The sequence below is a fragment of the Lissotriton vulgaris genome, unplaced genomic scaffold, assembly GCF_964263255.1.
Source record: "Lissotriton vulgaris unplaced genomic scaffold, aLisVul1.2 SCAFFOLD_454, whole genome shotgun sequence".
Taxonomy (NCBI): Eukaryota; Metazoa; Chordata; class Amphibia; order Caudata; family Salamandridae; genus Lissotriton; species Lissotriton vulgaris.
In genome coordinates this window covers 1,193,533-1,316,658 of record NW_028241547.1, presented here as the reverse complement: position 1 = coordinate 1,316,658, position 123,126 = coordinate 1,193,533, and the positions used below count along the sequence as shown (strand labels likewise).

The 123,126-nt window shown below is 51.3% G+C and overlaps 1 protein-coding gene across 1 annotated transcript; it reads left to right on the top strand.

Moving 5' to 3' along the window:
- The first annotated feature begins 2,125 nt into the window (after nt 1-2,125).
- SLC25A21 (solute carrier family 25 member 21) lies at nt 2,126-61,746 on the top strand. Its single transcript, XM_086948118.1, has 4 exons — nt 2,126-2,288; nt 47,332-47,513; nt 57,256-57,308; nt 61,365-61,746. Exons 1-4 carry the CDS (start codon nt 2,235-2,237, stop codon nt 61,427-61,429), a joined length of 354 nt encoding a protein of 117 aa, XP_086804244.1. The 5' UTR covers nt 2,126-2,234; the 3' UTR covers nt 61,430-61,746.
- The last annotated feature ends 61,380 nt before the right edge of the window (nt 61,747-123,126 follow it).

Below are 123,126 nucleotides of genomic sequence, written 5' to 3'. Positions count from 1 at the left end.
TCAGATTGTCCCATCAGCCTTGGGGGGGGGGGGGGGGGGGGGGGTGATGGCCAGTGCGATGCGGTCAGGACTGGGGAGTTCTCCGACTATGTTGGAAGTGTCCTTGTGTTTGTTTCCAGAGCTCAGCACCCTCCTGCTTGTGTCGAAGGCTTGTTTTGCCTCCACAATGGCAGCTTTGTAGTCAGTTAGTGCTTTGTCATACATTTTCCTTTCTGCAGGGGAGTAACTTCTCCGCCATTTTCCGTTATTCCTGGCGGGTTTTAAGTTTTACTAGTTTTAACTCCGTAGTAAACCAATTAGAGGGTTCATGCTGCCTCGAACCCCTCTCTTTCCACTGTACTGGAGCGGCATCTCACATGCACGCAGGTGCTCGAGTGAGTGGGTCAGCGGGGTGTGGGCAGGTGCTTGAGTGGGTGGGTCAGCGGGTGGGGTGAGTGGGCAGGTGCTTGAGTGGGTGGGGTCAGCGGGTGGGGTGAGTGGTTGAGCGGGTGGGGTGAGTGGGTGAGCGGGTGGGTGAGTGAGCTGGTGCTTGAGTGGGTGGGTCAGCGAGTGGGGTGAGTGGGTCAGCAAGTGGGGTGAGTGGGCAGGTGCTTGAGTGGGTGGGTCAGCGGGGTGGGGTGAGTGGTTGAGCGGGTGGGGTGAGTGGGTGAGCGGGTGGGGTGAGTGGGGTCAAGCGAGTGGGGTGAGTGGGTCAGCAAGTGGGGTGAGTGGGCAGGTGCTTGAGTGGGTGGGTCAGCGAGTGGGGTGAGTGGGTCAGCGGGTGGGGTGAGTGGGCAGGTGCTTTAGTGGTGGGTCAGCGGGTGGGGTGAGTGGTTGAGCGGGTGGGGTGAGTGGGTGAGCGGGTGGGTGAGTGAGCTGGTGCTTGAGTGGGTGGGTCAGCGAGTGGGGTGAGTGGGTCAGCAAGTGGGGTGAGTGGGCAGGTGCTTGAGTGGGTGGGTCAGCGGGTGGGGTGAGTGGGTCAAGCGGGTGGGGTGAGTGGGTCAGCGGGTGGGGTGAGTGGGTCAAGCGAGTGGGGTGAGTGGGTCAGCAAGTGGGGTGAGTGGGCAGGTGCTTGAGTGGGTGGGTCAGCGAGTGGGGTGAGTGGGTCAGCGGGTGGGGTGAGTGGGCAGGTGCTTGAGTGGGTGGGGTCAGCGGGTGGGGTGAGTGGTTGAGCGGGTGGGGTGAGTGGGTGAGCGGGTGGGTGAGTGAGCTGGTGCTTGAGTGGGTGGGTCAGCGAGTGGGGTGAGTGGGTCAGCAAGTGGGGTGAGTGGGCAGGTGCTTGAGTGGGTGGGTCAGCGGGTGGGGTGAGTGGTTGAGCGGGTGGGGTGAGTGGGTGAGCGGGGTGGGTGAGTGAGCTGGTGCTTGAGTGGGTGGGTCAGCGGGTGGAGTGAGTGGGTCAGCGGGTGGGGTGAGTGGGCAGGTGCTTGAGTGGGTGGGTCAGCGGGTGGAGTGAGTGGGTTAGCGGGTGGGGTGAGTGGGCAGGTGCTTGAGTGGGTGGGTCAGCGGGTGGGGTGAGTGGGTCAAGCGGGTGGGGTGAGTGGGTCAGCAAGTGGGGTGAGTGGGCAGGTGCTTGAGTGGGTGGGTCAGCGGGTGGGGTGAGTGGGTTGAGCGGGTGGGGTGAGTGGGTGAGCGGGTGGGTGAGTGAGCTGGTGCTTGAGTGGGTGGGTCAGCGGGTGGAGTGAGTGGGTCAGCGGGGTGGGGTGAGTGGGCAGGTGCTTGAGTGGGTGGGTCAGCGGGTGGAGTGAGTGGGTCAGCGGGTGGGGTGAGTGGGCAGGTGCTTGAGTGGGTGGGTCAGCGGGTGGAGTGAGTGGGTCAGCGGGTGGGTGAGTGGGCAGGTGCTTGAGTGGGTGGGTCAGCGGGTGGAGTGAGTGGGTCAGCAGGTGGGGTGAGTGGGCAGGTGCTTGAGTGGGTGGTCAGCGGGTGGGTGCTTGAGTGGGTGGGTCAGCGGGTGGGTGAGTGGGCAGATGCTTGAGTGGGTGGGTCAGCGGGTGGGGTGAGTGGGTCAGCGGGTGTGGTGAGTGGGGTCAGCGGGTGGGGTGAGCTGCATTGACCAGGCCCATGTGTTGGAGGTGCACGAGTGGGCCGGGTGGGGGGGGGCTCGTGGTCACTTCTCTCTCACCATGTCTGCTCTCTCTCCTTTCAGACTCACTCCACCTTCGCCCAGGCCCGGCGCATCGCGCGCACCGACGGCCTGGGTCCTCCGCGGCCTCAACAAGGGTCTCTCGGCCCACCCTGGGCCGCCACGGGTCTTCAACATGGTCTACTTCGGCTTCTACTTCAACGTGAAAGGCCTGGTGCCCGCCATGCAGGTGAGAGGGGCTGGCACTGCCAGGGCCGCACCCAGAGGGTGGCACTGCAAGATGGCAGCTGTGAGCACGGGGGGGGGGGGGGGGGGCTGATGACAGAGTGAGGGCTTCTGTGAGCTATAGTGCACCGTCTCCGAACCCCACACAGGCGCAGAGCTTCTCTCACCACAAACACACGTGACAACTCGAGCATAATGGAGTGTCAGAGAGTCTCACACCCCATGGGTAGGGAGACCCTCTCACTCACAAACCATTCCTCCCTCAGGGTCCAGTGCACCCTCCTGTACTCCTCAGGGGCAGGGAGACCCTCTCACTAACAAACCATCCCCCCCTCAGGCTCCAGTGCACCCTCCTGTACCCCTCAGGGTTAGGGAGACCCTCTCACTAACAATCCATTCCCCCCTCAGACTCCAGTGCACCCTCCTGTACCCTCAGGGGCAGAGAGAGACCCTCTCACTAACAAACCATTCCCCCCTCAGACTCCAGTGCACCCTCCTGTACCCTCAGGGGCAGAGAGACCCTCTCACTCTCAAACCATTCCCCCCCCCCCCCAGGCCCCAGTGCACCCTCCTGTACCCCTCAGGGGCAGGGAGACCCTCTCACTCACAAACCATTCCTCCCTCAGGGTCCAGTGCACCCTCTTGTACCCTCAGGGGCAGAGAGAGACCCTCTCACTCACAAACCATTCCCCCCTCAGACTCCAGTGCACCCTCCTGTACCCTCAGGGGCAGAGAGAGACCCTCTCACTCACAAACCATTCCCCCCTCAGACTCCAGTGCACCCTCCTGTACCCTCAGGGGCAGAGAGAGACCCTCTCACTCACAAACCATTCCCCCCTCAGACTCCAGTGCACCCTCCTGTACCCTCAGGGGCAGAGAGACCCTCTCACTCACAAACCATTCCCCCCGAGGCCCCAGTGCACCCTCCTGTACCCCTCAGGGGCAGGGAGACCCTCTCACTAACAAACCATCCCCCCCTCAGGCTCCAGTGCACCCTCCTGTACCCCTCGGGGGGGGAGACCCTCTCACTAACAAACCATCCCCCCCCCCCCCTCAGGCTCCAGTGCACCCTCCTGTACCCCTCAGGGGCAGTGAGACCTTCTCACTAACAAACCATTCCCCCTAAGACTCCAGTGCACCCTCCTGTACCCCTCAGGCGCAGTGAGACCCTCTCACTAACAAACCACCCCCCCTCAGACTCCAGTGCACCCTCCTGTACCCTCGGGGGGGGGACAGGGAGACTCTCTCACTAACAAACCATCCCCCCTCAGGCCCCAGTGCACCCTCCCGTACCCCTCGGGGGGGGGGGGGGGAGACCCTCTCACAAACAAACCACCACACTCCCCCCCCCCCCCCCCCCCGACTCCAGTGCACCCTCCTGTACCCCTAGGGGAGGGGGGGCGGGGAGACCCTCTCTAGTGCACCCTCCTGTACCCCTGGGGGAGGGGGGGCAGTGAGACCCTCTCTAGTGCACCCTCCTGTACCCTGGGGTTGGGGGGCAGGGAGACCCTCTCGCTCACACACCACCCCCAGCCCCCGCCTCTCACGCCCCGTGCCCGCGCGCCTCGAGGCACAGCGAGGCTTCTTGGCGCTGCTCCCTGCTCCTGGCACCGCGGGGTCATTAGCCCAGTAATGGTTTTGAGAAACGCGAGTCTGTTAAAGGCCCCGCTGCAGCGAGTTTGTCGGTGGGTTTTTTAATGTTTGAGTGACGTTTTCTCTAAATTGGTCTGTTGAGGAAACGGGGCGCTGACTAATGGCTATCGCAGAGGGGGTGGGGGGGCCCGGGGGGGCCGGGGCCTTAAGTGGGCCCGGGGTTCTGGCGAGTGAACACTTCTCTCACTAATGCAGGCCCAAAGCCGGGATGACAAGTTAAGCGGGCGCAGGTGTGATATCCGGGGGTGCCGGCCATTAACATCAAACCCGGCCGCAGAAACACCTTGCTGGCCCCAGGGCTGGCGCTCCCGCCCCGGCCTCGGCTTCCAGAAGCTTCCACCGTGGAGTGTGGGGCCTGGCACGTGTCCAGGCGTGGGCCCGGGGCCCGAGAGGCGCTCAGAGGTGTACCGCAGGTACAGTGGCACCGGGGGCCCGAGAGACACCCAGAGGTGTGCAGCAGGTGCAGTGGCACCGGGGGCCCGAGAGACACCCAGAGGTGTGCAGCAGGTGCAGTGGCACCGGGGACCCGAGAGGCATCCAGAGGTGTGCAGCAGGTGCAGTGACACCAGGGACCCGAGAGACACCCAGAGGTGTGCAGCAGGTGCAGTGACACCGGGACCCGAGAGGCGCCCAGAGGTGTGCAGCAGGTGCAGTGACACCGGGGGCCCGAGAGACACCCAGAGGTGTACCGCAGGTGCAGTGGTATCGGGAGCCCGAGAGACACCCAGAGGTGTACCGCAGGCGCAGTGGCATCGGGAGCCCGAGAGACACCCAGAGGTGTGCAGCAGGTGCAGTGGCACCGGGGACCCAAGAGGCACCCAGAGGTGTGCAGCAGGTGCAGTGACACCAGGGACCGGGGGCCCCAGAGACACCCAGAGGAATACAGCAGGTGCAGTGGCACCAGGGACCCGAGAGGCACCCAGAGGTGTACAGCAGGCGCAGTGGCACCGGGGACCCGAGAGGCACCCAGAGGTGTGCAGCAGGTGCAGTGACACCAGGGACCCAAGGGGCACCCAGAGGTGTGCAGCAGGTGCAGTGACACCAGGGACCGGGGGCCCCAGAGACACCCAGAGGAATACAGCAGGTGCAGTGGCACCAGGGACCCGAGAGGCACCCAGAGGTGTACAGCAGGTGCAGTGGCACCGGGGACCCGAGAGGCACCCAGAGGTGTGCAGCAGGTGCAGTGACACCAGGGACCCAAGGGGCACCCAGAGGTGTGCAGCAGGTGCAGTGACACCAGGGACCGGGGCCCCAGAGACACCCAGAGGTATACAGCAGGTGCAGTGGCACCGGGGACCCGAGAGGCACCCAGAGATGTACAGCAGGTGCAGTGGCACAGGGGGCCCAAGAGGCCCCAGAGACACCCAGAGCGTCTTCATCTGTAACCCCCAGTTTATTTATTTATTTATTGTAAACGTTTTATATAGCGCTAGCTTGACCCGTAGGTATCAGAGCGCTTTACAAACTCACTGTAAAAAAACAGACGGAAATTGCATTACATAGAAGGCAGCAATAAGGAAGCAAACCAGAGATAAAAAAATACAGCGTGAAAAATAAGGTGGTTACCACAGTCCGGTCACCAACTATCCAGTGTGTGCCTTGAACGTCTCCCAGGTCCCTGCAGGGAGCTATCCAGGGCCGGCGCTAGGCATGGGCAGCGTGGGCGGGCGGCTGCACAGGGCCTCGCACTCAGCCCACTAGCATGGGGCCACGCACTGGTGATGTGTCCTGTTGTTGGCGATCTATCACAAAGAAAGGTGTCGCCTGCAATTAAGGTCCATTGGCGGGGCCCCCTCCCTGGGCCTCTCATGGATGGTGTCAGGAGGCATAGGGGAGGGAGACAGAGACGCTCCCTCAATTGCAAGGAGACCATTCACAGACACTGTGGGGGGCCCATTGTCCAGCATTTTGGCGCCCCCAAAGTTTTAACTTTTAGACCACAATCAATTCTCACACCTATGAAGGTGTGAGAAATGCTTGTGGAGTAAAAGTTAAAACTGCGGGCGCCAAAATGCTGGACAATGGGCCCCCCACAGTGTCTGTGAATGGTCTCCTTGCAAGGGGCCACTTATGTATGAAAGCATGGGTATCCAACATAACGCCAAGAAACTTCTTGCTTCTTTTCTGGCGGACAGGTCCCAGGTGGTCACTATTGGATCCTTTCAATCATCCTCCTTGTCACTGCCATGTGGAGTTCCTCAAGGCTCATCCCTTAGTCCGACACTATTTAACATTTATGTGTCGGACCTTGCCAAAGTCATTCGGGCACATGGGATGAGCCTTACATCCTACGCAGATGACACCCAGCTGGTCCTCGCCGTCAGGAATGATGGGCACAAAATAGCCAACAATCTTAATCAGGGCATGCTGGCAATAGGGACTTGGATGGTCTCCAATTGCCTGAAATTAAACTCCGACAAATCGGAAGTGGTCATTTTCGGGAACTTGACCCCGGAACGGTCCTCCCTCTGGTGGCCGCTATCTATGGGCCAGCCTCCGGCTCCGGTTAGCAAGGTGAGGAATCTGGGAGTCATGTTTGACAATCGCCTTAATTTCCTACCTCACGCAAACCAGATCTCCTCTTCGGCCTTCCACAAACTATGGCTCATAAAAAAAATCTTGCCATTTCTACCCGAGGAAGCTGGAAAAACCCAGGTAAGCTCCCCGGTATTTTCTACATTAGACTACTGTAATGCTCTGTTTTTAGGTGCCCAAGAAAGAGTGTTACACAAAATGCAAATAATTCAAAATGCAGCCGCCAGACTCCTTGGACGAATCCCCAAACACCAATCTGCGTCAGAAACTATAAGACAGTTGAACTGGCTGCCTGTAAGAAATAGAATCAAGTTCAAGTCCCTCTGCATAGTGTATAAGGCTCTACACAATGTCGGACCTGCTTTTTTTACTCAAAATCTCATTCCCTACAGTCCCTCCAGAACACTACGCTCATCCAGTTCACATGAATTGGTGGTACCCCGTACCAAATCTGTCTCATGGGGAGACAGAAGATTCCTTGTAGCCGCACCTAAACTCTGGAACACCTTGCCATACTCGATCAAAACAAGTACCTCACTCTGGTCTTTTCGCAAGCAACTCAAGACCTGGCTTTTTAATCAATAAACTCTAGCTCCCCTTGTTGGTTAAACACTGCAGAGATTCTTAGCGCAGAGATGCCCAAGGGCCTTCGTTCGCGCTCTATAAATGTTTTAATAAATGGGGTTACTGTCACACACAGGTCTCATGGACTAAAGACACTGTGGTTACTGTCACACACAGGTCGCAAGTACTAAAGACACTGGGTAATGTCACACACAGGTCACAAGGACTAAAGACACTGGTTACTGTCACACACAGGTCACAAGGACTAAAGACACTCTGGGGTTACTCTCACACACAGGTCGCAAGGACTAAAGACACTGTGGTTACTGTCACACACAGGTCGCAAGGACTAAAGACACTGATTACTGTCACACACAGGTCACAAGGACTAAAGACACTCTGGTTACTGTAACACACAGGTCGCAAGGACTAATGACTCTCTGTGGTTACTGTCAGACACAGGTTGCAAGGAATAAAGACACTGTGGTTACTGTCACACACAGGTTGCAAGGACTAAAGACACTGTGGTTAGTGTCACACACAGGTTGCAAGGACTAAAGACACTCTGTGGTTCTTGACACACATAAGTTGCAAGGACTAAAGACACTGTGGTTACTGTCACACACAGGTTGCAAGGACTAAAGACACTGTGGTTACTGTCACACACAGGTCGCAAGGACTAAAGACACTCTGTGGTTCTTGACATACACAAGTTGCAAGGACTAACGACACTGCGGTTACTGTCACACACAGGTCGTAAGGACTACAGTGTCTTTAGTCCTTGTGACCTGTGTGTGACAGTAACCAGTGTCTTTAGTCCTTGCGACCTGTGTGTGACAGTAACCAGTGTCTTTAGTCCTTGCGACCTGTGTGTGACAGTAACCCCAGAGTGTCTTTAGTCCTTGTGACCTGTGTGTGACAGTAACCAGTGTCTTTATTCCTTGCGACTTGTGTGTGACAGTAACCAGTGTCTTTAGTCCTTGCGACCTGTGTGTGACAGTAACCCCAGAGTGTCTTTAGTCCTTGCGACCTGTGTGTGACAGTAACCACAGTGTCTTTAGTCCTTGTGACCTGTGTGTCAGTAACCACAGTGTCTTTAGTCCTTGCGACCTGTGTGTTACAGTAACCACAGTGTCTTTAGTCCTTGTGACCTGTGTGTGACAGTAACCACAGTGTCGTTAGTCCTTGCGACCTGTGTGTAACAGTAACCACAGTGTCTTTAGTCCTTGCGACCTGTGTGTGACAGTAACCACAGTGTCTTTAGTCCTTGCGACCTGTGTGTGACAATAACCACAGTGTCTTTAGTCCTTGCGACCTGTGGATATAACAGTAACCACAGTGTCATTAGTCCTTGCAACTTGCCTGTGTCAAGAACCACAGAGTGTCTTTAGTCCTTGTGACCTGTGTGTGACAGTAACCAGTGTCTTTGGACCTTGCGACCTGTGTGTGACAGTAACCAGTGCCTTTAGTCCTTGCGACCTGTGTGTGACAGTAACCAGTGTCTTTATTCCTTGTGACCTGTGTGTGACAGTAACCCCAGAGTGTCTTTAGTCCTTGCGACTTGTGTGTGACAGTAACCACAGTGTGTCTTTAGTCCTTGCGACCTGTGTATGACAGTAACCATGGCATGAGTGTGTCCTTGTGTCTTGGCCGGTCCATTATTGACTAAAGGTCATTGTGCTATGTTGTGAGTTGACTTAGGTTCTTTCATGACATGAGTTTCTCCTTGTGTTTGGGTTGGTCCATTATTGACTTAAGGTCATTGCGTTATGTTGTGAGTTTCCTTAGGTTCTATCATGACTTGAGTTTCTCCTTGTGGTTGGGTCGGTCCATTATTGACTTAAGGTCATTGCGTTATGTTGTGAGTTTCCTTAGGTTCTATCATGACTTGAGTTTCTCCTTGTGTTTGGGTCAGTCCATTATTGACTAAAGGTCATTGTGTTATGTTGTGAGTTGACGTAGGTTCTATCATGGCATGAGTGTGTCCTTGTTGTGTTTGGGTCGGTCCATTATTGACTAAACGTCATTGTGTTATGTTCTGAGTTGACTTAGGTTCTTTCATGACATTAAGTGGTCCTTGTTGTGTTTGGGTCGGTCCATTATTGACTAAAGGTTGTTGTGTTTTGTTGTGAGTTGACTTAGGTTCTTTCATGACATGAGTTGCTCCTTGTGTTTGGGTCGGTCCATTATTGATTAACGGTCATTGTGTTATGTTGTGAGTTGACTTAGGTTCTTTCATGACATGAGTTGGTCCTTGTGTTTGGGTTAGTCCATTATTGACTAAAGGTCATTGTGTTATGTTCTGAGTTGACTTAGGTTCTTTCATGACATGAATTGGTCCTTGTTGTGTTTGGGTCGGTCCATTTTTGACTAAAGGTCATTGTGTTATGTTTTGAGTTGACTTAGGTTCTTTCATGACATGAGTGTGTACTTGTTGTGTTTGGGTCGGTCCATTATTGACTAAAGGTCATTGTGTTATGGTGTGAGTTGACTTAGGTTCTTTCATGACATGAGTGTGTCCTTGTTGTGTTTGGGTCGGTCCATTATTGACTAAAGGTCATTGTGTTATGTTGTGAGTTGACTTAGGTTCTTTCATAACATGAGTGTGTATTTGTTGTGTTTGGGTCAGTCCATTATTGACTAAAGGTCATTGTGTTATGTTGTGAGTTGACTTAGGTTCTTTCATAACATGAGTGTGTATTTGTTGTGTTTGGGTCAGTCCATTATTGACTAAAGGTCATTGTGTTATGTTGTGAGTTGACTTAGGTTCTTTCATAACATGAGTGTGTATTTGTTGTGTTTGGGTCAGTCCATTATTGACTAAAGGTCATTGTGTTATGTTGTGAGTTGACTCAGGTGCTTTCATGACATGAGTTGGTCCTTGTTGTGTTTGGGTCGGTCCAATGTTGACTAAAGGTCATTGTGTTATGATCTGAGTTGACTTAGGTTCTTTCATGACATGAGTTGGTCCTTGTGTTTGGGTCGGTCCATTATTGACTAAAGGTCATTGTGTTATGATCTGAGTTGACTTAGGTTCTTTCATGACATGAGTAGGTCCTTGTTGTGTTTGGGTCAGTCCATTATTGACTAAAGGTCATTGTGTTATGATCTGAGTTGACTTAGGTTCTTTCATGACATGAGTTGGTCCTTGTTGTGTTTGGGTCGGTCCATTATTGACTAAAGGTCATTGTGTTATGTTATGAGTTGACTTAGGTTCTATCATGACATGAGTGTGTCCTTGTTGTGATTGGTTCGGTCCATTATTGACTAAAGGTCATTGTGTTATGATCTGAGTTGACTTAGGTTCTTTCATGGCATTAATTGGTCCTTGTTGTGTTTGGGTCAGTCCATTATTGACTAAAGGTCATTGTGTTATGATCTGAGTTGACTTAGGTTCTTTCATGACATGAGTTGGTCCTTGTTGTGTTTGGGTCGGTCCATTATTGACTAAAGGTCATTGTGTAATGTTGTGAGTTTCCTTAGGTTCTATCATGACTTGAGTTTCTCCTTGTGTTTGGGTCAGTCCATTATTGACTAAAGATCATTGTGTTATGTTGTGAGTTGACGTAGGTTCTTTCATGACATGAATTGGTCTTTGTTGGGTTTGGGTCGGTCCAATATTGACTAAAGGTCATTGTGTTATGTTGTGAGTTTGTTTAGGTTCTATCATGACTTGAGTTTCTCCTTGTGTTTGGGTCAGTCCATTATTGACTAAAGGTCATTGTGTTATGTTGTGAGTTGACGTAGGTTCTTTCATGACATGAATTGGTCTTTGTTGTGTTTGGGTCGGTCCAATACTGACTAAAGGTCATTGTGTTATGTTGTGAGTTGACTTAGGTTCTTTCATGACATGAGTTGGTCCTTGTTGTGTTTGGGTCCGTCCATTATTGACTAAAGGTCATTGTGTTATGTTGTGAGTTGACTTAGGTTCTTTCATGGCATGAGTTGGTCCTTGTTGTGTTTGGGTCCGTCCATTATTGACTAACGGTCATTGTGTTATGATCTGAGTTGACTTAGGTTCTTTCATGACATGAGTGCGTCCTTGTTATGATTGGTTCGGTCCATTATTGACTAAAGGTCATTGTGTTATGTTGTGAGTTTCCTTAGGTTCTATCATGACTTGAGTTTCTCCTTGTGTTTGGGTCAGTCCATTATTGACTAAAGGTCATTGTGTTATGATCTGAGTTGACTTAGGTTCTTTCATGACATGAGTTGGTCCTTGTTGTGTTTGGGTCGGTCCATTATTGACTAAAGGTCATTGTGTTATGTTGTGAGTTTCCTTAGGTTCTATCATGACTTGAGTTTCTCCTTGTGTTTGGGTCAGTCCATTATTGACTAAAGGTCATTTTGTTATGTTGTGAGTTGACGTGGGTTCTTTCATGACATGAGTTGGTCCTTGTTGTGTTTGGGTCGGTCCATTTTTGACTAAAGGTCATTGTGTTATGTTGTGAGTTTCCTTAGGTTCTATCATGACTTGAGTTTCTCCTTGTGTTTGAGTCGGTCCATTATTGACTAAAGGTTGTTGTGTTAAGTTGTGAGTTGACTTCGGTTCTTTCATGACTTGCATTGGTCCTTGTGTTTCGGTCGGTCCATTATTGACTAAAGGTCATTGTGTTATGATCTGAGTTGACTTAGGTTCTTTCATGACATGAGTTGGTCCTTGTTGTGTTTGAGTCGGTCCATTATTGACTAAAGGTCATTGTGTTATGTTGTGAGTTTCCTTAGGTTTTTTCATGACATGAGTTGGTCCTTGTTGTGTTTGGGTCGGTCCATTATTGACTAAAGGTCATTGTGTAATGTTGTGAGTTTCCTTAGGTTCTATCATTACTTGAGTTTCTCCTTGTGTTTGGGTCAGTCCATTATTGACTAAAGATCATTGTGTTATGATCTGAGTTGACTTAGGTTCTTTCATGACATGAGTTGGTCCTTGTTGTGTTTGAGTCGGTCCATTATTGACAAAAGATCATTGTGTTATGTTGTGAGTTGACTCAGGTTCTTTCATGACATGCATTGGTCCTTGTTGTGTTTGGGTCAGTCCATTATTGACTAAAGGTCATTGTGTTATGTTATGAGTTGACTTAGGTTCTTTCATGACATGAGTGTGTCCTTGTTGTGCTTGGTTCGGTCCATTATTGACTAAAGGTCATTGTGTTATGTTCTGAGTTGTCTTTGGTTCTTTCATGACATGAGTGTGTCCTTGTTGTGTTTGGGTCGGTCCATTATTGACTAAAGGTCATTGTGTTATGTTGTGAGTTGACTTAGGTTCTTTCATGACATGCATTGGTCCTTGTTTTGTTTGGGTCGGTCCATTATTGACTAAAGGTCATTGTGTTATGTTGTGAGTAGACTTAGGTTCTTTCATGACATGAGTTGGTCCTTGTTGTGTTTGGGTCGGTCCATTATTGACTAAAGGTCATTGTGTTATGTTGTGAGTTTCCTTAGGTTCTATCATGACTTGAGTTTCTCCTTGTGTTTGGGTCGGTCCATTATTGACTAAAGGTCACCTTACTCGGACTTACCAGCGTTTGGATCTTCTTGTGCCCTGCAACGCCTTGCCGGACCCGCTGCGCGGGTCCCGGTGCGTAGTGAGACTCCCTGTGTGGGAAGAGAAGGGGAGTCTTATTGAAATCATCAACCTTTGGATACCGGCGGGGCTGCGAGCTGCCTAGCAGGGACTCCAGTGACCAGGAGTCCCTGCGTGCAACACCTGTGGCCGCTCTCCCTGCCGGCACCGCCCCTGACAGGCGGAGTGAAAAGACAGCGTCTCCCTTGCCTTGCGGGAAACCTTACTCGGACTTACCAGCGTTTGGATCTTCTTGTGCCCTGCAACGCCTTGCCGGACCCGCTGCGCGGGTCCCGCTGCGTAGTGAGACTCCCTGTGTGGGAAGAGAGGGGGAGTCTTATTGAAATCATCAACCTTTGGATACCGGCGGGGCTGCGAGCTGCCTAGCAGGGACTCCAGTGACCAGGAGTCCCTGCGTGCAACACCTGTGGCCGCTCTCCCTGCCGGCACCGCCCCCTGCCCTCCCCTATTTCTCAGGGTGGAGTACCCGCTGCGCGGGAGCGACCGGGGCGAAGACCGGGCAAAGAGCGGGCCGTTTGAGGCCGTTCGAGTACGGCAGAGTCCGGCCCAGGCCCACCCCCCCCTGGCCGATCAGAGGGCCGCAAGGTAGGCGGCGGTCCTCGCCCTCTGGTGTAGCAAGGACGGATTGAAGTTTACTGTTAGATTCAATCCCACGTACCCCTTATAATGCCGTTAAGGTCAGGCAAAGAACGATCAGTGCAAATCCACACCTCCAAGGGAGTCGTCTCAGGCCCCCTTGATGCATTTATTTCACGGGCTACGGGGATCCTGGAGAAGGAAATTGCTATGGTCGAGAAAAGACTCTCACTTGACCTTATCAGCGGCAAGCGCTCATCACTGGGGGGATTAGCTACCATTACCTCCCCTGCACCACATGCTGCCTTTAATTGCGTCCAAACTTCTTCCATGGACGCTATTGTCCATTTAGACAGTGTGGGGGTGAGTCCAACTGCCTCTATCCTGAAGGAAGAAGGGTACAGTTTAGATGACTCTCAAGTCAGCCAGGGGGGTGATTTACAGATCAGTGGGGGGCTCGAACCTAGTCAGTTATCTGGATACCTTCCCCTTAACAACTCCAACCCTGCCGAAACTACAAACTATCCAGTGTCCAATACTGATTTTAATATCAAAAAGAGAAAGTTGGATCCCAGACTGTCGGGGGAGAGAGAACGAAAGATTCCAAAAACAAATGATGTCCCAGACAAAGGGAGCCAGGGTTCTGAGCTTCCCCCTGACACTCAAAACCCCTCTGTATTTGCCAACATGCTGTGCCCTTCCCTCTTGTCCTTGGGTTCCTCTAGCACTTGCCCCATGTGCCTCAACAGCGACGAAGTTTTGTTAGTTAAAATGGAGGCCATGTTCAAAACTTTATTACTACCTGTTTTGGAGCGAACAAGGCTCATGACCTCAAAAATTGACAGCATGGAGGCTATAACTAACTCAAACCATGCTATGCTACAAAACCTACTTGGCACTAGTCATACGGGTGTTAGTAAAATACAAACAGCTACTAAGGACCCTGTTAGTAATAATCAGGCAAGGAGCAAACCACCTCATAACAAAACCTTAGGGCCAAACACCAATATGCCAAAAGGGGGGGAGAAGCAAAAAGCCACATCCTCCAAACCAGCCATGAGCACTCTTACACAGGCACCTAAGACAGAAATTATGGATAAGCAAAATAACGGTGGACAACACAGTACGGGACTACCCCTACAAACTAAAATAAATCCTGCACCCCCCAGCATACATAGAGACCCTGTGGGCCAACGCACCACTAATAACAACCACAGGGAGGGGAGTCGCAAAAGATTAACCACTCCTCGTGTTGATCTACCGCTCGAAGCAGCCCAACACACTATAGTCCTGACAGGTGTGGCCCCGTTAAAACCAGGCAGCAAGGAGTCATATGGGGATCTCCGCAATAAAGTAATCTTCTTCCCCTTCCACCCTCCTCTCCTACGGAGATTCTATTTGTAAGAAGAGTAGATTGGGTGGGTCATGGGACTAAAGACCTGGAGGGAGATTGCATTTTGATCTCGTTTAAGGATGCATGGGGGGTAGATTCCATCCGAAGAGAACCTAGATTTGCAAGACAGGGGGATGTACAAACTTTAGCCCTATCATATTTCTACCCCCATAGGCAAATACCCCCCCAACCTCACCCCTTTTTTCGCCAGGCCCTACCCATAAGACATCCCTTGGCACTAACCCCTCTCGACCATCAGCGCCCTTTCCTTTTTAATCATTTTGGCCCCCTCTCTGACCTTGAGGCCATTGATTGACTCCACGTTACATCCAGCGAGTCTTCCCCTGTTAAAGCAGTTGGTTACGAGCCTATTGGGTACTGTATGGCGAGTCCATCTCCAATTAACAATTTAGCGGCTGTGGGGGGAGGCCTAGACACTAGGGCACCTAACCTACCTGTATATAGAGTTGCTCAAGAGGCTATGATAAGTGATGATTCCATGGATAATGCCAAGCTCATTGAGATTAAGAATGATAGAGGGCACAAACAGGCAGCTACCCCAGTTCCACCTTTGAAAACTCCCCCTGTGGTCGCACTGAATGATAACCTGAAAATCTTGTCCTGGAATATCGCAGGAATCAAGGCCTGCTTTTCCTCTATAGACTGGCTGGACTTTGTGGATAAATACGACATCATTTTGCTCCAAGAAACCTGGGCAACCGATCCAGTCTTTAAGCTGGGATATATCAACTTCTTTAAACCTGCGATCAAAGGGAGCAAAGGGCGTGCCTCAGGTGGACTAACGATTTGGGTGAAGCAGACATTGGGCCTCTATCCAACTGAGCTTCTTGTTCAGCATCCGGACCTCCTTCTAATCAAACTAAGCAAAGCTAACCAACGGGATGTGCACATTTTTAACATTTACGCCAGAGGCTTGCCTGGTGGCCGAAGCCCGCCATTGTTGAACATCATCGACAACAAAATTGCTGAAATGGGCAGTGGGAATGTCACCATCCTAGCTGGAGATTTAAATTGCACCATAGAGCCATTGTTCGATATGGGGGACAGTTGGAGCACGGCTGAGGACCCTGCTTGGGAGATCCCTGACCTAATGGTTGATAAGAGCGCTAAAGCAACAGAGGCGGCAGTGAACTGGATGGCATTCTGCCTAAATAGGGGATTCCGAGCTTGCAATGGCCGCACAATCTCGGATAAAGAAGCCAATTGTACTTTTGATAATGGGCTAAGGCAGAGCCGCATTGACTATATCTTGTTAAAATTGGAATATTGGTCTTTATTAGTTGACATGGTAGTAATACAGCGTCCGGAAAGTGACCATAATCCGCTGTTACTATCATTGAAACTGCCAGATCTAAAGAGACAAGAGGAGTCTACCACCTCACATACAGGGGACGTTTTGCTAACCAATGATAGGAGGAAATTGAAATGGTCCCGGGTCATGGAGGACAAATCATTATGGGACAATGTTAATACAATGGTCAATAATGTGTATAATGAGATGTTGAAAATTGATCTGTTGGGGGCAAACCCGGGTTTGGCAAACAATGTTATGAATCTCCACACCAGATGCTTTGACCAGTTAAAGTCCCTACTCACCCTCCCGTGCCGAAGTGCTTCTACTATTGTATTTTATTGTGTCTTTTATGATTTGTTAAAAATCGAAATAAAGACTTAAAACCTGAACCTGACTAAAGGTTGTTGTGTTATGTTGTGAGTTGACTTCGGTTCTTTCATGACTTGCATTGGTCCTTGTTGTGTTTGGGTCGGTCCATTATTGACTAAAGGTCATTGTGTTATGTTGTGAGTTGACTTAGGTCCTTTCATGACATGAGTGTGTCCTTGTTGTGTTTGAGTCGGTCCATTATTGACTAAAGTTCATTGTGTTATGTTGTGAGTTGACTTAGGTTCTGTCATGACATGAGTTGCTCCTTGTGTTTGGGTCGGACCATTATTGACTAAAGGTCATTGTGTTATGTTGTGAGTTGACTTAGGTACTTTCATGACATGAGTTGCTCCTTGTGTTTGGGTCGGACCATTATTGACTAAAGGTCATTGTGTTATGTTGTGAGTTGACTTAGGTTCTTTCATAACATGAGTGTGTATTTGTTGTGTTTGGGTCAGTCCATTATTGACTAAAGGTCATTGTGTTATGTTGTGAGTTGACTCAGGTGCTTTCATGACATGCATTGGTCCTTGTTGTGTTTGGGTCAGTCCATTATTGACTAATGGTCATTGTGTTATGTTATGAGTTGACTTGGGTTCTATCATGACATGAGTGTGTCCTTGTTGTGATTGGTTCGGTCCATTATTGACTAAAGGTCATTGTGTTATGTTGTGAGTTGACTTAGGTTCTTTCGTGGCATGAATTGGTCCTTGTTGTGTTTGGGTCGGTCCATTATTGACTAACGGTCATTGTGTTATGGTCTGAGTTGACTTAGGTTCTTTCATGACATGAGTTGGTCCTTGTTGTGTTTGGGTCGGTCCATTATTGACTAAAGGTCATTGTGTTATGTTGTGAGTTGACGTAGGTTCTTTCATGACATTAATTGGTCTTTGTTGTGTTTGGGTCGGTCCAATATTGACTAAAGGTCATTGTGTTATGTTGTGAGTTTGTTTAGGTTCTATCATGACTTGAGTTTCTCCTTGTGTTTGGGTCAGTCCATTATTGACTAAAGGTCATTGTGTTATGTTGTGAGTTGACGTAGGTTCTTTCATGACATGAATTGGTCCTTGTTGTGTTGGGGTCCGTCCATTATTGACTAAAGGTCATTGTGTTATGTTGTGAGTTGACTTAGGTTCTTTCATGGCATGAATTGGTCCTTGTTGTGTTTGGGTCGGTCCATTATTGATTAACGGTCATTGTGTTATGATCTGAGTTGACTTAGGTTCTTTCATGACATGAGTTGGTCCTTGTTGTGTTTGGGTCAGTCCATTATTGACTAAAGATCATTGTGTTATGTTGTGAGTTGACGTAGGTTCTTTCATGACATTAATTGGTCTTTGTTGTGTTTGGGTCGGTCCAATATTGACTAAAGGTCATTGTGTTATGTTGTGAGTTTGTTTAGGTTCTATCATGACTTGAGTTTCTCCTTGTGTTTGGGTCAGTCCATTATTGACTAAAGGTCATTGTGTTATGTTGTGAGTTGACGTAGGTTCTTTCATGACATGAATTGGTCCTTGTTGTGTTGGGGTCCGTCCATTATTGACTAAAGGTCATTGTGTTATGTTGTGAGTTGACTTAGGTTCTTTCATGGCATGAATTGGTCCTTGTTGTGTTTGGGTCGGTCCATTATTGATTAACGGTCATTGTGTTATGATCTGAGTTGACTTAGGTTCTTTCATGACATGAGTTGGTCCTTGTTGTGTTTGGGTCAGTCCATTATTGACTAACGGTCATTGTGTTATGATCTGAGTTGACTTAGGTTCTTTCATGACATGAGTGCGTCCTTGTTGTGATTGGTTCGGTCCATTATTGACTAAAGGTTGTTGTGTTTTGTTGTGAGTTGACTTAGGTTCTTTCATGACATGAGTTGCTCCTTGTGTTTGGGTCGGTCCATTATTGATTAACGGTCATTGTGTTATGTTGTGAGTTGACTTAGGTTCTTTCATGACATGAGTTGGTCCTTGTGTTTGGGTTAGTCCATTATTGACTAAAGGTCATTGTGTTATGTTCTGAGTTGACTTAGGTTCTTTCATGACATGAATTGGTCCTTGTTGTGTTTGGGTCGGTCCATTTTTGACTAAAGGTCATTGTGTTATGTTTTGAGTTGACTTAGGTTCATTCATGACATGAGTGTGTCCTTGTTGTGTTTGGGTCGGTCCATTATTGACTAAAGGTCATTGTGTTATGGTGTGATTCGACTTAGGTTCTTTCATGATATGAGTTGGTTCTTGTTGTGTTTGGGTTGGTCCTTATTGACTAAAGGTCATTGTGTTATGTTGTGAGTTGACTTAGGTTCTTTCATGGCATGAATTGGTCCTTGTTGTGTTTGGGTCGGTCCATTATTGATTAACGGTCATTATGTTATGATCTGAGTTGACTTAGGTTCTTTCATGACATGAGTTGGTCCTTGTTGTGTTTGGGTCAGTCCATTATTGACTAACGGTCATTGTGTTATGATCTGAGTTGACTTAGGTTCTTTCATGACATGAGTGCGTCCTTGTTGTGATTGGTTCGGTCCATTATTGACTAAAGGTCATTGTGTTATGTTGTGAGTTTCCTTAGGTTCTATCATGACTTGAGTTTCTCCTTGTGTTTGGGTCAGTCCATTATTGACTAAAGGTCATTGTGTTATGTTGTGAGTTTCCTTAGGTTCTTTCATGACATGAGTTGGTCCTTGTTGTGTTTGGGTCGGTCCATTATTGACTAAAGGTCATTGTGTTATGTTGTGAGTTTCCTTAGGTTCTATCATGGCTTGAGTGTCTCCTTGTGTTTGAGTCAGTCCATTATTGACTAAAGGTCATTGTGTTATGTTGTGAGTTGACTTAGGTTCTTTCATGACATGAATTGGTCCTTGTTGTGTTTGGGTCGGTCCATTATTGACTAAAGGTCATTGTGTTATGTTGTGAGTTGACTTAGGTTCTTTCATGACATGAGTGTGTCCTTGCTGTGTTTGGGTCAGTCCATTATTGACTGAAGGTCATTGTGTTATTTTGTGAGTTGACTTAGGTTCTTTCATGACATGCATTGGTCCTTGTTGTGTTTGGGTCGGTCCATTATTGACTAAAGGTCATTGTGTTATGTTCTGAGTTGACTTACGTTCTTTGATGACATGAGTGTTTCCTTGTTGTGTTTGGGTCGGTCCATTATTGACTAAAGGTCATTGTGTTATGTTGTGAGTTGACTTAGGTTCTTTCATGACATGAGTGTGTCCTTGTTGTGTTTGAGTCGGTCCATTATTGACTTAAGGTCATTGTGTTATGTTGTGAGTTGACTTAGGTTCTGTCATGACATGAGTTGCTCCTTGTGTTTGGGTCAGTCCATTATTGACTAAAGGTCATTGTGTTATGTTGTGAGTTGACTTAGGTTCTTTCATGACATGAGTGTGTCCTTGTTGTGTTTGAGTCGGTCCATTATTGACTAAAGGTCATTGTGTTATGTTGTGAGTTGACGTAGGTTCTGTCATGACATGAGTTGCTCCTTGTGTTTGGGTCGGTCCATTATTGACTAAAGGTCATTGTGTTATGTTGTGAGTTGACTTCGGTTCTTTCATGACCTGCATTGGTCCTTGTTTTGTTTGGATCGGTCCATTATTGACTTAAGGTCATTGCGTTATGTTCTGAGTTGACTTAGGTTCTTTCATGACATGAGTTGGTCCTTGTTGTGTTTGGATCGGTCCATTATTGACTTAAGGTCATTGCGTTATGTTCTGATTTGACTTAGCTTCTTTCATGACATGAGTTGGTCCTTGTTGTGCTTGGGTCGGTCCATTATTGACTAAAGGTAATGCTGTTATGTTGTGAGTTTCCTTAGGTAATATCATGACTTGAGTTTCTCCTTGTGTTTGGGTTGGTCCATTATTGACTAAAGGTCATTCTGTTATGTTCTGAGTTGACTTAGGTTCTTTCATGACATGAGTTGCTCCTTGTGTTTGGGTCGGTCCATTATTGACTAAAGGTCATTGTGTTATGTTGTGAGTTTCCTTAGGATCTATCTTGGCTTGAGTTTCTCCTTGTGTTTGGGTGGGTCCATTATTGACTAAAGGTCATTGTGTTATGTCGTGAGTTGACTTAGGTTCTTTCATGACATGAGTGTGTCCTTGTTTTGTTTGGGTTGGTCCATTATTGACTAACGGTCATTGTGTTATGTTGTGAGTTGACCTAGGTTCTTTCATGACATGAGTTGGTCCTTGTGTTTGGGTCGGTCCATTATTGACTAAAGGTCATTGCGTTATGTTGTGAGTTGACTTAGGTTCTTTCATAACATGAGTGTGTATTTGTTGTGTTTGGGTCAGTCCATTATTGACTAAAGGTCATTGTGTTATTTTGTGAGTTGACTTAGGTTCTTTCATGACATGAGTGTGTCCTTCTTGTGTTTGATCGGTCCATTATTGACTAAAGGTCATTGTGTTATGTTGTGAGTTGACGTAGGTTCTATCATGGCATGAGTGTGTCCTTGTTGTGTTTGTGTCGGTCCATTATTGACTAAAGGTCATTGTGTTATGTTCTGAGTTGACTTAGGTTCTTTCATGACATGAAGTGGTCCTTGTTGTGTTTGGGTCGGTCCATTATTGACTAAAGGTTGTTGTGTTTTGTTGTGAGTTGACTTAGGTTCTTTCATGACATGAGTTGCTCCTTGTGTTTGGGTCGGTCCATTATTGATTAACGGTCATTGTGTTATGTTGTGAGTTGACTTAGGTTCTTTCATGACATGAGTTGGTCCTTGTGTTTGGGTTAGTCCATTATTGACTAAAGGTCATTGTGTTATGTTCTGAGTTGACTTAGGTTCTTTCATGACATGAATTGGTCCTTGTTGTGTTTGGGTCGGTCCATTATTGACTAAAGGTCATTGTGTTATGGTGTGAGTTGACTTAGGTTCTTTCATGACATGAGTGTGTCCTTGTTGTGTTTGGGTCGGTCCATTATTGACTAAAGGTCATTGTGTTATGGTGTGATTCGACTTAGGTTCTTTCATGATATGAGTTGGTTCTTGTTGTGTTTGGGTTGGTCCTTATTGACTAAAGGTCATTGTGTTATGTTGTGAGTTGACTTAGGTTCTTTCATGACATGAGTTTCCCCTTGTATTTGGGTCAGTCCATTATTGACTAAAGGTCATTGTGTTATGTTGTGAGTTGACTTAGGTTCTTTCATGACATGAATTGGTCCTTGTTGTGTTTGGGCCGGTCCATTATTGACTAAATGTCATTGTGTTATGTTGTGAGTTTCCTTAGGTTCTATCATGGCTTGAGTTTCTCCTTGTGTTTGGGTCAGTCCATTATTGACTAAAGGTCATTGTGTTATGTTGTGAGTTGACTTAGGTTCTTTCATGACATGAGTGTGTCCTTGTTGTGTTTGAGTCGGTCCATTATTGACTAAAGGTCATTGTGTTATGTTCTGAGTTGACTTAGGTTCTTTCATGACATGAGTTGCTCCTTGTGTTTGGGTCGGTCCATTATTGACTAACGGTCATTGTGTTATGTTGTGAGTTTCCTTAGGTTCTATCATGGCTTGAGTTTCTCCTTGTGTTTGGGTCAGTCCATTATTGACTAAAGGTCATTGTGTTATGTTATGAGTTGACTTAGGTTCTTTCATGACATGAATTGGTCCTTGTTGTGTTTGGGTCGGTCCATTATTGACTAAAGGTTGTTGTGTTTTTTTGTGAGTTGACTTAGGTTCTTTCATGACATGAGTTGCTCCTTGTGTTTGGGTCGGTCCATTATTGACTAAAGGTCATTGTGTTATGTTGTGAGTTTCCTTAGGTTCTTTCATGACATGAATTGGTCCTTGTTGTGTTTGGGTCGGTCCATTATTGACTAAAGGTTGTTGTGTTTTTTTGTGAGTTAACTTAGGTTCTTTCATGACATGAGTGCTGTGTTTGGGTCGGTCCATTATTGACTAAAGGTCATTGTGTTATGATCTGAGTTGACTTCGGTTCTTTCATGACATGAGTGTCTCCTTGTTCTCTTAAGCTTCATAAAAATCAGAAAAGGTCCCCCATATTTTCCATCCCAATTCTTTTCTCTGTCTTGATCTGAATCAAGACGGAGAAAAAAATTGGGATGGAAAATATGGGGGACCTTTTCTGATTTTTATGAAGCTTAAGAATCTTATGTCTTGTGTGTTTCCTTGTATATTTTTCTATGTTGGTCTTTCTTTTGTTAACGCTCTTATTTATTTATTATCAAATGTATTTTGTGTAATATTTTGTGATGAACTATGAAGTATCTGAATATTGTCTTTTGATTTTGTATTTTGCCGTGTTCCAATAATAAGTAAAAAAAAATTTTTAAAAAGAGTGTCTCCTTGTTCTGTTTGGGTCAGTCCATTATTGACTAAAGGTCATTGTGTAATGTTCTGAGTTGACTTAGGTTCTTTCATGACTTGAGTTGGTCCTTGTTGTGTTTGGGTCGGTCCATTATTGACTAAAGGTCATTGTGTTATGTTGTGAGTTTCCTTAGGTTCTATCATGACTTGAGTTTCTCCTTGTGTTTGGGTCAGTCCATTATTGACTAAAGGTCATTTTGTTATGTTGTGAGTTGACGTGGGTTCTTTCATGACATGAATGGGTCCTTGTTGTGTTTGGGTCGGTCTATTATTGCCTAAAGATCATTGTGTTATGTTGTGAGTTGACTTAGGTTCTTTCATGACATAAGTGTGTCCTTATTGTGTTTGGGTCGGTTCATTATTGACTAAAGGTCATTGTGTTATATTGTGAGTGGACTTAGGTTCTTTCATGACATGAGTTGCTCCTTGTGTTTGAGTCGGTCCATTATTGACTAAGGGTCATTGTGTTATGTTGTGAGTTGACTTAGGTTCTTTCATGACATGAGTTGGTCCTTGTTGTGTTTAGGTCGGTCCATTATTGACTAAAGGTCATTGTGTTATATCGTAAGTTGACTTAGGTTCTTTCATGTCGTGAGTGTGTCCTTGTTGTGTTTGGGTCGGTCCATTATTGACTAAAGGTCATTGTGTTATGTCGTAAGTTGACTTATGTTCTATCATGATGTAAGTTGCTCCTTGTGTTTGGGTCGGGCCATTATTGAGTTTACATAGGTCCTACCACAATGTGGTCTGGAGCTCCCTGCACGTATCACGCGATGTTGCACTTCTTGGTGTGGGTTGCAGCTGTGTTACAGGCTAGGTCTGCAGTGCTCCCATGTTTTCCTGATCCGTGATGTCTTATGTTGTGGGTTTGCGCTGCTGTTTCTTTCATGACGCAGACTGGTGCTTGCTGGGTTGTCGCATGGGTCTGAGTTGGGTCCATCTCTTGCGATGGGGCTTCACATGAGCTAGTCCTTTACGGACAGGAGTTTCTCCTGGTGCCACGGTGGGTCTAAGATGAGTGACATAAGGGCATGTTATTACCTTGGTCCCATCATTGGCCAACCTTGTTGGTTTCTGAGGTGGGTTCTCATAGGTCATGTCACGACAAGGACAGGGACTTGCCATTATTACACGCTTTCCATTTGTCTTGCTACAGAGTGACTTGGCCTCGTTGCCATTGTTACATGTATTTGCACAGCCCTGTAGGTTTGAAGTGGTCGGGTTCCAATGTTGGCTGCAGCCCGCTGCCTGCCCAATGAGATTTGTGCTCTTCCTATTCTGACATGTGCTGGAGTTGAATGAGCCCTCTGCTCTACAGATGTTTTCTGTGCCGGTCCTATCAGGACATGTGCGGAGTTGAATGAGCCCTCTGCTCTACAGCTGTTTTCTGTGCTGGCCTTATCACGACATGTGCTGGAGTTTGACGAACCCTCTGCTCTACATCTGGAATCTGTGGTCGCCCTAGCCTGACATGTCCTGGAATTTAATGGGCCCCCTCCTCTACAGGTGGGATTTGGGCAGGCTCTGTCACAATATGGGCTGGAGTTCGGTGAACCCTCTCCTGTACATCTGTTTTCTGTGCTGGTCCTATCATGACATGTGCTGGAGTTGAATGAGGCCTCTCCTGTACATCTGTTTTCTGTGCTGGTCCTATCACGACATGTGCTGGAGTTGAATGAGCCCTCTGCTCTACAGCTGTTTTCTGTGCCGGTGCTATCATGACATGTGCGGAGATGAATGAGCCCTCTGCTCTACAGATGTTTTCTGTGCTGGTCCTATCACGACATATGCTGAAGTTGAATGAGCCCTCTGCACTACAGCTGTTTTCTGTGCTGGTCCTATCACGACATGTGCTGGAGTTGAATGAGCCCTCTGCTTTACAGCTGTTTTCTGTGCTGGTCCTATCACGACATGTGCCGAGTTGAATGAGCCCTCTGCTCTACAGCTGTTTTCTGTGCTGGTGCTATCAGGACATGTGCTGGAGTTGAATGAGCCCTCTGCTCTACAGCTGTTTTCTGTGCCGGTGCTATCACGACATGTGCGGAGTTGAATGAGCCCTCTGCTCTACAGCTGTTTTCTGTCCTGGTCCTATCACGACATGTGCTGGAGTTGAATGAGCCCTCTGCTCTACAGATGTTTTCTGTGCTGGTCTTATCACGACATTTGCTGGATTTGAATGAGCCCTCTGCTCTACAGCTGTTTTCTGTGCTGTTCCTATCACGACATGTGCTGGAGTTGAATGAGCCCTCTGCTCTACAGCTGTTTTCTGTGTTGGCGCTATCACGACATGTGCTGGAGTTGAATGAGCCCTCTGCTCTACAGCTGTTTTCTGTGTTGGTCCTATCACAACATGTGCTGGAGTTGAATGAGCCCTCTGCTCTACAGCTGTTTTCTGTCCTGGTCCTATCACAACATGTGCTGGAGTTGAATGAGCCCTCTGCTCTACAGATGTTTTCTGTGTTGGTCCTATCACAACATGTGCTGGAGTTGAATGAGCCCTCTGCTCTACAGCTGTTTTCTGTGCTGGCGCTATCACGACATGTGCTGGAGTTAAATGAGCCCTCTGCTCTACAGCTGTTTTCTGTGTTGGTCCTATCACAACATGTGCTGGAGTTGAATGAGCCCTCAGCTCTACAGCTGTTTTCTGTGCCGGTGCTATCACGACATGTGCGGAGTTGAATGAGCCCTCTGCTCTACAGCTGTTTTCTGTCCTGGTCCTATCACGACATGTGCTGGAGTTGAATGAGCCCTCTGCTCTACAGATGTTTTCTGTCCTGGTCCTATCACGACATGTGCTGGAGTTGAATGAGCCCTCTGCTCTACAGATGTTTTCTGTGCTGGTCTTATCCCGACATTTGCTGGATTTGAATGAGCCCTCTGCTCTACAGCTGTTTCCTGTGCTGGTGCTATCACGACATGTGCGGAGTTGAATGAGCCCTCTGCTTTACAGCTGTTTTCTGTGCTGGTCTTATCACGACATGTGCTGGAGTTGAATGAGCCCTCTGCTCTACAGCTGTTTTCTGTGCTGGTCCTATCACGACAAGTGCGGAGTTGAATGAGCCCTTTGCTCTACAGCTGTTTTCTGTGCTGGCGCTATCACGACATGTGCGGGAGTTGAATGAGCCCTCTGCTCTACAGCTGTTTTCTGTGCTGGTCCTATCACGACATGTGCTGGAGTTGAATGAGCCCTCTGCTCTACAGCTGTTTTCTGTGCCGGTGCTATCATGACATGTGCGGAGTTGAATGAGCCCTCTGCTCTACAGCTGTTTTCTGTGCCGGTGCTATCATGACATGTGCGGAGTTGAATGAGCCCTCTGCTCTACAGATGTTTTCTGTGCTGGTCTTATCACGACATGTGCTGGAGTTGAATGAGCCCTCTGCTCTACAGCTGTTTTCTGTGTTGGCGCTATCACGACATGTGCTGGAGTTGAATGAGCCCTCTGCTCTACAGCTGTTTTCTGTGTTGGTCCTATCACAACATGTGCTGGAGTTGAATGAGCCCTCTGCTCTACAGCTGTTTTCTGTCCTGGTCCTATCACAACATGTGCTGGAGTTGAATGAGCCCTCTGCTCTACAGATGTTTTCTGTGTTGGTCCTATCACAACATGTGCTGGAGTTGAATGAGCCCTCTGCTCTACAGCTGTTTTCTGTGCTGGCGCTATCACGACATGTGCTGGAGTTAAATGAGCCCTCTGCTCTACAGCTGTTTTCTGTGTTGGTCCTATCACAACATGTGCTGGAGTTGAATGAGCCCTCAGCTCTACAGCTGTTTTCTGTGCCGGTGCTATCACGACATGTGCGGAGTTGAATGAGCCCTCTGCTCTACAGCTGTTTTCTGTCCTGGTCCTATCACGACATGTGCTGGAGTTGAATGAGCCCTCTGCTCTACAGATGTTTTCTGTCCTGGTCCTATCACGACATGTGCTGGAGTTGAATGAGCCCTCTGCTCTACAGATGTTTTCTGTGCTGGTCTTATCCCGACATTTGCTGGATTTGAATGAGCCCTCTGCTCTACAGCTGTTTCCTGTGCTGGTGCTATCACGACATGTGCGGAGTTGAATGAGCCCTCTGCTTTACAGCTGTTTTCTGTGCTGGTCTTATCACGACATGTGCTGGAGTTGAATGAGCCCTCTGCTCTACAGCTGTTTTCTGTGCTGGTCCTATCACGACAAGTGCGGAGTTGAATGAGCCCTTTGCTCTACAGCTGTTTTCTGTGCTGGCGCTATCACGACATGTGCGGGAGTTGAATGAGCCCTCTGCTCTACAGCTGTTTTCTGTGCTGGTCCTATCACGACATGTGCTGGAGTTGAATGAGCCCTCTGCTCTACAGCTGTTTTCTGTGCCGGTGCTATCATGACATGTGCGGAGTTGAATGAGCCCTCTGCTCTACAGCTGTTTTCTGTGCCGGTGCTATCATGACATGTGCGGAGTTGAATGAGCCCTCTGCTCTACAGATGTTTTCTGTGCTGGTCTTATCACGACATTTGCTGGATTTGAATGAGCCCTCTGCTCTACAGCTGTTTTCTGTGCTGGTCTTATCAAGACATGTGCTGGAGTTGAATGAGCCCTCTGCTCTACAGCTGTTTTCTGTGCCGGTGCTATCATGACATATGCGGAGTTGAATGAGCCCTCTGCTCTACAGATGTTTTCTGTGCTGGTCTTATCACGACATGTGCTGGAGTTGAATGAGCCCTCTGCTCTACAGCTGTTTTCTGTGCCGGTGCTATCATGACATGTGCGGAGTTGAATGAGCCCTCTGCTCTACAGATGTTTTCTGTGCTGGTCCTATCACGACATATGCTGAAGTTGAATGAGCCCTCTGCATTACAGCTGTTTTCTGTGCTGGTCCTATCACGACATGTGCTGGAGTTGAATGAGCCCTCTGCTTTACAGCTGTTTTCTGTGCTGGTCCTATCACGACATGTGCCGAGTTGAATGAGCCCTCTGCTCTACAGCTGTTTTCTGTGCCTGTGCTATCATGACATGTGCGGAGTTGAATGAGCCCTCTGCTCTACAGCTGTTTTCTGTGCTGGTGCTATCAGGACACGTGCTGGAGTTGAATGAGCCCTCTGCTCTACAGCTGTTTCCTGTGCTGGTCCTATCACAACATGTGCTGGAGTTGAATGAGCCCTCTGCTCTACAGCTGTTTTCTGTGCTGGTCCTATCACGACATGTGCTGGAGTTGAATGAGCCCTCTGCTCTACAGCTGTTTCCTGTGCTTGTCCTATCAGAACATGTGCTGGAGTTGAATGAGCCCTCTGCTCTACAGCTGTTTTCTGTGCTGGCGCTATCACAACATGTGCTGGAGTTGAATGAGCCCTCTGCTCTACAGCTGTTTTCTGTGCCGGTGCTATCATGACATGTGCTGGAGTTGAATGAGCCCTCTGCTCTACAGCTGTTTTCTGTGCTGGTCCTATCACGACATGTGCGGAGTGTAATGAGCCCTCTGCTTTACAGCTGTGTTCTGTGCTGGTCTTATCACGACATGTGCTGGAGTTGAATGAGCCCTCTGCTCTACAGCTGTTTTCTGTGCTGGTCCTATCACGACATGTGCGGAGTTGAATGAGCCCTTTGCTCTACAGCTGTTTTCTGTGCTGGCGCTATCACGACATGTGCTGCAGTTGAATGAGCCCTTTGCTCTACAGCTGTTTTCTGTGCTGGTCCTATCACGACATGTGCTGGAGTTGAATGAGCCCTCTGCTTTACAGCTGTTTTCTGTACTGGTCCTATCACGACATGTGCGGAGTTGAATGAGCCCTCTGCTCTACAGCTGTTTTCTGTCCTGGTCCTATCACGACATGTGCTGGAGTTGAATGAGCCCTCTGCTCTACAGATGTTTTCTGTCCTGGTCCTATCACGACATGTGCTGGAGTTGAATGAGCCCTCTGCTCTACAGATGTTTTCTGTGCTGGTCTTATCACGACATTTGCTGGATTTGAATGAGCCCTCTGCTCTACAGCTGTTTTCTGTGCCGGTGCTATCACGACATGTGCGGAGTTGAATGAGCCCTCTGCTCTACAGCTGTTTTCTGTGCTGTTCCTATCACGACATGTGCTGGAGTTGAATGAGCCCTCTGCTCTACAGCTGTTTTCTGTGCCGGTGCTATCATGACATGTGCGGAGTTGAATGAGCCCTCTGCTCTACAGATGTTTTCTGTGCTGGTCTTATCACGACATGTGCTGGAGTTGAATGAGCCCTCTGCTCTACAGCTGTTTTCTGTGCCGGTGCTATCATGACACGTGCGGAGTTGAATGAGCCCTCTGCTCTACAGATGTTTTCTGTGCTGGTCTTATCACGACATTTGCTGGATTTGAATGAGCCCTCTGCTCTACAGCTGTTTTCTGTGCTGGTCTTATCACGACATGTGCTGGAGTTGAATGAGCCCTCTGCTCTACAGCTGTTTTCTGTGCTGGTCCTATCACGACATGTGCTGGAGTTGAATGAGCCCTCTGCTCTACAGCTGTTTTCTGTGCCGGTGCTATCATGACATGTGCGGAGTTGAATGAGCCCTCTGCTCTACAGCTGTTTTCTGTGCTGGCGCTATCACGACATGTGTGTAGTTGAATGAGCCCTTTGCTCTACAGCTGTTTTCTGTGCTGGCGCTATCACGACATGTGCTGGAGTTGAATGAGTCCTCTGCTCTACAGTTGTTTTCTGTGCTGGCACTATCACGGCATGTGCAGAGATGAATGAGCCCTATGCTCTACAGATGTTTTCTGTGCTGGTCCTATCGCGACGTGCTGGAGTTGAATGAGCTCTCTGCTCTACAGCTGTTTTCTGTGCCGGTCCTATCACCACATGTGCTTGAGTTGAATGAGCCCTCTGCTCTACATCTGTTTTCTGTGCTGGCGCTATCACGACATGTGCTGGAGTTGAATGAGCCCTCTGCTCTACAGCTGTTTTCTGTGCTGGTCCTATCACGACATGTGCGGAGTTGAATGAGCCCTCTGCTCTACAGCTGTTTTCTGTGTTGGTCCTATCACGACATGTGCGGAGTTGAATGAGCCCTCTGCTCTACAGCTGTTTTCTGTGCTGGCCCTATCACAACATTTGCTGGATTTGAATGAGCCCTCTGCTCTACAGCTGTTTTCTGTGCTAGTCTTATCACGACATGTGCTGGAGTTGAATGAGCCCTCTGCTCTACAGCTGTTTTCTGTGCTGGTCTTATCACGACATGTGCTGGATTTGAATGAGCCCTCTGCTCTACAGCTGTTTTCTGTGCTGGCGCTATCACGACATGTGCTGGAGTTGAATGAGCTTTCTGCTCTACAGATGTTTTCTGTGCCGGTCCTATCAGGACATGTGCTGGAGTTGAATGAGCCCTCTGCTCTCCAGATGTTTTCTGTGCTGGTCCTATCACGACATATGCTGAAGTTGAATGAGCCCTCTGCACTACAGCTGTTTTCTGTGCTGGTCCTATCACGACATGTGCTGGAGTTGAATGAGCCCTCTGCTCTACAGCTGTTTTCTGTGCTGGTCCTATCACGACATGTGGGGAGTTCAATGAGCCCTCTTCTCTACAGCTGTTTTCTGTGCTGATCCTATCACGACATGTGCTGGAGTTGAATGAGCCCTATGCTCTACAGCTGTTTTCTGTGCTGGTCCTATCACGACATGTGCTGGAGTTGAATGAGCCCTCTGCTCTACAGCTGTTTTCTGTGCTGGTCCTATCACGACATGTGCTGGAGTTGAATGAGCCCTCTGCTCTACAGCTGTTTTCTGTGCTGGCCCTATCACGACATGTGCTGGAGTTGAATGAGCCCTTTGCTCTACAGCTGTTTTCTGTGCTGGTGCTATCACGACATGTGCTGGAGTTGAATGAGCCCTCTGCTCTACAGCTGTTTTCTGTTCTGGTCCTATCACGACATGTGCAGAGTTGAATGAGCCCTCTGCTCTACAGCTGTTTTCTGTGCTGGCGCTATCACGACATGTGCTGGAGTTGAATGAGCCCTCTGCTCTACAGCTGTTTTCTGTGCTGGTGCTATCACGACATGTGCTGGAGTTGAATGAGCCCTCTGCTCTACAGCTGTTTTCTGTTCTGGTCCTATCACGACATGTGCAGAGTTGAATGAGCCCTCTGCTCTACAGCTGTTTTCTGTGCTGGCGCTATCACGACATGTGCTGGAGTTGAATGAGCCCTCTGCTCTACAGCTGTTTTCTGTGCTGGCCCTATCACGACATGTGCGGAGTTGAATGAGCCCTCTGCTCTACAGCTGTTTTCTGTGCTGGCCCTATCACGACATGTGCAGAGTTGAATGAGCCCTCTGCTCTACAGCTGTTTTCTGTGCCGGTCCTATCACGACATGTGCTGGAGTTGAATGAGCCCTCTGCTCTACAGCTGTTTTTTGTGCTGGTCCTATCACGACATGTGCTGGAGTTGAATGAGCCCTCTGCTCTACAGATGTTTTCTGTGCTGGTCCTATCACAACATGTGCTGGAGTTGAATGAGCCCTCTGCTCTACAGCTGTTTTCTGTGCCGGTCCTATCACGACATGTGCTGGAGTTGAATGAGCCCTCTGCTCTACAGCTGTTTTTTGTGCTGGTCCTATCACGACATGTGCTGGAGTTGAATGAGCCCTCTGCTCTACAGCTGTTTTCTGTGCTGGCGCTATCACGACATGTGCTGGAGTTGAATGAGCCCTCTGCTCTACAGATGTTTTCTGTGCTGGTCCTATCACGACATGTGCTGGAGTTGAATGAGCCCTCTGCTCTACAGCTGTTTTTTGTGCTGGTCCTATCACGACATGTGCTGGAGTTGAATGAGCCCTCTGCTCTACAGCTGTTTTCTGTGCTGGTTCTATCACGACATGTGCTGGAGTTGAATGAGCCCTCTGCTCTACAGATGTTTTCTGTGCCTGTCCTATCACGACATGTGCTGGAGTTGAATGAGCCCTCTGCTCTACAGCTGTTTTTTGTGCTGGTCCTATCACGACATGTGCTGGAGTTGAATGAGCCCTCTGCTCTACAGCTGTTTTCTGTGCTGGTCTTATCACGACATGTGCTGGAGCTGAATGAGCCCTCTGCTCTAGAGCTGTTTTCTGTGCTGGTCCTATCACGACATGTGCTGGAGTTGAATGAGCCCTCTGCTCTACAGCTGTTTTTTGTGCTGGTCCTATCACGACATGTGCTGGAGTTGAATGAGCCCTCTGCTCTACAGCTGTTTTCTGTGCTGGTTCTATCACGACATGTGCTGGAGTTGAATGAGCCCTCTGCTCTACAGATGTTTTCTGTGCTGGTCCTATCACGACATGTGCTGGAGTTGAATGAGCCCTCTGCTCTACAGCTGTTTTTTGTGCTGGTCCTATCACGACATGTGCTGGAGTTGAATGAGCCCTCTGCTCTACAGCTGTTTTCTGTGCTGGTCCTATCACGACATGTGCTGGAGTTGAATGAGCCCTCTGCTCTACAGCTGTTTTTTGTGCTGGTCCTATCACGACATGTGCTGGAGTTGAATGAGCCCTCTGCTCTACAGCTGTTTTCTGTGCTGGTCCTATCACGACATGTGCTGGAGTTGAATGAGCCCTCTGCTCTACAGCTGTTTTTTGTGCTGGTCCTATCACGACATGTGCTGGAGTTGAATGAGCCCTCTGCTCTACAGCTGTTTTTTGTGCTGGTCCTATCACGACATGTGCTGGAGTTGAATGAGCCCTCTGCTCTACAGATGTTTTCTGTGCTGGTTCTATCACGACATGTGCTGGAGTTGAATGAGCCCTCTGCTCTGCAGATGTTTTCTGTGCTGGTCCTATCACGACATGTGCTGGAGTTGAATGAGCCCTCTGCTCTACAGCTGTTTTTTGTGCTGGTCCTATCACGACATGTGCTGGAGTTGAATGAGCCCTCTGCTCTACAGCTGTTTTCTGTGCTGGCGCTATCATGACATGTGCGGAGTTGAATGAGCCCTCTGCTCTAGAGCTGTTTTCTGTGCTGGTCTTATCACGACATGTGCTGGAGTTGAATGAGCCCTCGGCTCTACAGCTGTTTTCTGTGCTGGTCCTATCACGACATGTGCCGAGTTGAATAAGCCTTCTGCTCTAGAGCTGTTTTTTGTGCTGGTCCTATCACGACATGTGCTGGAGTTGAATGAGCCCTCTGCTCTACAGCTGTTTTTTGTGCTGGTCCTATCACGACATGTGCTGGAGTTGAATGAGCCCTCTGCTCTACAGCTGTTTTCTGTGCTGGTCCTATCACAACATGTGCTGGGGTTGAATGAGCCCTCGGCTCTACAGCTGTTTTCTGTGCTGGTCTTATCACGACATGTGCTGGAGTTGAATGAGCCCTCTGCTCTACAGCTGTTTTCTGTGCTGGCGGGATCACGACATGTGCTAGAGTTGAATGAGCCCTCTGCTCTACAGCTGTTTTTTGTGCGGGTCCTAACACGACATGTGCGTAGTTGAATGAGCCCTCTGCTCTACAGCTGTTTTTTGTGCCGGTCCTATCACGACATGTGCTGGAGTTGAATGAGCCCTCTGCTCTACAGCTGTTTTCTGTGCTGGTCCTATCACGACATGTGCTGGAGTTGAATGAGCCCTCTGCTCTACAGCTGTTTTCTGTGCTGGCGCTATCACGACATGTGCTGGAGTTGAATGAGCCCTCTGCTCTACAGCTGTTTTCTGTGCTGGCGCTATCACGACATGTGCTGGAGTTGAATGAGCCCTCTGCTCTACAGATGTTTTCTGTGCTGGTCCTATCACCACATGTGCTGGAGTTAAATGAGCCATCTGCTCTACAGCTGTTTTCTGTCCTGGTCCTATCACAAGATGTGCTGGGGTTGAATGAGCCCTCTGCTCTACAGCTGTTTTTTGTGCTGGTCCTATCACGACATGTGCTGGAGTTGAATGAGCCCTCTGCTTTACAGCTGTTTTCTCTGCTGGTCCTATCACGACATGTGCTGGAGTTGGATGAGCCCTTTGCTCTACAGCTGTTTTCTGTGCTGGTCCTTTCACAACATGTGCTGGAGTTGAATGAGCCCTCTGCTCTACAGCTGTTTTCTGTGCTGGTCCTATCAGGACATGTGCTGGAGTTGAATGAGCCCTCTGCTTTACAGCTGTTTTCTCTGCTGGTCCTATCACGACATGTGCTGGAGTTGGATGAGCCCTTTGCTCTACAGCTGTTTTCTGTGCTGGTCCTATCACGACATGTGCTGGAGTTGAATGAGCCCTCTGCTCTACAGCTGTTTTCTGTGCTGGTCCTATCATGATATGTGCGGAGTTAAATGAGCCCTCTGCTCTACAGCTGTTTTCTGTGCCGGTGCTATCATGACATGTGCGGAGATGAATGAGCCCTCTGCTCTACAGATGTTTTCTGTGCTGGTCCTATCACGACATATGCTGAAGTTGAATGAGCCCTCTGCACTACAGCTGTTTTCTGTGCTGGTCCTATCACGACATGTGCTGGAGTTGAATGAGCCCTCTGCTTTACAGCTGTTTTCTGTGCTGGTCCTATCACGACATGTGCCGAGTTGAATGAGCCCTCTGCTCTACAGCTGTTTTCTGTGCTGGTCCTATCACGACATGTGGGGAGTTCAATGAGCCCTCTTCTCTACAGCTGTTTTCTGTGCTGGTCCTATCACGACATGTGCGGAGTTGAATGAGCCCTCTGCTCTACAGCTGTTTTCTGTGCTGGTCCTATCACGACATGTGCTGGAGTTGAATGAGCTTTCTGCTGTACAGATGTTTTCTGTGCCGGTCCTATCAGGACATGTGCTGGAGTTGAATGAGCCCTCTGCTCTCCAGATGTTTTCTGTGCCGGTCCTATCAGGACATGTGTTGGAGTTGAATGAGCCCTCTGCTCTACAGCTGTTTTTTGTGCGGGTCCTATCACGACATGTGCGTAGTTGAATGAGCCCTCTGCTCTACAGCTGTTTTCTGTGCTGGTCCTATCACAACATGTGCTGGAGTTGAATGAGCCCTCTTCTCTACAGCTGTTTTCTGTGCTGGTCCTATCAGGACATGTGCTGGAGTTGAATGAGCTTTCTGCTGTACAGATGTTTTCTGTGCCGGTCCTATCAGGACATGTGCTGGAGTTGAATGAGCCCTCTGCTCTCCAGATGTTTTCTGTGCCGGTCCTATCAGGACATGTGCGGAGTTGAAAGAGCCCTCTGCTCTACAGCTGTTTTCTGTGCTGGTCCTATCACGACATGTGGGGAGTTGAATGAGCCCTCTGCTCTACAGCTGTTTTCTGTGCTGGTCCTATCACGACATGTGGGGAGTTGAATGAGCCCTCTGCTCTACAGCTGTTTTCTGTGCTGGTGCTATCACGACATGTGCTGGAGTTGAATGAGCCCTCTGCTCTACAGCTGTTTTCTGTGCTGGTCCTATCACGACATGTGCTGGAGTTGAATGAGCCCTCTGCTCTACAGCTGTTTTTTGTGCTGGTCCTATCACGACATGTGCTGGAGTTGAATGAGCCCTCTGCTCTACAGCTGTTTTCTGTGCTGGTCCTATCACGACATGTGCTGGAGTTGAATGAGCCCTCTGCTCTCCAGATGTTTTCTGTGCCGGTCCTATCAGGACATGTGCTGGAGTTGAATGAGCCCTCTGCTCTACAGCTGTTTTCTGTGCTGGTCCTATCACGACATGTGCTGGAGTTGAATGAGCCCTCTGCTCTAAGGATGTTTTCTGTGCTGGTCCTATCAGGAATGTGCGGAGTTGAATGAGCCCTCTGCTCTACAGCTGTTTTCTGTGCTGGTCCTATCACGACATGTGCTGGAGTTGAATGAGCCCTCTGCTCTACAGCTGTTTTTTGTGCCGGTGCTATCATGACATGTGCGGAGTTGAATGAGCCCTCTGCTCTACAGCTGTTTTCTGTGCTGGTGCTATCAGGACATGTGCTGGAGTTGAATGAGCCCTCTGCTCTACAGCTGTTTTCTGTGCTGGTCCTATCACGACATGTGCTGGAGTTGAATGAGCCCTCTGCTCTACAGCTGTTTTCTGTGCTGGTCCTATCATGACATGTGCGGAGTTGAATGAGCCCTCTGCTCTACAGCTGTTTTCTGTGCTGGTCCTATCATGACATGTGCGGAGTTGAATGAGCCCTCTGCTCTACAGCTGTTTTCTGTGCTGGTCCTATCACGACATGTGCTGGAGTTCTTTGTGTATAGCATGGTTTGTACTCGCCCTGGCACGACTGGCAGGATGCCGCTGCCATTATAACCTGGGTTTGTGCTGGTCCTGTCACAACACTGGCTGCAGATGATTGTCATGAGGTGGGTACCCACTGCTCCTGTCGTGACAGGGGCAGGTTCTCCCTGACATTACTGGTCCTGCGTTGTTGTTCATAGCCTCCTCCGCTGTGCCAGCGTGGTGATGGTGAGTGCCAGCAGGCGACATCAGCCTTCATTTCTCCTCACCTTCGGGGGTCCGGCGCACACGTGGACCCTGGAGTGGGCGGGGGGGCAGGAGGGGGCTGCGTCCTGCTGTCATTTGTAAAATATTTTGACCAATTAGTTACTGGCCGCTCGTTCCCGTGGTACAGTAATACTGGGTACATTGTGGAGCCAATTACTCAAATCAAGCCCATATGGTGACGGGGGCTGCGTGCCCCCCACAACTGTGCGCGCGAGCCTGGTGTGAGGAGGAGGCAGCGCTGCAACGAGGACCATGTGTCAGAGGAGCTGCAGCCCCGGGGCATGATGGGGTGCGCAGCCTGGCATGGCTGCGTGGGCACTTGCAGCGAGCCCTGGCAGACCTAGAGGCCTTTCTTTACCTCCTACCTGGCTCTGTCCTTCTACCCTCGAGGTCCATGTCAGCCTGGCACACCCAGTGCCAATGTTATCTTCATAACCATGCCCTGCTACACGCTAGATCCATGCCAGCCTGGCACACTCAGTTCCAATGTTACCTCCATAACCATGCCCTGCTAATGCCAGGTGCCGTGCCAAACAAGGCACACGCTGTGTCCTATCCACCCAGATCCATGCCAGCCTGGCACACCCAGTGCCAATGTTACCTTCATAACCATGCACTGCTACTCGCTAGATCGATGCCAGCCTGGCACACTCGGTGTCATTGTTAACTGCATAACCATGCCCTGCTACACACCAGATCCATGCCAGCCTGGCACACTCAGTGCCACTGTTAACTGCATAACCATGCCCTGCTACACACCAGATCCATGCCGGCCTGGCACACTCAGTGCCACTGTTAACTGCATAACCATGCCCTGCTACACACCAGATCCATGCCGGCCTGGCACACTCAGTGTCATTGTTAACTGCATAACCATGCCCTTATACACACCAGATCCATGCCAACCTGGCACACTCAGTGCCATTGTTAACTGCATAACCATGCCCTGCTACACACCAGATCCATGCCAACCTGGCACACTCAGTGCCATTGTTAACTGCATAACCATGCCCTGCTACACACCAGATCCATGCCAGCCTGGCACACTCAGTGTCATTGTTAACTGCATAACCATGCCCTGCTACACCCCAGATCCATGCCAGCCTGGCACTCTCAGTGCCACTGTTACCTTCATAGCCATGCCCTGCTACACGCTAGATCCATGCCAGCCTGGCACACTCAGTGCCACTGTTAACTGCATAGCCATGCCCTGCTACACGCTAGATCCATGCCAGCCTGGCACACTCAGTGCCACTGTTAACTGCATAACCATGCCCTGCTACACACCAGATCCATGCCAGCCTGGCACTCTCAGTGCCACTGTTAACTGCATAACCATGCCCTGCTACACACCAGATCCATGCCAGCCTGGCACACTCAGTGCCACTGTTAACTGCATAACCATGCGCTGCTACACACCAGATCCATGCCATCCTGGCACACTCAGTGCCACTGTTACCTTCATAACCATGCCCTGCTACACACCAGATCCATGCCAGCCTGGCACACTCAGTGCCACTGTTAACTGCATAGACATGCCCTGCTACAAACCAGATCCATGCCAGCCTGGCACACTCAATGTCATTGTTAACTGCATAACCATGCCCTGCTACACACCAGATCCATGCCAGCCTGGCACACTCAGTGCCACTGTTAACTGCATAACCATGCCCTGCTACACACCAGATCCATGCCAGCCTGGCACACTCAGTGCCATTGTAAACTGCATAGCCATGCCCTGCTACACACTAGATCCATGCAAGCCTGGCACACTCAGTGCCACTGTTAACTGCATAGCCATGCCCTGCTACACACCAGATCCATGCCGGCCTGGCACACTCAGTGTCATTGTAAACTGCATATCCATGCCCTGCTACACACCGTATACACCAGGTGCCGTGCCAACCCCATCACATGCTGTGTCCTCCCCACCCAGAACCTTTCCAGTCATTCTGCTCAGTGCCAGTCCCAATCGCATGGCAGTGCCATGCTGACCCCATCGGGCACGCTGCCTTCTCTGACTCTGCGGCGTTGCCATTCGTATGGCTCTGCCATCTTAGAAACCAAGGTCCAGGCTAACCCCTTTATTTGCTGAATAAAGTACCCTGCTACCCACCGAGCTCAGTGCCACCTTTCATACTCAGTGCTGCTGCCGATGTCTTGGTTGTGCCCTGCCACCTGCCAAGGACAAGACCAATCTTGCATAATCAGAGCTGTTGCTAATCACTTGGCAATGCCCTACTGCGCTCAGTGGACTCTGCCAGCCGTCACCCTTATTACCAATCACATGCCTGCTCGCTGCTACCCATCCCGCCTCTTGCCAGCCCTTGCAATATGTTACCTCTTGCCTTTGCTGATTACATGACCATGCCCTCCTGTCATGCCATCCCTTCACACTCTGGGCTATTATCTGTAACATGCATGTGCCCTCCTGACCACCGAGGGTCATGCCAACCCTTCCTATTTTGGGTGATTATCTATTACATACATGTCCTCCTACCCACCAAAGTCCATGCCAACCCTTCACTCTCTGGGGTAACATAAATGTGTCCTACCCACTGAGGGTCATGCCAGCCCTTCACACTCACTGGAGTGGATTCCCACATACTTATGTAAGGGCACCAAGAAGTATGCATTGCACTTCAGTCCAGTACATAGCCCTCGTTGCCTTTACATAAATGAGTAAGGGCACCAAGGGGTAGGCACTGGAGTGGAATAGGGGACCAAGGGGTATGTACTGCAGTGGAGTGAATACCCCTCTGCTAGTAGAGCACCGAGGGGTATGCGCTGCACTGGAGTGGATACCCCTCGGTACCCTTATATACTTATGGAAGGGCACAGGGGGCTATACACTGCATAGGAGTAGATACCACCCTGTGCCTTTCTATACTTATGTAAGGGCGCAGAGGGGTATACACTGCACTGGAGTGGATACCCCTCAGTACCCTTATATACTTATTAAGGGCACAGAGAGGTATACACTGCACAGGAGTGGATACCCTCAGTACCCTTATATACCTATTAAGGGCACAGAGAGGTATACACTGCACAGGAGTAGATATCCCTTGGTATCTTTATATATTTATGTAAGGACACAGAGAGGTATACACTGCACAGGAGTAGATATCCCTCAGTACCCTTATATACTTATGTGAGGGCACAGAGAGGTATACACTGCACAGGAGTAGATACCACCTTGTGCCTTTATATACTTATGTAAGGACTCAAAGGGTTATACACTGCACAGGAGTAGATACCACCCTGTGCCTTTATATACTTATGTAAGGGCACAGAGAGGTATACACTGCACAGGAGTAGATACCCCTCAGTACCCTTATATACTTATGTAAGGGCACAGAGAGGTATACACTGCACAGGAGTAGATATCCCTTGGTATCTTTATATACTTATGTAAGGACACAAACGGGTAAATGTAAATGTATAGGCATTTATATAGCGCACTACTTACCCGGAGGGTCCCAAGGCGCTTCGACCGCTGCGAAACCCTTCCTGGCTTCCCTGAGAGATGGTCCCTAAGTGGGTATATCCAGGGTGAGACCAGGCATCCCCGGCGGTCTGGTGGGGCCGTTAGTGAAGATGAGGCAAGCTAATGCCCAGAGTTGCCGAGTGTGATCGCTGATCAGAGTGGGCACCGAGGCGAGAGAATTATCGAGTCCGCTGACCCTGGTCCAGAAACCTGCCGCGCCGGGAATCGAACCCTGGTCCCGGGCCGTCCTCTGCTCTCGGGTCTGCCGCCTCTAACCAGTGAGCCACACTACTTCACTATATATACACTGCACAGGAGTAGATACCACCCTGTGCCTTTATATACTTATGTAAGGGCGCAGAGGGGTATACACTGCACTGGAGTGGATACCCCTCAGTACCCTTATATACTTATGTGAGGGCGCAGAGGGGTATACACTGCACAGGAGTGGATAGCCCTCAGTACCCTTATAAACTTATGTAAGGGTAGTGAGTGGTATGCACATCACTGGAGTGGGTATCCCTCTATGCCTTTATATACTTATGTAAGGGCACAGAGGGGTATTCGCTGCACTGGAGTGGATACCCCTCGATACCCTTGTATACTCTTGTAAGGGCACAGAGGGGTATATACTGCACATGAGTGGATACCCGTCGGTACCCTTATATACTTATGTAAGGGCAGGAAGGGGTATGCACTGAAGTGCAGTGCATAACCCTCGGTGGTTTTACATAATTTTGTATGGGAACTGCGGGGCTTGTACTGGAGCGCATACCCACACCCTCGGTTACCTTACATGCTTATGTAAGGGCATTGAGGGGTAGACACTGCACCGCAGTGCATCGTATATCCCTCGGTGCCCTCACATAAGTAGGTAAAGGCTCTGAGTGATAGGACCTGGAGTGAATACCCCTCCGTGCCCTTACCTACTTATGTAGGGGCACCAGGGCATATGCACTGCACTGGAGTGGATACCTCTTTCCGCCCTAACCTTCTTATGTAAGGGCACCAACGGGTGTGTACTACAGTGGAGATGGGCACCGAGGAGTATGCACTGCACTGTAGTGAATTGCCCTGTGCGCCCTGGGCACTAAGGGGTGTGCACTGCAGTAGAGTAGGGCCCCAAGGGTTATTCACTGCAGTGGAGTGGATACCCTTCGGCACTCTACATACTTATGTAAGTGCACCGAGTGGTATGCACTGCAGTGTACTAGAGCATTGAGGGGTGTGCACTGCACTGGAGTCGGTACCCCTCAGCACCCTTACATACTTATGTGTAAAGGCACCGAGGGGTGTGCACCGCAGTGGAGAAGAGTACCAAGGGGTATGCACAGCACTGGAGTGGATACCCCTCAGTGCCTAGACATACTTATCTAAGGGCTCCTAGGGTGTGCACCGCAGTGGAGTAGAGTACCAAGGGGTATGCACTGCACTGGAGTGGATACCCTTCGGCACCCTACATACTTATGTAAGTGCACCGAGTGGTATGCACTGCAGTGGACTAGGGCATTGAGGGGTGTGCATTGCACTTCAGTCCAGTACATAGCCCTCGTTGCCTTTACATAAATGAGTAAGGGCACCAAGGGGTAGGCACTGGAGTGGAATAGGGGACCAAGGGGTATGTACTGCAGTGGAGTGAATACCCCTCTGCTAGTAGAGCACCGAGGGGTATGCGCTGCACTGGAGTGGATACCCCTCGGTACCCTTATATACTTATGGAAGGGCACAGGGGGATATACACTGCATAGGAGTAGATACCACCCTGTGCCTTTCTATACTTATGTAAGGGCGCAGAGGGGTATACACTGCACTGGAGTGGATACCCCTCAGTACCCTTATATACTTATGTGAGGGCACAGAGAGGTATACACTGCACAGGAGTAGATACCACCTTGTGCCTTTATATACTTATGTAAGGACTCAAAGGGTTATACACTGCACAGGAGTAGATACCACCCTGTGCCTTTATATACTTATGTAAGGGCACAGAGAGGTATACACTGCACAGGAGTAGATACCCCTCAGTACCCTTATATACTTATGTAAGGGCACAGAGAGGTATACACTGCACAGGAGTAGATATCCCTTGGTATCTTTATATACTTATGTAAGGACACAAACGGGTAAATGTAAATGTATAGGCATTTATATAGCGCACTACTTACCCGGAGGGTCCCAAGGCGCTTCGACCGCTGCGAAACCCTTCCTGGCTTCCCTGAGAGATGGTCCCTAAGTGGGTATATCCAGGGTGAGACCAGGCATCCCCGGCGGTCTGGTGGGGCCGTTAGTGAAGATGAGGCAAGCTAATGCCCAGAGTTGCCGAGTGTGATCGCTGATCAGAGTGGGCACCGAGGCGAGAGAATTATCGAGTCCGCTGACCCTGGTCCAGAAACCTGCCGCGCCGGGAATCGAACCCTGGTCCCGGGCCGTCCTCTGCTCTCGGGTCTGCCGCCTCTAACCAGTGAGCCACACTACTTCACTATATATACACTGCACAGGAGTAGATACCACCCTGTGCCTTTATATACTTATGTAAGGGCGCAGAGGGGTATACACTGCACTGGAGTGGATACCCCTCAGTACCCTTATATACTTATGTGAGGGCGCAGAGGGGTATACACTGCACAGGAGTGGATAGCCCTCAGTACCCTTATAAACTTATGTAAGGGTAGTGAGTGGTATGCACATCACTGGAGTGGGTATCCCTCTATGCCTTTATATACTTATGTAAGGGCACAGAGGGGTATTCGCTGCACTGGAGTGGATACCCCTCGATACCCTTGTATACTCTTGTAAGGGCACAGAGGGGTATATACTGCACATGAGTGGATACCCGTCGGTACCCTTATATACTTATGTAAGGGCAGGAAGGGGTATGCACTGAAGTGCAGTGCATAACCCTCGGTGGTTTTACATAATTTTGTATGGGAACTGCGGGGCTTGTACTGGAGCGCATACCCACACCCTCGGTTACCTTACATGCTTATGTAAGGGCATTGAGGGGTAGACACTGCACCGCAGTGCATCGTATATCCCTCGGTGCCCTCACATAAGTAGGTAAAGGCTCTGAGTGATAGGACCTGGAGTGAATACCCCTCCGTGCCCTTACCTACTTATGTAGGGGCACCAGGGCATATGCACTGCACTGGAGTGGATACCTCTTTCCGCCCTAACCTTCTTATGTAAGGGCACCAACGGGTGTGTACTACAGTGGAGATGAGCACCGAGGAGTATGCACTGCACTGTAGTGAATTGCCCTGTGCGCCCTGGGCACTAAGGGGTGTGCACTGCAGTAGAGTAGGGCCCCAAGGGTTATTCACTGCAGTGGAGTGGATACCCTTCGGCACTCTACATACTTATGTAAGTGCACCGAGTGGTATGCACTGCAGTGTACTAGAGCATTGAGGGGTGTGCACTGCACTGGAGTCGGTACCCCTCAGCACCCTTACATACTTATGTGTAAAGGCACCGAGGGGTGTGCACCGCAGTGGAGAAGAGTACCAAGGGGTATGCACAGCACTGGAGTGGATACCCCTCAGTGCCTAGACATACTTATCTAAGGGCTCCTAGGGTGTGCACCGCAGTGGAGTAGAGTACCAAGGGGTATGCACTGCACTGGAGTGGATACCCTTCGGCACCCTACATACTTATGTAAGTGCACCGAGTGGTATGCACTGCAGTGGACTAGGGCATTGAGGGGTGTGCACTGCACTGAAGTCGGTACCCCTCAGCACCCTTACATACTTATGTGTAAAGGCACCGAGGGTTTGCACCGCAGTGGAGAAGAGTACCAAGGGGTATGCACTGCACTGGAGTGGATACCCCTCAGTGCCTTGACATACTTATCTAAGGGCTCCGAGGGGTGTGCACCGCAGTGGACTAGAGTACCAAGGGGTTTGCACTGCACTGGAGTGGATACCCCTCAGTGCCTTGACATACTTATCTAAGGGCTCCGAGGGGTGTGCACCGCAGTGGAGAAGAGTACCAAGGGGTATGCACTGCACTGGAGTGGGTACCCCTCAGTGCCTTGACATACTTTTCTAAGGGCTCCTAGGGTGTGCACCACAGGGGACTAGAGTACCAAGGGGTATGCACTGCACTGGAGTGGATACCCCCCAGTGCCTTGACATACTTATCTAAGGGCCCCAAGGGTTGTGCACCGCAGTGGACTAGAGTACCAAAGGGCATGCACTACACTGGAGTGGGTACCCCTCAGTGCCTTGACATACTTATCTAAGGGCACCGAGGGGTGTGCACCGCAGTGGAGTAGAGTACCAAGGGGTATGCACTGCACTGGAGTGGATACCCCTCAGTGCCTAGACATACTTATCTAAGGGCTCCTAGGGTGTGCACCGCAGTGGAGTAGAGTACCAAGGGGTATGCACTGCACTGGAGTGGATACCCCTCAGTGCCTAGACATACTTATCTAAGGGCTCCTAGGGTGTGCACCGCAGTGGAGTAGAGTACCAAGGGGTATGCACTGCACTGGAGAGGGTACCCCTCAGTGCCTTGACATACTTATCTAAGGGCACTACGGGGTATGCACTGCAGTGGAGAAGAGTACCAAGGGGTATGCACTGCACTGGAGTGGATACCCTTCAGTGCCTAGACATACTTATCTAAGGGCACAGAGGGGTGTGCAACGCAGTGAAGAAGAGTACCAAGGGGTATGCACTGCACTGGAGTGGATACCTCTCAGTGCCTTGACATACTTATCTAAGGGCACCGAGGCGTGTGCACCTCAGTGGACTAGAGTACCAATGGGTATGCACTGCACTGGAGTCAGTACCCCTCAGTGCCTAGACATACTTATCTAAGGGCACCAAGGGGTGAGATACCTCTAAGTGCCTTGACATACTTATCTAAGGGCACCAAGGGGTGTGCATCGCAGTGGAGTAGAGTACCAAGGGGTATGCACTGCACTGGAGTGGATACCTCTCAGTGCCTTGACATACTTATCTAAGGGCACGAGGGGTGTGCACCGCAGTGGACTAGAGTACCAATAGGTATGCACTGCACTGGAGTCGGTACCCCTCAGTGCCTAGACGTACTTATCTAAGGGCTCCTAGGGTGTGCACCGCACTGGACTAGAGTACCAAGGGGTATGCACTGCAGTGGAGTGGATACCCCTCAGTGCCTTGACATACTTATCTAAGGGCTCCTAGGGTGTGCACCGCAGTGGACTAGAGTACCAAGGGGTATGCACTGCAGCGGAGTGGATACCCTTCAGTGCCTTGACATACTTATCTAAGGGCTCCGAGGGGTGTGCACCGCAGTGGAGAAGAGTACCAAGGGGTATGCACTGCACTGGAGTGGGTACCCCTCGGTGCCTTGACATACTTATCTAAGGGCTCCTAGGGTGTGCACCGCAGTGGAGAAGAGTACCAAGGGGTATGCACTGCACTGGAGTGGATACCCCTCAGTGCCTTGACATACTTATCTAAGGGCTCCTAGAGTGTGCACCGCAGTGGAGTAGAGTACCAAGGGGTATGCACTGCACTGGAGTGGAGAGGATACCCCTCAGTGCCTAGACATACTTATCTAAGGGCTCCTAGGGTGTGCACCACAGTGGACTAGAGTACCAAGGGGTATTCACTGCACTGGAGTGGATACCCCTCAGTGCCTTGACATACTTATCTAAGGGCTCCTAGGGTGTGCACCGCAGTGGACTAGAGTACCAAGAGGTATGCACTGCACTGGAGTGGATACCCCTCAGTGCCTTGACATACTTATCTAAGGGCTCCTAGGGTGTTCATCGCAGGGGACTGGAGTACCAAGGGGTATGCACTGCAGTGGAGTGGATACCCCTCAGTGCCTTGACATACTTATCTAAGGGCACCGAGGGGTGTGCACCGCAGTGGAGTAGAGTACCAAGGGGTATACACTGCACTGGAGTGGATACCCCTCAGTGCCTTGACATACTTATCTAAGGGCTCCTAGGGTGTGCATCGCAGTGGACTAGAGTACCAAGAGGTATGCACTGCACTGGAGTGGATACCCCTCAGTGCCTTGACATACTTATCTAAGGGCTCCTAGGGTGTGCACCGCAGGGGACTGGAGTACCAAGGGGTATGCACTGCAGTGGAGTGGATACCCCTCAGTGCCTTGACATACTTATCTAAGGGCTCCGAGGGGTGTGCACCGCAGTGGAGAAGAGTACCAAGGGGTATGCACTGCACTGGAGTGGGTACCCCTCAGTCCCTTGACATACTTATCTAAGGGCTCCTAGGGTGTGCACCGCAGGGGACTAGAGTACCAAGGGGTATGCACTGCACTGGAGTGGCTACCCCTCAGTGCCTTGACATACTTATCTAAGGGCTCCTAGGGTGTGCACCGCAGGGGACTAGAGTACCAAGGGGTATGCACTGCACTGGAGTGGATACCCCTCAGTGCCTTGACATACTTATCTAAGGGCTCCTAGGGTGTGCACCGCAGTGGAGTAGAGTACCAAGGGGTATGCACTGCACTGGAGTGGATACCCCTCAGTGCCTAGACATACTTATCTAAGGGCTCCTAGGGTGTGCACCGCAGGGGACTAGAGTACCAAGGGGTATGCACTGCACTGGAGTGGGTACCCCTCAGTGCCTAGACATACTTATCTAAGGGCTCCTAGTGTGTGCACCGCAGTGGACTAGAGTACCAAGGGGTATGCACTGCAGTGGAGTGGATACCCCTCAGGGCCTTGACATACTTATCTAAGGGCTCCTGGGGTGTGCACCGCAGTGGAGAAGAGTACCAAGGGGTATGCACTGCAGTGGAGTAGAGTACCAAGGGGTATGCACTGCACTGGAGTGGGTACCCCTCAGTGCCTAGACATTCTTATCTAAGGGCTCCTATGGTGTGCACCGCAGTGGAGAAGAGTACCAAGGGGTATGCACTGCAGTGGAGAGGATACCCCTCAGTGCCTTGACATACTTATCTAAGGGCTCCCAGGGTGTGCACCGCAGTGGAGAAGAGTACCAAGGGGTATGCACTGCACTGGAGTGGGTACCCCTCAGTGCCTAGACATACTTATCTAAGGGCACCAAGGGGTGTGCACCGCAGTGGAGTAGAGTACCAAGGGGTATGCACTGCACTGGAGTGGATACCCCTCAGTGCCTAGACATACTTATCTGAGGGCTCCTAGGGTGTGCACCGCAGGGGACTCGAGTACCAAGGGGTGTGCACTGCACTGGAGTGGATACCCCTCAGTGCCTAGACATACTTATCTAAGGGCACCAAGGGGTGTGCACCTGCAGTGGAGTATAATACCAAGGGGTGTGCACTGCACTGGAGTGGATACCCCTCAGTGCCTTGACATACTTATCTAAGGGCTCCTAGGGTGTGCACCGCAGTGGACTAGAGTACCAAGGGGTATGCACTGCACTGGAGTCGGTACCCCTAAGTGCCTTGACATACTTATTTAAGGGCTCCTAGGGTGTGCACTGCAGTGGACTAGAGTACCAAGGGGTATGCACTGCACTGGAGAGGATACCCCTCAGCGCCCTTACATACTTGGGCAAGGGCACTGACTGGTGTACACAGCAGTGCAGCACATGCCACTTGGTGCACTTCCATAAGTAGGTAAGGGTGATGAGTGGTATGGACAGCAGTGGATACCCCTTGTGCCCTTACGTACTTAGGGAGAGAGTGGTAAAGGCTTTTTAAGGCATATGGGGCAGATAGATGTAAAGGGAGGTATGGATTGTTTAGGGTTCATGGGCAAGTTGAGGGAAAGGGAGGTAAAGGTTTTTTAGTGTTCGTGGATGGGTGGATGTTAGGAAAGTTCCTTGTTTTTAGGGTTCAGGGGCTGAGGGTGGCTAAAGGGGGTAACCTATGGAGCACCCCTCTCTTTCCCTGCCCCAGACCCCATACTTCCCGCTGTCTATTTTTTCCCCTCATGCTCTGACCTTTTTTTTGCCATAGGATCCCACGTTGGAGTTCTTCCGGAAGTTTGGGATCGGATTGGCTTCTGGAACCCTTGCCTCCATCATCAACATCCCTTTCGACGTTGCAAAGAGCCGAATCCAAGGGCCACAGCCGCTCCCCGGAGAGATTAAGTACCGCAGTTGTTGGAAAACCATGAAAACCGTCTACAGTGAGGAAGGGTGAGAAGACCACGTGATGGCGAATCCAGTGCACTTTGTAAAGATCCCAAAAGTCAAATTGAAAAAGGACCTCTTGACCTGTTTGAAGTTGTCTAGTGAGCGCCTAGAGGTGGTGAAACAGAGAGTCTCTGCACACTCCCTTCTAGTACCTTCTCCAGGTCTTGAGCCTTATCTCTCTTTTCACTTCTATCGCACCAAATTGTTTTATCTCATTAGATTCAGGTTTGACATTGTGTACCTTCTGATTTCCTATCCTCATAAAGCCTACTGTGATGCTAATACGACACAGAGCGCGCTCCACTTCAATTTTTATGTCCACTTTATTCCAAGGCGCGATTTTATTATTCCCCTTTTAAAAGTTTTAAAGATCAGAAGTGTCGGCCAGCTCTATATCACATCCAGCTCTTAAATGATGAATTTATTTGTTTAATGGTTTTCAGATATATCCCTACAGCTGTCAGTTTATGCAATGTTCTTGGGAAATAATTCCTTTCACTTGGTTTTTAATTAATTAGTTCTGGGTTTTATGGTCTATGGGACGGGGTTTATCACAACGTTCATTACACGCTGTTTGTAGGCCCTGCTGCTTTTTTGTAGAAATATTAACTTAATTAATCACCACTGTCATATTCTGATTATGAATTACCTCTGTTATGAAGTGTACAATACATTGTCGGTATTATATATTTTTAATCTGTTTTTAAATATTCTTATGATGTATTCTTTTAGGGCTGCAGGTCAGCCGAATAAAGATATTTGACTAACTGACTGACTGAACCTTAGTATCAGATTCTGTGTTTTAGTATCTGATTCTGAGGATTAGTATCTGATTCTGAGGCTTAGTATCTGATTCTGAGGCTTAGCATCTGATTCTGAGGCTTAGCATCTGATTCTGAGGCTTAGTATCTGATTCTGAAGCTTAGCATCTGATTCTGAGGCTTAGTATCTGATTCCAAGGCTTAGTATCTGATTCTGAGGCTTCGTATATGATTTCAAGGCTTAGTATCTGATTCTGAGGCTTAGTATCTGATTCTGGGGCTTAGTATCTGATTCTGAGACTTAGCATCTGATTCTGAGGCTTAGCATCTGATTCTGAGGCTTAGTATCTGATTCTGAAGCTTAGTATCTGATTCTGAAGCTTAGCATCTGATTCTGAGGCTTAGTATCCAATTCTGAGGCTTAGTATCTGATTCCGAGGCTTAGTATCTGATTTCAAGGCTTAGTATCTGATTCTGAGGCTTAGTATCTGATTCTGGGGCTTAGTATCTGATTCTGAAACTTAGCATCTGATTCTGAGGCTTAGCATCTGATTCTCAGGCTTAGCATCTGATGATGAGGCTTAGCATCCGATTCTGAGGCTTCGCATTCTATTCTGAGGCTTAGTATTCGAGTCTGGGGCTTAAGTATCTGATTCTGAGGCTTATTATCTGATTCTAATGCTTAGCATCTGATTTTGAGGTTCAGTATCTGATTACAAGCCTTAATATGTGTTTTCAAGTCCTTAGTATCTGATTCTGAGGCTTAGTATCTGATGTCAAGGCTTAGTATCCGATTCTGAGGCTTATTATCTGATTCTGGGCCTTAGCATCTGTTTCTGACGCTTAGTATCAGATTCTGATGCTTATTATCTGATTCTGAGGCTTCACATCTGATTTTGAGGTTTAGTATTTGATTGCAAGCCTTAATATGTGTTTTCAAGTCCTTAGTATCTGATTCTGAGGCTTAGTATCTGATTCTGAGGTTTATTATTAGATTCTGGGGCTGAGCATCTGTTTCTGAAACTTCTTATCAGATTCTGAGGCTTATTATCAGATTCTGGGGCTTAGCATCTCATTTTGAGGTTCAGTATCTGATTACAAGCCTTAATATATGTTTTCGAAGGCTTAGTATCTGATTCTGAGGCTTAGTATTTGATTTTAAGGCTTAGTATCTGATTCTGAGACTTAGTATCTGTTTCTGAACCTTAATTTTCAATTCTGAGGCTAAGTATCTGATTCTGAGGCTTAGTATCTGATTTTAAGGCTTAGTATCTGATTCTGAGGGTTAGTATCTGATATAGGGGCTTAACATCTGATTCTGAGGCTTAGTGTCTGACTCTGAGGCTTAGCATCTGATTCTGACGCTTAGTATCTGATTCTGAGGCTTAGCATCTGATTCTGAGGCTAGCATCCGATTAGGAGGCTTAGTATCTGATTCTGAGACTTAGTATCCGATTCTGGGGCTTAGTATCTGATTCTGAGGCTTAGTATCTGATTCTAAGGCTTAGTATCTGATTCTCGGGATTACTATCTGAGGCTGAGGTTTAGTATCTGTTTCTGAATCTTAGTATCCGATTCTGAAGCTTAGTATCTGATTCCAAGGTATTGTATCTGATTCCGAGGCTTAGCATCTAATGCTGAGGTTCAGTATCTGATTACAATCCTTAATATCTGTTTTTGAGGCTTAGTATTTGGTTCTGAGGCTTAGTGCCTTATTTTGTTCTTTAGTATCCAATTTCAAGCCATAGTATCTGGTCCTGAGCCTCAGTATCTGATTCCAAGGTTTAGTATCTTATTCCGAGGCTTAGTATCCTATTTCCTGGCTCCATAGTATCTGATTCTGAGGCTTAATATCTGATTCTGAGGCTCAGTATCTCATTTTGAAACTTAGTGTCTGATGTCAAGCCTTAGCATCTGATTTTGAGGTTCAGTATCTGATTACACGCCTTAATATGTGTTTTTGAGCCTTAGTATCTGATTCTGAGGCTTAGTATCTAATGTCAAAGTTTAGTATCCGATTCTGAGGCTTATTATCTGATTCTGGGGCTTAGCATCTGACTCTGAGGCTTAGCATCTGATTCTGACGCTTAGTATCTGATTCTGAGGATTAGCATCTGATTCTGAGGCTTAGTATACGATTCGGAGGCTTAGTATCTGATTCCGAGACTTAGTATCCGATTCTGGGGCTTAGTATCTGATTCTGAGGCTTAGTATCTGATTCTGAGGCTTAGTGTCTGATTCTGCGGCTTAGTATCTGATTCTGGGGATTACTATCTGATGCTGAGGTTTAGTATCTGTTTCTGAATCTTAGTACCCGATTCTGAAGCTTAGTATCTGATTCCAAGGTTTAGTATCTGATTCCGAGGCTTAGCATCTAATGCTGAGGTTCAGTATCTGATTACAAGCCTTAATATCTGTTTTTGAGGCTTAGTATTTGGTTCTGAGGCTTAGTGTCTTATTTTGTGCTTTAGTATCCAATTTCAAGCCAGAGTATCTGGTCCTGAGCCTCAGTATCTGATTCCAAGGTTTAGTATCGTATTCCGAGGCTTAGTATCCTATTTCCTGGCTCCATAGTATTTGATTCTGAGGCTTAATATCTAATTCTGAGGCTCAGTATCTCATTTTGAAGCTTAGTGTCTGATGTCAAGCCTTAGCATCTGATTTTGAGGTTCAGTATCTGATTACAAGCCTTAATATGTGTTTTCGAGCCTTAGTATTTGATTCTGAGGCTTAGTATCTGATGTCAAGGTTTAGTATCCGATTCTGAGGCTTATTTTCTGAATCTGGGGCTTAGCATCTGTTTCTGACACTTAGTATCTGATTCTGAGGCTTATTATCTGATTCTAAGGTTTAGTATCTGATTCTGAGGCTTATTATCTGATTCTGAGGCTTCGCATCTGATTTTGAGGTTTACTATCTGATCACAAGCCTTAATATGTGTTTTCAAGTCCTTAGTATCTGATTCTGAGGCTTAGTATCTGATGTCAAGGCTTAGTATCTGATTCTGAGGCTTATTATCCGATTCTGTGGCTGAGCATTGGTTTCTGAGGCTTATTATCTGATTCTGGGGCTTAGCATCTTATTTTGAGGCTCAGTATCTGATTACAAGCCTTAAGATGTGTTTTCGAGGCTTAGTATCTGGTTCTGAGGCTTAGTATTTGATTTTAAAGCTTAGTATCTGATTCTGAGGCTTAGTATATGATTCTGAAGCTTAGCATCTGATTCCAAGGCTTAGTATCTGATTCTGAGGCTTAGTATATGATTTCAAAGCTTAGTATCTGATTCTGAGGCTTAGTATCTGATTCTGGGGCTTAGTATCTGATTCTGAGACTTAGCATCTGATTTTGAGGCTTAGCATCTGATTCTGAGGCTTAGTATCTGATTCTGAAGCTTAGTATCTGATTCTGAAGCTTAGTATCTGATTCTGAGGCTTAGTATCCAATTCTGAGGCTTAGTATCTGATTCCGAGGCTTAGTATCTGATTTCAAGGCTTAGTATCTGATTCTGAGGCTTAGTATTTGATTCTGGGGCTTAGTATCTGATTCTGAAACTTAGCATCTGATTCTGAGGCTTAGCATCTGATTCTCAGGCTTAGCATCTGATTATGAGGCTTAGCATCCGATTCTGAGGATTAGCATCCTATTCTAAGGCTTAGTATTCGAGTCTGGGGCTTAAGTATCTGATTCTGAGGCTTATTATCTGATTCTAATGCTTAGCATCTGATTTTGAGGTTCAGTATCTGATTACAAGCCTTAATATGTGTTTTCAAGTCCTTAGTATCTGATTCTGAGGCTTAGTATCTGATGTCAAGGCTTAGTATCCGATTCTGAGGCTTATTATCTCATTCTGGGCCGTAGCATCTGTTTCTGACGCTTAGTATCAGATTCTGAGGCTTATTATCTGATTCTAAGGCTTAGTATCTGATTCTGAGGCTTATCTGTTTCTGAGGCTTCGCATCTGATTTTGAGGTTTAGTATCTGATTGCAAGCCTTAATGTGTGTTTTCAAGTCCTTAGTATCTGATTCTGAGGCTTAGTATCTGATTCTGAGGTTTATTATTAGATTCTGGGGCTGAGCATCTGTTTCTGAAACTTCTTATCAGATTCTGAGGCTTATTATTAGATTCTGGGGCTTAGCATCTCATTTTGAGGTTCAGTATCTGATTACAAGCCTTAATATATGTTTTCGAAGGCTTAGTATCTGATTCTGAGGCTTAGTATTTGATTTTAAGGCTTAGTATCTGATTCTGAGACTTAGTATCTGTTTCTGAACCTTAATTTTCAATTCTGAGGCTTAGTATCTGATTCTGAGGCTTAGTATCTGATTCTGAGGCTTAGTATCTGATTTCAAGGCTTAGTATCTGATTCTGAGGGTTAGTATCTGATTCGGGGGCTTAACATCTGATTCTGAGGCTTAGTATCTGATTCCAAGGCTTAGTATCTGATTCTGAGGCTTAGTATATGATTTCAAGGCTTAGTATCTGATTCTGAGACTTAGTATCTGATTCTGGGGCTTAGTATCTGATTCTGAGACTTAGCATCTGATTCTGAGGCTTAGCATCTGATTCTGAGGCTTAGTATCTGATTCCGAGGTTTAGTATCTGAATTCAAGGCTTAGTATCTGATTCTGAGGCTTAATATTTGATTCTGGGGCTTAGTATCTGATTCTGAAACTTAGCATCTGATTCTGAGGCTTAGCATCTGATTCTCAGGCTTAGCATCTGATTATGAGGCTTAGCATCCGATTCTGAGGATTAGCATCCTATTCTGAGGCTTAGTATTCGAGTCTGGGGCTTAAGTATCTGATTCTGAGGCTTATTATCTGATTCTAATGCTTAGCATCTGATTTTGAGGTTCAGTATCTGATTACAAGCCTTAATATGTGTTTTCAAGTCCTTAGTATCTGATTCTGAGGCTTAGTATCTGATGTCAAGGCTTAGTATCCGATTCTGAGGCTTATTATCTGATTCTAATGCTTAGCATCTGATTTTGAGGTTCAGTATCTGATTACAAGCCTTAGTGTGTGTTTTCAAGTCCTTAGTATCTGATTCTGAGGCTTAGTATCTGATTCTGAGGTTTATTATTAGATTCTGGGGCTGAGCATCTGTTTCTGAAACTTCTTATCAGATTCTGAGGCTTATTATCAGATTCTGGGGCTTAGCATCTCATTTTGAGGTTCAGTATCTGATTACAAGCCTTAATATATGTTTTCGAAGGCTTAGTATCTGATTCTGAGGCTTAGTATTTGATTTTAAGGCTTAGTATCTGATTCTGAGACTTAGTATCTGTTTCTGAACCTTAATTTTCAATTCTGAGGCTTAGTATCTGATTCTGATGCTTAGTATCTGATTCTGAGGCTTAGTATCTGATTTCAAGGCTTAGTATCTGATTCTGAGGGTTAGTATCTGATTCGGGGGCTTAACATCTGATTCTGAGGCTTAGTGTCTGACTCTGAGGCTTAGCATCTGATTCTGACGCTTAGTATCTGATTCTGAGGCTTAGCATCTGATTCTGAGGCTAGCATCCGATTAGGAGGCTTAGTATCTGATTCTGAGACTTAGTATCCGATTCTGGGGCTTAGTATCTGATTCTGAGGCTTAGTATCTGATTCTGAGGCTTAGTATCTGATTCTGGGGATTACTATCTGAGGCTGAGGTTTAGTATCTGTTTCTGAATCTTAGTATCCGATTCTGAAGCTTAGTATCTGATTCCAAGGTTTTGTATCTGATTCCGAGGCTTAGCATCTAATGCTGAGGTTCAGTATCTGATTACAAGCCTTAATATCTGTTTTTGAGGCTTAGTATTTGGTTCTGAGGCTTAGTGTCTTATTTTGTGCTTTAGTATCCAATTTCAAGCCAGTGTATCTGGTCCTGAGCCTCAGTATCTGATTCCAAGGTTTAGTATTGTATTCCGAGGCTTAGTATCCTAATTCCTGGCTCCATAGTATTTGATTCTGAGGCTTAATATCTAATTCTGAGGCTCAGTATCTCATTTTGAAGCTTAGTGTCTGATGTCAAGCCTTAGCATCTGATTGTGAGGTTCAGTATCTGATTACAAGCCTTAATATGTGTTTTCGAGCCTTAGTATTTGATTCTGAGGCTTAGTATCTGATGTCAAGGTTTAGTATCCGATTCTGAGGCTTATTTTCTGATTCTGGGGCTTAGCATCTGTTTCTGACGCTTAGTATCAGATTCTGAGGCTTATTATCTAATTCTAAGGTTTAGTATCTGATTCTGAGGCTTAATATCTGATTCTGAGGCTTCGCATCTGATTTTGAGGTTTAGTATCTGATCACAAGCCTTAATATGTGTTTTCAAGTCCTTAGTATCTGATTCTGAGGCTTAGTATCTGATGTCAAGGCTTAGTATCTGATTCTGAGGCTTATTATCCGATTCTGTGGCTGAGCATTGGTTTCTGAGACTTATTATCAGATTCTGAGGCTTATTATCTGATTCTGGGGCTTAGCATCTCATTTTGAGGTTCAGTATCTGATTACAAGCCTTAAGATGTGTTTTCGAGGCTTAGTATCTGGTTCTGAGGCTTAGTATTTGTTTTTAAAGCTTAGTATCTGATTCTGAGGCTTAGTATCTGTTTCTGAACCTTAATTTTCAATTCTGAGGCTTAGTATCTGATTCTGAGGCTTAGTATCTGATTCGGGGGATTACTATCTGATGCTGAGGTTTAGTATCTGTTTCTGAATCTTAGTATCCGATTCTGAAGCTTAGTATCTGATTCCAAGGTTTAGTATCTGATTCCGAGGCTTAGCTTCTGATACTGAGGTTCAGTATCTGATTACAAGCCTTAATATCTGTTTTTGAGGCTTAGTATTTGGTTCTGAGGCTTAGTGCCTTATTTTGTGCTTTAGTATCCAATTTCAAGCCATAGTATCTGGTCCTGAGCCTCAGTATCTGATTCCAAGGTTTAGTATCTTATTCCGAGGCTTAGTATCCTATTTCCTGGCTCCATAGTATCTGATTCTGAGGCTTAATATCTGATTCTGAGGCTCAGTATCTCATTTTGAAACTTAGTGTCTGATGTCAAGCCTTAGCATCTGATTTTGAGGTTCAGTATCTGATTACACGCCTTAATATGTGTTTTTGAGCCTTAGTATCTGATTCTGAGGCTTAGTATCTAATGTCAAAGTTTAGTATCCGATTCTGAGGCTTATTATCTGATTCTGGGGCTTAGCATCTGACTCTGAGGCTTAGCATCTGATTCTGACGCTTAGTATCTGATTCTGAGGATTAGCATCTGATTCTGAGGCTTAGTATACGATTCGGAGGCTTAGTATCTGATTCCGAGACTTAGTATCCGATTCTGGGGCTTAGTATCTGATTCTGAGGCTTAGTATCTGATTCTGAGGCTTAGTGTCTGATTCTGCGGCTTAGTATCTGATTCTGGGGATTACTATCTGATGCTGAGGTTTAGTATCTGTTTCTGAATCTTAGTACCCGATTCTGAAGCTTAGTATCTGATTCCAAGGTTTAGTATCTGATTCCGAGGCTTAGCATCTAATGCTGAGGTTCAGTATCTGATTACAAGCCTTAATATCTGTTTTTGAGGCTTAGTATTTGGTTCTGAGGCTTAATGTCTTATTTTGTGCTTTAGTATCCAATTTCAAGCCATAGTATCTGGTCCTGAGCCTCAGTATCTGATTCCAAGGTTTAGTATCGTATTCCGAGGCTTATTATCCTATTTCCTGGCTCCATAGTATTTGATTCTGAGGCTTTATATCTGATTCTGAGGCTCAGTATCTCATTTTGAAGCTTAGTGTCTGATGTCAAACCTTAGCATCTAATTTTGAGGTTCAGTATCTGATTACAAGCCTTAATATGTGTTTTCGAAGCTTAGTGTCTGATTCTGAGGCTTATTATCTGATTCTAAGGCTTAGTATCTGATTCTGAGGCTTATTATCTGATTCGGAGGCTTCGCATCTGATTTTGAGGTTTAGTATCTGATCACAAGCCTTAATATGTGTTTTCGAAGCTTAGTGTCTGATTCTGAGGCTTAGTATCTGTTTCCGAACCTTAATAACCAATTCTGAGGCTTAGTATCCGATTTTGAAGCTTAGTATCTGATTTCAAGACTTGGTATTTGATTCAGAGGCTTAGCATCTGATGCTGAGGTTCAGTATCTGATTACAAGCCTTAATATCTGATTTTGAGGCTTAGTTTTTGATTCTGAGGCGTAATATCTTGTTTTGTGCTTTAGTATCTGATTTCAAGCCATAGTATCTGGTACTGAGCCTCAGTATCTGATTCCTAGGTTTAGTATCTGATTCCGAGGCTTAATATCTGATTTCCTGGCTTATTATCTGATTCTGAGGCTTAGTATCTGATTCTGAGTCTTAGTATCTGATCTCAAGGCTTAGTATGTGATGTTGAGGCTTAGTATCTGACATCAATCCTTAGTATCTGATCCTGAGGCTTAGTATCTGACACCAAGGTTTAGTATCTGATTTACTGTTTTATTTTCTTATTCTGAGGCTTGGTATCTGATCCTGAGGCTTAGTTTCTGATTCCAAGGCTTAGTATATGACGCTGAGGCTTAGTATCTGATATCAATCCTTAGTATCTGGTCCTGAGCCTGAGTATCTGATTCCGAGGCTTAGTATCCAATTCTGGGGCTTCTATCTGATCTTGAAGCTTAGTATCTGATGTCAAGCTTAGTATCTGATTCCGATGCTTAGTATCTCATGATGGGGTTTATTATCTGATCTGATGCTTAGTATCTGATTCTGAGTCTTAGCATCTGATTCCAAGGCTTAGTATCTGATGCTGAGGCTTAGTATCTGATGTCAATCCTTAGTATCTGATTCTGAGGCTTTGTATCTGATTTTTAAGCTTACTATCTAATTACAGGTCTTCATATCTGTTTTGGCTCAAGTTTGTGAACTTGTTCTGCAAGTTGAATCCAGTTAGAGCTATAATTTAGCAGAACCCTATAAAAGTTCTTCCTCCGGTGACAACAGTCTTCTGTCTTCCAGGTTCCTGGCCCTCTACAAAGGTTTGCTGCCAAAGATCATGCGGCTCGGACCAGGTAACTCTTCATTGGGTCCAGGCACCTCTTTGTGGGTGGATGTTTTTCACAGCTTTGCGTTAGGAGGGTTAATAAAGAGCTTTGACAGTGCACCATTGTTATGTTATGATATGTTATGTTAAGTTACATTGTATGTATTGGTATAGCACACTACTCTCCAGTAGTGTCTCCCGGTGCTGTAGGCATACATAAGGTTGTGTGGCTCACAGTTGGATGTTTGGTCAAGCCAAAGTCAGTGTGGGTCATGTGTGGTTGGTTGAACTGGACTTCCACACTTTGGTGACTGGTCGCATTAAGATAAATCATATCCAGCCATCCAACATGGCTTCACCAGGGTTCCTTTTTGGCCCGCTTAGCAACAGCTTCACCAGAGATCTCTCGTCACTTCTAATGTCTTACGGTTGCCTGTGGTTCTACGCAGGAGGCATGGTCGGTATGGCTCTGTACACTTGAGCTGTTCTTTGACCTTCCATTTGCACCCATTGACCGTCCCTGGGATTCTCATTTGAGTCTTCATTGGGCCAACCAGCGTTTTTTTCTTTGGGTCTTCCATTTGGCCACCCCATGACCATCCTTCGGCCAAACTAGATCTTCTGTTTGGCCGTCAATGTGCCCAATCCTTTGACCATTTTTGGGCCCCTATAGGTCTTCTGTTTAGCCCCCCTCTAGGTCTTCCGTTTAGCCCCCTATAGGTCTTCCGTTTGGCCCCCTCTGGGTCGTCCGTTTGGCCCCCTCAGTATCTTCAGTTTTGCTCCCTCTGGGTATTCTGTTTGGCCCCCCTCTGGTTCTTCATATTGGCCCCTTCTGTGTCTTCTGTTTGTCCCCCTCAGTAGCTTCCGTTTGGCCACCATCTAGGTCTTCCATTTGGCCCCCTCTGGGTTTTCCGTTTGGCCCCCTCTGGGTCTTCTGTTTGGACCCCTCTGGGTCTTCCGTTTGGCCTCCTCTGGGTCTTCCGTTTGGCCTCCTCTGGGTCTTTCGTTAGGCCCCCTCTGGGTCTTCCATTTGTCCCCCTCTGAGTCCTCCGTTTGGCCCCCTCTGGGTCTTCCAATTGGCCCCCTCTGGGTCTTCTGTTTTGCCCCCTCTGGGTCTTCCGTTTGTCCCCCTCTGGGTCTTCCATTTGTCCCCCTCTGGGTCTTCCGTTTGTCCCCCTCTGGGTCCTCCATTTGGCCCCCTCTGGGTCTTCCAATTGGCCCCCTCTGGGTCTTCTGTTTGGCCCCCTCTGGGTCTTCTGTTTGGACCCCTCTGGGTCTTCCGTTTGGCCTCCTCTGGGTCTTTCGTTAGGCCCCCTCTGAGTCTTCCATTTGTCCCCCTCTGGGTCCTCCGTTTGGCCTCCTCTGGGTCTTCCAATTGGCCCCCTCTGGGTCTTCTGTTTTGCCCCCTCTGGGTCTTCCATTTGGCCTCCTCTGGGTTTTCCGCTTGGCCCCCTCTGGGTCTTCCGCTTGGCCCCCTCTGGGTCTTCCGTTTTACCCCCTCTGGATCTTCCATTTTGCCCTCTCTGAGTCTTCCGTTTAGCTCCCTTTGGTTTTTCCGCTTGGCCCTTCTGGGTCTTCCGTTTTGCCCCCTCTGGGTCTTCCATTTGGTCCTTCTGGGTTTTCCGTTTTGCCCCCTCTAGGTCTTCCATTTGGCCTACCTCTGGGTCTTCCGCTTGGCCCCCTCTGGGTTTTCTGTTTGATGCCCTCTCGGTCTTCCATTTGGCCCCACTAGGGCTTATGTTTGGCCCCTTCTGGATTTTCTGTTTGGCCCCCTCTTGCTTTTCTGTTTGGCCCCCTCTTGCTTTTCTGTTTGGCCCCACTGGGTTTTCTGTTTGGCCCCCTCTGGGTCCTCCGTTTGGCCCCCTCAGGGTCTTCCGTTTGGCCCCCTCTGGGTCTTCCGTTTGGCCCCCTCTGGGTCTTCCATTTTGCCCCCTCTTGGTCTTCCATTTAGCACCCTCTTGGTCTTCTGTTTGGCTCCCTCTTGGTCTTCTGTTTGGCCTCCCTCTGTGTCTTCCGTTTGGCTCCCTCTGGGTCTTCCGTTTGGCCGCTTCTGAGTCTTTCGCTTAGCCCCCTCTGGGTCTTCCGTTTGGCTCCCTCTGGGTCTCCCATTTGGCTACCTCTGGGTCTTCCGTTTGGCCCCCTCTGGGTCTTCCGCTTGGCCCCCTCTGGGTCTTCCTCTTGGCCCCCTCTGGGTCTTCCGTTTGGCCCCCTCTGGTTCTTCCGTTTGGACCCCTCTGTGTCTTCCGTTTTGCCCCCTCTGGGTCTTCCATTTGGTCCTTCTGGGTTTTCCGTTTTGCCCCCTCTAGGTCTTCCATTTGGCCCACCTCTGGGTCTTCCGCTTGGCCCCCTCTGGGTTTTCTGTTTGATGCCCTCTGGGTCCTCCGTTTGGCCCCCTCAGGGTCTTCCATTTGGCCCCCTCTGGGTCTTCCATTTTGCCCCCTCTTGGTCTTCCATTTAGCACCCTCGTGGTCTTCTGTTTGGCCCCCTCTTGGTCTTCTGTTTGGCCTCCCTCTGTGTCTTCCGTTTGGCTCCCTCTGGGTCTTCCGTTTGGCCGCTTCTGAGTCTTCCGCTTGGCCCCCTCTGGGTCTTCCGTTTGGCTCCCTCTGGGTCTCCCATTTGGCTCCCTCTGGGTCTTCCGTTTGACCCCCTCTGGTTCTTCCGTTTGGACCCCTCTGTGTCTTCTGTTTGGCCCCCTCTGGGTCTTCCGCTTGGCCCCCTCTGGGTCTTCCTCTTGGCCCCCTCTGGGTCTTCCGTTTGGCCCCCTCTGGGTCTTCCGTTTGGCCCCCTCTGGGTCTTCCGTTTGGCCCTCTCTGGTTCTTCCGTTTGGACCCCTCTGTGTCTTCTGTTTGGCCCCCTCTGGGTCTTCTGCTTGGCCCCCTCTGGGTCTTCCATTTGGCCCCCTCTAGGTCTTCCGTTTTGCCCCCTCTGGGTCTTCCGCTTGGCCCCCTCTGGGTCTTCCATTTGGCCCCCTCTGGGTCTTCCGTTTTGCCCCCTCTCGGTCTTCCACTTGCCCCCTCTGGATCTTCCATTTGGCCTACTCTGAGTCTTCCGTTTAGCCTCCTTTGGGTTTTCCGCTTGGCTCTTCTGGGTCTTCTGTTTTGCTCCTTCTGGGTCTTCAATTTGGTCCTTCTGGGTTTTCCGTTTTGCCCCCTCTAGATCTTCCATTTGGCCCCCTCTGTGTCTTCTGTTTGGCCCACCTCTGGGTCTTCCGCTTGGCCCCCTCTGGGTTTTCTGTTTGATGCCCTCTCGGTCTTCCGTTTGGCCGCACTAGATCTTTTGTTTGGCCCCTTCTGGCTTTTCTGTTTGGCCCCACTGGGTTTTCCGTTTGGCCCCCTCTGTGTCTTCCGTTTGGCCCCCTCTGGGTCTTCCGTTTTGCCCCCTCTGGGTCTTCCGTTTGGCTCCGTCTGGGTCTTCCGTTTGGCCCCTTCTGGGTCTTCCATTTGGCCCCTTCTGGGTCTTCCATTTAGCCCCTTCTGGGTCTTCCGTTTGGCACCTTCTGGGTCTTCCGTTTGGCACCCTCTGGGTCTTCCGTTTGACCCCCTCTGAGTCTTCCGTTTGGCTCCCTCTGGGTTTTCCCTTTGGCCCCCTCTGGGTCTTCCGTTTGCCCCCCACTGGGCTTTCCGTTTGGCCCCCTCTGGGTCTTCATTTTGGCCCCTTCTGAGTCTTGCGTTTGGCCCCCTCTGGGTCTTGCGTTTGGCCCCCTCTGGGTCTTGCGTTTGGCCCCCTCTGGGTATTCCGCTTGGCCCCCTCTGGGTCTTCCGTTTGGCCCCCTCTGGGTCTTCCGCTTGGCCATCCTTTGGGCCACCCGATGATCCTGCACTAGTCCCACCATTCCTCCTTTTCTGGGTTGTTCAATGAACCGCCCCTGGGGCATCAGTTGGGCAGACCAATAGCGGTCCTTCGGGCCATCCCTTCGGTGACGCCAGGGCTCCATATTTGGTCCTACCTTTCCCCTGTCCTTTTAATCCAGCTTTGGCCGTCCACAGGGCTGTCTTTATGCCATCCCTGGGGGCTCTCCTTTAGCCATTACTGTCCAGCACCTTTGGGTCAAAGGTTGAAGGTAACGTCCTGTTCTTCCCTCTAGGTGGCGCTGTCATGCTCTTGGTTTATGAATACTCCTACGCCTGGCTCCAGAATCACTGGTGGTGAGCTGCTGATTTGCTGGTCCGACTGTGACGTGAGGGACCGTCAGACCAATCAGGACTTTCACCCTTGGCACCTAAAAAATGGAAGCTGGAAACAGAGAACGAACTTCGATCATGTGCTCTTGAAGCGTTAAAGAACTGACAGTGACAAAAAGGGAATAAAATGTAAAGTTACAGATTACATCAGATATCGATGAAATGTCTCTAATGAAGGCCTCACCTGCCAGATAACGGGCTGACGATCAAAAATCATGTTTATCCAAAATAACCCTAATCATGTACACAGGCTGCCTTAATTTTTAATAAAATATAAAACAATGGAACATGTCGGATATTTTATTTTCCTGATTGCCTGATCCTGAATGAAGGAGCACAGGTAAGAAGATGCAGCAGCACAGGTGAGGCATAGGACTGATGCAGCAGCACAGGTGAGGCGTTGGATGAATCCAGCAGCACAGGTGAGGCGTAGGACAAATGCAGCAGCACAGGTGAGGCGTAGGACGAATGCAGCAGCACAGGTGAGGCGTAGGACGGATGCAGCAGCACAGGTTAGGAATAGGACGGATGCAGCAGCCCAGGTGAGGCGTAGGACGGATGCAGCAGCACACCTGAGGCGTAGGACGGATGCAGCAGCACAGGTGAGGCATAGGACGAATGCAGCAGCACAGGTGAGGCGTTGGATGAATCCAGCAGCACAGGTTAGGCGTAGGACAAATGCAGCAGCACAGGTGAGGCGTAGACGAATGCGGCAGCACAGGTGAGGCGTAGGACGAATGCAGCAGCACAGATGAGGCGTAGGACGAATGCAGCAGCACAGGTGAGGCGTAGGACGGATGCAGCAGCACAGGTGAGGCATAGGACGGATGCAGCATGAAGTACTGGGTTTTTCGGAACCCAGCGGTGCCAGGGAGAACACCCAAAGACTTCGAGTTCTACCTGTTTCAGACTACAGAAACACAGAGTCTTCTTGGCGAAGTCAAAGATCGTATTTATTGGCTGCAGCCAGTAACAGGTATCCTAGAAGTACAACAGCGTGTATATTCTCAGGAGACTGCTCAATCTTACAAAGTCAGCCTTCTTCTTTTATACAAAATATTATGCTTCAGGCAAACATTCCTTATTTTACAGTTGACCATTCACATATTTTCACTACAAAGAAAAAGCAGAGTCATGATGACAAGCCCACGTTTCAGTTTGTCCAGTCCATAATCAATTACCCGGCAAGGCCCAGTACTTTCATCAGATATCGACGGACCCCCAATAAAAACGGGCACCTCCTCCTCGTAAAGCAGGTCATAAAGTTAGAAACAGAGACAGGTGTGTGTGAGATTAGACATAGCTGGTGTGCGATGAAAAGGTTTATGAAATGTGTGCTTCGATGCTAATCTCAATCAGCCACTGGGAAAGGAACTGGCTGAACAGGTTTGGCTTCAGGCAGTGGACTCAGCTCGCCCAGGTCACAGAGGAGTCAGCGAAGGTATAGTGTCCTTCTGACTCGATCTCGGCTTTAGTCATTGTGCCTAGATGAGGGCAATCACAAAATGGCTGGCGTTTACAAAATGGAACCCAATGTTTCAGGACGAAAACTCCGATTTCAGGGTGATTTCGTTGAATATGACGAAAATGTTTGTGCATAGTATCTCAATCATTACCGGTCTGCTGATACCAAAATCGTCCTGATTCGGCGATGTTTATAACACGAGTCCGAAATTTTCAGTACTACAAGCAGCACAGGTGAGGCGTTGGGTGAATCCAGCAGCACAGGTGAGGCGTAGGACAAATGCAGCAGCACAGGTGACGCGTAGGACGAATGCAGCAGCACAGGTGAGGCGTAGGACGAATGCAGCAGCACAGGTGAGGCGTAGGACGAATGCAGCAGCACAGGTGAGGAATAGGACGGATGCAGCAGCACAGGTGAGGTGTAGGATGAATCCAGCAGCACAGGTGAGGCATAGGACGGATGCAGCAGCACAGGTGAGGCGTAGGGTGAATGCAGCAGCACAGGTTTGGTGTAGGACAGATGCAGCAGCACAGGTGAGGCGTAGGACGGATGCAGCAGCACAGCTGAGGCTTAGGACGGATGCAGCAGCACAGGTGAGGCGTAGGACGGATGCAGCAGCACAGGTGGGGCGTAGGACTAATGCAGCAGCTCAGGTGGGGCGGACGGGTGCAGCAGCACAGGTGATGCGTAGGGCGGATGCATCAGGACAGGCGAGACCTAGGACGGATGCAGCAGCACAGGTTAGGCGTAGGACGGATGCAGCAGCACAGGTGAGGCTTAGGACGGATGCAGCAGCACAGGTGAGGCGTAGGGTGAATGCAGTAGCACAGGTGAGGCGTAGGACGGATGCAGCAGCACAGCTGAGGTGTAGGGCGGATGTAGCAGCACTGGTGAGGTGTAGAAAGGATGCAGCAGGACAGCTGAGGTGTGTGGTGGATGCAGTGGAAAAGGTGAGGTGTAGGGTGAATGCATCAGGACAGGTGCGGTGTAGGATTCTGCAGCACGGGTAAGGGGTAGTAAGGCTGCAGCAGCACAGGTGAGGTGTAGAACGGATGCAGCAGCACAGGTTAGGTGTAGGGTAAATGCAGCAGGACAGGCGACGCCTAGGATGAAGCGTAGGGTGGATGCCGCAGCACCGGTAAGGTGTCGGACGAATGCAGCAGCACAGGTGAGGTATAGGAAGGATGCATTAGCACAGGTGAGGTGTAGAACGAATGTAGCAGCACAGGTGAGGCATTGGGCAGATGCAGCAGCACAGGTGAGGTGTAGGATGAATACAGCAGGTCAGGTGCTCCAGACACAGTATACCTGGTGCAGCCTCTGTCCCCGCAGCCTGCTCTGGACACAGTACTCCTGTAGCGGCCTCTGTCCTGGCAGCCTGCTCCAGACACAATACTCCTGATGCGGCCTCTGTCCTGGCAGCCTGCTCCAGACACAATACTCCTGATGCGGCCTCTGTCCTTGCAGCCTGCTCCAGACACAATACACCTGATCTTGCCTCTGTCCTGTCAGCCTGCTCCAGACACAGTACTCCTGATCTTGCCTTTCTCCCACCAGCCTGATCCAGACACAGTACTACTGATGCAGCCTCTCTCCTGGCAGCCTGCTCCAGACACAGTACTCCTGTTGCAGCCTCTCTCCTGGCAGCCTGCTCCAGACACAGTACTCCTAGTGCGGCCTCTGTCCTGGCAGCCTGCTCCAGACACCGTACTCCTGCTATGCCATCTGTCACCGCAGCCTGCTCCAGACACAGTACTCCTTTTGCAGCCTCTCTCCTGGCAGCCTGCTCCAGACACAGTACTACTGATATGGCCCCTGTCCTGGCAACCTGCTCCAGACAGAGTACTCCTGATGCGGTCTCTGTCATGGCAACCTGCTCCAGGCAGAGTACTCCTGATGCGGTCTCTGTCCTGGCAGCCTGCTCCAGACACAGTACTCTTGATCTGCCCTCTGTCCTGGCAGCCTGCTCCAGACACAGTACTCCTGATCTTTCCTCTCTCTCAGCAGCCTGCTCCAGACACAGTACTCCTACTGTGACGTCTGTCCTGGCAGCCTGCTCCAGACAGAGTACTCCTGATGCAACCTCTGTCCTGGCTGCCTGCTCCAGACACAGTACTCCTGGTCTAGCCTCTGTCCTGGCAGCCTACTTCAGACACAGTACTCTTGATCTTGCCTCTCTCCTGGTAGGCTGCTCCAGACACAGATTTCCTAGTGCGGCCTCTGTCATGGCAGCCTGCTACAGACACAGTACTCCTGATGCGGCCTCTGTCCTGTCTGCCTGCTCCAGACACAGTACTTCTGGTCTAGCCTCTGTCCTGGCAGCCTGCTCCAGACACAGTACTCCTGATCTTGCCTCTCTCCCGGCAGCCTGCTCCAGTCACAGCACTCCAGATGCGGCCTCTGTCCTGGCCCTTGCTCCAGACACAGTACTCCTGATGCGGCCTCTGTCCTGGCAGCCTGCTCCAGACACAGTACTCCTGATCTTTCCTCTCTCTCAGCAGCCTGCTCCAGACACAGTACTCCTACTGTGACGTCTGTCCTGGTAGCCTGCTCCAGACAGAGTACTCCTGATGCAGCCTCTGTCCTGGCTGCCTGCTCCAGACACAGTACTCCTGGTCTAGCCTCTGTCCTGGCAGCCTACTTCAGACACAGTAGTCTTGATCTTGCCTCTCTCCTGGCAGCCTGCTCCAGACACAGTACTCCTGATGCGGCCTCTGTCCTGGCAGCCTGCTCGAGACACAGTACTACTGATATGGCCCATGTCCTTGTCAGCCTGCTCCAGACACAGTACTCCTGAAACGGTCTCTGTCATGGCAGCCTGCTCCAGACACAGTACTCCTGATGCGGTCTCTGTTATGGCAGCCTGCTCCAGACACAGTACTCCTGATGCGGCCTCTGTCCTGGCAGCCTGCTCCAGACACAGTTCTCCTGATGTGGCCTCTGTCCTGGCAGCCTGCTCCAGACACAGTACTCCTGATGCGGCCTCTGTCCTGGCAGCCTGCTCCAGACACAGTTCTCCTGATGTGGCCTCTGTCCTGGCAGCCTGCTCCAGACACAGTACTCTTGATCTGTCATCTGTCCTTGAAGCCTGCTCCAGACACAATACTCCTGGTCTAACCTCTGTCCTGGCAACCTGCTCCGAACACAGTACTTAGGATCTTGCCTCTCTACCGGCAGCCTGATCCAGACAGAGTACCACTGATGCAGCCTCTCTCCTGGAAGCCTGCTCCAGACACAGTACCCCTGTTGCAGCCTCTCTCCTGACAGCCTGCTCCAGACACAGTACTCCTGATCTTGCCTCTCTCCCGGCAGCCTGATCCAGACACAGTACTGCTGATGCAGCCTCTCTCCTGGCAGCCTGCTCCAGACACAGTACTCCTGATGCAACCTCTGTCCTGGCAGCCTGCTCCAGACACAGTACTCCTCATGCGGCCCCCTATCCTGGCAGCCTGCTCCAGACATAGTACTCCAGATGCGGCCTCTGTCATGGCAGCGTGCTCCAGACTCAGTACTCCAGATGCAGCCTCTGCCTGGCAGCCTGCCCGAGACACAGTACTCCTGATGTGGCCTCTGTCCTGGCAGCCTGCTCCAGACACAGTACTCCTGATGCAACCTCTGTCCTGGCAGCCTGCTCCAGACACAGTACTCCTCATGCGGCCCCCTATCCTGGCAGCCTGCTCCAGACATAGTACTCCAGATGCGGCCTCTGTCATGGCAGCGTGCTCCAGACTCAGTACTCCTTGTGCGGCCTCTGTCCTGGCAGCCTGCTTCAGACACAGTACTCCTGATGCGGTCTCTGTCATGGCAGCCTGCTCCAGACACAGTACTCTAGATGCAGCCTCTGCCTGGCAGCCTGCCCGAGACACAGTACTCCTGATGTGGCCTCTGTCCTGGCAGCCTGCTCCAGACACAGTACTCCTGATGCGGCCTCTGTCCTGGCAGCCTGCTCCAGACACAGTACCCTTGATCTGTCATCTGTCCTTGCAGCCTGCTCCAGACACAGTACTCCTGATCTTGCCTGTTGGACTTGGCCCTCTTGGCAGGGTCATCCCTGAACTTTTTGCCTTCCTCCAATATTCTCTCTGACATGTTTGTTTTGGTTAAATGACTCTGGGTACTTTACCACTGCTGACCAGTGCTAAAGTGAATATGCTCTCCCTACTGTAAAGTGTATACATTGATTGGTTTCCATGATTGGCTAATTTGGTTTACTGTCAGTCCCCAGTAAAGTGCACCAGGAGTGCCAGGGCTGGTAAATACAAATGCTGCTGGTGGGCTTGCAGCACTGGTTGTGCCACCCACAGAAGCGGCCTAGTAAAATGTGTCTAAGGTCTGCCATTGCAAGACCTGCGTGCAGTCTGGTACTGTCATGCTAACTGCACAAGTACACCTACTTGCCAGTCCCTAAATCTTCCCTTTACTTCATGTGAGTCACCCCTATGGTATGCCCAAGGGCAGGGTGCATTGTAAGCATAAGGTAGGACAAGCCCTGATGTGTGTGGCTTGTCCTAATAGTGAATTACAGCCATTTTCGTTTTTCACTATTGTAAGGCTACCTGTTCTCATAGGCCAGAATGAGCTGATGGAATTATTACACTCTATAATCCTAACAGACCAAGAGAGCATGGTAGAAAGTCAAGTTTAGTATGCCTGAACTCAGACTAATAAAATACTTCTTTTAGTAAAGTTTATTTTAATATCCTGTGTTTACAAATACTACTTTTAGAATGTTAGTATTTTCTTGCCTAACCATTTCAGCCCGCCTCTGCTCTTATGTGTATCTGCTGTCTGTTTTCTGTGAGTGACAGGGCTGGGGATGACAGGTGGTGAATAAAGAGATTACACCAGGATGGGTGGGGGGAGTGCCCCTTGACTCTGAATAGGGCTGTGCTCTGCCACCTCAATGCTGGCTCCGCCCCCTGGGGAGCAACGGATGACTCTGCCCTGCACCTTGTAAGGAGAGAGGGGAAGACTGTCAACAGAGTACTCCTGGACTGTACTTGTCACCACAATGCTGGCTCCACCTCCTGCGGAGCGTCTGATGTGTCTGCCCTGCTCAATGAAAGAAGAAGCCAGAGTCTGCCAAACAAAGTGCTCAAGAGCTGAGATGGACTAGGCAAAGGCCCCCCTGGCCTGAAAGAACAAAAGAAACTGTGTATAAAAAGAAAAGCTCTGCTCCTAACAAATCAGATCCTGTTTTGACCACGAAGAACCTCTGACCGACTAGAAGGACCAAGAAGAAGCTGAAGGAGGAAAGACTGTCCCTGACCTGGAGGACTGGCCTGTAGTTGGTGCTTTGCTGAGAAAGGAGAGGAAAAAGACCAGAAAGGATTTTGTTATATTTGTGCCTGAAACGATCTCCAAGGGCTTGATCCTGAGCTAGCCCCCTGACCTGACCCCCAGGACCATTGGGCTCATTGTACCTTCACTCGTCTTCTGCTAAGCTGTGTTCTTCCTTCCCGCCGCCGGAGCTGTGACCTCTGGTACCCTCGCCCCCCTCCTAGGGCTGTGACACCCCGGAGCCTGGCCGCCCTTGCCCGCTGAGAGCCGCTCGAGTCGAGCCACTCTCTCCACGCCTGTGCCGGGCCGCCTGCTCCCCTGTCACCTCACCTGCTACTGGAGCGCGTGGTGTGCCCCCTCGCCCCTCCCGCCGGAATTAGATCGGAGCGCGATCCCTCGCCTCGGACGGCCAGTACGCCTGAAACGTACCCGACCGCCCCGCTTTTGCCCTCCCGGATCTAAACAGGCCACGCCGCACCCTGCAGAGCCCCCAGTACGGTCCGTACTGAGGGTCCTGTGCCCGCCTGCCCGGAAGCATCAAGCCCCCAAAGACCTGATGGTACGCTTCATCCGCCGGCGCGTACTAGAAGAGTACGACTCGCCATCGCGAAGTACGCCATGTGGACCTGAACGCCGCGTCTAGAACATCCAAGCCAAGGTACTGTGTCCTGCAAACTCTGGGAGGAGTTCACACAGGACTCGGGGTCCGCAACGTTTGTTTTCCCCCGCACTGTTTTTAAACACGAACGAGTCGCACGGCCACCCTGCGACTCGTACCCTGCAGTAGAAGCCTGCAGCGCCGTACGCCCCGTACCGCGAGGCGCGTGAGCATCAGTAGGGTCTCCCGGTTCTCCCCGCACAGAGTACTCCAGCGCGCTACGCCGCGCACCCTCTTCAACTAACTGTGCCCAGAGATCAGGATTCGCTTCAAGTAGCATGGGACAGTGTTTGTAAATCAGTGGGCCTTGTGAATTAAGCAATATTCAAAAACTTGACAGAACTCTTTTCCCAAAATGCAAGTACTGTGGCCTCATTCTTTAAAGTTATATTCGTCTTGTGATAAAAACTGCATAGTATCATATTTTTTACATAAAGTCTATGTATTTTTGATACAAAACTTACGCCTGGTGTCCATTTGTGGTGGGTCAGTGGGTTTACTGTATGTGGTCATAAATGCTTAACTCAACTAACGCCCTGAAGATTAGCCTTGTCTTCTCGCGCCACACTACCTAGAGGGTGAGCAGGGGTCATTTTTAGGAGTAAGTCCCTTGCCCTGACTAGAGGAGAGGGTCCCTGTTTGTCACAAGTGCACACCTGTGCCAACTAGAGACCCCCAATTCTAACATTGCCTTTCTCCTGGCAGCCTGATCCATACACAGTACTCCTTATCTTGCCTCTCTCCTGGCAGACTGCTCCAGACACAGTACTCCTAGTGTGGCCTCTGTCCTGGCAGCCTGCTCCAGACACAGTACTCCTGATGCATCCTCTGTCCTGGCAGCCTGCCCCAGACACTGTACTCCTGATGCAGCCTCTGTCCTGGCAGCCTGCTCCAGACACAGTACTCCTGATGCAGCCTCTGTCCTGGCAGCCTGCTCCAGACACAGTTCTACTGATGCAGCGTCTCTCCTGGCAGCCTGCTCCAGACACAGTACTACTGATGCAGCCTCTCTCCTGGCAGCCTGATCCATACACAGTACTCCCGATCTTGCCTCTCTCCTGGCAGACTGCTCGAGACACAGTACCTCTGATGCAGCCTCTGTCCTGGCTGCCTGCTCCAGACACAGTACTCCTAGTGCGGCCTCTGTCCTGGCAGCCTGCTCGAGACACAGTATTCCTAGTGCGGCCTCTGTCCTGGCAGCCTGCTCGAGACACAGTACTCCTGATGCAGCCTCTGTCCTGGCTGCCTGCTCCAGACACAGTACTCATGATGCAGCCTCTGTCCCCGCAGCCTGCTCCAGACACAGTACTCCTGATGCAGCCTCTGTCCTGGCTGCCTTCTCCAGACACAGTACTACTGATGCAGTGTCTCTCCTGGCAGCCTGCTCCAGACACAGTACTACTGATGCAGCCTCTCTCCTGGCAGCCTGATCCATACACAGTACTCCTGATATGGCCTCTGTCCTGGCAGCCTGCTCCAGACACAGTACTCCTGTTGCAGTCTCTCTCCTGGAAGCCTGCTCCAGACACAGTACTCCTAGTGCGGCCTCTGTCCTGGCAGCCTGCTCCAGACACAGTACTCCTGTTGCAGTCTCTCTCCTGGAAGCCTGCTCCAGACACAGTACTCCTGATGTGGCCTCTGTCCTGGCAGCCTGCTCCAGACACAGTACTCCTTGTGCGGCCTCTGTCCCCGCAGCCTGCTCCAGACACAGTACTCCTGATTCCGCCTCTGTCCTGGCAGCCTGCTCCAGACGCAGTACTCCTGATGCAGCCTCTGTCCTGGCAGCCTGCTCCAGACACAGTACTCCTGATGCAGCCTCTGTCCTGGCAGCCTGCTCCAGACGCAGTATTCCTGATCTTGCCTTTCTCCCGGCAGCCTGCTCCAGACACAGTACTCTTGATGTGGCCTCTGTCCTGGCAGCCTGCTCCAGACACAGTTCTCCTGATGTGGCCTCTGTCCTGGCAGCCTGCTCCAGACACAGTACTCCTAGTGCGGCCTCTGTCCCCGCAGCCTTCTCCAGACGCAGTACTCCTGATGCCGCCTCTGTCCTGGCAGCCTGCTCCAGACACAGTACTACTGATGCAGCCTCTCTCCTGGTCGCCTGCTCCAGACACAGTACTCCTGTTGCAGCCTCTCTCCTGGCAGCCTGCTCCAGACACAGTACTCCTAGTGTGGCCTCTGTCCTGGCAGCCTGCTCCAGACACAGTACTCCTGATATGGCCTCTGTCCTGGCAGCCTGCTCCAGACACAGTACTCCTGTTGCAGCATCTCTCCTGGCAGCCTACTCCAGACACAGTACTCCTAGTGTGGCGTCTGTCCTGGCAGCCTGCTCCAGACGCAGTACTCCTGATGCAGCCTCTGTCCTGGCAGCCTGCTCCAGACACAGTACTCCTGATGCAGCCTCTGTCCTGGCAGCCTGCTCCAGACACAGTACTCCTAGTGCGGCCTCTGTCATGGCAGCGTGCTCCAGACTCAGTACTCCTTGTGCGGCCTCTGTCCTGGCAGCCTGCTCCAGACGCAGTACTCCTGATGCAGCCTCTGTCCTAGCAGCCTGCTCCAGACGCAGTACTCCTGATGCAGCCTCTGTCCTGGCAGCCTGCTCCAGACACAGTACTCCTAGTGTGGCCTATGTCCTGGCAGCCTGCTCCAGACACAGTACTCTTGATGGGGCATGTAGGAAGGTGGATACCTGACTATGGTTACCCCAGATTTTTTGCCAAGTGTTTAGCTGGTTTTCGACTTAGTTGGCCTGGGATCCTGCTAATCCGGGCCCGAGGCTATCTGCTCTCTCTTTAAAATGGACTCCATGTACCCTAGGTACATCTCCAATTGGATATTGGGTCACCTTATCAGCCCCTGTACAGTATACTATAGGTACCCAGGGGATAGGTGCATCCAAGGCCTACCAGGGGCTGCAGTATATCTTTTGCTACCCCTGGCTGGCTATCTAAAATTGACACAACTGGCTGATCACTCAGCTGGGGCAAGGTGGTGTAATCCGCCCTTGCTTAGATATAGAATACCTATGTCTAAACCTATATCTGGACACATATACACCTATAAGTCACTCCTATGGCAGGCCTTAACAATCCTGGAGGCAGAGTGCTTGGTTTTATGTGACATGGTGCTCTGGCATGAGCTGAGCCTGTCTGCAGCTTTCAGAACCATGTCCTTATAGCTGTTCTGGGATATTGCCATACCATATACTCTTAAGTGCATTATGAACCTCGCGGTTAAATGCTAACTATGGTTTGGCTTTATCAAAACATGTCTTGTAAGGTGTCATACGCTTTGGAATACTACCCCCTCGTCAGTACTGGTGTCGGGGGTAGCATTCCACCCTTCTAGAGGGAGAAGACATGTTACTTTCCTTAAACGTGGTTAAATCTAACCAGAGCCTCAGCATCACAAAATGGATGCTGCTGCCACAGACACAAGTCTGACCTCCTACTGCTGACCGAAACTTGGCAGGGGAGGCCTGGACAAAAGGTTTCCTGTCACAGGGAGGTGTTACACCACCCCAGACAGGAGATAGTGGATTGGGGCAGTGAGGGCTGAATGAAACTAGACACTGCCTGGGGCGCACAAGGTGTCCCAGACAAAGCCCAGTTCAAACCGGTGCTGGGGCACTCCAGCCCCAGCTCTGGCGTGAAACTGGACAAAGGGAAAGAGGTGTAACCACCCCCTTCCTGGGTCCCACCCATAGGAGGGACATAGCAGGAGATCCAGCTCCTTGATTTGGAATAAAGGTAGGAGTTGTGCCCACAGACATTAGATCATCCTGACTGAAACTTTGAAACGAAACTCTGGACCCTTTGACATCCTACTCGACGTAGAAGACTGAAGAATCTCCCTTGTGGTCAAGGGGTGGCCACCCTGTGCAAGCAGGCACCATCAGCGCTCAAATGTTTTCTTTGCTGTTACTCCAGCCGGAGCTCGAAAGACAGAGACCGACAAGACCTGGACTCCCAGACTTCCAACAGCCCGATCCACAGTCCTAGCAAAGCTGAGACCCGTGGAGGCGATGTGAGACATGGGACCGGCCATCTTGGAAAGCCAGCAAAGTGCTTCCTGTGCAGCTCCCGAGGTTCCCTCGAAGCTGTGCATTGGGGATTGAGAAGCCCGAGCCCCGAGCAGCCTGTGCACTGAGGATCACCTCTCCACAATCACCAAGTGCTGCGTGGGGCCCTTTTGCACTTTTCCTGCTTGACGCGTTGTCTGGTCACTTGCCCATTGGCTAGTGGCCTCTGTGACGATGATCCTTCGAATTTACACTGCTGGTCTGGTTGCTCCAGACTGGCCCTAGCTCCCCTGAAAGGGAGCCACCAATCTGACCTTGGTGGTCCGATCCAGAAGCCATTTTCGATTCCTGCGTGGGTTGCATTTGCCAATGCCTGTTGACTCTGATTCGAGAACCGACACCCCGGACAGCGAGAGCCTTAGTGGGACAGCCCTTGTTCAACTCCTGGTCATCATCGATACTTCCTGGTCCACGTGGCAGCGGAGACAAACTACTCGACATCACCTCATCGCAACCCGACATCGCCTGGTTCCTTCCTGGTTCCATCCTGGTCACTGGCTAGTGACCCAGACTCTGTCCCCTCTGCTTTCAGGTACTCTACATCTTCGATCCACCCTTGGATCTAACCGGACTCTTCTCTCCTGGTAGCCTGCAGCATCTTTTCCTCCAGGCTTCATAGAACTAGAATAGTGATAATCATATACCAGGCCAACTTCCCACATGGCCTCTGTCCTGGCAGCCTGCTCCAGACACAGTACTCCTGATCTTGCCTTTCTCCCGGCAGCCTGCTCCAGACACAGTACTCCTGATCTTGCCTCTCTCCTGGTAGCCTGCTCCAGACACAGCACTCCTGGTCATGCCTCTGTCCTGGCAGCCTGCTCCAGACACAGTACTCCTGATGCGGCCTCTGCCTGGCAGCCTGCTCCAGACACAGTACTCCTGATATGCCCTCTGTCCTGGCAGCCTGCTCCAGACACAGTACTCCTGATGTGGCCTCTGTCCTGGCAGCCTGCTCCAGACACAGTACTCCTGATGCGGCCTCTGTCCTGGCAGCCTGCTCCAGACACAGTACTCCTAGTGCGGCCTCTGTCCTGGCAGCCTGCTCCAGACACCGTACTCCTGCTATGCCATCTGTCCCCGCAGCCTGCTCCAGACACAGTACTCCTTTTGCAGCCTCTCTCCTGGCAGCCTGCTCCAGACACAGTACTCCTGATCTGCCCTCTGTCCTGGCAGCCTGCTCCAGACACAGTACTCCTGATCTGCCCTCTGTCCTGGCAGCCTGCTCCAGACACAGTACTCCTGATCTGCCCTCTGTCCTGGCAGCCTGCTCCAGACACAGTACTCCTGATGCGGCCTCTGTCCTGGCAGCCTACTCCAGACACAGTACTCCTGATCTGCCCTCTGTCCTGGCAGCCTGCTCCAGACACAGTACTCCTGATCTGCCCTCTGTCCTGGCAGCCTGCTCCAGACACAGTACTCCTGATCTGCCCTCTGTCCTGGCAGCCTGCTCCAGACACAGTACTCCTAATGTTGACTAAGTCCTGGCAGCCTGCTCCAGACACAGTCCTCCTGATGTGGCCTCTGTCCTGGCAGCCTGCTCCAGACACAGTACTCCTGATGTGGCCTCTGTCCTGGCAGCCTGCTCCAGACACAGTACTCCTGATGCAGCCTCTGTCCCCGCAGCCTGCTCTAGACACAGTACTTCTGATGCGGTCTCTGTCCTGGCAGCCTACTCCAGACACAGTACTCCTGATCTGCCCTCTGTCCTGGCAGCCTGCTCCAGACACAGTACTCCTGATCTGCCCTCTGTCCTGGCAGCCTGCTCCAGACACAGTACTCCTAATGTTGACTAAGTCCTGGCAGCCTGCTCCAGACACAGTCCTCCTGATGTGGCCTCTGTCCTGGCAGCCTGCTCCAGACACAGTACTCCTGATGTGGCCTCTGTCCTGGCAGCCTGCTCCAGACACAGTACTCCTGATGCAGCCTCTGTCCCCGCAGCCTGCTCTAGACACAGTACTTCTGATGCGGTCTCTGTCCTGGCAGCCTACTCCAGACACAGTACTCCTGATCTGCCCTCTGTCCTGGCAGCCTGCTCCAGACACAGTACTCCTGATCTGCCCTCTGTCCTGGCAGCCTGCTCCAGACACAGTACTCCTGATCTGTCCTCTGTCCTGGCAGCCTGCTCCAGACACAGTACTCCTGATGTGGCCTCTGTCCTGGCAACCTGCTCCAGACACAGTCCTCCTGATGTGGCCTCTGTCCTGGCAGCCTGCTCCAGACACAGTACTCCTGATCTGCCCTCTGTCATGGCAGCCTGCTCCAGACACAGTCCTCCTGATGTGGCCTCTGTCCTGGCAGCCTGCTCCAGACACAGTACTCCTAGTGCGGCCTCTGTCCCCGCAGCCTGCTCCAGACACAGTACTCCTGATTCCGCCTCTGTCCTGGCAGCCTGCTCCAGACACAGTACTCCTGATGCAGCCTCTGTCCCCGCAGCCTGCTCCAGACACAGTCCTCCTGATGCAGCCTCTCTCCCAGCAGCCTGCTCCAGACACAGTACTCCTGATGCAGCCTCTGTCCCCGCAGCCTGCTCCAGACACAGTCCTCCTGATGCAGCCTCTCTCCCAGCAGCCTGCTCCAGACACAGTACTCCTGATGCAGCCTCTGTCCCCGCAGCCTGCTCCAGACACAGTACTCCTGATGCAGCCTCTCTCCCAGCAGCCTGCTCCAGACACAGTACTCCTGATGCAGCCTCTCTCCTGGCAGCCTGCTCCAGACACAGTACTCCTGATCTTGCCTTTCTCCCGGCAGCCTGCTCCAGACACAGTACTCCTGATCTTGCCTCTCTCCTGGTAGCCTGCTCCAGACACAGCACTCCTGGTCATGCCTCTGTCCTGGCAGCCTGCTCCAGACACAGTACTCCTGATGCGGCCTCTGCCTGGCAGCCTGCTCCAGACACAGTACTCCTGATATGCCCTCTGTCCTGGCAGCCTGCTCCAGACACAGTACTCCTGATGTGGCCTCTGTCCTGGCAGCCTGCTCCAGACACAGTACTCCTGATGCGGCCTCTGTCCTGGCAGCCTGCTCCAGACACCGTACTCCTGCTATGCCATCTGTCCCCGCAGCCTGCTCCAGACACAGTACTCCTTTTGCAGCCTCTCTCCTGGCAGCCTGCTCCAGACACAGTACTCCTGATCTGCCGTCTGTCCTGGCAGCCTGCTCCAGACACAGTACTCCTGATCTGCCCTCTGTCCTGGCAGCCTGCTCCAGACACAGTACTCCTGATCTGCCCTCTGTCCTGGCAGCCTGCTCCAGACACAGTACTCCTGATGCGGCCTCTGTCCTGGCAGCCTACTCCAGACACAGTACTCCTGATCTGCCCTCTGTCCTGGCAGCCTGCTCCAGACACAGTACTCCTGATCTGCCCTCTGTCCTGGCAGCCTGCTCCAGACACAGTACTCCTGATCTGCCCTCTGTCCTGGCAGCCTGCTCCAGACACAGTACTCCTGATCTGCCCTCTGTCCTGGCAGCCTGCTCCAGACACAGTACTCCTGATGTGGCCTCTGTCCTGGCAACCTGCTCCAGACACAGTCCTCCTGATGTGGCCTCTGTCCTGGCAGCCTGCTCCAGACACAGTACTCCTGATCTGCCCTCTGTCATGGCAGCCTGCTCCAGACACAGTCCTCCTGATGTGGCCTCTGTCCTGGCAGCCTGCTCCAGACACAGTACTCCTAGTGCGGCCTCTGTCCCCGCAGCCTGCTCCAGACACAGTACTCCTGATTCCGCCTCTGTCCTGGCAGCCTGCTCCAGACACAGTACTCCTGATGCAGCCTCTGTCCCCGCAGCCTGCTCCAGACACAGTCCTCCTGATGTGGCCTCTGTCCTGGCAGCCTGCTCCAGACACAGTACTCCTAGTGCGGCCTCTGTCCCCGCAGCCTGCTCCAGACACAGTACTCCTGATTCCGCCTCTGTCCTGGCAGCCTGCTCCAGACACAGTACTCCTGATGCAGCCTCTGTCCCCGCAGCCTGCTCCAGACACAGTCCTCCTGATGCAGCCTCTCTCCCAGCAGCCTGCTCCAGACACAGTACTCCTGATGCAGCCTCTGTCCCCGCAGCCTGCTCCAGACACAGTCCTCCTGATGCAGCCTCTCTCCCAGCAGCCTGCTCCAGACACAGTACTCCTGATGCAGCCTCTGTCCCCGCAGCCTGCTCCAGACACAGTACTCCTGATGCAGCCTCTGTCCCGGCAGCCTGCTCCAGACACAGTACTCCTGATGTGGCCTCTGTCCTGGTAGCCTGATCAAGACACAGTACTTCTGATGCGGCCTCTGTCCCAGCAGCCTGCTCCAGACACAGTCCTCCTGATGCGGCCTCTGTCCCGGCAGTCTTCTCCAGACACAGTACTCCCGATCTTGCCTCTCTCCTGGCAGACTGCTCCAGACACAGTACCTCTGATGCGATCTCTGTGCTGGCTGCCTCTGAAGGAAGTGACCGAACTAGGGCCACCCTCGACCTCCTCTGAACTTCCAAGAAATGAAGACTTGATGACGCAGTAGAGAATGCATTCAAGCTGGTTTATTCACCATGTACACTGCAGTGGAGTCCAGTCAGACCAGCCTCCTATGATGGCTGAGGAGGGACTGACTCCAACAAGCATAAAGTTACATTATGTATGTTACGGAGCCCACAAAGACCCACCTACTATGGAAAAGCACGGGTAGATGTCGTAATCCAATGGGGGTACAGAACATAAGTTTCGATTCTTCAGCCTGGCACAAACTATCTACCGCCTACGGTCGCCTTGGCTATCCTCCCCACCAGACCGGTGGGAGAAGGCCTCATCTGACGGAAAGATAAGCGTTAATGAGAACACTTGGAAATGAAAGAAGCCAAGATTCAGCATTGAGAAGCGAAGCTTACCAAGGGCCATTGCTCGCAAATGATCAAGATACAAGAGGGCGTCTACTAACGGTAAAATGGTGGCACAGGTGTCAACCTAACTGACATAGCGTCTGCACTTATTAATTGCGTATGCATACAAGAAGAATTATTAGAACATTGGAATGTTGGTAGCTCCATTGAAAACAATGGAATGCTCTGGGCTTATAACGGCTGGTATAAGCCCGGCGCTCCAACATTCCAATGTTTCTTTGTTCACAGCTCTGGCTGTGAACAAAGGCTTTAGGGAGCCTGAGGGGATTCCAACCCCCTCACGCTCCCAAAAGGCTTTGTTTGTTTTGTTAGAACATTCTGTCCTCTAGTGACAGAATGTTCTAATAGCCTTATAGCCCTTCGTAGATGGGCTATACCGCTATTAAAGTCCCTCTCCCTTGTTAAAGGCCCTCGCCGAACGCTGGAGAGGGCCTTTAATAGCTGGTATAGCCCTCTACGGCGGGCTATAAGGCTATATTATGAAATCGCTACATAAATGATAACATGCTGCCAGGTAAAACACGAGTAAGACGGCAGTAACACGTTCCAAATCTAACAGACCCTCTTTTTAGCATTTATAAGCTAATTTATTTGCGCTATCAGGTTAGGGTCTTTACAATTCTACGGGAGGACACAATAGAGAAAAAAAAGCAACAACATGTTATGTACGGATGTATATATGTGCATAGCAAACATATGAAATAAATATCGAGTATCAGATCGTTGACAACAAAGATATCATTCAACAGAGAACATAAAATAGCACCAAACATCATAAGTCCACGTAACATCAGGAACAGCATCTGCAAGATAAGGAGTTGAACCAAAAACACCCTCGTCAATCCGCCGAATATTATCAAGCTCTTTTGAAGCATTATTGTCCTGTACTGAGTCCGTTTGGGAGAGAGGTGAGTAGCACAGTCCGAGCAGCATGAAGGAAGGCACGGAATCGGAACACAGCAACAAATCGAGAGTGCAATGAAATATACCACCTTTCTAGAGTCAAACCCCAGCCACCGAGCAAAGACCCGCTCAGGTGACCACTCACCATTCCACGAACGTTTTCCAAGATGTCTAAAATATGCTGAGACTAGATATTCCTTTCCAGATTTGTAATATCAACCACACACTCCTGTAACTCCTGTAACTGCGCATGCACCACGGCTCTTAGCGAAGATAACATCGACCGCATGTCTTGTTTGCTCAGAGTAAATGCGCAGACTCTCTAACGGAGCGGTGATGTCACGGAAAGCGGCTGCTGCGGAGTTGGACAGAACTTGCAATTTACACCCAAAGTGCTCTCGGGCTCGCTCACCCCTGGCCATGGCTCTACCACCACATGTAATAAGAGAGGAAAGTAGATATATTCGAACGTGATACCGTGACTGTCATTGTTGACTTCTAAATGTGTGATCCTGCCACTTAACTCATCTACAAAGGTTCTCTCATTTTGACAAATTTTGCAAGTTAGTCCACGCGTTTGTGTTAGTGAGGTCACGAGTTTCATCGAGTGCTCGCGCCTGCCCCTTCACTTGAATGAGAGCCACGGGTCATTGTCCAAAGATACAGGTGAGAGTCTCCAGAAATGGCGCCTCCCGCACAGAAGCGATCCGGAAAGCCATTTCGCTCTTTCTGTGTGTGCTGAAGAATGCGGGGAGTAGGGAGGAGAAATACATCTATTTCTCCTGAGTGGAGCAGGGGAGCCCCACGGTCCACCCGTGACTTACCTCCCTGACGCAGAGCAGCACAAAAGGCTCGAGCCCAACTTTGCATTGCACTGCGTGCTTGGTAAGTCCCAGATCTGGACTCGCGGCGCTGTGATACCCCTTGCGTCATTTACCCCAAACACGGCCGAGGCCTCGGGGCTGAGCACTCTCCCTGAAGAGGTCGAACCCACAGATGCTCGGGTTTTGAAAGCACTCTGAGGCTTTGGCCATTTAACACCACACAAAATAATTGTAACATAAAATAAATCCCCAGTAATGAGAACCGTGCCCAGCTCCCCCTCTTAGCAGCGCCGTCACACCCCGGGGCTTGGGGACGGAGGAGGGAGGGGGGGGGGGGGGGGGGGGGGGGGGGGGGAGGGCACCAGCGCTGCACTCAATGTGTTAACACCCCCGGAACAGCGGCTCAGAGCCCGGAGTCTGGGCACGGCTTCTGGGGGACTGAGGGAAGTGGGGGCCTTTAATGAAACCCAGAAACACCCGCCCCCCCCTCTCCCCAGGAACACGAGAGATGAGAGGGTCTCCAAGAGGTGACTCCCCCCTGGGACCTGTGAAGAGAGAGGCAGAGACTGATGACAGCCCCCCCTCGTATCCACCCTCAGGGAGTGATGACAGAGCCCCCCCCTAATGTCCACCCACAGGAGTGATGACAGAGCCCCCCCTCCCTCGTATCCACCCTCAGGGAGTGATGACAGAGCCCCCCTCTCGTATCCACCCACAGGAGTGATGACAGCGCCCCCCCCCCATATCCACCCTCAGGGAGTGATGACAGCCCCCCCTCGTGTCAACCCTCAGGAAGTGATGACAGCGCCCCCCCCCCTCCGAATCCACCCTCAGGGAGTGATGACAGAGCTCCCCCCGCCCTCGTGTCCACCCTCAGGGAGTGATGACAGCGCCCCCCCTCCTCCCAATCCACCCTCAGGGAGGGATGACAGAGCTCCCCCCCCCTCGTGTCCACCCACAGGAATGATGACGCCCCCCCCCCTCGTATCCACCCTCAGGACGTGATGACAGCGCCCTCCTTCCAAGAAGGAACACTCCTCAGAGACAGACCCTTGTGACAGCGGCGCTGCCCTCAGTGTACACTCCTCAGAGACAGACCCTTGTGACAGCGGTGCTGCTGCCCTCAGTGTACACTCCTCAGAGACAGACCCTTGTGACAGCGGTGATGCCCTCAGTGTACACTCCTCAGAGACAGACCCTTGTGACAGCGGTGCTGCTGCCCTCAGTGTACACTCATCAAAGACAGACCCTTGTGACAGCGGTGCCGCTGCCCTGAGTGTACACTCCTCAGAGACAGACCCTTGTGACAGTGGCGCTGCTGCCCCGAGTGTACACTCATCAAAGACAGACCCTTGTGACAGCGGTGCTGCTGCCTCAGTGTACACTCCTCAGAGACAGTCCCTTGTGACAGCGGTGCTGCTGCCCTCAGTGTACACTCATCAAAGACAGACCCTTGTGACAGCGGTGCCGCTGCCCTGAGTGTACACTCCTCAGAGACAGACCCTTGTGACAGCGGTGCTGCTCCCTCAGTGTACACTCCTCAGAGACAGACCCTTGTGACAGTGATGCTGCCCTCAGTGTACACTCCTCTGAGACAGACCCTTGTGACAGCGGTGCTGCCCCGAGTGTACACTCCTCTGAGACAGACCCTTGTGACAGCGGTGCTGCTGCCCTCAGTGTACACTCCTCAGAGACAGACCCTTGTGACAGCGGTGCTGCTGCCCTCAGTGTACACTCCTCAGAGACAGACCCTTGTGACAGCGATGCTGCTGCCCTCAGTGTACACTCCTCAGAGACAGACCCTTGTGACAGCGGTGCTGCCCTCAGTGTCCACTCCTCAGAGACAGACCCTTGTGACAGCGATGCTGCCCTCAGTGTACACTCCTCAGAGACAGACCTTTGTGACAGCGGTGCTGCCCTCAGTGTACACTCCTCAGAGACAGACCCTTGTGACAGCGGTGCTGCTGCCCTCAGTGTACACTCATCAAAGACAGACCCTTGTGACAGCGGTGCCGCTGCCCTGAGTGTACACTCCTCAGAGACAGACCCTTGTGACAGCGGTGCTGCTCCCTCAGTGTACACTCCTCAGAGACAGACCCTTGTGACAGTGATGCTGCCCTCAGTGTACACTCCTCTGAGACAGACCCTTGTGACAGCGGTGCTGCCCCGAGTGTACACTCCTCTGAGACAGACCCCTTGTGACAGCGGTGCCGCTGCCCTGAGTGTACACTCCTCAGAGACAGACCCTTGTGACAGTGATGCTGCCCTCAGTGTACACTCCTCTGAGACAGACCCTTGTGACAGCGGTGCTGCCCCGAGTGTACACTCCTCAGAGACAGACCCTTGTGACAGCGGTGCTGCTGCCCTCAGTGTACACTCCTCAGAGACAGACCCTTGTGACAGCGGTGCTGCTCCCCCCGTGTCCACTCCTCAGAGACAGACCCTTGTGACAGCGGTGCTGCTGCCTCAGTGTACACGCATCAGAGACAGACCCTTGTGACAGCCATGCTGCTGCCCTCAGTGTACACTCCTCAGAGACAGACCCTTGTGACAGTGGTGCTACTGCCCTCAGTGTACATGCATCAGAGACAGACCCTTGTGACAGCGGTGCTGCTGCCCTCAGTGTACACTCCTCAGAGACGGACCCTTGTGACAGCGGTGCTGCTGCACTGAGTGTACACTCCTCAGAGACAGACCCTTGTGACAGCCGTGCTGCTGCCCTCAGTGTACACTCCTCAGAGACAGACCCTTGTGACAGCGGTGCTGCTGCATCGAGTGTACACTCCTCAGAGACAGACCCTTGTGACAGCGGTGCTGCTGCCCTCAGTGTACACTCCTCAGAGACAGACCCTTGTGACAGCGGTGCTGCTGCATCGAGTGTACACTCCTCAGAGACAGACCCTTGTGACAGCGGTGCTGCTGCCCTCAGTGTACACTCCTCAGAGACAGACCCTTGTGACAGCCGTGCTGCTGCCCTCAGTGTACACTCCTCAGAGACAGACCCTTGTGACAGCGGTGCTGCTGCATCGAGTGTACACTCCTCAGAGACAGACCCTTGTGACAGCGGTGCTGCTGCCCTCAGTGTACACTCCTCAGAGACAGACCCTTGTGACAGCGGTGCTGCTGCATCGAGTGTACACTCCTCAGAGACAGACCCTTGTGACAGCGGTGCTGCTGCCTCAGTGTACACTCCTCAGAGACAGACCCTTGTGATAGCGGCGCTGCTGCCCTCAGTGTACACTCCTCAGAGACGGACCCTTGTGACAGCGGTGCTGCTGCCCTCAGTGTACACTCATCAGAGACAGACCCTTGTGACAGCGGTGCTGCTGCCCTCAGTGTACACTCCTCAGAGACAGACCCTTGTGACAGCGGTGCTGCTGCCCTCAGTGTACACTCCTCAGAGACAGATCCTTGTGACAGTGGTGCTGCTGCCTTCAGTGTACACTCCTCAGAGACAGGCCATTGTGACAGCAATGCTGCTGCCCTCAGTGTCCACTCCTCAGAGACAGACCCTTGTGACAGCGGTGCTGCTACCCTCAGTGTACACTCCTCAGAGACAGACCCTTGTGACAGCGGTGCTGCTACCCTCAGTGTACACTCCTCAGAGACAGACCCTTGTGACAACGGTGCTGCTACCCTCAGTGTACACTCCTCAGAGGCAGACCCTTGTGACAGCGGTGCTGCTGCCCTCAGTGTCCACTCCTCAGAGACAGACCCTTTTGGCAGCGGTGCTGCTGCCCTCAGTGTACACTCCTCAGAGACAGATCCTTGTGACAGCGCTGCTGCCCCCGTGTCCACTCCTCAGAGACAGACCCTTGTGACAGCGGTGCTGCTGCCCTCAGTGTACACTCCTCAGAGACAGACCCTTGTGACAGCGGTGCTGCTGCATCGAGTGTACACTCCTCAGAGACAGACCCTTGTGACAGCGGTGCTGCTGCCCTCAGTGTACACTCATCAGAGACAGACCCTTGTGACAGCGGTGCTGCTGCCCTCAGTGTACACTCCTCAGAGACAGACCCTTGTGACAGCGGTGCTGCTACCCTCAGTGTACACTCCTCAGAGACAGACCCTTGTGACAGCGGTGCTGCTACCCTCAGTGTACACTCCTCAGAGACAGACCCTTGTGACAGCGGTGCTGCTGCATCGAGTGTACACTCCTCAGAGACAGACCCTTGTGACAGCGGTGCTGCTGCATCGAGTGTACACTCCTCAGAGACAGACCCTTGTGACAGCGGTGCTGCTGCCCTCAGTGTACACTCCTCAGAGACAGACCCTTGTGACAGCCGTGCTGCTACCCTCAGTGTACACTCCTCAGAGACAGACCCTTGTGACAGCGGTGCTGCTCCCTCAGTGTACACTCCTCAGAGACAGACCCTTGTGACAGCGGTGCTGCTGCCCTCAGTGTACACTCCTCAGAGATGGACCCTTGTGACAGCCGTGCTGCTGCCCTCAGTGTACACTCATCAAAGACAGACCCTTGTGACAGCGGTGCCGCTGCCCTCAGTGTACACTCCTCAGAGACAGACCCTTGTGACAGCCGTGCTGCTGCCCTCAGTGTACACTCCTCAGAGACAGACCCTTGTGACAGCCGTGCTGCTGCCCTCAGTGTACACTCCTCAGAGATGGACCCTTGTGACAGCGGTGCTGCTGCCCTCAGTGTACACTCCTCAGAGACAGACCCTTGTGACAGCGGTGCTGCCCTCAGTGTACACTCCTCAGAGACAGACCCTTGTAACAGCGGTGCTGCTGCCCTCAGTGTACACTCCTCAGAGACAGGCCCTTGTAACAGCGGTGCTGCTGCCCTCAGTGTACACTCCTCAGAGACAGGCCCTTGTGACAGCGGTGCTGCTGCTCTCAGTGTACACTCCTCAGAGATGGACCCTTGTGACAGCGGTGCTGCTGCCCTCAGTGTACACTCCTCAGAGATGGACCCTTGTGACAGCGGTGCTGCTGCCCTCAGTGTACACTCCTCAGAGACAGATCCTTGTGACAGCGCTGCTGCCCTCAGTGTCCACTCCTCAGAGACAGACCCTTGTGACAGCGGTGCTGCCCTCAGTGTACACTCCTCAGAGACAGACCCTTGTGACAGCGGCGCTGCTGCCTCATTGTACACTCCTCAGAGACAGACCCTTGTGACAGCGGCGCTGCTGCCCTCAGTGTACACTCCTCAGAGACAGACCCTTGTGACAGCGGCGCTGCTGCCCTCAGTGTACACTCCTCAGAGATGGACCCTTGTGACAGCGGTGCTGCTGCCCTCAGTGTACACTCCTCAGAGACAGACCCTTGTGACAGCGGTGCTGCTGCCCTCAGTGTACACTCCTCAGAGACAGATCCTTGTGACAGCGCTGCTGCCCTCAGTGTCCACTCCTCAGAGACAGACCCTTGTGACAGCGGTGCTGCCCTCAGTGTACACTCCTCAGAGACAGACCCTTGTGACAGCGGCGCTGCTGCCTCATTGTACACTCCTCAGAGACAGACCCTTGTGACAGCGGCGCTGCTGCCCTCAGTGTACACTCCTCAGAGACAGACCCTTGTGACAGCGGTGCTGCTCCCTCAGTGTACACTTCTCAGAGACAGACCCTTGTGACAGCGGCGCTGCTGCCCTCAGTGTACACTCCTCAGAGACAGACCCTTGTGACAGCGGTGCTGCTGCCCTGAGTGTACACTCATCAGAGACAGACCCTTGTGACAGCGGTGCTGCCCTCAGTGTACACTCCTCAGAGACAAACCCTTGTGACAGCGCTGCTGCCCTCAGTGTCCACTCCTCAGAGACAGACCCTTGTGACAGCGGTGCTGCCCTCAGTGTACACTCCTCAGAGACAGACCCTTGTGACAGCGGTGCTACCCTCAGTGTCCACTCCTCAGAGACAGACCCTTGTGACAGCGGTGCTGCCCTCAGTGTACACTCCTCAGAGACAGACCCTTGTGACAGCGGTGCTACCCTCAGTGTACACTCCTCAGAGACAGACCCTTGTGACAGCGGTGCTGCTGCTCTCAGTGTACACTCCTCAGAGACAGACCCTTGTGACAGCAGTGCTGCTGCCCTCAGTGTACACTCCTCAGAGACAGACCCTTGTGACAGCGGTGCTGCTGCCCTGAGTGTACACTCCTCAGAGACAGACCCTTGTGACAGCGGCGCTGCTGCCCTCAGTTTACACTCCTCAGAGACAGGCCCTTGTGACAGCGGTGCTGCTGCCCTCAGTGTACACTCCTCAGAGACAGACCCTTGTGACAGCTGTGCTGCTGCCCTCAGTGTACACTCCTCAGAGACAGACCCTTGTGACAGCTGTGCTGCTGCCCCGAGTGTACACTTCTCAGAGACAGACCCTTCTGACAGCGGTGCTGCTGCCCTCAGTGTACACTCCTCAGAGACAGACCCTTGTGACAGCGGTGCTGCTGCCCTCAGTGTACACTCCTCAGAGACAGACCCTTGTGACAGCTGTGCTGCTGCCCCGAGTGTACACTCCTCAGAGACAGACCCTTGTGACAGCGGTGCTGCTGCCCTCAGTGTACACTCCTCAGAGACAGACCCTTGTGACAGTGGTGCTGCTGCCCTCAGTATACACTCCTCAGAGACAGACCCTTGTGACAGCGGTGCTGCTGCCCTCAGTGTACACTCCTCAGAGATAGACCCTTGTGACAGCGGTGCTGCTGCCCTCAGTGTACACTCCTCAGAGACAGACCCTTGAGACAGCGGTGCTGCTGCCTTCAGTGTACACTCCTCAGAGACAGGCCATTGTGACAGCGGTGCTGCTGCCCTCAGTGTACACTCCTCCGAGACAGACCCTTGTGACAGCGGTGCTGCTGCCTCAGTGCACACTCCTCAGAGACAGACCCTTGTGACAGCGGTGCTGCTGCCCCCAGTGTACACTCCTCTGAGACAGACCCTTGTGACAGCGGTGCTGCTGCCCTGAGTGTACACTCCTCAGAGACAGACCCTTGTGACAGTGGTGCTGCCCTCAATGTACACTCCTCAGAGACAGGCCCTTGTGACAGCGGTGCTGCTGCCCTGAGTGTACACTCCTCAGAGACAGGCCCTTGTGACAGCGGTGCTGCTGCCCTCAGTGTACACTCCCCAGAGACAGACCCTTGTGACAGCGGTGCTGCTGCCCTCAGTGTACACTCCTCAGAGACAGACCCTTGCGACAGCGGTGCTGCTGCCCTCAGTGTACACTCCTCAGAGACAGACGCTTCTGACAGCGGTGCTGCTGCTCTCAGTGTACACTCCTCAGAGACAGACCCTTGCGACAGCGGTGCTGCTGCCCTCAGTGTACACTCCTCAGAGACAGACGCTTCTGACAGCGGTGCTGCTGCACTGAGTGTACACTCCTCAGACACAGACCCTTGTGACAGCGGTGCTGCTGCCCTCAGTGTACACTCCTCAGAGACAGACCCTTGTGACAGCGGTGCTGCTGCCCTCAGTCTACACTCCTCAGAGACAGACCCTTGTGACAGCGATGCTGCCCTCAGTGTACACTCCTCAGAGACAGACCCTTGTGACAGCGCTGCTGCTGCCCTCAGTGTACACTCCTCAGAGACAGGCCCTTTTGACAGCGGTGCTGCCCTGAGTGTACACTCCTCAGAGACAGACCCTTGTGACAGCGATGCTGCCCTCAGTGTACACTCCTCAGAGACAGACCCTTGTGACAGCGGTGCTGCTGCTCTCAGTGTACACTCCTCAGAGACAGGCCCTTGTGACAGCGGTGCTGCCCTGAGTGTACACTCCTCAGAGACAGACCCTTGTGACAGCGGCGCTGCTGCCCTGAGTGTACACTCCTCAGAGACAGACCCTTGTGACAGCGCTGCTGCTGCCCTCAGTGTACACTCCCCAGAGACAGACCCTTGTGACAGCGGTGCTGCTGCCCTGAGTGTACACTCCTCAGAGACAGACCCTTGTGACAGCGCTGCTGCAGCCCTCAGTGTACACTCCTCAGAGACAGACCCTTGCGACAGCGGTGCTGCTGCCCTCAGTGTACACTCCTCAGACACAGACCCTTGTGACAGCGGTGCTGCTGCCCTCAGTGTACACTCCTCAGAGACAGACCCTTGTGACAGCGGTGCCGCTGCCCTCAGTGTACACTCCTCAGAGACAGACCCTTGTGACAGCGATGCTGCCCTCAGTGTACACTCCTCAGAGACAGACGCTTGTGACAGCTGTGCTGCTGCCCTCAGTGTACACTCCCCAGAGACAGACCCTTGTGACAGCGATGCTGCTGCCCTCAGTGTACACTCCTCAGAGACAGACCCTTGCGACAGCGGTGCTGCTGCCCTCAGTGTACACTCCTCAGAGACAGACCCTTGTGACAGCAGTGCTGCTGCCCCGAGTGTACACTCCTCAGAGACAGACCCTTGTGACAGCGGTGCTGCTGCTCTCAGTGTACACTCCTCAGAGACAGACCTTTGTGACAGCGGTGCTGCCCTCAGTGTACACTCCTCAGAGACAGGCCCTTGTGACAGCGGTGCTGCTGCTCTCAGTGTACACTCCTCAGAGACAGACCCTTGTGACAGCGGTGCTGCTGCCCTCAGTGTACACTCCTCAGAGACAGACCCTTGTGACAGCGGTGCTGCTGCCCTGAGTGTACACTCCTCAGAGACAGACCCTTGTGACAGCGGCGCTGCTGCCCTCAGTTTACACTCCTCCGAGACAGGCCCTTGTGACAGCGGTGCTGCTGCCCTCAGTGTACACTCCTCAGAGACAGACCCTTGTGACAGCTGTGCTGCTGCCCTCAGTGTACACTCCTCAGAGACAGACCCTTGTGACAGCTGTGCTGCTGCCCTCAGTGTACACTCCTCAGAGACAGACCCTTGTGACAGCTGTGCTGCTGCCCCGAGTGTACACTCCTCAGAGACAGACCCTTGTGACAGCGGTGCTGCTGCCCCGAGTGTACACTCCTCAGAGACAGACCCTTGTGACAGCGGTGCTGCTGCCCTCAGTGTACACTCCTCAGAGACAGACCCTTGTGACAGCTGTGCTGCTGCCCCGAGTGTACACTCCTCAGAGACAGACCCTTGTGACAGCTGTGCTGCTGCCCCGAGTGTACACTCCTCAGAGACAGGCCCTTGTGACAGCGGCGCTGCTGCCCTCAGTGTCCACTCCTCAGAGACAGACCCTTGTGACAGCTGTGCTGCTGCCCCGAGTGTACACTCCTCAGAGACAGGCCCTTGTGACAGCGGTGCTGCTGCCCTCAGTGTACACTCCTCAGAGACAGACCCTTGTGACAGCTGTGCTGCTGCCCCGAGTGTACACTCCTCAGAGACAGACCCTTGTGACAGCTGTGCTGCTGCCCCGAGTGTACACTCCTCAGAGACAGACCCTTGTGACAGCGGCGCTGCTGCCCTCAGTGTCCACTCCTCAGAGACAGACCCTTGTGACAGCTGTGCTGCTGCCCTCAGTGTACACTCCTCAGAGACAGACCCTTGTGACAGCTGTGCTGCTGCCCTCAGTGTACACTCCTCAGAGGCAGACCCTTGTGACAGCTGTGCTGCTGCCCCGAGTGTACACTTCTCAGAGACAGACCCTTGTGACAGCGGTGCTGCTGCCCTCAGTGTACACTCCTCAGAGACAGACCCTTGTGACAGCGGTGCTGCTGCCCTCAGTGTACACTCCTCAGAGACAGACCCTTGTGACAGCTGTGCTGCTGCCCCGAGTGTACACTCCTCAGAGACAGACCCTTGTGACGGCGGTGCTGCTGCCCTCAGTGTACACTCCTCAGAGACAGACCCTTGTGACAGCGGTGCTGCTGCCCTCAGTGTACACTCCTCAGAGACAGACCCTTGTGACAGCGGTGCTGCTGCCCTCAGTGTACACTCCTCAGAGATAGACCCTTGTGACAGCGGTGCTGCTGCCCTCAGTGTACACTCCTCAGAGACAGACCCTTGTGACAGCGGTGCTGCTGCCTTCAGTGTACACTCCTCAGAGACAGGCCATTGTGACAGCGGTGCTGCTGCCCTCAGTGTACACTCCTCAGAGACAGACCCTTGTGACAGCGGTGCTGCTGCCCTCAGTGTACACTCATCAGAGACAGACCCTTGTGACAGCGGTGATGCCCTCAGTGTACACTCCTCAGAGACAGACCCTTGTGACAGTGGTGCTGCGTCCCTCAGTGTACACTCCTCAGAGACAGACCCTTGTGACAGCGGTGCTGCCCTCAGTGTACACTCCTCAGAGACAGACCCTTGTGACAGTGGTGCTGCGTCCCTCAGTGTACACTCCTCAGAGACAGACCCTTGTGACAGCGGTGCTGCCCTCAGTGTACACTCCTCAGAGACAGACCCTTGTGACAGCGGTGCTGCTGCCCTCAGTGTCCACTCCTCAGAGACAGACCCTTGTGACAGTGATGCTGCCCTCAGTGTCCACTCCTCAGAGACAGACCCTTGTGACAGCGGTGCTACCCTCAGTGTACACTCCTCAGAGACAGACCCTTGTGACAGCCGTGCTGCTGCCCTCAGTGTACACTCATCAGAGACAGACCCTTGTGACAGCGGTGCCGCTGCCCTGAGTGTACACTCCTCAGAGACAGACCCTTGTGACAGCGGCGCTGCCGCCCTCAGTGTACACTCCTCGGAGACAGACCCTTGTGACAGCGGTGCTACTGCTCTCAGTGTACACTCCTCAGAGACAGACCCTTGTGACAGCGGTGCTGCCCTGAGTGTACACTCCTCAGAGACAGACCCTTGTGACAGCGGCGCTGCTGCCCTCAGTGTACACTCCTCAGAGACAGGCCCTTGTGACAGCAGTGCTGCCTCAGTGTACACTCCTCAGAGACAGACCCTTGTGACAGCGGTGCTGCTGCCCTCAGTGTACACTCCTCTGAGACAGACCCTTGTGACAGCGGTGCTGCTGCCCTCAGTGTACACTCCTCAGAGACAGACCCTTGTGACAGCGGTGCTGCTGCCTCAGTGTACACTCCTCAGAGACAGACCCTTGTGACAGCGGTGCTGCCCTCAGTGTACACTCCTCTGAGACAGACCCTTGTGACAGCCATGCTGCTGCCCTCAGTGTACATGCATCAGAGACAGACCCTTGTGACAGCGATGCTGCTGCCCTCAGTGTACACTCCTCAGAGACAGACCCTTGTGACAGCGGTGCTGCTGCCTCAGTGTACACTCCTCAGAGACAGACCCTTGTGACAGCGGTGCTGCCCTCAGTGTACACTCCTCAGAGACAGACCCTTGTGACAGCGGTGCTGCCCTCAGTGTACACTCCTCTGAGACAGACCCTTGTGACAGCCATGCTGCTGCCCTCAGTGTACATGCATCAGAGACAGACCCTTGTGACAGCGATGCTGCTGCCCTCAGTGTACACTCATCAGAGACAGACCCTTGTGACAGCAGTGCCGCTGCCCTGAGTGTACACGCATCAGAGACAGACCCTTGTGACAGCGGCACTGCTGCCCTCAGTGTACACTCCTCAGAGACAGACCCTTGTGACAGCGGTGCTGCTGCCCTCAGTGTACACTCCTCAGAGACAGACCCTTGTGACAGCGGTGCTGCTGCCCTCAGTGTACACTCCAGAGAGACAGACCCTTGTGACAGCGGTGCTGCTACCCTCAGTGTACACTCCTCAGAGACAGACCATTGTGACAGCGGTGCTGCTGCCCTCAGTGTACACGCCTCAGAGACAGACCCTTGTGACAGCGGTGCTGCCCTCAGTGTACACTCCTCAGAGACAGACCCTTGTGACAGCGGCGCTGCTGCCCTCAGTGTACACTCCTCAGAGACAGGCCCTTGTGACAGCGGTGCTGCTGCCCTCAGTTTACACTCCTCAGAGACAGACCCTTGTGGCACCGGTGCTGCTGCTCCCTCAGTGTACACTCCTCAGAGACAGACCCTTGTGACAGCTGTGCTGCTGCCCCGAGTGTACACTCCTCAGAGACAGACCCTTGTGACAGCGGTGCTGCTGCCCTCAGTGTACACTCCTCAGAGACAGACCCTTGTGACAGCAATGCTGCTGCCCTCAGTGTACACTCCTCAGAGACAGACCCTTGTGACAGCGGTGCTGCTGCCCTCGGTGTACACTCCTCGGAGACAGACCCTTGTGACGGCGGTGCTGCCCTCAGTGTACACTCCTCAGAGACAGACCCTTGTGACAGCGATGCTGCTGCTCCCTCAGTGTACTCTCCTCAGAGAGAGACCCTTGTGACAGCGGTGCTGCTGCTCCCTCAGTGTACTCTCCTCAGAGAGAGACCCTTGTGGCAGCAATGCTGCTGCCCTCAGTGTACACTCCTCAGAGACAGACCCTTGTGACAGCGGTGCCGCTGCCCTCAGTGTACACTCCTCAGAGACAGACCCTTGTGACAGCGGTGCTGCCCTCAGTGTACACTCCTCAGAGACAGACCCTTGTGACAGCGATGCTGCCCTCAGTGTACACTCCTCAGAGACAGGCCCTTGTGACAGCGGTGCTGCTGCCCTCAGTGTACACTCCTCAGAGACAGACCCTTGTGACAGCGGTGCTGCTCCCTCAGTGTACACTCCTCAGAGACAGACCCTTGTGACAGCGGTGCTGCTGCCCTCAGTGTACACTCCTCAGAGACAGACCCTTGTGACAGCGGTGCTGCTGCCTCAGTGTACACTCCTCAGAGACAGACCCTTGTGACAGCGGTGCTGCTCCCTCAGTGTACACTCCTCAGAGACAGACCCTTGTGACTGCGGTGCTGCCCTCAGTGTACACTCCTCAGAGACAGGCCCTTGTGACAGCGGTGCTGCTGCCCTGAGTGTACACTCCTCAGAGACAGACCCTTGTGACAGCGCTGCTGCCCCGAGTGTACACTCCTCAGAGACAGACCCTTGTGACAGCGGTGCTGCTGCCCTGAGTGTACACTCCTCAGAGACAGACCCTTGTGACAGCGGTGCTGCTGCCTCAGTGTACACTCCTCAGAGACAGACCCTTGTGACAGCGGTGCTGCTGCCCTGAGTTTACACTCCTCAGAGACAGACCCTTATGACAGCGCTGCTGCCCCGAGTGTACACTCCTCAGAGACAGACCCTTGTGACAGCGGTGCTGCTGCCCTCGGTGTACACTCCTCAGAGACAGACCCTTGTGACAGCGGTGCTGCTGCCCTCAGTGTACACTCCTCTGAGACAGACCCTTGTGACAGCCGTGCTGCTGCCCTCACTGTACACTCCTCAGAGACAGGCCCTTGTGACAGCGGTACTACCCTCAGTGTACACTCCTCAGAGACAGACCCTTGTGACAGCGGTGCTGCTGCCCTGAGTGTACACTCCTCAGAGACAGACCCTTGTGACAGCGGTGCTGCTGCCCCCGTGTCCACTCCTCAGAGACAGACCCTTGTGACAACGGCACTGCTGCCCTCAGTGTACACTCCTCAGAGATAGACCCTTGTGACAGCGGTGCTGCTGCCCTCAGTGTACACTCCTCAGAGATAGACCCTTGTGACAGCGGTGCTGCTGCCCTCAGTGTACACTCCTCAGAGACAGACCCTTGTGACAGCGGTGCTGCTGCCCTCAGTGTACACTCCTCAGAGACAGACCCTTGTGACAACGGCACTGCTGCCCTCAGTGTACACTCCTCAGAGACAGACCCTTGTGACAGCGGTGCTGCTGCCCTCAGTGTACACTCCTCAGAGACAGACCCTTGTGACAGCGGTGCTGCTGCCCTCAGTGTACACTCCTCAGAGACAGACCCTTGTGACAGCGGTGCTGCTGCCCTCAGTGTACACTCATCAGAGACAGACCCTTGTGACAGCGGTGATGCCCTCAGTGTACACTCCTCAGAGACAGACCCTTGTGACAGTGGTGCTGCGTCCCTCAGTGTACACTCCTCAGAGACAGACCCTTGTGACAGCCGTGCTGCTGCCCTCAGTGTACACTCCTCAGGGACAGACCCTTGTGACAGCGGTGCTGCTGCCCTCAGTGTACACTCCTCAGAGACAGACCCTTGTGACAGCCGTGCTGCTGTCCTCAGTGTACACTCCTCAGAGACAGACCCTTGTGACAGCAGTGCTGCCCTCAGTGTCCACTCCTCAGAGACAGACCCTTGTGACAGCGATGCTGCCCTCAGTGTCCACTCCTCAGAGACAGACCCTTGTGACAGCTGTGCTGCCCTCAGTGTACACTCCTCTGAGACAGACCCTTGTGACAGCGGTGCTGCTGCCCTCAGTGTACACTCCTCTGAGACAGACCCTTGTGACAGCGGTGCTGCTCCCTCAGTGTACACTCCTCAGAGACAGACCCTTGTGACAGCGGTGCTGCTGCCCTCAGTGTACACTCCTCAGAGACAGACCCTTGTGACAGCGGTGCTGCTGCCCTCAGTGTACACTCCTCAGAGACAGACCCTTGTGACAGCCGTGCTGCTGCCCTCAGTGTACACTCATCAGAGACAGACCCTTGTGACAGCGGTGCCGCTGCCCTGAGTGTACACTCCTCAGAGACAGACCCTTGTGACAGCGCCGCTGCCGCCCTCAGTGTACACTCCTCAGAGACAGACCCTTGTGACAGCGGTGCTGCTGCTCTCAGTGTACACTCCTCAGAGACAGACCCTTGTGACAGTGGTGCTGCCCTGAGTGTACACTCCTCAGAGACAGTCCCTTGTGACAGCGGCGCTGCTGCCCTCAGTGTACACTCCTCAGAGACAGGCCCTTGTGACAGCGGTTCTGCTGCCCTCAGTGTACACTCCTCAGAGACAGACCCTTGTGACAGCGGTGCTGCTGCCCTCAGTGTACACTCCTCTGAGACAGACCCTTGTGACAGCGGTGCTGCTGCCCTCAGTGTACACTCCTCAGAGACAGACCCTTGTGACAGCGGTGCTGCTGCCCTCAGTGTACACTCCTATGAGACAGACCCTTGTAACAGCCATGCTGCTGCCCTCAGTGTACACGCATCAGAGACAGACCCTTGTGACAGCCGTGCTGCTGCCCTCAGTGTACACTCATCAGAGACAGACCCTTGTGACAGCAGTGCCGCTGCCCTGAGTGTACACTCCTCAGAGACAGGCCCTTGTGACAGCCATGCTGCTGCCCTCAGTGTACACTCCTCGGAGACAAACCCTTGTGACAACGGTGCTGCTGCCCTCAGTGTACACTCCTCAGAGACAGACCCTTGTGACAGCGGTGCTGCTGCCCTCAGTGTACACTCCTCAGAGACAGACCCTTGTGGCAGCGGTGCTGCTGCTCCCTCAGTGTACACTCCTCAGAGACAGACCCTTGTGACAGCAATGCTGCTGCCCTCAGTGTACACTCCTCAGAGACAGGCCCTTGTGACAGCGGTGCTGCTGCCCTCAGTGTACACTCCTCAGAGACAGACCCTTGTGACAGCGGTGCTGCTGCCTCAGTGTACACTCCTCAGAGACAGACCCTTGTGACAGCGGTGCTGCTCCCACAGTGTACACTCCTCAGAGACAGACCCTTGTGACAGCGGTGCTGCTGCCCTCAGTGTACACTCCTCAGAGACAGACCCTTGTGACAGCGTTGCTGCTGCCTCAGTGTACACTCCTCAGAGACAGACCCATGTGACAGCGGTGCTGCTCCCTCAGTGTACACTCCTCAGAGACAGACCCTTGTGACTGCGGTGCTGCCCTCAGTGTACACTCCTCAGAGACAGGCCCTTGTGACAGCGGTGCTGCTGCCCTGAGTGTACACTCCTCAGAGACAGACCCTTGTGACAGCGCTGCTGCCCCGAGTGTACACTCCTCAGAGACAGACCCTTGTGACAGCGGTGCTGCTGCCCTGAGTGTACACTCCTCAGAGACAGACCCTTGTGACAGCGGTGCTGCTGCCTCAGTGTACACTCCTCAGAGACAGACCCTTGTGACAGCGGTGCTGCTGCCCTGAGTGTACACTCCTCAGAGACAGACCCTTGTGACAGCGCTGCTGCCCCGAGTGTACACTCCTCAGAGACAGACCCTTGTGACAGCGGTGCTGCTGCCCTCGGTGTACACTCCTCAGAGACAGACCCTTGTGACAGCGCTGCTGCTGCCCTCAGTGTACACTCCTCTGAGACAGACCCTTGTGACAGCCGTGCTGCTGCCCTCAGTGTACACTCCTCAGAGACAGGCCCTTGTGTCAGCGGTACTACCCTCAGTGTACACTCCTCAGAGACAGACCCTTGTGACAGCGGTGCTGCTGCCCTGAGTGTACACTCCTCAGAGACAGACCCTTGTGACAGCGGTGCTGCTGACCCGTGTCCACTCCTCAGAGACAGACCCTTGTGACAGCGGCACTGCTGCCCTCAGTGTCCACTCCTCAGAGACAGACCCTTGTGACAGCGGTGCTACCCTCAGTGTACACTCCTCAGAGACAGACCCTTGTGACAGCGGTGCTGCTGCCCTGAGTGTACACTCCTCAGAGACAGACCCTTGTGACAGCGGTGCTGCTGCCCCCGTGTCCACTCCTCAGAGACAGACCCTTGTGGCAGCGGTGCTGCTGCTCCCTCAGTGTACTCTCCTCAGAGAGAGACCCTTGTGGCAGCGGTGCTGCTGCCTCAGTGTACACTCCTCAGAGACAGACCCTTGTGACAGCGATGCTGCTGCCCTCAGTGTACACTCCTCAGAGACAGACCCTTGTGACAGCGGCGCTGCTGCCCCGAGTGTACACTCCTCCGAGACAGACCCTTGTGACAGCGGTGCTGCTGCCTCAGTGTACACTCCTCAGAGATAGACCCTTGTGACAGCGGTGCTGCCCTCAGTGTACACTCCTCAGAGACAGACCCTTGTGACAGCGCTGCTGCCCTCAGTGTACACTCCTCAGAGACAGACCCTTGTGACAGCGATGCTGCCCTCAGTGTACACTCCTCAGATACAGACCCTTGTGACAGCGCTGCTGCCCTCAGTGTCCACTCCTCAGAGACAGACCCTTGTGACAGCGGTGCTGCCCTCAGTGTCCACTCCTCAGTGACAGGCCCTTGTGACAGCGGTGCTGCTGCCCTCAGTATACACTCCTCAGAGACAGATCCTTGTGACAGCGGTGCTGCTGCCCTCAGTGTACACTCCTCAGAGACAGACCCTTGTGACAGCGGTGCTACCCTCAGTGTACACTCCTCAGAGACAGACCCTTGTGACAGCGATGCTGCTGCCCTCAGTGTACACTCCTCAGAGACAGACCCTTGTGACAGCCGTGCTGCTGCCCTCAGTGTACACTCATCAAAGACAGACCCTTGTGACAGCGGTGCCGCTGCCCTGAGTGTACACTCCTCAGAGACAGACCCTTGTGACAGCGGCGCTGCTGCCCTCAGTGTACACTCCTCAGAGACAGACCCTTGTGACAGCGGTGCTGCTGCCCTCAGTGTACACTCCTCAGAGACAGGCCCTTGTGACAGCGATGCTGCCCTCAGTGTACACTCCTCAGAGAAAGACCCTTGTGACAGCGGTGCTACCCTCAGTATACACTCCTCAGAGACAGACCCTTGTGACAGCGATGCTGCTGCCCTCAGTGTACACTCCTCAGAGACAGACCCTTGTGACAGCCGTGCTGCTGCCCTCAGTGTACACTCATCAGAGACAGACCCTTGTGACAGTGGTGCCGCTGCCCTGAGTGTACACTCCTCAGAGACAGACCCTTGTGACAGCGGTGCTGCTGCCTCAGTGTACACTCCTCAGAGACAGACCCTTGTGACAGCGGTGCTGCTCCCTCAGTGTACACTCCTCAGAGACAGACCCTTGTGACTGCGGTGCTGCCCTCAGTGTACACTCCTCAGAGACAGGCCCTTGTGACAGCGGTGCTGCTGCCCTGAGTGTACACTCCTCAGAGACAGACCCTTGTGACAGCGCTGCTGCCCCGAGTGTACACTCCTCAGAGACAGACCCTTGTGACAGCGGTGCTGCTGCCCTGAGTGTACACTCCTCAGAGACAGACCCTTGTGACAGCGGTGCTGCTGCCTCAGTGTACACTCCTCAGAGACAGACCCTTGTGACAGCGGTGCTGCTGCCCTGAGTTTACACTCCTCAGAGACAGACCCTTATGACAGCGCTGCTGCCCCGAGTGTACACTCCTCAGAGACAGACCCTTGTGACAGCGGTGCTGCTGCCCTCGGTGTACACTCCTCAGAGACCGACCCTTGTGACAGCGGTGCTGCTGCCCTCAGTGTACACTCCTCTGAGACTGACCCTTGTGACAGCCGTGCTGCTGCCCTCAGTGTACACTCCTCAGAGACAGGCCCTTGTGACAGCGGTACTACCCTCAGTGTACACTCCTCAGAGACAGACCCTTGTGACAGCGGTGCTGCTGCCCTGAGTGTACACTCCTCAGAGACAGACCCTTGTGACAGCGGTGCTGCTGCCCCCGTGTCCACTCCTCAGAGACAGACCCTTGTGACAACGGCACTGCTGCCCTCAGTGTACACTCCTCAGAGACAGACCCTTGTGACAGCGGTGCTGCTGCCCTCAGTGTACACTCCTCAGAGACAGACCCTTGTGACAGCGGTGCTGCTGCCCTCAGTGTACACTCCTCAGAGATAGACCCTTGTGACAGCGGTGCTGCTGCCCTCAGTGTACACTCCTCAGAGATAGACCCTTGTGACAGCGGTGCTGCTGCCCTCAGTGTACACTCCTCAGAGACAGACCCTTGTGACAGCGGTGCTGCTGCCCTCAGTGTACACTCCTCAGAGACAGACCCTTGTGACAAGGGCACTGCTGCCCTCAGTGTACACTCCTCAGAGACAGACCCTTGTGACAGCGGTGCTGCTGCCCTCAGTGTACACTCCTCAGAGACAGACCCTTGTGACAGCGGTGCTGCTGCCCTCAGTGTACACTCCTCAGAGACAGACCCTTGTGACAGCGGTGCTGCTGCCCTCAGTGTACACTCATCAGAGACAGACCCTTGTGACAGCGGTGATGCCCTCAGTGTACACTCCTCAGAGACAGACCCTTGTGACAGTGGTGCTGCGTCCCTCAGTGTACACTCCTCAGAGACAGACCCTTGTGACAGCCGTGCTGCTGCCCTCAGTGTACACTCCTCAGGGACAGACCCTTGTGACAGCGGTGCTGCTGCCCTCAGTGTACACTCCTCAGAGACAGACCCTTGTGACAGCCGTGCTGCTGTCCTCAGTGTACACTCCTCAGAGACAGACCCTTGTGACAGCAGTGCTGCCCTCAGTGTCCACTCCTCAGAGACAGACCCTTGTGACAGCGATGCTGCCCTCAGTGTCCACTCCTCAGAGACAGACCCTTGTGACAGCTGTGCTGCCCTCAGTGTACACTCCTCTGAGACAGACCCTTGTGACAGCGGTGCTGCTGCCCTCAGTGTACACTCCTCTGAGACAGACCCTTGTGACAGCGGTGCTGCTCCCTCAGTGTACACTCCTCAGAGACAGACCCTTGTGACAGCGGTGCTGCTGCCCTCAGTGTACACTCCTCAGAGACAGACCCTTGTGACAGCGGTGCTGCTGCCCTCAGTGTACACTCATCAGAGACAGACCCTTGTGACAGCGGTGCCGCTGCCCTGAGTGTACACTCCTCAGAGACAGACCCTTGTGACAGCGCCGCTGCCGCCCTCAGTGTACACTCCTCAGAGACAGACCCTTGTGACAGCGGTGCTGCTGCTCTCAGTGTACACTCCTCAGAGACAGACCCTTGTGACAGCGGTGCTGCCCTGAGTGTACACTCCTCAGAGACAGACCCTTGTGACAGCGGCGCTGCTGCCCTCAGTGTACACTCCTCAGAGACAGGCCCTTGTGACAGCGGTTCTGCTGCCCTCAGTGTACACTCCTCAGAGACTGACCCTTGTGACAGCGGTGCTGCTGCCCTCAGTGTACACTCCTCTGAGACAGACCCTTGTGACAGCGGTGCTGCTGCCCTCAGTGTACACTCCTCAGAGACAGACCCTTGTGACAGCGGTGCTGCTGCCCTCAGTGTACACTCCTCTGAGACAGACCCTTGTAACAGCCATGCTGCTGCCCTCAGTGTACACGCATCAGAGACAGACCCTTGTGACAGCCGTGCTGCTGCCCTCAGTGTACACTCATCAGAGACAGACCCTTGTGACAGCAGTGCCGCTGCCCTGAGTGTACACTCCTCAGAGACAGACCCTTGTGACAGCGGCGCTGCTGCCCTCAGTGTACACTCCTCAGAGACAGGCCCTTGTGACAGCCATGCTGCTGCCCTCAGTGTACACTCCTCGGAGACAAACCCTTGTGACAACGGTGCTGCTGCCCTCAGTGTACACTCCTCAGAGACAGACCCTTGTGACAGCGGTGCTGCTGCCCTCAGTGTACACTCCTCAGAGACAGACCCTTGTGGCAGCGGTGCTGCTGCTCCCTCAGTGTACACTCCTCAGAGACAGACCCTTGTGACAGCAATGCTGCTGCCCTCAGTGTACACTCCTCAGAGACAGGCCCTTGTGACAGCGGTGCTGCTGCCCTCAGTGTACACTCCTCAGAGACAGACCCTTGTGACAGCGGTGCTGCTGCCTCAGTGTACACTCCTCAGAGACAGACCCTTGTGACAGCGGTGCTGCTCCCACAGTGTACACTCCTCAGAGACAGACCCTTGTGACAGCGGTGCTGCTGCCCTCAGTGTACACTCCTCAGAGACAGACCCTTGTGACAGCGGTGCTGCTGCCTCAGTGTACACTCCTCAGAGACAGACCCTTGTGACAGCGGTGCTGCTCCCTCAGTGTACACTCCTCAGAGACAGACCCTTGTGACTGCGGTGCTGCCCTCAGTGTACACTCCTCAGAGACAGGCCCTTGTGACAGCGGTGCTGCTGCCCTGAGTGTACACTCCTCAGAGACAGACCCTTGTGACAGCGCTGCTGCCCCGAGTGTACACTCCTCAGAGACAGACCCTTGTGACAGCGGTGCTGCTGCCCTGAGTGTACACTCCTCAGAGACAGACCCTTGTGACAGCGGTGCTGCTGCCTCAGTGTACACTCCTCAGAGACAGACCCTTGTGACAGCGGTGCTGCTGCCCTGAGTGTACACTCCTCAGAGACAGACCCTTGTGACAGCGCTGCTGCCCCGAGTGTACACTCCTCAGAGACAGACCCTTGTGACAGCGGTGCTGCTGCCCTCGGTGTACACTCCTCAGAGACAGACCCTTGTGACAGCGGTGCTGCTGCCCTCAGTGTACACTCCTCTGAGACAGACCCTTGTGACAGCCGTGCTGCTGCCCTCAGTGTACACTCCTCAGAGACAGGCCCTTGTGTCAGCGGTACTACCCTCAGTGTACACTCCTCAGAGACAGACCCTTGTGACAGCGGTGCTGCTGCCCTGAGTGTACACTCCTCAGAGACAGACCCTTGTGACAGCGGTGCTGCTGACCCGTGTCCACTCCTCAGAGACAGACCCTTGTGACAGCGGCACTGCTGCCCTCAGTGTCCACTCCTCAGAGACAGACCCTTGTGACAGCGGTGCTACCCTCAGTGTACACTCCTCAGAGACAGACCCTTGTGACAGCGGTGCTGCTGCCCTGAGTGTACACTCCTCAGAGACAGACCCTTGTGACAGCGGTGCTGCTGCCCCCGTGTCCACTCCTCAGAGACAGACCCTTGTGGCAGCGGTGCTGCTGCTCCCTCAGTGTACTCTCCTCAGAGAGAGACCCTTGTGGCAGCGGTGCTGCTGCCTCAGTGTACACTCCTCAGAGACAGACCCTTGTGACAGCGATGCTGCTGCCCTCAGTGTACATTCCTCAGAGACAGACCCTTGTGACAGCGGCGCTGCTGCCCCGAGTGTACACTCCTCCGAGACAGACCCTTGTGACAGCGGTGCTGCTGCCTCAGTGTACACTCCTCAGAGATAGACCCTTGTGACAGCGGTGCTGCCCTCAGTGTACACTCCTCAGAGACAGACCCTTGTGACAGCGCTGCTGCCCTCAGTGTACACTCCTCAGAGACAGACCCTTGTGACAGCGATGCTGCCCTCAGTGTACACTCCTCAGATACAGACCCTTGTGACAGCGCTGCTGCCCTCAGTGTCCACTCCTCAGAGACAGACCCTTGTGACAGCGGTGCTGCCCTCAGTGTCCACTCCTCAGTGACAGGCCCTTGTGACAGTGGTGCTGCTGCCCTCAGTATACACTCCTCAGAGACAGACCCTTGTGACAGCGGTGCTGCTGCCCTCAGTGTACACTCCTCTGAGACAGACCCTTGTGACAGCGGTGCTACCCTCAGTGTACACTCCTCAGAGACAGACCCTTGTGACAGCGATGCTGCTGCCCTCAGTGTACACTCCTCAGAGACAGACCCTTGTGACAGCCGTGCTGCTGCCCTCAGTGTACACTCATCAAAGACAGACCCTTGTGACAGCGGTGCCGCTGCCCTGAGTGTACACTCCTCAGAGACAGACCCTTGTGACAGCGGCGCTGCTGCCCTCAGTGTACACTCCTCAGAGACAGACCCTTGTGACAGCGGTGCTGCTGCCCTCAGTGTACACTCCTCAGAGACAGGCCCTTGTGACAGCGATGCTGCCCTCAGTGTACACTCCTCAGAGACAGACCCTTGTGACAGCGGCGCTGCTGCCCTCAGTTTACACTCCTCAGAGACAGATCCTTGTGACAGCGGTGCTGCCCTCAGTGTCCACTCCTCAGAGACAGACCCTTGTGACAGCGATGCTGCCCTCAGTGTCCACTCCTCAGAGACAGACCCTTGTGACAGCGGTGCTACCCTCAGTATACACTCCTCAGAGACAGACCCTTGTGACAGCGATGCTGCTGCCCTCAGTGTACACTCCTCAGAGACAGACCCTTGTGACAGCCGTGCTGCTGCCCTCAGTGTACACTCATCAGAGACAGACCCTTATGACAGCGGTGCCGCTGCCCTGAGTGTACACTCCTCAGAGACAGACCCTTGTGACAGCGGCGCTGCCGCCCTCAGTGTACACTCCTCAGAGACAGACCCTTGTGACAGCGGTGCTGCTGCCCTCAGTGTCCACTCCTCAGAGACAGACCCTTGTGACAGCGATGCTGCCCTCAGTGTCCACTCCTCAGAGACAGACCCTTGTGACAGCGGTGCTACCCTCAGTATACACTCCTCAGAGACAGACCCTTGTGACAGCGATGCTGCTGCCCTCAGTGTACACTCCTCAGAGACAGACCCTTGTGACAGCCGTGCTGCTGCCCTCAGTGTACACTCATCAGAGACAGACCCTTGTGACAGCGGTGCCGCTGCCCTGAGTGTACACTCCTCAGAGACAGACCCTTGTGACAGCGGCGCTGCCGCCCTCAGTGTACACTCCTCAAAGACAGACCCTTGTGACAGCGGCGCTGCTGCTCTCAGTGTACACTCCTCAGAGACAGACCCTTGTGACAGCGGTGCTGCCCTGAGTGTACACTCCTCAGAGACAGACCCTTGTGACAGCGGCGCTGCTGCCCTCAGTGTACACTCCTCAGAGACAGGCCCTTGTGACAGCGGTGCTGCTGCCCTCAGTGTACACTCCTCAGAGACAGACCCTTGTGACAGCGGTGCTGCTGCCCTCAGTGTACACTCCTCTGAGACAGACCCTTGTGACAGCGGTGCTGCTGCCCTCAGTGTACACTCCTCAGAGACAGACCCTTGTGACAGCGATGCTGCTGCCCTCAGTGTACACTCCTCAGAGACAGACCCTTGTGACAGCGGTGCTGCTGCCCTCAGTGTACACTCCTCAGAGACAGACCCTTGTGGCAGCGGTGCTGCTGCCCTCAGTGTACACTCATCAAAGACAGACCCTTGTGACAGCAGTGCCGCTGCCCTGAGTGTACACTCCTCAGAGACAGACCCTTGTGACAGCGGCGCTGCTGCCCTCAGTGTACACTCCTCAGAGACAGGCCCTTGTGACAGCCATGCTGCTGCCCTCAGTGTACACTCCTCGGAGACAAACCCTTGTGACAACGGTGCTGCTGCCCTCAGTGTACACTCCTCAGAGACAGACCCTTGTGACAGCGGTGCTGCTGCCCTCAGTGTACACTCCTCAGAGACAGACCCTTGTGGCAGCGGTGCAGCTGCTCCCTCAGTGTACACTCCTCAGAGACAGACCCTTGTGACAGCAATGCTGCTGCCCTCAGTGTACACTCCTCAGAGACAGGCCCTTGTGACAGCGATGCTGCCCTCAGTGTACACTCCTCAGAGACAGGCCCTTGTGACAGCGGTGCTGCTGCCCTCAGTGTACACTCCTCAGAGACAGACCCTTGTGACAGCGGTGCTGCTGCCTCAGTGTACACTCCTCAGAGACAGACCCTTGTGACAGCGGTGCTGCTCCCTCAGTGTACACTCCTCAGAGACAGACCCTTGTGACAGCGGTGCTGCTGCCCTCAGTGTACACTCCTCAGAGACAGACCCTTGTGACAGCGGTGCTGCTGCCTCAGTGTACACTCCTCAGAGACAGACCCTTGTGACAGCGGTGCTGCTCCCTCAGTGTACACTCCTCAGAGACAGACCCTTGTGACAGCGGTGCTGCTGCCCTCAGTGTACACTCCTCAGAGACAGACCCTGTGACAGCGGTGCTGCTGCCTCAGTGTACACTCCTCAGAGACAGACCCTTGTGACAGCGGTGCTGCTCCCTCAGTGTACACTCCTCAGAGACAGAGCCTTGTGACTGCGGTGCTGCCCTCAGTGTACACTCCTCAGAGGCAGGCCCTTGTGACAGCGGTGCTGCTGCCCTGAGTGTACACTCCTCAGAGACAGACCCTTGTGACAGCGCTGCTGCCCCGAGTGTACACTCCTCAGAGACAGACCCTTGTGACAGCGGTGCTGCTGCCCTGAGTGTACACTCCTCAGAGACAGACCCTTGTGACAGCGGTGCTGCTCCCTCAGTGTACACTCCTCAGAGACATACCCTTGTGACAGCGGTGCTGTTGCCCTGAGTGTACACTCCTCTGAGACAGACCCTTGTGACAGCGGTGCTGCTGCCCTCAGTGTACACTCCTCAGAGACAGACCCTTGTGACAGCGATGCTGCTGCCCTCAGTGTACACTCCTCAGAGACAGACCCTTGTGACAGCGGTGCTGCTGCCCTCAGTGTACACTCCTCAGAGACAGACCCTTGTGGCAGCGGTGCTGCTGCCCTCAGTGTACACTCATCAAAGACAGACCCTTGTGACAGCAGTGCCGCTGCCCTGAGTGTACACTCCTCAGAGACAGACCCTTGTGACAGCGGCGCTGCTGCCCTCAGTGTACACTCCTCAGAGACAGGCCCTTGTGACAGCCATGCTGCTGCCCTCAGTGTACACTCCTCGGAGACAAACCCTTGTGACAACGGTGCTGCTGCCCTCAGTGTACACTCCTCAGAGACAGACCCTTGTGACAGCGGTGCTGCTGCCCTCAGTGTACACTCCTCAGAGACAGACCCTTGTGGCAGCGGTGCTGCTGCCCTCAGTGTACACTCCTCAGAGACAGACCCTTGTGACAGCGGTGCTGCTGCCCTCAGTGTACACTCCTCAGAGACAGACCCTTGTGGCAGCGGTGCTGCTGCCCTCAGTGTACACTCATCAAAGACAGACCCTTGTGACAGCAGTGCCGCTGCCCTGAGTGTACACTCCTCAGAGACAGACCCTTGTGACAGCGGCGCTGCTGCCCTCAGTGTACACTCCTCAGAGACAGGCCCTTGTGACAGCCATGCTGCTGCCCTCAGTGTACACTCCTCGGAGACAAACCCTTGTGACAACGGTGCTGCTGCCCTCAGTGTACACTCCTCAGAGACAGACCCTTGTGACAGCGGTGCTGCTGCCCTCAGTGTACACTCCTCAGAGACAGACCCTTGTGGCAGCGGTGCAGCTGCTCCCTCAGTGTACACTCCTCAGAGACAGACCCTTGTGACAGCAATGCTGCTGCCCTCAGTGTACACTCCTCAGAGACAGGCCCTTGTGACAGCGATGCTGCCCTCAGTGTACACTCCTCAGAGACAGGCCCTTGTGACAGCGGTGCTGCTGCCCTCAGTGTACACTCCTCAGAGACAGACCCTTGTGACAGCGGTGCTGCTGCCTCAGTGTACACTCCTCAGAGACAGACCCTTGTGACAGCGGTGCTGCTCCCTCAGTGTACACTCCTCAGAGACAGACCCTTGTGACAGCGGTGCTGCTGCCCTCAGTGTACACTCCTCAGAGACAGACCCTTGTGACAGCGGTGCTGCTGCCTCAGTGTACACTCCTCAGAGACAGACCCTTGTGACAGCGGTGCTGCTCCCTCAGTGTACACTCCTCAGAGACAGACCCTTGTGACAGCGGTGCTGCTGCCCTCAGTGTACACTCCTCAGAGACAGACCCTGTGACAGCGGTGCTGCTGCCTCAGTGTACACTCCTCAGAGACAGACCCTTGTGACAGCGGTGCTGCTCCCTCAGTGTACACTCCTCAGAGACAGAGCCTTGTGACTGCGGTGCTGCCCTCAGTGTACACTCCTCAGAGGCAGGCCCTTGTGACAGCGGTGCTGCTGCCCTGAGTGTACACTCCTCAGAGACAGACCCTTGTGACAGCGCTGCTGCCCCGAGTGTACACTCCTCAGAGACAGACCCTTGTGACAGCGGTGCTGCTGCCCTGAGTGTACACTCCTCAGAGACAGACCCTTGTGACAGCGGTGCTGCTCCCTCAGTGTACACTCCTCAGAGACATACCCTTGTGACAGCGGTGCTGTTGCCCTGAGTGTACACTCCTCAGAGACAGACCCTTGTGACAGCGCTGCTGCCCCGAGTGTACACTCCTCAGAGACAGACCCTTGTGACAGCGGTGCTGCTGCCCTCGGTGTACACTCCTCAGAGACAGACCCTTGTGACAGCGGTGCTGCTGCCCTCAGTGTACACTCCTCTGAGACAGACCCTTGTGACAGCGGTGCTGCTGCCCTCGGTGTACACTCCTCAGAGACAGACCCTTGTGACAGCGGTGCTGCTGCCCTCAGTGTACACTCCTCAGAGACAGGCCCTTGTGACAGCGGTACTACCCTCAGTGTACACTCCTCAGAGACAGACCCTTGTGACAGCGGTGCTGCTGCCCTGAGTGTACACTCCTCAGAGACAGACCCTTGTGACAGCGGTGCTGCTGCCCCGTGTCCACTCCTCAGAGACAGACCCTTGTGACAGCGGCACTGCTGCCCTCAGTGTCCACTCCTCAGAGACAGACCCTTGTGACAGCGGTGCTACCCTCAGTGTACACTCCTCAGAGACAGACCCTTGTGACAGCGGTGCTGCTGCCCTGAGTGTACACTCCTCAGAGACAGACCCTTGTGACAGCGGTGCTGCTGCCCCCGTGTCCACTCCTCAGAGACAGACCCTTGTGGCAGCGGTGCTGCTGCTCCCTCAGTGTACTCTCCTCAGAGAGAGACCCTTGTGGCAGCGGTGCTGCTGCCTCAGTGTACACTCCTCAGAGACAGACCCTTGTGACAGCGATGCTGCTGCCCTCAGTGTACACTCCTCAGAGACAGACCCTTGTGACAGCGGCGCTGCTGCCCCGAGTGTACACTCCTCCGAGACAGACCCTTGTGACAGCGGTGCTGCTGCCTCAGTGTACACTCCTCAGAGATAGACCCTTGTGACAGCGGTGCTGCCCTCAGTGTACACTCCTCAGAGACAGACCCTTGTGACAGCGCTGCTGCCCTCAGTGTACACTCCTCAGAGACAGACCCTTGTGACAGCGATGCTGCCCTCAGTGTACACTCCTCAGATACAGACCCTTGTGACAGCGCTGCTGCCCTCAGTGTCCACTCCTCAGAGACAGACCCTTGTGACAGCGGTGCTGCCCTCAGTGTACACTCCTCAGCGACAGGCCCTTGTGACAGCGGTGCTGCTGCCCTCAGTATACACTCCTCAGAGACAGACCCTTGTGACAGCGGTGCTGCTGCCCTCAGTGTACACTCCTCAGAGACAGACCCTTGTGACAGCGGTGCTACCCTCAGTGTACACTCCTCAGAGACAGACCCTTGTGACAGCGATGCTGCTGCCCTCAGTGTACACTCCTCAGAGACAGAGCCTTGTGACAGCGATGCTGCTGCCCTCAGTGTACACTCCTCAGAGACAGACCCTTGTGACAGCCGTGCTGCTGCCCTCAGTGTACACTCATCAAAGACAGACCCTTGTGACAGCGGTGCCGCTGCCCTGAGTGTACACTCCTCAGAGACAGACTGTTGAATAATCATGGAAAAGGTTGTAAAGTTGCAATGTATTTATTAGCAGCGTGGCCATCCATCCACAGGTTACAGAGTACAGCTACAACTGATTTCTAAGACAGCAACATGTCAGTTCCACTAGCATGTGGAATGTAGAGCTCTGTTGAAAGGAAACATGTCGCATGCAGTGGCATGCGACAATGACCAAGCTTCTTAAAGAGACACAACCTGAAATAAGAATACAACATCTTCCCTTTTCAAAACAAAAAGAAAAAGAGAAGAACAAATATGTACAATATTGAATAACAAAAAGAAATGAAAATAAAAAAATACAAAGTTACATTCAGTCAGAAAATCTTTTAGGTAAGTTGACAACACGTTTTTCACCCTTGACTCTATGAGCTATAGAGTCCTCTGTGTCAGCATCAACTTGTTTATCAGCCAAACTATTGTAAACATTATAAGGCTTAGTACACTTGGCTAACCTACACATATTCCAAATCCTACCGTCTTGGGTCATGACACTGTTGGTAAACACCTTTTTAATCTTAATTGGATCGGTAAATTTGCTGGATCCTTTGGGCAAAAGACCAGGTTTAAGAATTCTGACCCATTCACGCTCTTGAAAAAAAATGCGTTTGGTATTCCATTTCTTGTCATACCATGATTTAGTTTTCAACTGTTTACATTCCACACGTTTAGCCCACTTGCCCATTTTCATGTGGTTCGTATAAAGATGTTAATCTGTGGACAACATTACATTCTTTGAGAAAAGAAGACATATCTACAGAGGTCAGTTGCACCCCATTATCAGACACCAATACCGAGGGACAACCTTCTCTAGTAAAAATGTCCTTGAAAAAGCCAATCACGGCCTCTGTGGAAGCTTTGGGTACAAATTTAACTTCTGGCCACTTAGAATGGTAGTCTATCATGACCAAAGCATACTTAGAAGATTCTGGTAACATGTGAAAAGGACCAGAAATATCAAATGCAACTTTTTCCCACGGTTCCAATGGCCACTTAACCATCTTGAGGGGTGGAGTGATGGTTTTCATCATCCTGTCACTGGATGCACAATCCTGACATTCTCTGACAATTCTATCAATGAATCTGTCAATTCCAGGCCACCAAAAATACGACCTAACTAATCTTTTCATAGATGAAATTCCCGGATGAGTCTTGTGTGCCACCTTAAGTATGACATCCTGCATCCCTTCTGGAGGAACACACTTGCCTGACTTAAAAATAAAACCAGACTCTAATTCCAATTCTTCTTCCACATTATAGAAAGGCAAAAGTTCTGCTCTAATTTTGTCTTTGCTAGGCCAACCCTCATAGATATAATTTTTGAGTTCCTCCCATTTATCATCTTTCTGTACACACTCCAACCACAACGATTCAGAAATATCTTGAAAAGAATCTTGTAAAACATCCTGAACCGTAACCACAAAATCACCTTCATGTAAAGTGCCCACTACATCTTGTTGACACGGTAAACGCGATAAACAGTCAGCCATAACATTCTTCTTCCCAGGTACATAGCAAGTGACAAAATTGTATTCTTGTAATCTAGAGGAAAGTCTGGCTATCCTGGCTGTTGAGTTCCACCCACCACCAACTGATAAAATGTTGACCAGTGGTTTGTGATCTGTCCTAAGGACAAACTTAGAACCCCAGACATACAATCTGAAGTGCTCAATCGCCCAGACACAAGCAAGAAGTTCCCTTTCTATCACTGCATATTTTCTCTCACACCCATTGAGAGTTCTGGATGCAAACGCTACAACCCACTCATTATCACCCTCTTTCTGTGATAAAACACTGCCCAATCCATACAAACTCGCATCAACCGTAATTACACATTCCTTGTTTATGCGGAAAGGCTTAAGGGTAGCTGCCGTAGCGCTGTTGCTGGCGCTACACTTGGATTCCTTGTTGCCTGCTGGACCTGTGGCAACTACTCGCCGCACCCGCTCCGCGGGTGCCGCTTCGCCCTGTTGGCTGGGGGCTGCTTTGGAGACCTTCGTGTCAGCTTGAGGCTGGTTGTGGGAGCGAGGCGCAGCGGGGCTGCGAGCGTGTGCAGGGACTCTATTGTCCAGGAGTCCCTGCGTGACCTGCAAGACCTTCCGGTCCGCTCTCCCCGTGGCCCGCCCACCGCCCACAGGAGGGTACTTTACCTCCTCTTCTTGCTCTGCTCCTTGGGACGCTTTTGCTGCCGTAGCGCTGTTGCTGGCGCTACACTTGGATTCCTTGTTGCCTGCTGGACCTGTGGCAACTACTCGCCGCACCCGCTCCGCGGGTGCCGCTTCGCCCTGTTGGCTGGGGGCTGCTTTGGAGACCTTTGTGTCAGCTTGAGGCTGGTTGTGGGAGCGAGGCGCAGCGGGGCTGCGAGCGTGTGCAGGGACTCCATTGTCCAGGAGTCCCTGCGTGACCTGCAAGACCTTCCGGTCCGCTCTCCCCGTGGCCCGCCCACCGCCCACAGGAGGGTACTTTACCTCCTCTTCTTGCTCTGCTCCTTGGGACGCTTTTGCTGCCGTAGCGCTGTTGCTGGCGCTACACTTGGATTCCTTGTTGCCTGCTGGACCTGTGGCAACTACTCGCCGCACCCGCTCCGCGGGTGCCGCTTCGCCCTGTTGGCTGGGGGCTGCTTTGGAGACCTTCGTGTCAGCTTGAGGCTGGTTGTGGGAGCGAGGCGCAGCGGGGCTGCGAGCGTGTGCAGGGACTCCATTGTCCAGGAGTCCCTGCGTGACCTGCAAGACCTTCCGGTCCGCTCTCCCCGTGGCCCGCCCACCGCCCACAGGAGGGTACTTTACCTCCTCTTCTTGCTCTGCTCCTTGGGACGCTTTTGCTGCCGTAGCGCTGTTGCTGGCGCTACACTTGGATTCCTTGTTGCCTGCTGGACCTGTGGCAACTACTCGCCGCACCCGCTCCGCGGGTGCCGCTTCGCCCTGTTGGCTGGGGGCTGCTTTGGAGACCTTCGTGTCAGCTTGAGGCTGGTTGTGGGAGCGAGGCGCAGCGGGGCTGCGAGCGTGTGCAGGGACTCCATTGTCCAGGAGTCCCTGCGTGACCTGCAAGACCTTCCGGTCCGCTCTCCCCGTGGCCCGCCCACCGCCCACAGGAGGGTACTTTACCTCCTCTTCTTGCTCTGCTCCTTGGGACGCTTTTGCTGCCGTAGCGCTGTTGCTGGCGCTACACTTGGATTCCTTGTTGCCTGCTGGACCTGTGGCAACTACTCGCCGCACCCGCTCCGCGGGTGCCGCTTCGCCCTGTTGGCTGGGGGCTGCTTTGGAGACCTTCGTGTCAGCTTGAGGCTGGTTGTGGGAGCGAGGCGCAGCGGGGCTGCGAGCGTGTGCAGGGACTCCATTGTCCAGGAGTCCCTGCGTGACCTGCAAGACCTTCCGGTCCGCTCTCCCCGTGGCCCGCCCACCGCCTACAAACGGCCTATATATCCTATTCTGAGGCTCCCGCGACGCGGGACGCGCGCGGGTCCAAGCGCGGGGCGAAGACCGGGCAAAGAGCGGGCCGTTTGAGGCCGTTCGAGGTCTGAGCGGTCTGGTCTGGGCCCCCTATCTTGCACTTTCGCCTCGCACTTTGTGTTTGCCCATTTTCCTGCCCGGGCTGTTAGACTCAGTTAGTCCTTATTAGACCATATGTGTACCCGCGTCACACGCAATAGGGCGGCCAAGGGGGGGCTGGCACCTAACGGGCCCATGGACGATTTTATCACGCGGACAACCAAGGCTATAGACCATGAAATTGTCAAACTGCAAACCAGAGTGTCCCTTGACCTGGAAGCGGCCAGGAAGTTGTCACTCGATTTTGCCTCACGTAAGAAATCCTCTCTTGGTCATATAGCTACAGCTATTTCCCCTAATCACATCGGTAAGCGGGAGGGTGTTATAGCGGTGGCTGATGTCCACGACATGCCTGCTCTGCCCACTGCCTCCCTCCCACTCCCACTTCCATCTTTAGGTCTACCTGCTTTGCCCGACGGCCCGCTTACTGTTGAGGACAGTCCTCTTGCTTCCCTTACTTCTTCCCAACAATCACTGGATATATCCCTGGCCTCTACCTCATATGGCGGTCTCGATAACATCCCGGGGAATCCCAATAAGAGAAAACGTTCCCCCAGCCCAACTTCCCCTCGGAAGAAATTGCCAGTGCAGGGTGCTAATTTGCCCATCAGTGAAAATACAATAGCCGCTACCAATCCGGCCATGCCTCTCCTCTCCCCACTGGCTCCTGGGGGTGAAAACACTGTGGGGCAAGGCACTTTAGATTCTGGAGGCACCTCACAACCTGAAAGATCAGATATGGGCTGGACAAACCAGGACGGGAGGGAGCGGGAATTTATAGGAGTGGTCTGGGAGTCCCTAAGAAATCTTTTATCCCCCCTGGACTTAAGGCTTTCCCGTATAGAGAACAATCTCCTCGAAATGGAGAAAAGTATCATCGCCTTGGCCACTCTTGGCCTAAGAGGCCTTGAACGCCAGGGGGTGATTGATAGTAACCCGTGCACAGAGGTTCCTACCCCACCCCATATAGCTATCCCTGGTTTGCCCCCTAATCCCACTTTGCCCTGTCCTACCCACCCTATTCCCAAACCCCGCACTAGGAATCTCATTACTGCTAACCCGCCCCCTCAGGCCAGGGCTAATACCTCAAATGCTCCAGCTACACAAACTCACACTGGCTCTATATCAGCTGCATCGAGAGCCCGGAACCCAATTAGCTCTAGCACCGGCCCTGCCCAGGCACCTCGTACCAATACTACAACAGCGACACCGAGAGCCCAGAATCCAGCCAATAATAGCTCACGTCCCGCCAAGGCCCCCCGGAATAAACCCCCAACTCATTCTGCTAGGGGCCCCCACACCAGGAGCAACTTTCGAGGAGGTTATATTGACCTTCCTCCCGAAGCTAATGATTATATGGTGGTTTTGACGGGTGTCCCGGAGCTGGAGAATGGCCAATATGAAGACCAGCACTCGCTACGTAATAAAGTCATGCACTGGCTCAACACTTATAGGCCTATTCCCAATGGAAGGAGGAGTAGAGTCTTAACGACTCGAAGAGTTCCCTGGGTGGGTACCACGAGGAAATCGACCCCCGGTGACTGTATAGTCGTAACATTTGACGACGTGTATACAGCCAGGCACATCTGGTCTCCTGGGAACCAAGATTGGGGCTCCTCTATTGCCCCGAAGCCTTTATCATTCTTTTATCCTCCCCGTGCTGTATGTCCGCAGGGGGGCTTATGGCCCACAGTTCCCCAACAGCCTAGTTGGGGTTTCCTTTCCACTGCGCTTAACCCAAACAGTTGTTGGCCTGGAAATGTAACTGCTGATGGGTTTGGCAGCCTGGAGGATGTCGATTGACTCCTAACGCCCCCAATTAGAGTATTACCTAGTAATCACAATGGTTCCACATCGGGGAAGGGGAGTCTATCCTTGACGGCTAGTGTGGGTGTGACTAGTATTTTCTCCCCTACCCAGTCCCCAACACAGGCCCCCCTCACACTGGATCTGGCGCACACCTCCTCTGTTGTTTGTCCTCCCACTGCACACGTAACAGTAAACTTGATTGTCCCCGAAATCCCACCACCTGCAGCTTCTTTCCATTCTGCCAGGGTCACTGACATCCACGCCATCTCCCCAGTCTCTGAGCCACAGCCTGGCAAGACTTTGACAGGTGTTCCCCAGCTTAAAATATTAAGCTGGAATGTGGCAGGGCTTGCCCGGAACTTTAATAAACCTGATTGGATCTCCTTTATGGAGCCCTTCGGGATCTGCCTTTTACAGGAAACTTGGTGCTTGGAGCCCGTGCACAGGGTCGGCTTCACCACCTACTCTGTGCCGGCCTCCAGGTCTAAAGGCAGCAAAGGCCGTCCTTCTGGTGGCCTTATCATCTGGGTAAGTGTAGCGCTGGGACTAGTAGTAAAACATACAAACTCACCATCCCCAGACCTTTTGAGGCTTACTATGCAGTGCCCGGGGGGTAATACTCTAGAGCTCTTCAACATGTACCTAAGGGGGGCCAGGGCAGGGAACTTGAGCCCTCTGTCTCTAACTGGAGTCGAAGAGGAGCTAACTGGCTGCAACATTGACTCCCTTACCATTTTGGGCGGGGATTTCAATTGTTGCTTTGAGCCTTTGGCCTGCGAGGACATCTTGGATACATGGGAGGACGATGCCAAGAGAGGCATTCCCTTGCTTGCTCTCAATCCCATCAGGAAATGGACCCAGAATGCCATTGATATCAACGCACTTTGCTTGGAACACTCTCTCAGAGCCACTAATGGTCGTTGCAAGTCAGACGCTGGAGGTGCACACACATACAACAGGATTGGACACACCTCCAGAATCGATTACGTGCTGTTAAACTTTAACCTGTGGGAATATGCCCTTGATATGGTTGTTCAAAAATCCACGGATAGTGACCACAACCCGTTGATCCTTTCGCTTGCTCTCCCGTGGGACCAAGGGACCACAGCAGTATCACCTCGGCCAACTTGGAAATCATCCCACGAAGTTGTTCCATCAAACTGCGGGAGGCGACTAAAGTGGGCTAAGGTTGCTTCGGATGTTACAAGAATGGCCCAAGTTCAATCCATAATGATGGAAGCCAAGTGTACAGCAAGCACGTTGGATTGTGACTCTCCTATCCTTGTGCCATTTGTGGAGACAATTGTATCACTTAGCAATCTTTTCCTGGTTTCTGAGGGGAGGGGGGGGTCCAAGCGGAGAAATGAGGCTAAGGGCAGAGATCAATGGTATTCTCACGCTTGCCGCCAAGCAAAAAGTGAACTAATTATGGCGGTCAGCACTAAAGACCAGGCTCTGATTTCCCAAGCTAGGAAAAATTACAAGAAGACCCAAGTTGCAGCAAAGATCACTCACGAAACCAACTTCTGGAGTGATCTAATGGAGGCTGGTTTTAGAAAGGACTCAAGGGCTTTCTGGGCTTTGATCAGAAGTAGGGACAGGCCTGTTGACTCCCTGATTACATGCAATATTTCAGGGAAGGTTTGGTGGGCCCACTTTGCCAAATTATACTCCAACTCCCCGGGGGTACTGGGTCCTAATTGGAGTCCTAGTGACTTAGTACTAGCTAATAGTTCTCACCTTGGCCCCACTTTTTCACCTAGGGAGGTGGAGATAGCAATCAGGTGCATCGTTCCCAACAAGGCGGCAGGCCCAGATGGAGTCCCCGGAGACTTGCTTCGTAGCAATGTCGAGGTTTGGAGCCTATACATTGCTAAACTCCTGAATGAGGCAATGGTGGGTGGTGGTTTCCCGGATTCGTGGAGGGGTGCGGAAGTTGTCCCCATTTTCAAAAAGGGCTGCAGGGATGATCCGGCCAACTACCGACCCATAAGTCTGCTTGATTCCACCCAGAAGGCAGCAGGGAAGGTAGTTTTGGGTAGGATCCTGCAGTGGGCCGAGGAAATGAAGGTTCTGTCTGACTTTCAGGCCGGCTTCAGATCTGGAACCGGCACGATTGAGCAGACATTCCGATTCCTAATGCTTTTTTGGAAAGTGGTCAAACTGGGCAAGGGCAGTCTGTATCTCGCTTTCATCGACTTACGGACTGCCTTTGACCTTGTTCCACGTAACCAACTGTGGGCCACACTTGAGGGCATGGGCATGCCCGCGTACTTGTTAGCCTTAACCATCAAATTCCACGAAAGCAATTTTGCCCAAATCAGATGGGGTCAGCAAGGCCAAAAAACATCTCGGATTCCTGTTGACAGGGGCGTCCGCCAGGGGTGTGTGCTAGCTCCCACTCTGTTTTCCCTATATCTAAACGGAGTGGTAGAGCACCTTCTCCAACTTTCAGCAGATGCTCCTTCTCTGGCGGGCAGAAAGATACCAACGCTCCTGTTCGCAGACGATACCCTGCTGATTTCGAAATCCCCGAAGGGCCTCCAAACCCTGCTAACGAGGTTTCAGGGCTTCTGCGACACAAGGGGCTTGGCTATTAACATCAATAAAACCAAGTTCCTTGTGTTGAACCCCCCCAGGAAGACAGTTTACCCGCCATCAATTGACACAGTACCTTTAGAAAGGGTCAGGGAATTTGATTACCTAGGAATCAGACTTTGTGACACTATGTCTTGGAAGGCGCACCACCAAAAATCCACCTTGACATACAGGAGGGTCACGGGTGCCCTCTTAAAAGAGCATCGCGCCTCACCCCTCAAACCCATCGGGGTGATACTCGACATATACAAGGCAAAGGCTGTGAGTGCGGCTCTTTACGGGGCCGAATTGTGGGGTACCCAGAAACTTGATACTCTATTCCATCTGGAGAATAAGTTTCACAAAGATCTAATGCGGCTCCCTCACAGCTCTCCCACCCTACCCCTGCTACTCGACACAGGTACACGATCCATAGCTGACCAGGCCAAGCTACGTCCCCTCCTCCTGTGGGCCCGTATATGGAATGTCCCTGAGCTCTCAAGCTATGCCGATGCACTAAGTGAGCTTCTTTCAACCCCGGGCTGGCATAAGATCGGTTGGCTCCTTGGTGTAAAGCGCCTCCTTTGCGACCTGGGCCTCGGTGATGCTTGGGCTAGCAGATCCTCGCCACCCAAACAGCTGCTTAAGAAAATATTCTGGCTGTGGGTGGATAATGAGAGAGTCTCCCAACCGAATATGTGTAGATCAGCTAAGGAGTTCTTGGTTATCAAATCCCGTCCCTCTAGAGAACCCTACCTCGATGTGATTTTGAACCCAACAGATAGGGCGTTGTATTTTAAATTCAGGGCCGGGGTTTTGCCCTTAGGCTCAAGGACAGCTAAGTGGAAACCACCATGGCAAACTGTGGAAACTTGCCCTTTCTGTACAAACAGGGTGGAATCCATTCCCCACTTGTTATTTGAATGCCCAGCCTACGCTGCTCCCCGTCGCAGATGGTTGAAACCGCTCTGCACAAGGCTGGGCACTCGGTCACATTTGGAGGCCTTACAGCTGTTAAAATCCGACCCTCAACCACTCTTTGCTTGTGGTCTGGCAAAATTTCTGGGGTGGGCTTGGAGGATAAGAACCGCGAGGAGGAAGCTCCTCCAGTAAGGATGCCAACTTATATTATAGTGCCCCGGTTACTTCCTGTATGCGTCCTTTTGTCTATGCAGAAATGAATAATTGTATATTTGCACAAATGTCTTCAGAAATGATGTTTTTTACTAGGTTGTATATTTTTAAGATTCTTGTTGAAATTTTTCTATAGTCTCGACGTATAACTGTGTTTTACCCTTATAAAGATTTTACTGTAATGCTTTTATGAAATGAAATATTTCGAAATAAAGCTATACAACAACAACATAATATCATTTTTGATGGTATCAAAAGCTTGTTGTTGTGTAGTAGACCACTTGAATTCCTCACCTTGTCTTAATAATTTTCTCAGGGGTTCCATCTTAGTTGCAAAGTTTACTACAAATTTACTGTAATATTCACACATTCCAGCAAATGATAGCAACTGATCCTTATTTATTGGAGCGGGAGCCTTAATAATAGCATCTACATTTGATTTTTTAGGAACAACACCCTCACCCGACAACGTGTGCCCTAAATACTCCACAGATTCCTGAAATAATTTACACTTATGTGCTTTAAGTGTTAGCCCATTTGACTCTAATCTTCTGCAAACCTCTTGCAAATGAGATTCGTGTTCATTCACATTTTTTGAAAATACTAGGATGTCGTCCTGAAAGCATTTGACGTACCCATCCAAATCTCTGAAAATATGGAACATTGTCCTTTGGAACACGGATGCAGCCGATGCTAACCCAAACGGCATACGTACATATTGGAATAAACCTTGAGGTGTAATGAAAGCTGTAAGTTTCCTAGATGTTTCTGTTAAAGGGATCTGGTGATAAGCCGATCTCAAATCTAATGTTGAAAATATTTTTGCACCTTCTAACATAGACACTAGCTCGTTTATATTGGGTAAGGGATGACAGTCAATAACGATATTAGCATTTAGTGCTCTTAAATCTACACATAGCCTTAATTTTTGGTCCGGTTTTCTTACTAGAACTATGGGCGAAACCCATTCGGAGGATTCGATTGGTTCAATGATGCCCTCATCTAGCAAATCTTTCAACATACTTTTAAGTTCCTCCCTGATGTTGATAGGTACACCTCTAAGCTTTTGTACAATTGGTGTATGGTTCCTCTTGAGAACAATATTATGTGAAAAATGTTTGAGCATTCCTAATTTTTCGCAAAAAACTGAACCAAAAGACTTTACTAGATTATCAGCTTTTTCAGTATAAGTAGTAGCAATATTGGATGGTTCAATCAATGAAACAGTACCCATGAGACTGTCATCACATAGAGAAATGGGATCTTTGGCACGTGGATTAATCAAAATTCCTAATTGCCACTGATCCCACCATCCTAAAACGTTAACGCCCCTGAGAGAAATATATAATTTTATGTCAGCTTTCCTATTTCTAAATTGAATCGTTACGTGAAAAAAACCAATAATGTCAATTCTTGTACCAGAGAAATTTTTTGCAAAAATATCAGGTTCATTCATTTCATTCAACATTAAATAATTGGCTAAAATCTGGTTGAAAAACTCTAGGGTGATGATAGTCCAAGGCGAACCTGAATCCACCATGAGGGACAATTCAACATTACCAATGTTGAATATGCAATCAGGTGCTTTAAGGTGTAACAAAGCCTGTTCATCAATGATGGATACTACAAAACCAGAAGAATGTGATTCAAGGTTACAAATTTCATCAGCATTCACTTCTGCTACAGAAGAAACAGAACCCTTATTATGAGATTGAAATCGTCTGTCCCTACACATGTTCCCAAAATGACCAATTCTTTTACAAAAATTACATTCTTTTTTAAGTGCTGGACAACCTGGAAAGGAAGCATAATGAGATTTGTTTCCACATCTAAAACACATTCCTTGCATACTAGTATATTCATTGGACTTTTGTGTAAAATTAGTCTTAAATCTGGAAGGCACATATTTAGATAAAGATTGGTTAGCCACAAATTTGTTATCTTGTCTATTTTTGATAACACAGACTTCTTCCTCAGGAACTTTCTTTTCTGAATCATTTCTAATAGTTTTCATCCATAAGTCAGATTGCTCTTGTGCTTTCGCAATTGCAATTGTTTCTGTAAGATTGGGATCACCCATGACCCAAAGTTTGTCCTGTATCTTTTTGCATTTAACATGTACAATGATCTGGTCTCGAATCATTTCATCTGTCATCATGCCAAAATTGCAATGTAAACTTAACGATCTTAAAGAGGTTAAAAAGTCATCAAACGTTTCATCTTCTTTCTGTTTCCTAGTATAGAATTTGAAACGATTTAGAGCAATGCTGACAGTTGGTTTAAACCTTTTCTCAAGTCTCGCTAAAGCTTCAGTATAGACATTCATAGAATCTCCACTACCATCGCTTGGAGAAGTAATTTGCGGTAAAGATCTAAAAATAACTTGACCTTCTGAACCAAGGCAATGTAAAAGGATACTTTTTTTTCTTTCTGAGCCCATTCTTTCACCATCAATGGCTTTCATATAAGTCATGAATTCTTCTTTCCACCTAGTCCATGGCATGGGTGGATCTCCTTTTAGTTGTAAAAATTTAGCAGGAGGATCGAATTGCATGTTGTAAGTAAGTAACTTGAAAAATATATTATAAAATGTAGATGGAAGAAAAATAAATAAATAAAATATAGTTCAATGCTGAATTCTGTACAATAAAATGTAAATTGTATTTGTTTGTCTTTAATCTGTAGAACAGTTATGAATTTTCAATTGAAGAAAACATAGAATGGAAAGTCATGTATCAGCTATGCTGTATTTCAATCAATTCAAAGTCTCAAAATGAATATTTTAAAAAAATTTTCACCAAGTGAACCTGAACTGGTATGACACTTACTTGAACGCGTTGAGCGAAATCGCGTTGAAAAACGAAGCTTGTAAGCGTATAAAATCCTTAAAGAAATGTTTGTTGGGTTAGTAGCGTTGCTATGGAAACGCCAAACAAAGTAACGATGTTAATAATGAAAGCCGCGTAGGAGCGTGATGAACGTGATGCGTCACAGAACCAAAAGCGCATGCGCTGAAGGAATCAACAGAGCTCGAGCACAGACATCGGAAAATGTTTACATTCAAGATTCCAGTTTTAAAACAGGTAAATAGGTTGAAAAAATGCTCGAAAATGTTAAACGAGTGCCGCTTCCAATTCAGTTGAGGTGATAGAATCAGAAAACGAGTTGAAATTGAAACGATAAAATTTGATAAAAACTGGTACTTGTAAAAAATAGATAAAGCTTGTAATTAACGCTGTATTCAGCCGCAGGTGCGATCATAGCACATAAATATATTCAATTTCAGCCGCAGGTACAATCAATGTACATGAATTCAAATAAATGAAGGAAAGTACATACCAGAATTTCAGCAAGATAAGAAAATAGTGAGTTCAACACCACTGAAATCCATGCTGCTTAGTGGTGATTTCCCTCGTCGCCATATTTTGTTGAATAATCATGGAAAAGGTTGTAAAGTTGCAATGTATTTATTAGCAGCGTGGCCATCCATCCACAGGTTACAGAGTACAGCTACAACTGATTTCTAAGACAGCAACATGTCAGTTCCACTAGCATGTGGAATGTAGAGCTCTGTTGAAAGGAAACATGTCGCATGCAGTGGCATGCGACAATGACCAAGCTTCTTAAAGAGACACAACCTGAAATAAGAATACAACATCTTCCCTTTTCAAAACAAAAAGAAAAAGAGAAGAACAAATATGTACAATATTGAATAACAAAAAGAAATGAAAATAAAAAAATACAAAGTTACATTCAGTCAGAAAATCTTTTAGGTAAGTTGACAACACGTTTTTCACCCTTGACTCTATGAGCTATAGAGTCCTCTGTGTCAGCATCAACTTGTTTATCAGCCAAACTATTGTAAACATTATAAGGCTTAGTACACTTGGCTAACCTACACATATTCCAAATCCTACCGTCTTGGGTCATGACACTGTTGGTAAACACCTTTTTAATCTTAATTGGATCGGTAAATTTGCTGGATCCTTTGGGCAAAAGACCAGGTTTAAGAATTCTGACCCATTCACCCTCTTGAAAAAAAATGCGTTTGGTATTCCATTTCTTGTCATACCATGATTTAGTTTTCAACTGTTTACATTCCACACGTTTAGCCCACTTGCCCATTTTCATGTGGTTCGTATAAAGATGTTAATCTGTGGACAACATTACATTCTTTGAGAAAAGAAGACATATCTACAGAGGTCAATTGCACCCCATTATCAGACACCAATACCGAGGGACAACCTTCTCTAGTAAAAATGTCCTTGAAAAAGCCAATCACGGCCTCTGTGGAAGCTTTGGGTACAAATTTAACTTCTGGCCACTTAGAATGGTAGTCTATCATGACCAAAGCATACTTAGAAGATTCTGGTAACATGTGAAAAGGACCAGAAATATCAAATGCAACTTTTTCCCACGGTTCCAATGGCCACTTAACCATTTTGAGGGGTGGAGTAATGGTTTTCATCATCCTGTCACTGGATGCACAATCCTGACATTCTCTGACAATTCTATCAATGAACCTGTCAATTCCAGGCCACCAAAAATACGACCTAACTAATCTTTTCATAGATAAGATTCCCGGATGGGTCCTGTGTGCCACCTTAAGTATGACATCCTGCATCCCTTCTGGAGGAACACACTTGCCTGACTTAAAAATTAAACCAGACTCTAATTCCAATTCTTCTTCCACATTATAGAAAGGCAAAAGTTCTGCTCTAATTTTGTCTTTGCTAGGCCAACCCTCATAGATATAATTTTTGAGTTCCTCCCATTTATCATCTTTCTGTACACACTCCAACCACAACGATTCAGAAATATCTTGAAAAGAATCTTGTAAAACATCCTGAACCGTAACCACAAAATCACCTTCATGTAAAGTGCCCACTACATCTTGTTGACACGGTAAACGCGATAAACAGTCAGCCATAACATTCTTCTTCCCAGGTACATAGCAAGTGACAAAATTGTATTCTTGTAATCTAGAGGAAAGTCTGGCTATCCTGGCTGTTGAGTTCCACCCACCACCAACTGATAAAATGTTGACCAGTGGTTTGTGATCTGTCCTAAGGACAAACTTAGAACCCCAGACATACAATCTGAAGTGCTCAATCGCCCAGACACAAGCAAGAAGTTCCCTTTCTATCACTGCATATTTTCTCTCACACTCATTGAGAGTTCTGGATGCAAACGCTACAACCCACTCATTATCACCCTCTTTCTGTGATAAAACACTGCCCAATCCATACAAACTCGTATCAACCGTAATTACACATTCCTTGTTTATGCGGAAAGGCTTAAGGGTAGGGGAACTTATAATATCATTTTTGATGGTATCAAAAGCTTGTTGTTGTGTAGTAGACCACTTGAATTCCTCACCTTGTCTTAATAATTTTCTCAGGATAAGAAAATAGTGAGTTCAACACCACTGAAATCCATGCTGCTTAGTGGTGATTTCCCTCGTCGCCATATTTTGTTGAATAATCATGGAAAAGGTTGTAAAGTTGCAATGTATTTATTAGCAGCATGGCCATCCATCCACAGGTTACAGAGTACAGCTACAACTGATTTCTAAGACAGCAACATGTCAGTTCCACTAGCATGTGGAATGTAGAGCTCTGTTGAAAGGAAACATGTCGCATGCAGTGGCATGCGACAATGACCAAGCTTCTTAAAGAGACACAACCTGAAATAAGAATACAACACAGACCCTTGTGACAGCGGCGCTGCTGCCCTCAGTGTACACTCCTCAGAGACAGACCCTTGTGACAGCGGTGCTGCTGCCCTCAGTGTACACTCCTCAGAGACAGGCCCTTGTGACAGCGATGCTGCCCTCAGTGTACACTCCTCAGAGACAGACCCTTGTGACAGCGGCGCTGCTGCCCTCAGTGTCCACTCCTCAGAGACAGACCCTTGTGACAGCGGTGCTACCCTCAGTGTACACTCCTCAGAGACAGACCCTTGTGACAGCGATGCTGCTGCCCTCAGTGTACACTCCTCAGAGACAGACCCTTGTGACAGCCGTGCTGCTGCCCTCAGTGTACACTCATCAGAGACAGACCCTTGTGACAGCGGTGCCGCTGCCCTGAGTGTACACTCCTCAGAGACAGACCCTTGTGACAGTGGTGCTGCTGCTCTCAGTGTACACTCCTCAGAGACAGACCCTTGTGACAGCGGTGCTGCTGCTCTCAGTGTACACTCCTCAGAGACAGACCCTTGTGACAGCGGGGCTGCCCTGAGTGTACACTCCTCAGAGACAGACCCTTGTGACAGCGGGTCTGCCCTCAGTGTACACTCCTCTGAGACAGACCCTTGTGACAGCGGTGCTGCTGCCCTCAGTGTGCACTCCTCAGAGACAGGCCCTTGTGACAGCGGTGCTGCTGCACCGAGTGTACACTCCTCATAGACAGATGCTTGTGACAGCGGTGCTTCTGCCCTCAGTGTACACTCCTCAGAGACAGACCCTTGTGACAGCGGTGCTGCTGCCCCCAGTGTACACTCCTCTGAGACAGACCCTTGTGACAGCGGTGCTGCTGCC

Bases quoted from the DNA above. Each gene is read 5' to 3' on its own strand.
- SLC25A21 (XM_086948118.1), top strand. From the start codon at position 2,235: ATGGTCTACTTCGGCTTCTACTTCAACGTGAAAGGCCTGGTGCCCGCC. The intron at 47,514-57,255 runs GTGAGAAGACCA...TCTGTCTTCCAG, and splicing joins ACCGTCTACAGTGAGGAAGG to GTTCCTGGCCCTCTACAAAG. The intron at 57,309-61,364 runs GTAACTCTTCAT...TCTTCCCTCTAG, and splicing joins GATCATGCGGCTCGGACCAG to GTGGCGCTGTCATGCTCTTG.